Raw genomic sequence first — 121,896 nt, 5'->3', positions numbered from 1 at the left:
TGGCACAGTGCTGCCACATGGGCTTTTACATCACTGCCTCTCTGCTGCCATCAGAGCAGGGAAAAGGATATGTGGCTGAGCCACTACCAGGCAACACCAGTCCCTGTCTGCATTTTCAGACCCCTAAAGTCATTGCAGCCTGGTGTAAATTAAAGCAGACCTCAGGATGAATTGGCCTGCACATAGAAGCAGCAAAATCAAAGGAGTCCTTTTCACGCTCTCTGCCTAACCCCCACACAACTTGTGCTCTGTGCGCTTATCCATACCCCAGAATCTGGTTCAAAATATTTCGCACTTGCAAACAGAATTAGGGTGTAATGAATTCTTTATTTTTTTTAAAAAAAGATACAAAAATAAAACATGAATATGAAGATGATAATATGTACAAAAAAACCAGTGATTACACTGTTACAAAAACCTCTGGTCATCTGCAAATCTTAGCTTGCATTTAGTCAAATAGATTTTAAAATAGTGATTTAACAGAACAGGAAACGAAAGTTATAAAAATAGGTACATCATATAGATACTATAAAAACCTTACACAACATTAAATCTTTCTGATCTTTCAAAAGGAAAAATCAAGGCCTAATTCTTATTTATAAAAAGGCCATTCTACACTGCTCAGGTAGTACAAAGGGGATGTAACATTCATGCCCATTTTAAAGCCCCATCCTTTATATTGCAAAGCAGAGATGTGGCCTTAGTGGAAATGAGGACTGGTCGGACCTGTAGTTCCCACAACAGCTGTAACTCAGTTCCCTTTTGCATAGAGGAGACCCGATTCTGCTCTCTCACACACTGGTATCAATCAGAGTAACTCCACTAAAGTCAGTGGAGTTACGAAGGTGTAAAAGGCACAAGTGAGATCAGAATAAGGACAACAGGACAAAATTCTGCCCTCAAATACTACCCTGTTACCTGGTAGTGCAGAACTGAGCCCACAGTATTTTCTTTTAATGTAGATAGGGCCTGATTGACCTTTGCTTACTCCAGTTTTATGCCGCTGTGATTTAATTAAAATCAATGGTATTGTACGAACATATAACTAGAGTAATATCTTGGTTTATATTTGTTCTGATTTGGATAGAAATATCTGATGCAGAATTTTGATTAAATACACATGTACATCTTTAGGCACAGCAGGTCAGCACATGGACCTAATGCAGGAATACACTTGAATATGTGTGTAACTTTGAGCACGGAAGCACTCCCATTGACTGCAATGGAATTACTCAGACTTAAAGCGGAGCATGTACTTAAGTGTTTTCCTGGAACAGGGACATTGCCACTAAATGAACTACTTAGTCAAACTACTTAGTGGAACAGAACTACTGTACAGGATATTTTAGCTGGTTATTCATGGGGGTCTGTGCCGGAATAGGGCTATATTAAACCTTGTAATATAAGGATGAGGTTCCCCTAAGTATTTTACACTGGAGAAAGTGAAACCAAATACTTCTACTGTTTAAAGATGCATGTTGTCTCTTTACTGAAGAAATGTTGGAAGCAGATGTACCTTACAACTCTGAGCAGCAGAGATTTAGCTGACAAATGCAGCGATGGCTATGATCTGTAGTAGTCCCTCAAGCCCATACGTAAAGAGAAGAATAGCATTAATAATGACATCTGCTTTTAGCACATAAGTCTCCCACACCAGGAAGTAGACAGACAACATTATGCTGCCAACAGTAATCATGAGACTGATCCCTAGTGGAACCTCTTCTTCTGTCAGGTTACCCTTTGTACCTTGAGGAAACAAAAAGGTTACATGAATCTTTGACTGTTTACAGGGACAATGTCTTGGGCCCTAACTCAGGAGAGAAGCCCTGTTCAGTAAGGGCACTTAAACACATGCTTAACTGTAAGTACATGCTTAAGACTCTTTGAAGTCTATAGGACTTAAGTACATGCTTAAAGACAAGCACATGCTTAAGTGCTTTCCTGAATCAAGGCCATTGTCTGTAAGTTTAAGAACAAATCCCAAGACAGATGAGCACAGTCATTTCAACACTGACCAGGATGGTAGTTTGGATAAAATACAATCTACTGGTACTCTAAGACTTGGTCTACACTATAGACTTCTATCAATATAACTACATTGCTGAGGGGTGTGGAAAATCCACGCAGCACATGTGCACAAGCCCTAAGCACAACTCCTACATTATTTTCCCCAGATTAATAGATTTTAAAGTTAGATGTGATCATAACGATCATCTAGTCTGGCTTGTTGCTTGAAAGGCCATCAAATTTCACATAGTTCCTGCACTGAGCCTGACAACTTTGTTGACTAGAGCAGAGGTTCTCAAACTGTGGTCTGCAGCCACGAGCTCCATTCAGGTGGTCTGCAGATAGTTCCCTCTAAGGTGCGTGTTTGGGCGGCCGCACATGAGAGAATGAAGGGCCACCCACTGTGTGGCTCCACTAATTAGGTGCCTGGACCCTGGAGAAGATGCACATATAAGGTGACGTGGAGGCCTTGGGGCGAATAGAGAGTAGGTGGGAGAGGGCAGTGAGGTGAGAAGAGGGGGTGAGGGGAATTTGGGACGTGCAGGGCTGGGGTGGCCAGAGAAAGAGGCAACTTTCCCCAGCTCCAAGGCTGCGGCTGCTGGGGAGCGATGGCCCTCCTTCCCAGCCTCAGCCATGTGGCTACTATGGTGGAGGAGAGACACCCCCTCTTCCCAGCCCCAGCTTGGGGGCTGCCAAGGTGGAGGAGAGAGGGACAGACCCCCCTTTTTCCCAGCCCCAGCTTTGGGGCTGCTGCGGCAGGGGAGAGAGAGCCCATCCATCGCATTAGAAAGGTAAGACTACTGATATTAAAATATGAGTTGTGTGCTTTTATTTGTAGAACAAAAGAAGTTTATTATTAAGTATTTTTTATAGAGAGAGCTTTTATGCAAAGCGCTTTACAATAGTTAGCTAATGGTACAAACAACATTTGGAAAGATCATTAAGTGGTCCGCCAAGACCCTCAGCAATTTTCAAGTGATCTGCGAAAAAAAAAGTTTGAGACACTGGACTAGAGTATATCTTTTATAAAGAGATCCAAATATAATTTTAATATTTCAAGTAACGGAAAATCTACCACATCTCTTGTCATCTGTTCTAATTGTTAAGTGTCTTTGTTAAAATTTTGTACCTTATGTCCAAGCCAGTTTTAGGATCAATAGTTTTGTTATTCATTTTTTTAATTGCCTCAGATTTGGAACTTATTTTTCAATTTATAAAATGTTTTCATCAAACAGGCTCTGAGCACATATGCAGAGAATTTACTTTTAGACACATTTTAACTATAAACTGAAGATAATAGGCTAAATTCATCCCTGATGTAACCTAGCTGAATCCATGGTGTATGCTGGTATAAATGGCTCAAGAACACCTGGCATATAAAAAAAATTAATCCCTACCCCCAACAAACAAACAAAACCCTTCTGACTGACTCAGTAATGCCTATGGTGGGGGTTGGAACCGAGGCTTATATGGCCCATTATGCCACTCTAGCCCATTAACTCAATGCAAAGGGGTCAGAGTCAAGTGAGCATCCCTCCTGCCCCATACCCTGCCCTCCAAGTGTAGTGCTGGAAGAAATGAGGGCTTCAAGAAGGAGGGGTGTGGAACAATTGTGGCAGCTCAGGTTGCTCAAGGAAGTCTTCTGTACTGGATAATCCCTAGGGGCTATTTCCAGCCACTTGACCACTTTTATGCTACTGGAGCAGTGTAAAGGAGTCCTTCAGCAGAATCAGGGCCTCTGTGTTTTGAGCTTTATTCTCTCCCACAACATACATACTTATAAATAGCACAGCAATTCTCCAGTGTTACATTTCCAGCAGTTCTTGTTATCTGTGAATCTGTCCCTTTTTAGTGGTACTTAAAAATTATATTTAACCAATATATAACTACTATCATTTGCCCTTCTGGAAATACAGATCAATCAATCAATTAATGTTTAACAACATACATGTTTAACAGTCTGTAAAATCATTAGTTATGCTGCTAAATCAGCAAGTTTTGACATCCACATTCATAACATGATTAATGTGTAAAGACTATGAGGCAAACATTTCATCTTAAAGTGCACAATGATATTTAAGATCAACATACCCAAGTATAATCGGATTGCTTCTAGAGTGGCCATAATGAACAGCAGTGCAAGATCAAGACCCAAGTAATTATCTGGATAACTGAAAACTTGACCTGTTGAATAACAAAGCATAAACAAACCAAAACCACTAAGTACATCAAGTCATCACAATATAACACGCACACATCTGAGTTTTGTGTTTAGAATATGTATAAAGTAACTTACTTTTATAAATAATCATTAGAAAAGTTGCCAAGAAATAAAAGATGTAATAAAATCCATTTAAATAGAACAGGATCTGTAAGGGAACAGATGACAGCTGACAAATGTTATTAAGGATCTGTAACAGTAATGCAGTCAAGATCTATTTTATAAACTATCAGTCATAGCATATTAACCTCAAAATGTTACTATCTCTTATTTTCCATAGCAATCTATGCATGTACATATTTATATTGGCACTTAAGATACCAAGGTGGTTGATATCTTGGAAATACCTAAAATCAGTCGAGATTCCAAATACTATGAATGTAGGACAATAGCTTTTTGGTTTCTTGTCAGTTTTAATACTTAGTTGTTAACAGGGCCCTCATTAGCATAGTGTCCGAGCACCTCACAATCTTTAGAGTATTATCCTCACAACACCCCGGCGAACCCTATTATTCCTAATTTTACAGCTGAGGAACTGATGCACTAGGCAAATAGTGAGTTGCACAAGGTTGCGCAGGAAGTTTTTGGTAGAGCAGGATCTTGAATCCAGGTCTCTTAAGTCCTTGGCTAGTGCCCTAACTTCTGGATCAGCCTCTCTCACCAATTTTCCAGTTAGATCAATATTACAAGAATGTGTATGTTGGGGAAAGAGTCTCCTAGCCAGCAGCCATTTATTTAATTTGTATTTCCTTGGTAGTCTGTTTCATTTGTTTATTATGCATTGTTTAAAGGGGAGGAAACCACAGGAACCAAATGTGATACACATTTCAAATGCTGACAGCGCCTTCAGTAAAATATAGGAGCCAAAATCATGGAGCTGTACCCATTTCAACCAAGAGAGAATTTGGCATGGATTTCTAGTGGCCATTTCGTTCTGTTCCCCAGGTTTAAGATGATATTAAGTTTACATACGGATTATTTTAGAGTTAGTGCCCACCCAGTTTTGTATGAGAATACCTGCAAGTCATGGGAGTAGTCCGGTTCCCAAGCATGTTAATTTTAATAAGGCAGAACTTGGTTTTCCTGTTTTTCTGGTTGAAGGAAGGTGGAGCAAAAATGCTGGAGAAATTCCAGTAGCAGAAGTCTTTGAAGAATAAGATGTCTGTCTCTTTTCTTAGGAGGTTACCACGGGTGGGGGGGGCGGGGAAGAGGAGGAAGGTAGGGCGGAGCACCAGGAATTAACCAGAGAGGAAAGAGAGACAAAGAGTGTGCTACAATGCTTTTTTGGCGCCCTTTGTCAGCTATGTAACGTCAAGTCTCAGGGGTGTATGCTGCATGGATTTCATGTGGCTCAGTCTACATTTTTTTAGATTGTTAGTACAGACCAACTAGTCACTCCCCCCTTCTCCTTTAATCTCCCTCATACACCTCGAAAGACCATGGATCTATGGTGACTGTTTTTTGTTTCAATTCTCTTTCAATTACTCCTCTAACATCACTGACTTAGGGTATGTCTTCATTCAGGTGAACAGCCACTGGCTTAACCTACCCTGGAAGTGAGCAGCCACATTGCAAAACCATACCTGAGTTACTGGGTCCATGCTGATTCATGTGTTGCTAGGACTTCTAGGGGCATATCTCGGATTCTTTCCCAGTGAACTGTAGGAGAACGTGTCTGTCCTTTTCAACACATGGGGGAGAGGGAATTTTGGGAAAGCATCGGAGGAGTCAGACTATTGGCATTTGACTGGTTTAGCCTGCGCTCTGATTGCAAAGTGGGTGGGTTACCAGTACGAGTGAAAGCAGAACTTGACCATCAACCATTAGCACCAGACCAGCCAGCTAGCCCAGGCTGAAAGCGTAAGTATTTTCATGCAAGAGGGCTTCATATGTGTATGGGTGCTAGGGTAGCAGCAATACCCAAGTAGGAGCCTGGGATAACTCTGCTGTGAAGACATACCTTTAGAAGCTATCACCTACCAACAGTAGCTCAAACGGATGGTGTTGATGGTTGATGCCACACAAAAAAGGATACCAGTGAAAACTATGCTAATATAAACATTGTGCAAACTTATTAGATAGTGATCTTGCAGGTCATCCCCAAGTGCAAGGGATGGGATGTCCAAAAGGATACAACTGATGAAGTTCTTCCTATCATTGGAGGGAAAAATAAGGAATAATTAGGAGAAAATCAGCCTACATTTTTGCTACCAACAATGTTGCAAAATGCACAAATGACTGAAATTTTTCCACCTCAGCTACTTCAGATTTAGAAAATAACTTGTTTTAGGATACATTAACCCTAAAGTCATTCTGTGAAACCTTCATGGAGAGAACCCACCTTCTCTGGTGTGTACATCTCTTTGAAAACTTGAAGCACTATATAGATACTAAATATTATTGTAAAAAGAAAAGGAGTACCCGTGGCACCTTAGAGACTAACAAATTTATTAGAGCATAAGCCCCCAACTAAAACCTCTCCAACACATCATCAAGGATCTACAACCTATCCTGAAGGACGACCCATCACTCTCACAGATCTTGGGAGACAGGCCAGTCCTTGCTTACAGACAGCCCCCCAATCTGAAGCAAATACTCACCAGCAACCACACACCACACAACAAAACCACTAACCCAGGAACCTATCCTTGCAACAAAGCCCGTTGCCAACTCTGTCCACATATCTATTCAGGGGATACCATCATAGGGCCTAATCACATCAGCCACACTATCAGAGGCTCGTTCACCTGCGCATCTACCAATGTGATATATGCCATCATGTGCCAGCAATGCCCCTCTGCCATGTACATTGGCCAAACTGGACAGTCTCTACGTAAAAGAATGAATGGACACAAATCAGACGTCAAGAATTATAACATTCAAAAACCAGTTGGAGAACACTTCAATCTCTCTGGTCACTCGATCACAGACCTAAGAGTGGCTATACTTCAACAAAAAAGCTTCAAAAACAGACTCCAACGAGAGACTGCTGAATTGGAATTAATTTGCAAACTGGATACAATTAACTTAGGCTTGAATAGAGACTGGGAATGGATGAGTCATTACACAAAGTAAAACTATTTCCCCATGGTATTTCTCCCTTCCACCCCCCCCCCCCACTGTTCCTCTGATATTCTTGTTAACTGCTGGAATTAGCCTACCTTGCTTGTCACCATGAAAGGTTTTCCTCCTTTCCCCCCCCCCTGCTGCTGGTGATGGCTTATCTTAAGTGATCACTCTCCTTACAGTGTGTATGATGAACCCATTGTTTCATGTTCTCTGTGTGTGTGTATATAAATCTCTCCTCTGCTTTTTCCACCAAATGCATCCGATGAAGTGAGCTGTAGCTCACGAAAGCTTATGCTCTAATAAATTTGTTAGTCTCTAAGGTGCCACGGGTACTCCTTTTCTTTTTGCGAATACAGACTAACACGGCTGCTACTCTGAAATCTGTAAATATTATTGTGTATCCATACCTTCACAGCACTCATGAATTTTAGCGCTCCATAGATACATACAGAATTGAGAATTTCTTGTATTAGCCCCATTTTTCAGAAGGCAAAACGAAGGCACTTTGTGATTAAGGCACCCATCCTGCAAAGATTTATGCCTCTGCTGCTTAATTTTACACATTGACTTCAATGGGACTACTTACAACATGTAAAGTTAAGCTGAGGTGGAAGTCTTTGCAGGACTCGGGCCTAAGGACTGGGCTACATGCAAATTTTGTATTGATATAACTATGTCAGTTAAGGGTGTGATTTCTTACCAAAATAGTTATACCAGAATAACCTCTAGTGTGGATAGCTTACTCCCCTTCCCAAACAGGAAAAAGGGCTTGTCTACACTTGAAACTTGTTTCATCTTAAGGTAGAGTGTTAATTTAAAGTGCAATAAGTCAATGTGTGGATACCCTTATTCTGGAATAGCGATAGCTCTTATTATGGAATTCCATCTGAAAACAAGCCTAAGATAAAAGGTATGATGCATGGCCAGAAAGGGTTAAGCAGCTTGCAGGATAAATGACCCAGATTCAGCCGTTAGGGACATATTGGTAGATAATGTTTGTGTTTTTGTGTTTACATATATACTCAAAAAGAAAAGGAGTACTTGTGGCACCTTAGAGACTAACAAATTTATTAGAGCATAGCATAGAGCTGTAGCTCACGAAAGCTTATGCTCTAATAAATTTGTTAGTCTCTAAGGTGCCACAAGTACTCCTTTTCTTTTTGCGAATACAGACTAACACGGCTGCTACTCTGAAACCTGTCATTATGCAAGGTACATATATACTGTTAGAGGTTAACAATGTAATCGAGCAGTCCCTGTCTATGCTGTATTCTGTTAATTCTTTAATTCAGATATCAAAAGGAAATATTATTTAAATGAACTGTAAACATAGTGATATCACTGTATTCATCTCTCTTTGAAATGTACAGCAAATCACCTGTGAATGGTGGAAAACAGGCAATTTCTTATGTTAATCCATGTAGCAAATTATCAGTGATGCTTAGGAAATAGGTCTACTTCAAAGTCTCCATGATTACCTATTGTTCACCTAAGGAGCCAAGCAGTCAAAAGAAGGCCTGGTACTATATAAAATGTCTTGGGTCCTGATCCTTTTTATCTCAGATCTGCTTGATGCTTCATGCAGGAAAAACTTAAGTTCTAAGACTGAGATCTCCAGAGTGCCATCTGGATCACCCTGAATATGGACATAGGACTATAGCCTTGGATTAATTCTGAAAAATTACAACTACAAAAGCTCACCATCTCTACTATGAATCTGATCTCAGAACTGTACTCATGTTTGTATGTATATTGATCTTTTAACCAATAGTCTGTCTTTTCTTTTTTAATAAATTTTAGTTTAGTTAATAAGAATTGGATGTAAGCATGTATTTGGGTAAGATCTGAAATATTCATTAACCTGGGAGATAATGTGTCCGATCCTTTGGTATTGGTAGAAATTTTTTATATGATGAATAAACTTTTCAGTAATCCTCATCATATTTGACTTGGGTGTCCGGGTGGAGGCCTAAGGCTGGGTTACTTTAAGGAAACTGTGTTGTTGGCTTCTGAGTAACCAGTAAAGTATTATAGAAGCGGTTTTGTGCTGGCTTCATAAATCTAAGTATTGGAATATTCACTAGCTTTGGGGATTGTTTGCCCCATTTTTTGCAGTTCACCCCAATTGAGTAACCTCAGTGTGGCTCCCCTGGGAATCTGGTCACACATCTGTATAACTGACTCCATGTTACAGGGGTTGTACCACTTCAATTATACTGTGCTAGATAAAGCAGTACAATTTTTGTGTACAGACAAGCCTTTAGGGAATTGCCCAAAGATCACACAGTGAGTCAGTGAAAGAGCTGGGTGTAGAACCCAGAGCCCTGATTCCCAGTTCCCTGCTCTAATCACAAAACCAAATGCCATTGTCATTAGCCCACAAGTAGGCATTAGCCATATTCCTACATTTGTACCAAGGACAAATGATATAATATCTAATAACCCTACTTAGCATCTATAGAATCTCAGGTTTCAGAGTAGCAGCCGTGTTAGTCTGTATTCGCAAAAAGAAAAGGAGTACTTGTGGCACCTTAGAGACTAACAAATTTATTAGAGCATAAGCTTTCTCTAATAAATTTGTTAGTCTCTAAGGTGCCACAAGTACTCCTTTTCTTTTTATAGAATCTCAGTACATTTCACCAACATTAATTGCTTATGCCTTACAACACACACTTGTGAGATAGGTATTGTAATTATATAGTAATTAGTAATCTAGTAACAATATATCCACTCAATTATGAGAGTTGAAATCTAATTTTCAATTATTCTAAATTAGTTTAGACTGCCAAGTGCAAGATCACTTTGCTTTCAATGGCCTAAATAACAATGCTTAAATATGGGCCAACTCTATCTTTGGTGTAACTCCAGTGAAGACAACGGGTTATACCAGGGATGAATCTGTCGCACTAACTTCAGTTTTCAAGAAAGGATACAAACATGGTGCAAATCTCACATTCATATATGGGAGTGGGCTCTTAGGAGCATAGTTATCTACCTGCCATATTGTCCTGAGGGCCTATTTGCACGTACATATGCTTGAGCTGCATGTGTGTCTTAAGGAAACAGTTTTGAAATTTGTGCCTTTAGTGCTGGATCGTGCAGATACTCCATGAGCAGAATCCCACTGACTTTACTGGGAGTTTGATACACTGAACAAATACAGAACCAGGTCCATAAAGTCTGTTCCAAACAAGTGAGTTTTTTAAATGTAGCCCCTGCCAAATTTTCTTAAAGAACACTGTGCGCATGCATATTTGAAGGCAGAATTTGGCCCGTTTTCTATAAATCTGTTTCAGGATTCAGCATTTCTGATGCCAAAAATGTATTATAGATGGTGCAGGTAGCAATTCCTATAACTAGGTTTGCCCAATGCTTTCCATTATAAGATCCTGTTTTCACTTACTTATATCTTTGCCAAACTTAAACCATTCAGGTTGAAATTTTCCATGCCAGGCATCTACCTCAAACTGATTTTTTTTTTGGGGGGGGGGGGGACTTTCAGCTAAAATGGTTCAGCTATTTTGGAGAATGAGAGCATGGAAAAATTCATTTTGCCCGTGTTAATGAACGAGTTGTAAGATTATCATATTTTAAGAAGCTTTTACACCTCCGTGCTTTGGATTGGAACTGGACATTTGACCGGGAGTCACCTGTTGTCTGGAATGTGCCTTTTGTTGTTGCTGTGAAAAACACCCAAGTAGGACCAAGTTATGAGTCACTGAAAAATCTCAGTTCACACATAGTCAGCAGAGACTTCTTAGATGTTGGCTACTAAATTATCCACAGATTTTGTTTGTATTGCACATGCTCCAGGCCCTGGCATCTCTTATGTATGATTGGACTGCACGCACACCATCCCCACAGAATGACTGAGCACACTCTGGGAAACTGTGGCACTACCATAAGAAAAAATAGTATGTGATCACGTAATTAAATACTGTATCATAATGCATATGCACAAGGGAGTTGAATTAAGGTTGCATGACCATCCTTAAATCTGGCATTTCCCAACTTCTGAGTGCTTGACTTTGCGATCTTATTAAAAGAACATTGCTAGGCTTTTTTAATGAAGTATTTATAACAGTGAGAGAATAGCAAGTGTAGCCGGATCTTAGCACACAATGGTAAAAATGCCTGAGCACTGTCTACTAGCAGCTTAGCACTCATCCAGCTACACCGTTGTTATCAGCTGCTAAAATACAGATCCTACTTTGCTAGTATAGAAGTACGCCATGAGAAGAAGAACCAGGAGTCCTGGGTTCTATTTCTAGCTAACTTATCAACTTGTTATGTGACTTTGGACAAGCCACTTACTGTCTCTGGGTCAAATTCTGCTCTCAGTTACATCAGTCTAAATCGAGGGAAACTCTACTTATTTCAGGTTTCAGAGTAGCAGCCGTGTTAGTCTGTATTCGCAAAAAGAAAAGGAGTACTTGTGGCACCTTAGAGACTAACAAATTTATTTGAGCATAAGCTTTCGTGAGCTACAGCTCACTTCATCGGATGCATTTGAGTCCTTCTGGATTTAAACTGATACACAGCAACATCTGGTCCTTTGTACTTGTTTCCACATATGTAAAATGGAGGTAATTTACCTATGTCACAAAGGTATTTAGAGGCTTCATTCATTAGTGTTTGTCAAGTGCTTTGAAATACTCAGCAGGAAGGTGCTAATATAAGTATAAAATATTGTTATTAATAATAAAATGAAGATCGCCCCACTCAGCAAAGGTCAGTTAGGAGGCTGGGTGTTACTGTTTACATTTCTTTTATTCATATTAAATTAAAATAATGAAAAACATAATAATGATTAACTCACTCTAAAAGTAGCCAGGAATGCTGTAATAAGTCAAGGAGAATTTTTCCAGTTACAAAATGTATGGCACGGGACAAAATTTTACTGACCAATAGTTAATAATGCATTCATCCCAGTTACAGCTAGTTCACTGGTGCAGCATTTCTCTCCCTTGCTTTACCTCAATTTATGTTGTAAGAGTATCCCACAAGGAGAACAAATTAAACAGAATATCCATGCTGTGTTATGCATGTTGCCAGAAGAACTCATACAAAGAAAGCATGAGAAGTTAGTCAGGATACGGACAATTCAGTTATGCTTAGTGGGGCAGATTCCTCACTAGCGCAGCAGCTGAGCCTCCCAAGCACATCCCCAGGCTGAATTCAGTGATACCGTTAGTAGAGCCGACTGGGAGTTTTTCAACTAGATTTTTTTACTGGAAAATGCTGATTAGTAAAAATGGAAACTATCTGTGGAAAAATGGTTGGGTTTAATGAATTTCTTGACTCCAAAAAATGTTGAAAAAAATCCAAATTGCCTAAACAAATCATTTTTGAAACAAAAAAAATCCTGTTTTCTGGTTCTAAATGACTTTTTAGTTAGAAAAGCAAAAAAGTAAAAATGGTCAAAATCAAAATGTTTTGATTGACCCAAACTGAAATGGGGGGAGGGGCATAGTTTGGTTCATGACAGTTTTCAAGATGTTGGTCCAATTTGGGATGAGAACATTTTTCAGTGTCTCAAAAAATTTCCTGGTACAAGAAAACTATTTCCTGCCCAGCTGTGGTTGTTAGCAAGAGGCAAGGCCCTCTGTGTGCAAGTGGTGAAGGGATGTAGCTTGCACAGATCTGAACAGGTCAGAGGGGGGAACACCAGGCAGTCCCTACCCTGAGGTGGGAGGCTGCACACAGCTGAAAGGCAGACATTGGAAGCGCTTGTGCCCTCCAGTTGCTCCGCACATGGAGCTCTAGGGAGCAGCATGAGTCGGGGGAGGCAAAGCCAACCTCTCCCGCTTCGCTGAGGATTGGGATGCAGCAGTGCAGAGCATGGAGCTTCTGGCTCCATTCTAGCTGAGTTTAGCAAGTAAAAGTCAGAAGCAGGCAGGCAAGGGACACAACAAAAGTTCCCTTCATCGGATGCATTTGGTGGAAAAAACAGAGGAGAGATTTATATACACACACACAGAGAACATGAAACAATGGGTTTATCATACACACTGTAAGGAGAGTGATCACTTAAGATAAGCCATCACCCACAGCAGGGGGGGGAAAGGAGGAAAACCTTCCATGGTGACAAGCAGGTAGGCTAATTCCAGCAGTTAACAAGAATATCAGAGGAACAGTGGGGGGTGGGGTGGGGGGGAGAAATACCATGGGGAAATAGTTTTACTTTGTGTAATGACTCATCCATTCCCAGTCTCTATTCAAGCCTAAGTTAATTGTATCCAGTTTGCAAATTAATTCCAATTCAGCAGTCTCTCGTTGGAGTCTGTTTTTGAAGCTTTTTTGTTGAAGTATAGCCACTCTTAGGTCTGTGATCGAGTGACCAGAGAGATTGAAGTGTTCTCCAACTGGTTTTTGAACGTTATAATTCTTGACGTCTGATTTGTGTCCATTCATTCTTTTACGTAGAGACTGTCCAGTTTGGCCAATGTACGTGGCAGAGGGGCATTGCTGGCACATGATGGCATATATCACATTGGTAGATGCGCAGATAGACCAGTCCTTGCTTACAATCTGCGCATCTACCAATGTGATATATGCCATCATGTGCCAGCAATGCCCCTCTGCCACGTACATTGGCCAAACTGGACAGTCTCTACGTAAAAGAATGAATGGACACAAATCAGACGTCAAGAATTATAACGTTCAAAAACCAGTTGGAGAACACTTCAATCTCTCTGGTCACTCGATCACAGACCTAAGAGTGGCTATACTTCAACAAAAAAGCTTCAAAAACAGACTCCAACGAGAGACTGCTGAATTGGAATTAATTTGCAAACTGGATACAATTAACTTAGGCTTGAATAGAGACTGGGAATGGATGAGTCATTACACAAAGTAAAACTATTTCCCCATGGTATTTCTCCCCCCCACCCCACCCCCCACTGTTCCTCTGATATTCTTGTTAACTGCTGGAATTAGCCTACCTGCTTGTCACCATGGAAGGTTTTCCTCCTTTCCCCCCCCTGCTGTGGGTGATGGCTTATCTTAAGTGATCACTCTCCTTACAAAAAGAAAAGGAGTACTTGTGGCACCTTAGAGACTAACAAATTTATTAGAGCATAAGCTTTCGTGAGCTACAGCTCACTTCATCGGATGCACTTGGTGGAAAAAACAGAGGAGAGAAAATGCATCCGATGAAGTGAGCTGTAGCTCACGAAAGCTTATGCTCTAATAAATTTGTTAGTCTCTAAGGTGCCACAAGTACTCCTTTTCTTTTTGCGAATACAGACTAACACGGCTGCTACTCTGAAACTCTCCTTACAGTGTGTATGATAAACCTATTGTTTCATGTTCTCTGTGTGTGTATATAAATCTCTCCTCTGTTTTTTCCACCAAATGCATCTGATGAAGTGAGCTGTAGCTCACGAAAGCTTATGCTCTAATAAATTTGTTAGTCTCTAAGGTACCACAAGAACTCCTTTTCTTTTTGCGAATACAGACTAACACGGCTGCTACTCTGAAACTCTCCTTACAGTGTGTATGATAAACCCATTGTTTCATGTTCTCTGTGTGTGTATATAAATCTCTCCTCTGTTTTTTCCACCAAATGCATCTGATGAAGTGAGCTGTAGCTCACGAAAGCTTATGCTCTAATAAATTTGTTAGTCTCTAAGGTGCCACAAGAACTCCTTTTCTTTTTGCGAATACAGACTAACACGGCTGCTACTCTGAAACAAAAGTTCCCTGGCTTGGGGAAGGAAGTCCACATCACTCCAGGTCTCTCCTGGAGAAAGAGGTCCTGGTTTCTCAGGCAGGGGGGAAAGAGATCAGGGCAATATGAAGGAGGGGAACCCCGTACACATGAGCCCCCGCAAGAAAATTCTGATTGTACCCTTGCAGCCATCTGGTGCTTGCTCACAACAGGGGTGCGCACTGGGGACAGGTGAGAATGAACCAGGGGCACCCCGTCTCTCTATCTCTTCCAGACACCAGCTAACCCCTGCCTCTTCCAGATACTCACCACCCACTGTCTGTCCCCTTAGAAACCCTCCACCTCTCTCCATAGCTGGCAAGTTACATGGACCCGTGGTGCCCATGCTCCACCAATATGTAGGAACGTGGGCCCGGCTCCACCAACGTTTGGGCTTACAACGCTTTGGGGGGGGGGGTCCATGCTTCAGGGGCATGTGGGGTCCAGGGTGGGTTAGGGGGTTCGTGGGGGGCCTGGTGCTGACAGCAGTGAGTGACCTGGCCCCAGCCTGCCCCCACTCCACCCCTTCCCCCAAGCCCTACCCCGTCTCTTTCCGGCTTCCCCAAGCGATGGCAGGAGCTGGCGGAGCGGAGCTGGGGCTGGGTTGCTTGCTGCTGCCTTTACCAGGCCCCCCACTAACAGCCCAGGCCGCCCTGGATCCCACGTCCCCGTGAAGTGTGAAGAGCGAGCTGGGCTAAGACGGGGCCAGGCCTCACCCAGGCTGTCCCTCCCAAAAGGGAGGTCGCAGTGCACTGCAGCGCCCCCTCCCGTCCCACCCGCCCAGCCCTCCTTCTGCCCCCCCAGCCCAGCAAGACCCCGGGGCTAACTCCGGACTCGCTTCACTTTCCCTTCGCGTCTGAACGCTCGCCGCGGCAATAACCCCGATCGCCTCCGGGTGCCGCGCGCCGGCGGGAGTTGATTGTGGCGGCGACGTAACCAGGGCCGTGCAGTAACCATGGCAACGCGGCAACAGGGAGACCGGGCCCATCATCCCGGCAGGGGCAACCCCCGCGCCCCCGTCTGGCCCCATCGGCCGCGCAGCTCGCGGTAACGATGGCAACGCGACCGCTCACCTCTCCTAACAGCAGCCATGTCCGCCCCCCCCTCAGTCCTCCAGCATCCCGTCATCCCGCGCGCCGCTCGGGCTTCGGGCGCCTTCGGCCATTGCCGCTTTTTGTCGCGTGCTGTGAGGGCGGAGAGGAGCCCGCCCCTCCCCCTTCAGGCCGCCTCGGAGCCCTTCGGCGCGCTCGGCCGGGTTCGTTCTGCTTCGGGCTGACTCGGGCGCCGGCCGTTCGGGTGAGATCGGAGGGGGCTCGGCTCGGCTCGGCTCCTCGCCGCCATGGGGACGAGCTGGGAGGACTCGGGCGGGCTCGACTCTAATCGGCTCTAGTCCCCGATCGCCTCGGGCAGATTCGGGCCCCTCCCCCCGCCCGGCTGGTCTTGCTGTTCGGGCGACGCTCCGGGGAGGCTGGCGAGGACTCGGAGGGGTTCGGCTCCCCGGATCCGTCCGCATTCGGGGCACGCGGGAGGGGCAGGGGATTCAGTCGAGCTCGGATCCTCGACTAATTCGCCTGGAGCGGCGCTCGGGCGAGCTCGGAGGGGCTCGGGGCCATTCGGTCAGGCTCGGAGCCGACTCGGGACAGTTCGGCTACTGGCTCTCGGCAGCGCTCGGCTATTTTCGGAGGGACTCGGGGAAGCTCGGAGCATTCTGGGGTAGCGCCCCGCCCCGCCCCGCCCGGGGAATCTGAGACTCGGGCTCGTGTGAGATCGGAGAGGGCTCGGGCCGGGCTCGGCTCCTCTCGGCCCCCGGCTACCGCCGCCTCGGGCGGGCTCGGATGGAGGACTCGGACTCGGCAGCGAAGCAGCTGGGCTTGGCCGAGGCGGCGGCGGTAGCTGCGGCGGCGGTGGCCGCAGCAGTGGCCGCGGAAGAATCCGAGCACCAGCGGGCGGAGGCGGCGGGCTTGGAGGCGGAGCCCGAGGAGGAGGCGGCAGCCGCGCAGGTGACGGCGGTGACCGTGATGGCGGCGGATGCCGAACACATCGCGATGGGAGCCGAGTCCCTGCCGAGCGCGGACGATGCCGCCGCCGCCGCCGCCTTCGCAGGTCAGAGCGCGGCGCATGCGCACAGAGCGCCGCGCGGGCCGGGCCGCCCCTTCCAACGGGCGAACAGGCGCGCGGGAAAGTCGGGCCCCGGGGTCCGCGTTGTGCGCGCGGCGAGAGCTCTCAGTGTGAGCCGAGCCGGGGCCCCGGTGGCTTCACCTGCGCGGAGCTACTCGAGGTCGGCAGCCCTGCACCCGCCTCCCCGGCCCAGCTCCCGGCAGGTCACAGCGCCGGGGCCTGGGTTTCTCCGCAGAGAGCGAGCTCGGGGCGAACACGGCTCCGTCCGAGGGAAGGGGCCGCCTCGGTTCAGCTGCGCTGCTGGGTTTGACTTGCTGCTGTCGGCCGCTCTCTCCCGTCCAGTCTGTCCCAGGGTGCGCGTTAGCCGTACCGTCAAGCCCCACCGTGCATCTTGTCAGCGCCGCAAGTCCTGGCCTCGCCGCCCCCAGCGGAGATACACGGTTATCTTGGTTTTACAGCTGGGGAGGCAGAGCGGTGAAGTAACTTATCCCAGGCCACACAGCCAATACCTAGTCAATTCAGAATGAGAAGTAAATGGTGCCTGACTCCCGACCTTTTGCTAAGGCTGCCAATTGTGGTTGGATTTATACTTGGAGGCTTCATCACATGTTCATCACATGACACAGACTCCAGGGTAATCCTGGAAAATCGGCAACCCTACCTTTTAATCACTACTTCAGCCCACACTGCCTGCCTTCACAAAACACTGGGGAGTCCGGTGGCACCTTGAAAACTAACCAATTTATTTGGGCATAAGCTTTTGTGGGTAATAAACCACTTTTTCAGATGCGACAGCAACATACTGCATTCACAAGTATACTATATGCTGTTTCCCCTTTGGGCAAGAGGCTTCTTTCTGCACATCAGATCTTGACTTTGACTTTCTGCTCACCGTGTGTGCAAAGATTTCTCATGGGGAGTTTTGTCTCCCCCGAGATAAATGCAGAATATTGGAGACAAGATCTGTCATGCAGCCAGGAGCAGGGACTTTAGCCCATAATCAAAATTGAATTCTATCAAGCCTAATTGTATTTAATAATTTCAGGGGTTAATATCGATATTTTATTTTTATCTATTCTTCTTTTCATAGTTGTGGGAAATTAAGGGAGGGATCAGACAGTAACTGTTTAATGATAATAGACATTGAGATTCAAAAAGTAAAGCTTTACAACTATTAACACAAAAATTGTGAACATCACATGTCAAACTATACAAAGTAAATATCCTTAAACCGTAATAAATTGTCAAACAGCATATTTCTTATTTTGCCTATTTGTACATTACAATTGTTATGATGATATTTTTATCAGTTTGTGTGTGAAAAGTAAAATCTGTGTTTACCGATAAAAATCTAATACATCCAAGGTTACCCGGAACTAGCTGTCCATCTTGTTGCACGTCTGTCTGGGTGGGTTTTTTTCATGCCTTTCCATTCCCAGAATACAGAAATCCTTTTTTTGTGTGTATGCCATAAAATATGGCAGCAGGATTCAACCTAAGTATTCTGTATGTGCTCTGAACAACTGTTACTTTACAAATTTTGTATGTAGTATAGTTGTAGCAATGTTGGTCCCAGGTTATTAGAGAGACAGGACCTGAAGAAGAGCTCTGTGTGGCTTGAAAGCTTGTCTCTCTCACCAGCAGAAGTTGGTCCAATAAAAGACATTACCTCACCCACCTTGTGTCTCTACTTTACAAGTGTGTCAGACTCAGAGGACTTGAAGGATCTTACTTTGTGAAGCCCCACATATTTGGCATACAACACCCATCTTGGATTCCCTTAGTTACAGGAGGGAACCCTTATGCCTACTCAAAAAGCTGAGTTTTCATAAGGATTTGTATATATCTTGTAATTTATGCATAAACAGAAGTTGATATAAACCATGAGCATCTATTAGCTTATACCAAATTTTCTTTAAAAGCAAATTTTTATAGATAGCAGCAGGAGAGAGACATTCTGGCAAACTTTCCATAACTAAATACACTGTCAAATTTTATGCAAAATATAATTTTAAAAATTGGATACATTCTAGCTGGTGTGCTAGCTGGTTCTGTCATGATATTATTGAAGTGATAACAATTAATATACAGACCAAGGCAGGCAGCAATTCTGAGGTTTTCTCTTCCTTTTATCTTTTTAGGATTGTAAGTCAATCCCCTTTTACAGTTCTCATGCACACTGAAGCAGCTTCATTTTTCCTCCTAGTTAATCACATGCTGTTAAATACTGTCTCAGCCTCAAGAGCGTTCAAATGATAAGCCCAAGCCAGTTTTGACGAAAGATAGCAATAATCAGAATGACATTTCTTTCTAGTATAGATTCTTTGAAAAGATTTCCAGAGGTGACACCAGAAGTGAAGTTGGGAACGTCCTCTGTGGATGATCTTATTCTCAAGGGGGTGGGAGGGAGGACGGACCTGGAAAAAAATTGGAAATAATATAGGAAAAAAAGGAAGACAATTGTATTTTTCCCCCCTTTTAGCTTTAATCAGGTTCTGTGGATACAGCAGTATATTAAGTTCACTTCTGTTTTATGTTGTAGAAGTGACAACAGTAACAGTAGCCAATGTGGGTGCCTCTGCAGACAATGTCTTCACCACATCTGTGGCAAATGCTGCATCTATATCTGGACATGTGCTGGTAAGTTAAGGTTTTTTTTTTAATTTTATTTTTATTCCTTTAGAATGTTGTGGGCCCTATGTTGATGATCTCAGGATATGTAATATCTGAGGATGCGTACAACTCTGATATTCAGTCTGTGTTAAGATCAAAGGAGGACATGCAGGAATTTAGCAACATAACCAGCAATAAAGTTAAGAGTTACACAGTTAGCTCACTCTGAATTTGTCCCCCCATGTAGCACTGGTGACCTGAAGTACGTAGCCTTGGATTCACTGTTCTGAGGCCAGAATTTGGTTGACTTGAAAGCACACACACACATCTAGCTACTCCCATACAGTTTAGAGTTGTAGGGGGTCCAGAGATAAGAATCTGGGTGGCATAAAAATAACCAAGGTTTTAATTATATTAATTAAAACTCTTTTTATTTCTTTTGTAGTCTGGCAGAACAGCCCTTCAAATTGGGGACAGCTTGAATACAGAAAAAGCCACTCTGATAGTGGTTCACACTGATGGCAGCCTTGTAGAAACCACAGGGCTAAAGGGGCCCTCTGCACCTCTCACACCAGGTATAACACAATCCTGCTCTGTTTTCTAAGCGTCACTCAGGCAGGCTAGCCCTATATCTCCTATTCCTATATTTGGAACTAGAAACTGTCATGTGTAATTCTTTGAAACCATGTTATAAGCATTGACTGTCACCTCTTGAAATTCTGTTGGTAGATCCAAGAGCAAAGTACTACTTGGGAGTAGAGGAAGAGTATTTTCTCTCCATTTTTTCTATAAGAAATCTATTTCTTTCACTCATTCCTTGAATTTGCTTTTGCAAGCACGCTCAGGAAAATCTTGCCTTTTTTCTTTATTATTCTCATGTTCACTTGTCTCTGCATTCCACCCAGGAAGTTGAATTTTTCATTGTAACTATTGATATTGGAAAAGGATGGCAACATTGATAAGTTCCGTCTCCTAGTTCTGGACTCATTTATATTTTTTTCAACTTTCCAAATGGTCATGATTCCACAAGACCTTCTGTTGACATTTGAATGTCAAGATAGCACTGTTTCTTTGTTTCTAAAGATTATTTCTTAATTCAGGTGTGTGCACTGGCAGCTGCATTGCAGTCTCCTTTCTGTGCACAAGGTGGTGCAACAGCTCTTTAACATTGAAAGTCACATTTGCTAGAAACAAGATATGGAAAATACCTAATACATCCATCCTCCCATAGCCATTGCAGTTTTAAATGACTCAAATAAGAACAGCCATACTGGATCAGAGCAATGGTCCATCTAGCCCATTATCCTGTCTTCCAACAGTGGCCAATGCCAGGTGTTTCAGAGGAAATGGAACAGAACAGGTAATCATCAAGTGATCCATCCGCTGTTGCCCATTCCCAGCTTCTGGCAAACAGAGGCTAGGGACTCCATCCCTGCCCATCCTGGCTAATAACTGTTGATGGACCTATTCTCCATGAACTTATCTAGTTCTTTTTTGAACCCTGTTAGTGTCTTGGCCTTCACAACGTCCTCTGGCAAGCAGTTCCTCAGGTTGACTGTGTGTTGTATGAAGTAATGGGAGTTTCATCATTTTCCCAGGAGACTATTTCACTGTCCATTTGAACTCACAGTTAAGATACATTTCCTAATGCACACATACAAAATGGGAAATGACTGCCTAGGAAATAGTACTGGTGAAAGGGATCTGGGGGTCACAGTGGATCACAAGCTAAATATGATTCAACAGTGTAATGCTGTTCAAAAACAGAAAAGGTCATTCTAGGATGTATCAGCAGGAGGGTTGTAAGCAAGACACATGAAGAAATTCTTCCACTCTCCTCTGTGCTGATTAGGCTTCAGCTAGAGTAGTGTGTCCAGTTCTGGGCGCCACATTTCGGAAAGGAACAAACTGGAGAAAGTCCAGAGGAGAGCAACAAAATGATTAAAGGTCTAGAAAACATGACCTATGAGGGAAGATTGAAAAAATTGGGTTTGTTTAATCTGGAAAAGAGAAGACCGATGGGGGACATAACAGTTTTCAAACACACAAAAAGTTGTTACAAGGAGGAGGGAGAAAAATTGTTCTCCTTAACCTCTGAAGAAGAAGAAGAACAAGAAGCAATGGGCTTAAATTGCAGCAAGGGAGTTTAAGTTGGACATTAGGAAAAACTTTCTAGCTGTCAGGATACTTAAGCACTGGAACAAATTGCCTAGGGAGGTTGTGGAATCTCCGGCATTGGAGGTTTTTAAGAAAAGATTAGACAAACACCTGCCAGGAATGGTTTAGTTATTTAAGTAGTTCTCTTTTGAGTGCAGGAGACTGGACTAGATAACCTGTTGAGGCTCCTTCTAGTCCTACACTTCTGTGATTCTACAATTTAGTCTCCTTTATTTTCTTTTATACAGTTATACCTAACCAGGGCTCCGAGAAGCACTCTAAACAATCTCATTGGTCTGAAAGATGCTGTTAACGTACTCTAAATTAAATTATATGTCATTTAGTATGTTTCTCTGCTCATTATGGACAGTCAGAGCTGTCTGAGTTAATTGCATTACAGTCTGGATATCACAGATATTAAAAATCCAAAGCCATGTTCGTGGGCATTTAGTATGTTTAGTCTTTCTTTTCTTAACCCAAAGGTTCTCAGTCTCCTCCCACTCCTTTAACACCTGGTCAAGAAAAAAATGGCACAAAGTATAACTGGGATCCATCAGTGTATGACAGCGAACTCCCTGTGCGATGCCGGAATATCAGCGGAATCCTGTATAAAAACAGGCTTGGTTCAGGTAAAAAAGGCCCTTCCTGCCTTCCGCAAGAGAGGGATGGCGACTCATATATCTTTGTTCTGTGCTTGTTTTAATTGGGCTGCTCTTAAAAACCTGTTATGAAGGGAAGGGAGAATTTCCAAGCCAGTCTTCTCCTTTTGGATATTGCTCTCCTTGGGTGCTTTGGCCTCTTGCTACCCCACTCTGTTCCTTTGAAGAGTAGGAAGTCTGACTCCCACCCGGATTCTTTGGTTGTGTCAGAAGCTCTCCTATTCTTTGTTGCGTCTTCTGAATCTTGCCACAATCACAAGCAGCACAGAGGCACTGGAGCTATCTGCCTGCAGATTCAGGCATCCATGGCTGCCCTTTTGTTCACATATGGAAGCTTTTCTTCACAGCCATAAAGACTAGAAACTTAAAAATAAAAGTAAAGGAGAGCACTACTTCTGGAGAAGTTGATGGCATTTGCCTGGGAAAGCTTTGTATGTGCTACAGAGGAGTGCATTTCTCCAGCACAGATCTAGGTGCTAATGAGACTAGGATGTGGAGCAGTCTAAGCCAGGGGTCTCAAACACATGGCCTGTGGGGTTATTTTCTGCTGCCCACCAGCTCCCCACAGCACCCCTGCCCCCCAGCATTTACCTAGAGCGGCTCTGGCCCGGCACGCACGGGGGGCAGGTCAGGCTCCCTGCCCCCGCACCGCTCCGGGAAGTGGGGGGACTGGGGGGAGGTGGGGCACAGGAGTCTGTGTGTTGCCCAGGCTGCGCCTCCAGGTACCTCCCCTGAAGCTCCCATTGGCTGCGGTTCCCTGTTCCTGGCCAATGGGAGCTTCGGGGGAGGTACCTGGAGGAGCAGCCAGGGCACACACAGACCCCTGTGCCCCTGCCTTGCCCGGCTCCCAGTGCACGCCAGGCCAGACCCGCCCCCCCAAACCCCTCTTGCAGCCGAACCCCCTGCCCTGAGGCCCCTGCTGCACCCCACACCCCTCCTGCACCCCGACCCCCTGCCCTGAGCCCCCGATGCACCTCGCACACCTCCTGCACCCCAACTGCCTGCCCTGAGTCCCCTGACGCACTCTGCACCCCTCCTGCACCCCCTGGGGGCAGGGAGGGGGTGGAGTTGGGGTGGGGATTTCAGGGAAGAGGGTGGAGTGGGGGCTGGGCCAGGGAAGCGTAGGGTGGGGGGTTAGTGGTGTGGTCCTTGGGCCAATGTACTAGTTCTCATGTGGCCCTCATAGTCATTTGAGTTAGAGACCCCTGATCTAAGCATATACAAATGAACAGGAGGTGGTAAGCACAGGTTAATACATTGAAGGTCCTAAATGAGTACAATTATTCTAATAGGGTGGGAACTACTAGACTAGCGTGCCAGATATTTGCATGCTATGGATTAACTGCTTCATCACCTGATGGTTTCAGTGCTTACATCTTCAGAAAAGTGAAAAAGTTACTCTTAACCACTAGATGCCTTCTCTTGCCTTGTTTTAGGAGGCCGGGGCCGATGTATTAAGCAAGGGGAGAATTGGTACAGCCCCACTGAGTTTGAAGCCATGGCAGGAAGAGCCAGTAGCAAAGATTGGAAAAGAAGCATCCGCTATGCTGGGAGGCCACTGCAGTGCCTTATTCATGTAAGATCAAGCCTGTGCTTGTCTCTGCTCCAGGGGAAGGGAGGGCAGTGTCTGACTCTCCAACGTCCTGGCCAAATGCTTGTGTTCTGTCAGAGGGATGAGGGGGAGAGAGAGAACACACTGTCCTAGTCACAGGAGTATTAAAGAGAAATCATGTTACAACAGGGCACTTCATTAACAGTGATATGGTTTTGCTGAGAACCAAGGGGTAGAACCCTGGCCAGGTTCCCAAGTTAAGTCAGTCCAAATGTTTGTTAAGCTCAAAAAGGGTTATAGCTTTATTCCAGTTAGAAGCTACCATGGGATAAGTTCCAGCACTGAACTCCATGTGGCAGAAATGGGGAACTGTTAGCCTTAAAGGCTCCCCACCTGCAGTACATCCTTCTAATTCTATAATCGGATCTCTTTTACTATTGTTTGGCTGGGAACAAGTGGTTCCCTTGCTTCTTATTAGGTTACTCCAGATATTTCACATCACATAATGTTAGAAGGGAGGCCCATTCTTTATGGGGCATTACTATTAAACAGACAATTGGGCAGAGATCCTTTATACTGCTCTAAACACATTCACCTGCCCTTTGTCTTTGCTTTTAGAGTTCTTCTTCCCTTGGTATATTCCCCACCATTCCCTTTGTTTCTGAAGAGTTGTCCTTTTTACTGCTATCCAGGGTCTTCAGGGAGTGGACAGATTCTCAGGAGAGGCCTGAATCATTTGCTAGAGTATGTTCATGCTTTGGGTGGTTTGTGACTCTTTTAATGCTGTCCTGGTAACTTCCCAATTTCAGGATGGGATTTTAAATCCTCATGCTGCCTCATGCACTTGTGCTGCCTGCTGTGATGACATGACTTTGGTGAGTTGCAAGTTTACAGCCACTAATTTGAATACTTTCAGTGTTGGCTTTATGGCCTAATGATAATCAGTTAGACTGTCACATGGCCATCAGAGTTTGTCATGAGCAACCTGAGACAAGAAGGGGTTGGGAGTGTCGTGGATGCAGTGTGCTTTGTCCATGACTAGAGTAAGGAAAGGGGTAATGAACTCCCTCTGTTTGATGTTCAGAGCTGCTCCTTAGATAATGATGTAAGATGCCAAGTCTGGGCCCTTTTAGCTGGAGCAGACATTTTGTGTGAGTGAGTAACATAATGGGGGTAAAAAGAAAAGGAGTACTTGTGGCACCTTAGAGACTAACAAATTTATTTGAGCATAAGCTTTCGTGAGCTACAGCTCACTTCATCGGCTACATTTGATGCATTTTCCACCAAATGCATCCGAAGAAGTGAGCTGTAGCTCACGAAAGCTTATGCTCAAATAAATTTGTTAGTCTCTAAGGTGCCACAAGTCCTCCTTTTCTTTTTGCGAATACAGACTAACACAGCTGCTACTCTGAAACCTGTCATAATGGGGGTAGGAAGGTAGAGATTTTGTTGGTTTGGGGATATACTCTTTGCTGAGACTGGTGAGATCTTAGCCTTCAATTTTGACCATCTTTAGTGCTGACCATGGAGTGACACCACCAGCTGTACTGAAAGGGTTGAGATCACTAATGCCTTAAATATTGTGCATCTTAACTGTTCTCTTTGGCCTGGAGAGAAGAAGCAAATATCTCTGCTGTAGTCTTAATTGGCATTTTGACAAAATGCAGCAGCCCGAGAACCCAGTGGTTTGTTCGCTCTGTCTTCCTCAGGAAAAGCTGCTACATATAAAAGGGTATGCTCCCAGCTGTGTCTGAAGAGTTAGAGCAAACATGATCAAGCTGAAAAAGGACAAAAAGTCTTAATAAGAAAGCTCATAATAATTGCTCATTTCTCTTTCTCTCAGAGTGGCCCAGTACGATTGTTTGTCCCTTATAAAAGGCGAAAAAAAGAAAACGAACTGCCTACAACTCCAGTGAAAAAGGATTCTCCCAAAAACATCACCCTGCTTCCTGCTACAGCTGCTACCACTTGTAAGTTCCCTTCTGGAATAGACCTGCTGGTTCTTTATTAGAGGAGCATTGTCATGATAGATAGATAGATAGATCATATTTTGTCTTTTTTGCTTGATTTCCATATTAATTACATCCTAGAGAATCCAAACGGAAAGGCTTTAATAAATGTGATTGTTAGTTTAGCTTTGGTATGTCCTTTTGATTGGACAGTGAAACTAGACGGGTCTGAGTAGTCCGTTTCATTTCTTAGTTCTCATGCATGAGCACAGTGTTGCAATAGTTGAGTTGTAAACTCAGTAGAAAAATGTTCAGCTCTGTTTCTAGGAGAATATTTTTTTAAGAATCGTGAAAACTTTTGTTTGCTAAAACTTGGGTTGTATTTTTTTCTTGCTGCTCGGGAAACCTAGATTTCCATCCCCCTCCTTGTCTTTTGATCCAGTGGGCCATCAAAAGCTTTGGAGCCCTGGCCTTTTTCCGTAGAGGTTTAGAGGTAGATTTTTCCAGAACTAGGTGCCTAACACCTGTTGATTTGACTTTCACTTTCCGAGAGCAGGGAGGTTCTGTACATTCAGTCTCATGCTGTTTCTTGAGACATACTAAAAGAATCTAAGTTGCTGGAATGATCTCTGATCTGGAAGTTTTTAGTGAGAACTGCTGTATGGGCTATCTTAACCTTCAAACAGGTTTCTCAGAATATATTAAGCTTAACTCCTATCTAGATACCATATAATATTTCTGTATTTTGTTTCTCACTGTTTTTGATTACCAAAATACTTGTGTGAAAACAAAGGTTCGCTTTTATAAACAGTCTGCTTCCATTTCCTGATTTCTTCAATGCTGTCATAGTTCAGTGTATGTGACTTTCCAGTCTCTTCCTGGTAGTGAAATCTCAGCATTTGGATTGCAACGTTACCGAATGAATTGGGCAGGACGGGAAATACCTGTATTGCCTGAAAGAAAATTTTTGTTAGCCAAGAAAAATATTTAACTGTCAACAATACTGAGAAAGAAAATGTAGAAAATAGAAGTATATGGCAATTAAGTCAAAGTTTGTTTGAAATGTAAAGCAATTCGATTTTAAGGGAAGAGGTCCAGAATTTGGGTTGACTCGGTCTCTTGCAGAATCCTGCAGACTTCAGTCTCATGATCAAAGCCTTGTGCTCAGGGGGTTCCAAAATTGGTTTTTGTTGATCAGTTTTGTTTTAAAAACACAACTGGACACAGGTTCTCTGGCTCTCTAACATGGTCAAATGAGCTTCTGAATGAAATAAAGATGAACCTATTTGACTGTTGCTAGTAGCAGCCACCATCTTGTAACAGGTCCTTGCAAGAATTAGTATCTGCAGCCATTTCTCAAACTTGGTATTTGTGTTTTTGTGAAAAGATCTATCTGAACATATAATAGGCGCAGGAGTGAGTCCAAGATGGCAGGTGTGATTCTTTTCCTTGGGCTTGATTAGGGGAGTTAAAAAAGATAGGGTTGTTTTAACGTCTTTCTAAATACCCTAGTCCACTGTCTTTGGAATTTTGGTATAGAAGGATTTTGTGGTTTTAGCGTTGCACATTGTTCATTGTCTCAGAGTGGTGTGGGTCACCTTTTAAGAGAAATAAGGTAATATTAGTCCAAATAACCAAACCATAGTGGAAGTATATTGTGGTGACTCTAGTTTCTCAGACCAGTAATAGCTGCTCTCACTAAAGTTTCCATGAATTAGAAATCTGCCTTGTTGGATTTCCTAGCCCTGTTGCTTTATTTTTCGTTGGCTACTGTGTTGTGGCATCACTTGTGTAGTGATTTGAAATGATTGTAATGCAATAGGAATAAAACTGTGCAGGACTGATCTGGGTCCCACGCTTCAGAGACTAAAATGAGCCATAACTCTGGGAAGCTGATGCGTGCACAATGAATTCAGAAGCCAAAATGAGATTTTTGTTTCCATTTACCATTCTGTGCAATGGAGGTGTTATCCAAATATTGATAACACAGGTCAATTACTGATCTGTGAATTCTGTGACTTAGGATGATTCAGAACAGGGAGATCAACAGCTAAACAACCAAGGCTTCAGAGTTGAGCGCTAATTATGAAAGTGCTTCTGCTATTTCCAGTCACCGTGACTCCGTCAGGACAGATCACTACTTCTGGTGCTCTGACCTTCGACCGTGCATCAACCGTGGAGGCCACAGCTATCATCTCAGAAAGTCCATCCCAGGGTGATGTATTCACTGGAGCCACTGGTAAGTCCTCAAAACACACATGCAGTATGCAGTAGTGATGTGTGTGGGGTTCTGAACTCCCATTGCCAAAGGAGGAAGGGCTTTGAAAGCAGCTGTGAGGCTTTTCTTCAAGGGCTTAACCAATTATTATTATTATTCATTCTCTTTTTTCCTCAAAATGACACCATCAGTTTGAAATCTTGTCAATTTCATAAAATGAGTTAAAAATACTTTGTTACTGCACCTGCCACTGCGTCCACCTTGGTAATTTTTGTGTTTTTCTACAAACCCATTTTCCACTTCTGTTTTCCTCTTCCCCTTTTACTCTGAAAAAACAACCCCCCCAAAAGGGAAAACCGTCTGTGCAATGAAACTAATTGGATGAAAAATGCTATCAAATCTCCAAAGTAAACTGAAAAAATAGAAATATTTTTCTTCTACTCTTTCAATAATAATTTTAGTATTACTTGAAGGCCCGCACAGTGGAAGGTAAAACAGTGTAATGAATTAATAGCTCATCTGGCAATTCACATAGTTCTGACAGAAGGAACAAACACCAATGTTAAAAACATACCCAACAATAGCATAGTGTCTCTTGCTTTAGAGTTTGGATTAAATAAAGTCCAAGTTATGTGAATCCTGTAATTTTTTTAAAGTCTTCTTTCTATGTGTTTTTTGTAAAACCTAAGGGGTTTTTCACCTTCTTCTGCAGCATGGGGTATGGGTCACTTGCAGTATTATCTGGGTATATCTCACTTAATCATTTCCCTGCAATTGTATCAATTCCCAAGGCCCCTGCTACTTGGTCCCTCCTATACTCTGCCTGTGTTACATAATAGTCTAATATCCTGTAATAGTTCTAGTCTCATTTCAGTTGTTGGATTTAGTATGCGGGTGCTGCACGGTGTAGGTTGCCAGTGATATACAGGTCAGGCTAGATGATCTGGTGATCCGTTCTGGTTTTACACTCTGTGCCTCTAACCCAGTGGCTCTCAACCTTTCCAAACTACTATACCCATCAGGAGTCTGATTTGTCTTGCATAGCCTCAAGTTTCACCTCACTTTAAAACTTCTTGCTTACAAAATCAGAGAAAAATACAAAAGTGTCAGCACACTATTACTGAAAAACTGCTGACTTTCTCATTTTACCACAGAATTCTAAAATAAATCAATTGAAATATAAATATTTTACTTACATTTCAGTGTATAGCATGTAGAGTCATTGTATGAAATTGTAGTTTGTACTGACTTCGCTAGTGCTTTTTCTGTATCCTGTTGTAAAACTAGGCAGATATCTAGATGAGTTCATGTACCCCCTGGAAGACCTCTTTGTACCCCAAGAGGTACATGTACCCCTGGTTGAGAACCACTTCTCTAATCTATGCACACTATCAGCCTGCAGATTGCATACAAAAGGAATACAGTCTGAAGGCAAGTTCAGTGTAACTAAAGTTTTATTTTTATTAACCTTGCAATGTGTAGAATAGCGGCACTGAAATGTAGTTACCATACTATGGGCAAAACTTCTGAAGGGGCCTCAACCCGCACTCTGAATATCTCCTGAAGTCTTGTGGTCCACTTTTTGTGCAGACAGTTTTGCATGGCCGAGTTTTGGTGGGTGCAAAACTGGTATGGGATGTTTTCTTTAAGATATAGTGTATGGTGAGAGAACATAGTGTGATAATGTTTGACGGGCAGTGTGGTATGGTGGAGAGGGCTTTGGAATGGGACGTACAAGACCTGTGTCTCCCCTGCTGTGTGACCTTGGGCAAGTCATTTCACTGCCCCGTGCCTCAGTTTCCCCATCTGTAAAATGGGGATATTGATACTAACCTCCTTTTGCAGAGTGCTGTGTGGTGTAATGATGACAAAAGTGCTATATGAGAGCCTCTAAGTGTATTATTTAAAGCATATTGGAAATGAAAAGTGTGGTTTCTGTATAAGAGTTATTTATTCATAAGTGATTATTAGCTACTAGACTTGAGTTATGTACAGTGCAGTGTACAACAGTTCTTTTCGTATAACAGCCTTCATATGATGCCTCACCAAATATTTTTTCCAGAGAGAGGTAGGCTAATGAACTGTAATGCAATGCAGTGGCTTTCAGATAGTTGGAGAGGAAATACTGTGCACAGAGGGAGTAGAGCATAAGATAATGCAGTCCACCAGGAGGGATGTGAGTTTTGAGCTAGATTGTGCATTTGGGCTTTATTAACTTTCTCTCCTATAGTTTAGTACAGGCTTTTGCCTTCTATGCAACACTGAAGTGCACAGCATGAAAAGAGAAGGAAACGAGGAGAATAGGGTATTCCGAATCACTTTAGTACAGTGGTTCTCAGCCCACGGGCTGCTGGCGGCCCAGTCAGCACACAGCTGCGGCCCATGTGACATCCTCAGGGCCATATGGATAGTATAGATTTTGTTTGGATGCAGTCCATATATGCAGCTCTCTGTCTTATGCGGCCCACAGTGGTAAATAGGTTGAGAACCACTGCTCTAGTATAATGCAGACCAATTTAAGGTGTGGTGTGAGAGATTTCAGAACATTGCCGTTCAGCTCCATGCTCGCTTACCAGTAGTTATTTATGGCATAGTATCTAGAACACAGAACAGGCAGTCAGCAGACCTGGGTTCTAGTGTCAGCCCTGCCTTAGAATTACTGTGTGATCTTGGGCAAGTCCTGAACATCTGTACTGTGACATCTTTGAGAATCATAAAACCTCTACCAAGCATTTTGGAATCTTTGGATGATCTTGACAATATAGAAGTAAGTTTGGAGGGGAGAGGTGATGGTCTTTGTAGAAACCTTAAAAAGTGAAAGAGGAGACTCATATGGAGTAAGAGTGGATGGACTGTTTGTCTGGTAGCAGTGTCAAATCACCATAGGCAGCAAGTTATATGGGCCCGTGGTGCCCGTGCTCCACCAATATTCAGGAACGGGGGCCTGGCTCCACCAATGTTTGGGTTTAAACTTTCAGAGCCATCCTGTCCATAGGACGGACTGGGGCAACTGCCCTGGGCTCCATGCTTCATGGAGACACGGGGTCCAGGGTGGCCTGGGGGGCTAGCAGGGGGCCTGGCGCTGGCAGCAGCAAGCAACCCAGCCCGCCCTGCTCCGCTCCACCTTGCCTCTTCCCACTCCTGCTCTGCTCTGCCCCGCCCCGTCCCCATTCTACCCCTTCCCCCAAGTCCCCATCCTGCCCCGACTCCACCCCTGCTCCACCCTACCTCTTCCCGCACCTGCCCCCATTCCACCCCTTTCCCCGAGCCCTCACCCAGTCTCTTTCTGGCTTCCGCCCTCTCCCCTAAGCGACACTGTGAACCGGCGGGGCGGGTTGGGGCCGGGTTGCTCGCTGCTGCCAGTGCCAGGCCCCCTTCTAGCCCCCCAGGCTGCCCTGGACGCCGCGTCCCCCCAAAGTGCGGGGCCTCGCAAAGCGCAGGGACCGGGGTGGTTGCCCTGGTCCGTCCTATGGACAGGATGGCTCTGCTTGGACCCGTTCTGGGCACCACCAAAAATTATACAAAATGGGCACCCATGCAAATCACACCACTGTTTCCAGAAGCATTCATAATGCTTATATGACAGGTTTCAGAGTAGCAGCCGTGTTAGTCTGTATTTACAAAAAGAAAAGGAGTACTTGTGGCACCTTAGAGACTAACAAATTTATTAGAGCATAAGCTTTCGTGAGTTACAGCTCACTTCATCGGATGCATTTCAAGTGAGCTGTAGCTCACGAAAGCTTATGCTCTAATAAATTTGTTAGTCTCTAATGTGCCACAAGTACTCCTTTTCATAATGCTTATAGTTACCACAGATGTTGGAAACCCATGTCAATCTGAATACAAAAAACATCAAAGCAATGTATAACAAGTGCTTTATGGGTTCATAATACTGTTCCTTCTTCCAATAGTACAAGATACTACGGTCCAGCAACCTTGCCGTGTCAGTCATCCAGAACCTCACTATCCAAGTTATCAGGACAATTGTCAGATTTCACCTTTTCCAGAAGCTGCACTGCCAACTTCCCATCCCAAAATAGGTAAGTTTTGTCTCTCTAAAATAGTGGTTCCCAAACTAGAGTTTGTGAAATGTTACAGGGGATTCTCGGCTGAAAAAAGTCCCTAATGGCGGACAGAGCTGTCCCTAGGGACCCTGGGCAGCACGGGGCCAGTGGCACGGAGCCACTGGATTTCCAAGAGCTAAGCAGATCAAAGCAAGCATATCTATCACAGTGAGGAGATTTAAACTTCAAGACTCCTTATAAGAAATGGAAAGGGAGGTGGATATTTTTTGCTGTTTTTAAAATTAAATAGGCAACTAGTATTGTTTTTAAAATTATTTTGAAGAACTTGTTGTAATGTGGGTTGTTTGCCTGGACCGCTCAAGACCTGAATGCTTGTCTAGGAGGAACTCTTTGAGTTGGCTTCTTAAATACCTTCATGCTGTTTCACATCTGATACTCCTTGATGAAACATAGGAGCCTTGTCTTATAACAGGCTTATTCAAAGTGACACAAGCTACAAAAGAGAACTTGGAAGAGTGTTGCCGTTTTCATAATGTAATAAAAATACCTTAATTATAAATAATTAATGATAAATAGTGTGTAATAAGCATTTCATAAAAACAAATTTTATATTTCCAAGATCACTGCTTTTATCATTTATACTCAGGTAAAGGAGAAAATCCCTGGAAATATTCATTTTTAGGAGGGGGTTCGTGAGACTTGACACTTTAGTGAAAGGGGTTCATAGGTTGTTAAAGTTTGGGAACTACTGCTCTAAAATAAGCCACAGTTTGCAGCACCTGGGTTTACCCCATAACCTCAACTTCTTCCTTAGCTAATGATTGTACAAAGAAGTAAATTTACTCCTATGTTCTTTAGCTGGACTAAAGTTAAGAATGGGAGCGGGCAGAAATCTGTTCTTTGTAGAGGGTTTTCCAGTTCTGCCTTGAAACCTTAAGAACCTTTTTTTTTTTTTTTTTTTTGACAGGTTTCAGAGTAGCAGCCATGTTAGTCTGTATTCGCAAAAAGAAAAGCAGTACTTGTGGCACCTTAGAGACTAACAAATTTATTAGAGCATAAGCTTTCGTGAGCTACAGCTCACTTCATCGGATGCATCCGATGAAGTGAGCTGTAGCTCACGAAAGCTTATGCTCTAATAAATTTGTTAGTCTCTAAGGTGCCACAAGTACTGCTTTTTTTTTTTTTTTTTTTTGGTTTGTATCACACAGGGTTACATTAAAATCCCACTTCCTAAATCTGATAGAGGTTTCCTTTAGTATCTTTTCACAGAGCTGTGTTTCGATGTTGTCAGCCAGGAGCTTTGGCTGATTTTGACTAATAAAGTCCGGTATTTGAGGTACCCTTTCCCACTCTCCAAATACAAGTTCACATGCAGCTGACTCTAAAATTCCTATTCCTTTCTGTGGATCAGCAGGTTTTCGGTCACCCTCGCCTTTTTTTCCCCAGGTATAATCTTATGATTCCATGTCCCCCAAATCAGTTCTCCATCCCTTGAGACTGTGAGATGTATCATCCCAGAATGATATTTGTGCTTTAGCAAGTTTCACTGCAGATCAGGGATCTGTTCAGATGAGGACAAAGCTGTAGAAGGCAAATCATGTTACGTTGAGAAGATGAGAATAAAGATGCCAGATGAAAATCAGGCATTTAAAGACTTAAAGTTGAGGATAAGGTGGTTTGCTTTTGTGTTGTCTGTTTTGCTCTCTCTATTTTTTTTCTGTAGGATTAATACAGTCATCTCAGAAAGTTTACACATCTCCAGAAATCTTCATGATAACTGCATTAGTCTTGCCAAAGTTGTGTGTACATATTTCCTGGTTTGGAAAGGGATATAGCCTTTGTTGGTATCTTACTGTGTATTGTGGAAGTTTTGGGGAGAACTAGTGGAGTTCTGCAGCAAATGCTACAAAGCTTCTTCCACATGACAACTGCGTTGTGTTAGATTGTCTCTCTGAGCAGAGTTCAAAAATAGTTTTGTAAAAGCTTATTGTGCAGCTCTCTTAAACTATGCTAGTTTCCTTAACTGGTCTTGAAAGTTGTTGTGTGGACAGAATGTTAGAACTAAACTTTAAAAAGAGAGCACAGTAGATTTTCCCTCAAAAAAAGCACACACCTAAACTTGAGTGTTGCAGACATAACAGGTGCATGCCCCTGCTCTGCCTCTTCTGAAAATCTAACCTTTAATGTCAGAGACAGACAACATGGGGGAGGTAATATCTTTTATTGGACCAACTTCTATTGGTGAGAGAGAGAGAAGCTTTCGAGCTTACGTAGATACCTAAAGAAGAGCTCTGTGTAAACTCTAAAGCTTGTACCACACTCACGTTTTCTCTCTAATACCCTGGTACTGACAGGGCTATAACAATATTGCGCACTTTAATGTCCTCTTTGTTGAAAGAGGCACCACAAAAAATGCTACATAACTGATAAATAGGTGTTTTTTAAAGTGATAGACTGGGACACTGCTTTCAATTCCATTGATGTTCACTGGACTGGGATTGCTTTACATTGGGAGAAAGGAAAATAACAGTATTATTGCTTAAGAATAGGCCTTGTCCCTCCTAAATGTAGAATAGTTCATCCTTATTGCTCAGTGAAACTATGGTCTGCCTTATGACTTCTAAGAAGAAAAACACTGGCACAGATCATTCCCTCTGCATTGAATATGACCGCTTTTAGGATCCCCTCCCAGCTCCCTTTAACTGCAGTGGCCACACCGAAAAGTTCATACAGATTTGGGGGTGTATTATTTTCACTTGATTTCTTCAAGTCTGGCCAGTGGACAAAGTGCATCTGCTGTCCCCTCCCATTCCTCAGATCAGCTTGTCGCCATCCCGTTTTCCAGTATCAATCACAGAATGCACAGCGAGGCCTTTGCAGGCTCTGGAGTTGTAGGTGAGGCATATTGGAGACAGTATTGTAGAGGCACATGGAAGGAGAGTGGTGCTTGTATGAAGGATTCCTTTTAAAGGAGTGGGGAATATCTCCTTGTTTGCCTCAAAAGCTGTCTTCTACACCAAAACAGCAGTTGTAAAACAGGGATTTGATTCAGTAAAACTTGACACATAGTCAATCTGTCAAGAAAACCTCAATCTGTCAAAAGCAAACTGGGAGTTACACAGGTTGATAACTGTGATCCACTTAGTGCTTTTAACCAGTCCCTCAGGAATGGCAACTGACAGATTTTGTGATATATCTGAAAACTGGGGAAGGTGTTTACTGGATTTGAAAGGGGAAGAGCTATTTCCAAAACATTGCCACTATGCAGATTGGGAGCAGCATGCGTTTTCTAGGCATAAAGTCTAAATTCTTGGCTGATAACCTTTTATTTTCCCAAAATGTGTATTCTCTAGTGCACTCAGTGCAATATAATGCATAGGTGCTAGGGTCCTTCCATACAGCACTAATGACCTGATGCCAGCGTAGCAATGATTTTTTTTTAGTGGATGTAAGATAAGATCTGAATATGACTTACTTGTGCCCTTTATATATTTGTCTTCTGAAGTCAATGTGATTATAGTATTCTGAACAGAGAAAAGATTTACTTTCTACTAATTAGTTCCAAAAATTAGCACAAATCTTATGAACTGCAATGTTTTGTCTTACCTGTTCCAATAATCAGTACAGAAGAGTTCTGGTAAAGTAGATAACCAAAGTATGGATTCTTATGCTATCTATCAAGAAACATGACCAGTCTTTGTTCAATCAGAATTATACTGTATTAGCAAAATAACTTTCCATCTGTACTGTTTAAAAGTATCAGTCTGAAAGAATGACATATTTTTTTATGTGATCTAAACATATCCCTCCTTCACAATGTTTTTCTCTTGAATTCCTGTTCTTGTTGCTGGGATAGATCTTGGTTTGAAAATAATTGAATATGTAGATCCTGATTGTACTGGCAAGTAAGGTGGCATCTTACAGATGCTGTGTCCTACACAGCAGTGGAAGATTTTCCTAATATATTAATTTTGTGTGGCTTATCATTGATAGTTTTTTTGGAAGAGCTGTGTACATGGTGCGATTTCAAGAAAGAGCTTAGTCACTCTTTCTTGAAATCAACAGTTTGCCACTAACTGTTGGCAAAATGCTTTATGTTCATAGAGCTTGCCCCTATTGAAATTAAGGGGAGATGTGCTGCTGCTGTTTATATGTATTGCAGTAGCACCTAGAGGCCCCAGCTGACACCAGGCTTCAGTGGGAGCGGGAGCAGGCCCATAGGATTCCATAAAGCTATTCTGCATAAGAATTGGTAAGGAGTATATTGATTACTGGAATGCAAATTTCCATTGGCATAAGTGGTTCATATCTTTCACTATTTCAGCCCAAAGGTGAATTTAAATTTATTGTTTAAAAGTCCGACCTATCTCAAACTTCAGCCATTTTTCCTGTAACTGGGAAACCTGTAATAGTGCTTTGCACTTTTCTGTTGTGCCTTTCCTCTGATTATCTTAAAGCATTTTACAAATAAATAACCATTACAATACCTATATGTTCAAAAAGTGTTGTTATTCTATAGATGTGGAAAACAGTGGTTAAGTGACTTGTCCAGTCACATGACAAATTAGTGGCAGAACCCAGAATGCCTGACTCCCACAACTATGCCCGTCATCCTCCTCCTAACTAGTCTATAGCCTATGGTAGGCTTGGGAGGGTGCAATTTAAAACCAAAGTTAATAAACAATTGAAAAATCACATCCAAGCATGCTCAGTGGGGTCTGAATGCTTTATATAATTATTTGGTGCAAACTTAATGTTGTATTAATGTAACTTTTACATTCAGCTATAAAGTGGTCTCTAACACTGATCTCTTCCACATCACTTGTAACAATTACTAGGGAATAGACATTCCAGACAGAAGTGTTGGGTTGTTCTAAGTTCATGGTGTCCCTTTAAAACAGTGGTCCTCAAATTGTGGGATGTGCCCCCCCCAGGGGCATGGAGGAACATTCGGGGGGCACAGCGGGGCCTGGGCCAGCCCCCACGGGGGACAGGGAGGGAGCACCACCAACCCTGGATTAAGTTTAGAAGTGTGTGCAACAAGAGTGATGTCATGGTGGGAGTCTGCTATAGACCACCGGACCAGGGGGATGAGGTGGATGAGGCTTTCTTCCGGCAACTCACGGAAGCTACTAGATCGCATGCCCTGATTCTCATGGGTGACTTTAATTTTCCTGATATCTGCTGGGAGAGCAATACAGCGGTGCATAGACAATCCAGGAAGTTTTTGGAAAGCGTAGGGGACAATTTCCTGGTGCAAGTGCTAGGGGAGCCAACTAGGGGGAGCGCTTTTCTTGACCTGCTGCTCACAAACCGGGTAGAATTAGTGGGGGAAGCAAAAGTGGATGGGAATCTGGGAGGCAGTGACCATGAGTTGGTTGAGTTCAGGATCCTGACGCAGGGAAGAAAGGTAAGCAGCAGGATACGGACCCTGGACTTCAGGAAAGCAGACTTTGACTCCCTCAGGGAACAGATGGCCAGGATCCCCTGGGGGACTAACATGAAAGGGAAGGGAGTCCAGGAGAGCTGGCTGTATTTCAAGGAATCCCTGTTGAGGTTACAGGGACAAACCATCCCGATGAGTCGAAAGAATAGTAAATATGGCAGGCGACCAGCTTGGCTTAATGGTGAAATCCTAGCGGATCTTAAACATAAAAAAGAAGCTTACAAGAAGTGGAAGGTTGGACATATGACCAGGGAAGAGTATAAAAATATTGCTCGGGCATGTAGGAAAGATATCAGGAGGGCCAAATCGCACCTGGAGCTGCAGCTAGCAAGAGATGTCAAGAGTAACAAGAAGGGTTTCTTCAGGTATGTTGGCAACAAGAAGAAAGCCAAGGAAAGTGTGGGCCCCTTACTGAATGAGGGAGGCAAGCTAGTGACAGAGGATGTGGAAAAAGCTAATGTACTCAATGCTTTTTTTGCCTCTGTTTTCACTAACAAGGTCAGCTCCCAGACTGCTGTGCTGGGCAACACAAAACGGGGAAGAGATGGCCAGCCCTCTGTAGAGATAGAGGTGGTTAGGGACTATTTAGAAAAGCTGGACGTGCACAAGTCCATGGGGCCGGACGAATTGCATCCGAGAGTGCTGAAGGAATTGGCGGCTGTGATTGCAGAGCCCTTGGCCATTATCTTTGAAATCTCGTGGCGAACGGGGGAAGTCCCGGATGACTGGAAAAAGGCTAATGTAGTGCCCATCTTTAAAAAAGGGAAGAAGGAGGATCCTGGGAACTACAGGCCGGTCAGCCTCACCTCAGTCCCTGGAAAAATCATGGAGCAGGTCCTCAAAGAATCAATCCTGAAGCACTTAGAGGAGAGGAAAGTGATCAGGAACAGTCAGCATGGATTCACCAAGGGAAGGTCATGCCTGACTAATCTAATCGCCTTTTATGATGAGATTACTGGTTCTGTGGATGAAGGGAAAGCAGTGGATGTATTGTTTCTTGACTTTAGCAAAGCTTTTGACACGGTCTCCCACAGCATTCTTGTCAGCAAGTTAAGGAAGTATGGGCTGGATGAATGCACTATAAGGTGGGTAGAAAGCTGGCTAGATTGTCGGGCTCAACGGGTAGTGATCAATGGCTCCATGTCTAGTTGGCAGCCGGTGTCAAGTGGAGTGCCCCAGGGGTCGGTCCTGGGGCCCGTTTTGTTCAATATCTTCATAAATGATCTGGAGGATGGTGTGGATTGCACTCTCAGCAAATTTGCGGATGATACTAAACTGGGAGGAGTGGTAGATACGCTGGAGGGGAGGGATAGGATACAGAAGGACCTAGACAAATTGGAAGATTGGGCCAAAAGAAATCTAATGAGGTTCAATAAGGATAAATGCAGGGTCCTGCACTTAGGATGGAAGAATCCAATGCACCGCTACAGACTAGGGACCGAATGGCTCGGCAGCAGTTCTGCGGAAAAGGACCTAGGGGTGACAGTGGACGAGAAGCTGGATATGAGTCAGCAGTGTGCCCTTGTTGCCAAGAAGGCCAATGGCATTTTGGGATGTATAAGTAGGGGCATAGCGAGCAGATCGAGGGACGTGATCGTTCCCCTCTATTCGACACTGGTGAGGCCTCATCTGGAGTACTGTGTCCAGTTTTGGGCCCCACACTACAGGAAGGATGTGGATAAATTGGAAAGAGTGCAACGAAGGGCAACGAAAATGATTAGGGGTCTAGAGCACATGACTTATGAGGAGAGGCTGAGGGAGCTGGGATTGTTTAGTCTGCAGAAGAGAAGAATGAGGGGGGATTTGATAGCTGCTTTCAACTACCTGAAAGGGGGTTTCAAAGAGGATGGCTCTAGACTGTTCTCAATGGTAGCAGATGACAGAACGAGGAGTAATGGTCTCAAGTTGCAATGGGGGAGGTTTAGATTGGATATTAGGAAAAACTTTTTCACTAAGAGGGTGGTGAAACACTGGAATGCGTTACCTAGGGAGGTGGTAGAATCTCCTTCCTTAGAGGTTTTTAAGGTCAGGCTTGACAAAGCCCTGGCTGGGATGATTTAACTGGGACTTGGTCCTGCTTTGAGCAGGGGGTTGGACTAGATGACCTTCTGGGGTCCCTTCCAACCCTGATATTCTATGATTCTATGATTCTACTCTGCCCCTGGCCTTGGCTGTGGCTCTGGCCTCCACCACTGCCTGGCCGTGGCTTTGACCCCAGCTTTGGCCCCTGTCCAAATCTCTGTTCCTGGCCCCAGCTCCGGCCCCCTTACCCATGTCAGTGTCCAGTCCTCCCCACCCCCCTGGCTGTCGTGGAGTGCAGACAGGAGTAAGGGGAAGCATTACCCTGAAAAGTTCAGGGGCCACTGCTTTTAAAATGAAGCTGGACAACAAGCGTACAGTAGGCAAATACTCTGCTCTGGCTGGTTGTTGGATTAGATGACCTAATGGGCCTTTTGCTTCTCTAATTTTTGATTCTATGAAGCCATTCAGGATGGAGACAAATGGATGTTTATTCATGTGGCAGCTAATGAAATGATGAGGTTATTGACACTCGGGAGCTGAAGGTGAACAGTTTTTAAGCCCTTTTATTAATTCTCTTATGTTCCAAGAAATGGATATGTAAATACAGAAATGAGCTGGGCAGCTTGTAAACCAGAAGGAAAAATTAATTTCCTCTTCCCTTTTTAACCCTCATCAGGCCTTTCTATTTTTTAGTGTTTTTATCAGATAAGCTGAAGTCCACATTACAAAGCAAAGATTTGATAACATAATTACCAGGCCACTCATATTCTTCAATATTTGCTTTCTGTTTTGACAGAAGTTGGGTTTTGGCACAGTGTGATGGCACAGATATTTCAGGACAGGAAGCACGTCTGCAAAGCCTGTATTCACTTGTTTTGGAGTTGTGGCCTGTAATACAAGATGTTATAATAACAATATTTTTAAAGTGAGGCTAGGCCGCTGCTGATCAGTTTGTAGGCATGAGAATATTTGTTAACTGCAAAATTATTATTATAAATATAAATTATATATATAAATTATTAGTTGGCTAACTTGTGTGCTTTGGGATAACTTTTAAATATATCTTTCCAGACAGATTTTGATTCTCTTTAATCCCAAAGTAGCATATGACATTTACAGCTACACTTTGCACTACCGGGTGGAGCAATGCGATAAATTTCTGCTCTGTCAAAAATAAATTTAAATCTTTTGCTTCTTTTTCAGGGCTTGAGTCTATTGCTTAAATATTGGTCTTTTCACAAAGGAAGTGAATGAAGTTTGTAAACATTGACTGGCATTTACCGAGTCGTATGCTAACACTGAGCACAAATACTTCCTATTAGATAGTGTTATCAAATGTCAAACTGTAGTCCTTATTGTGTAGGAAATCCAACATTGGAAGAAGTTGTTGGCAAACAATCTCTTATGAAAGAGGGTCAGGTCTCCTTTATGTCTCTAAATTCAAGTGGTACTGTGATTTTAGTGTGCAAACATCTGTTTTAATTTAGTGCCTTAATAAGGGTTTTAGGGCAAAATGTCAGTCATCTGTTTCATATTCCTACACTTTCAGTGCTATCTGTCAGTAAAGCTCACCTGTCCAACCTCCTGTATCATACAGTTGGCTACTTCTGGTTTTCAGGAAGTACTAACCTCATCTAAATTCATGACAAGATTTGTCTTTTTTTTTATTGTTGGTATATCAAATTATGACCTGAAAATTGCTAACATGTTGTTGCATTTATTTCAGTCCCTGACTTACTGAATATTCAATATTCAATGCAGTGAAATCACTTTTCTTGACAAGAACTTCACTAAGCTGAGGTTCACTACAATCAAAACTGCATTGCACGCATTGCTGCAGTGTATTGAAGCAATTGAGGACTTTCAGTTTACTTCAGTACAGCCCCAGTTCAGGAAAGCACATAAACCCATCCCTATTCAGGACAGCACTTAAACTTCTGCTTGCTTTGAAGTATGTGCTTAGGGCATAAGCCCATGCGTAAGATGGACAGGAATGCTTTCCTGAATTGGGACCTATAAATGGTGTTTCATTGTATTTGAGTTTCTTTATAGCTAAGTTCACTGTGCTAAGTTCTGTTTCCCCAGTCTGAAGCAAAAGAGGACAAAGACGGTTTTCCTTGGCTTTGCTTTCACCACTGCTGAGGAGATCACAGCCTCTTTTGGGAAATTAGCCTGACAACCTGAAGAGGGCTGTTAGTATCTAATGACAATATCCCTATGATTCCAGATACCTACGCTGAGTCCAGTTCCCATTAAAGTTACAGGGAATTATACATCCAGATAGATCCTTTAGATGCTTTGAAGATTTCAGTCCTGGTGTTTTGCTTTATTTTCAAGAACCTCCCCCGTAGTAAATTTTCCTATAATAACTCTAGAGCCAGTAGCCACCATTTTAGTGAAAACAATATTTTGTACCCTGCAGCAGCAATTACTCTGTCAAACACCCTCTTCAGAGCTGAGCTAACATTCACAGGGCTGCTGCACTAGATGAAGACAGCCTGAAGTTGCTACTGAAAGCACTGTTACATTCAGGTGTATTCATCATGCAGGAGGCAGAGGAGGATCTGCCTATGCCAAATAGAGAGACAAACTTGGTAGGAAGAGAAATTTTAATCTGACCCTTCTCAAAGGCTATTATCAGACAGTGGTGGGAATTGAAAACACCATTATTATATCCTTAACACCATTATTTCCAGCTGTGTTGGACATTGGTCTGCGACCAATGGTATTTATAGATATGTTTCTGTCACTTGTGTATAAATGTGCCATTGTATGTTTTTTTTAACAATGATGGTATTTACTAGGGCTGTCAAGCGATTACAAAAAATAATCGTGACTAATCACACTGTTAAACAATAGAATACCAATTGAAATTTATTAAATATTTGTGGATGTTTTCTACATTTTCAAATATATTGATTTCAATTGACACAGAATACAAAGTGTACAGTGCTCACTTTATATTTATTTTTGATTACAAGTATTTGCACTGTAATAAAATAAAATAAATAGTATTTTTCAGTTAACCTAATACAAGTACTGTAGTGCAATCTCTTTATCATGAAAGTTGAACTTACAAATGTAGAATTATGTACAAAAAAAAGCCATTCAAAAATAAAACAATGTAAAATTTTAGAGCCTGCAGGTCCACTCAGTCCTACTTCAGCCAATCGCTCAGACAAACAAGATTGGTTACAATTTGCAGGAGATAATGCTGCCCGCTTCTTGTTCACAATGTCATCGGACTGTGAGAACAGGTGTTCACACCGCACTGTTGTAGTCAGTGCCACAAGATATTTACGTGCCAGATGCGCTAAAGATTCATATGTCCCTTCATGCTTCAGTCACCATTCCAGAGGACATGCGCCCATTCTGATGACGGGTTCTGCTTGATAACGGTCCAAAGCAGTGTGGACTGACGCATGTTCATTTTCATCATCTGAGTCAGATGCCAAGAGCAGAAGGTTGATTTTCTTTTTTGGTGGTTCAGGTTCTGTAGTTGCCGTATCTGAGTGTTGCTCTTGTAAATCTTCTGAAAGCATGCTCCACACCTCGTCCTTCTCAGATTTTGAAAGGCACTTCAGATTCTCAAACCTTGGATTGAGTGCTGTAGCTATCTTTAGAAATCTCACATTGGTACCTTCTTTGCACTTTATCAAATATGCTGTGAAAGTGTTCTTAAAATGAACGTGTGCTGGGTCATCATCCAAGACTGCTATGACATGAAATATATGGCAGAATGCAGGTAAAATAGAACAGGAGACATACAGTTCTCCCCAAGGAGTTCAGTCACAAATGTAATTAACACTTTTTTTTTTTTTTTTAAATAATGTGTGTCGATGGCAGGAGGGATAGCTCAGTGGTTTGAACATTGGCCTGCTAAACCCAGCGTTGTGAGTTCAATCCCTGAGGGGGCCATTTAGGGATCTGGGGCAAAAATTGGGGATTGGCCCTGCTTTGAGCAGGGGGTTGGACTAGATTGACCTCCTGAGGTCCCTTCCAACCCTGCTATTCTATGATCAGCATGGAAGCATGTCCTCTAGACTGGTGGCCGAAGCATAAAGGGGCATACGAATGTTTAGCATATCTGGCACGTAAATACCTTGCAACGTCAGTTACAAAAGTGCCCTGCAATGCCTAGTCTCTCTTTCAGGTGACACTGTAAACAAGAAGTGGGCAGCATTATCTCCTGCAAATTGTAACAAAACTTGTTTGTCTGAGCAATTGGCGGAAGTAGGATTGAGTGGACTTTGTCTTATTTCTGAATGCAGTTATTTTTTTGTACATAATTCTACATTTGTAAGTTCAACTTTCATGATAGAGATTGTACTACAGTACTTGTATTAGGCTAATTGAAAAATATTATTTCTGTTACTATTGACAAATACTATTTCTTTTGTTTTTTACAGTGCACATATTTGTAATAAAAATAAATATAAAGTGAGCGCTGTACACTTTGTATTCTGTGTTGTAATTGAAATCAATATAATTGAAAATGTAGAAAACATCCACAAATATTTAATAAATTTCAATTGGTATTCTATTGTTTAACAGTATGATTAATCACAATTAATTTTTTTAGTTAATCACGTGAGTTAACTGCAGTTAATTGACAGCTCTAGTATTAACATTTGCTTTTTGTGCCTAGTATACTCGTAGGTGTCCTCTTTGGCAATGGCAGGCTATGCTGGGGATTACTAGCCTGCTAAAGCTGAAGGCTTTGCTTGTTTGTTTGTTCTGTGAATCCTTGCCACCATGGGTTGTTTCATCTTAATAGCCAAACATAATAGCAAGGGACTTTGTGAATATATTGACAGGGAAAAATTCTTGAAATAAAGTACCAGATTGTGTTGCCACACTTTTATAGCTAATAGATCTGATTGAGTAAGGCCATTTTTTGGTGGATTTTTAGATACTCATTCTAAAATGATTACAAGGAGGGTTCCTCAAATTGAGTAAGATTTCACTGGGAGCTGAATGTGTTGAAGAACACAGTTTGTGAAACTGTGCAATATAACAAAGGGGGCACTTAATCGATCCCTTCTAGGCCAGTTAGCGGCTCCAGCAAGGTTCCCCAATGAAGGTAACTTCTCCAGCGCAGTGCATTCAGGGGTATATCCAATTGAAGAGGAAGCCAGAAATCTGTGACAGTGCTGAAAGTTATTGGATCTAAAGAGATGCAAATGAGAGGTTCCTGAGTGCACTCAGCCACAGATGCTATGGATTGCAAGGTATCTTATGTCACTGAATGGTTCATTCCAAGCTAACTTCAGTGAATCAGTGGAATGTTTTTTTTAACGGTTAATGTAAACTTATTTCAGTACTGGATGCCCCCCATCCACAGCCTGGTTAATAGCAGGAGTGGCTCTTTTCCTTGTAAATCTGGGATTAATTCAGTTTTCAATTTATCACTGCAGTTCATTTGGCCATTTTTGACACTCCAAGATACTCCTCCTGTGACTAACATAATAGAAATACATATATGGATAGCCAATGTATTTTGAAAGTTGGTGGGATTTTGTTAAATTCCTTCGTAGGCCTTTTTAGCAATATGGTAAATATGAAAAATTCATGGCAGGGAGTAAAGAGAAGTGATATTTTGTTCTTTCTAATGCACCATTGCTGTAGCACGTGTGTCTGACTTAGCCATAATTAGACTCCCAGAGAGATTTAGAATATAAATTTTGGGACGGTGCAGTTATAGTCTGTTAAATGTTCATCGTTCTGTATTAATCTCATATTTTGCTTAAACATTCCATGCTACAGTGAATGCTAGTGCAGCTGGCCTCCCACATGTTACATGAGTCAGTTTGACATCGTGAACACTTACAAAAACAATGCGTAAGAATTTGTGGTCCCTGCTTCGCTTTGTGTTAGTTCAGATGACAGTGAGTGAAGAAGGAACATGTAGCAGTGGGGAATTGCCTGACTACCTGAACTTAGTTTCCAGATGTTCTTACATTTAGGGACATTTAGGGATATTTTTAAAAGGTATAGAAGGTGTGTGTGTGTAAATGTTTTTAATGGGAGAAGGGATTGGCTGCACTCCTCTGCAACACAGTCAGCCTTAACTCTCTCCTAACTAATTGCTTCATGTGAGAATATGGCAAATAAAGATAGTCCTGGCTGTTGCATTTGCTCCTGCTTATTCATGGCTCTGTGACCTATGATTATACTTCTCAGGTCACAGCCCCATCTGCTTATAACAAATAAAGCTATTACCTACAATTCGGGCCTGCTCGTCTTTCCAGTTATCCAATGCTGATGAGAATATGAGGATAATAATTTATCTGTGTTCTCCTGAGCTAGAAGGGCTCTTGTTGTGGTCCTGTTCCTGCTATGCTGGCTCACCTGGCTGACTCCACCTGTGAATCTAAGAACAAGAGTGTATTCAATGTGAACAGATACACCCTATCCTATGTGACCCTGCTCAACTCGTTTTATGAAGGGCATAGTTACAGACTAGCATTCTCAAGTATAGATCTCTGAAATTCATCACCTACTTCTATTTTAGGCAATTAAAGAAGAGGCCTGATTTTCAGAGGAGCTGAATACTCCCTCCTATTGACATTAACTGAGCATCTCTGAAAATCAGACCTTGCTTAGGTACTTAAATATGAATATAGATTAACTTTTAGCATGCTCCAATTTCGAACATTTTGGCTACAGTACAAGCCTGCCCATCTCATTGCACCTTTTCCTCCTCCATAAGGTTTCTAGAAGAATTGCAACACTTTCCAAGAATGGGAATTTCATCCCTCAAAGAGCTTTTCAATATATACAGGGTCTTGTGGATTTTGTGGCCTGGGATTTTTCTCAGAATTATGCTGCAGAGTTATATTCTGGAATTTAAGCTATCATTTAAAACAACAACAAAAACAAAAATGTATCTAGCCCTCATGGTTGTGAAGCAATCCTCTTAAATGTGAATCAGATGTAAATGAATGCAGTTTGTTGTCTTGAGATTTGCAGACAGCCTGAAACAATAGCTCTGAGCGTGAACTGCCTCCACCACACGCATTCATCTTAATATGTAGCTAGCTGTGAAACTCAAAGTTGACAATTGTCAACCTTAACTATTTTGTTGGTGATCATTGTAGCAGAAACAGCCAATTACTGTGCTGCTCCTAGGGCCCCAATCTGTTTTCCATCCCTACCTAGGTTCCAGAAAGCTCAGCTGTCAAGTTGACTGCGTTAGGCTTCGCTAGAGTTGCATTGTAGCTAATTCCTCCCCCTAATAAGTCATAGGTTTTACAGACCCCTCTGTCACCCTGAGTTAAGTTTTTCAAGGGCATATGTTCCTCAGCCCTCAAGTTTGAAAGCTCCACAAGGGATCACTTCACACACCTCTGTCACTGCTCTGTTGGGTGGCTTGATTATATTTGTTTAACTGGGTCTTGGTTAGATTGAACTTCTAAATGAGATGTGAAAAGAAGCATCTTGTGGAGTTGAAACCCTTCAATCCTGTGTGCTTTGTTTTGTTTTCTTAATATTCAGTGTTGACGTCTCTTCCTGCCCTGGCTGTGCCACCCACTACCCCCACCAAAGCCATATCCCCCTCAGTGGTGAATGGACTAGAGATGACAGAGCAACGGAGCTGGCTGTACTTGGAGGAGATGGTCAACTCCTTACTGAACACAGCCCAGCAACTGAAGACCCTGATTGAACAGGCTAAACAGGCCAGCTCCTCCTTCCGGGAGGCTGCTGTTACTCAAGCGAAAATCCAAGCCGATGTGGAGAGGAAAGAGGTAACAATGCTGGAGGAGATGACATTGCTCGAATCTGTATTATCTTTGTTTCCGACTACTAAGTGAGCAAAGTGCTACCTTACTTGGCTTCCCCTGTGGTTGGAATAAAAGACTGACTAATGAGGATAGTCTCAGAAACCTCGAGTCCTATTCATCACCCCTACAGGATCCTCATAACTTCTGTTGAATTCACTCAGTTACTCATGTCTTGTGTTGGGGGAAGAGGGCACTCTGGGATTCTAAGAAGCTGAGGGTGCTACGGAAATAGTTTAAATTCTTGCTTCAGTGATCACAGATTCTGAGCCCTGGCATCGAGGATCAATTGGTGTCTGGGAAGGGGATGCTGATTTCACGCAAGACCTATACATAACACAACTAAGAAATAGCAAAAGCTCCAACTGCTTAACTAGACAGTTACTCTGCTTTCTTTATGGCAAACTAGCAAACATTTAAAAGATGCTACTCAAGCTGCTGACTTCCTGCTAGAGGAGCAAGGAATGGGGCAGTGGCATGTTACTGAGTGAAGTGTTTTGGGGGGGAGGTTACATTAGGCAAAATGTTTATTCAGCAAATCGTTGTCTTATTTACTGCTGAATAACGAAGTGTAGCTAGCATCTATTGCCATGGATATGAACTTCTGATACTGTCAGAGCCATTGCTGACTCCAGCCCTATGGGTCTCCTAGATAAGGGTATAGAGAGAATCCGTGAAAGACCGTTTCTGGCAGGACTTCAATGCTAGAGCTGAGAGCTAGCAGGACAGTCTGAGCAGGATTTTAGTTACTTTAACAAAACTGACTTTTGTTTGTACTGAGAAACAGATTCTTTCTTAATTAACACATGCACCGGGGGGAGGGGGTTAAGTCTCCACTGCATTCCATCTGGTGTAGTCTTTTACACCTGTTCACAGTGGGTGCAAATGCTATTTTCTGATTTAGCACCCAAGTTATGTAGGTGTAAGGACTATACAGGATATGAGGCATTGGAGAATCTGACCCACAGATCTTTGAGGAGATGTTGTTTGCAGGCACAGATGTTTTTATTGTTTTATAATTTGTTGTCTGTTTGTTTTCCCCCTCTCCAGTTTATGCCCTGTCTTCCCTCAGGGCTCCCAGATGAAGAAGGCTGGTTGGGGCTCTCATTAGAAGGCCATTGATGCTACGCACACTTTATATAAAGGCATCTCTGATGGCAATACAGACTGCTATTCTCCCACCAGGGCTGCGTTTACTCACTTCCCTATGCTACTCCTATTCTCTGCTGGCACAGGAAGTGAGGGATCAAATCCAGCTGTTGCACAGCAATTCAGAGCGCCAATTTACAAGGGCAACTGCTGTGAGCCTGTGAGAGAGAGTGACTTTTTGTCAGTAACATACACCCCCAGCTGTGCCATCTCTGCCTCTTACATTCTTATTTTGTAATATGTTGTTGATACTCGTGCTGCTGAGTGGCACTGTATTCTTTTGAGAAATTGTGTAGATGATGTGGTCGTTTGTAATGACCCTTAATAAGAATTGTAACACTCTTACTTTTGTGGCTGCACAGATCCCTTTACCCAACCAGAAAAAATACTAATTTACTTTTGGGTCTGCAAAACTCATCCAGCCAATAATAATTGGAATCAGTGCTTCCAGGTTTGTCTAAATTAACTTTTTCAGCAAATGCCTTCTGGAAAAAATCAGAGGCAAGCTGGGGGAAGTAGTATCTTTTACTGGACCAACTTCTGTTAGTGAAATAGACAAGCTTTTGAGCTTACACAGAGCTCTTCTTCAGGTCTGTGGAAGGCACTCAGAGTGTCGTGGCTAAGCACAATTTGGAACGAATTGTTAAGTGTAAGGAGTTAATGCATGTTGCAAGAAATCATTCAAGGTGAAGTGTGCGGTTAACACCTCTGCAGTCATAGGAGAAAGGAGGGTTCTGGATTGTTGTAATGAACCATAAATCCAGTATCTTTATTGAGTCCATGATTTTTAGTGTCTAATGGAACCAACTGCAATAACAGTTCATCTGGAAAAAATGAAAACCCTGCTAAAAAGTATAATAAAAGTATGTGGCATAATTGGTAGATATATTTAAGCAAAACAAATCTGGATTATTTTTCATGTAGCTATTGATTTATATTTACTCTAGGGAATTTCACTATGGGGAAGAGCTCAGGGTGCATGGGCAGGGATCATAATGTTGGCATTTATTTTAATTACTCTCAAACAGTTGGGCTTTCCACTTTTAATTGTGTTGGTCAAACACTGTCTGTATCTGACAATGTTGAAAGCCAGTTGCCCTAATCTGTAACACAAGAACTTTTTGTAGCTGAAGTAAACTTTCTGATACTTAAGATGAGCATGAGGTGGGGATCTTGCTGAGACTGCTCCATCACAAGTAACTGCTACTCTAATTGAGTTTTCAGATCTCCACAGTTCAGTGTTGGACAGGAACCTTGTTTTGTAAAGATCTACTTTACTTTTTGCATGAACCAGCTAAATGTAAAGAGAATCCATTCTGTAACAGTATCTGGAATGGACAGAGCAAATGTGCATTTGCTGTGTTCAGAGAATCCCCACGGGTTAATGTAGAGTTGTAGACAAATCAGGAGGGCCTTTCATCAGTTTTCATTAACAGAAATGCTGAATGTAGTAGCTATGTTACGTCCATTCAGGATCACCACCAGTTTTGTGCTATCGCTTTGCAGTGCTATGTTTTAAGTATTTTGAAATGAAAGATCTTTTCATTAGAAATGCAGAGCAAGCCCAAATAAGGGATTAAACCAGAACAGAGCTATGGAGTCAGATCTTCCTGGAATGTGAATTTAGCACATATGAAGATTAAAGAAAAAATCTGTTAGATTGGAAATCAGCCTGCTTCCACTAATAGGTTGTTCAGTAACAAGCTTTGTTGCTACAGCTGTTAATACAAGCTTCTTTGCACATCTGCAGAACTGTTGCTCAGTTCAAAGACATGACTCTTATATTGGCATTTGACACCTTATATGTAATGCTTAGCTTTAGTTGAAGTGTACATTCACTGGCAGGAGAAGAAAGCAAACTGGAAAGCTTGCCCATGTATTACCTTTGATTTAGTCTTTTTGGATAGTAAGAAATAAGGAAGCAGTGTTGATTTCACTATTAAAGACTGGCTACTCCTTAAATATTGCAAATGAACCATGCAGTTTCCAAATGACAGCAATTTAATTGGTGTTGCTGAAGTGAATCAAGCTGTGCCATGTACAGTAAAGTAGTATTTGCTTTTCTTGTGTTGAGATCTGTAGAATTCATAACCATGTGAGAGACACACTTCCACTTCCAGTCATCGTGGACTGAAAGAGAGATTTGTGCTGGGGCTAGGTCTTCATTTGTTACTTGACCATTGATTGAAAAAACTTGTGCAGTCAAATTACTGAGATAGACCTTCCTTCTGATATTCTGTACTAATGTTATTGTCTGATGATGGTTCATTTGAGTCACTGGAACACTTTTTTTAAAATCTTTTTTTAAGGGGTGGAGCTTGCAGAGAGAATTTTTGGGAAAGGGGACTTGCTAAATATAGCAAATAAAATATATTCAGCGTTGTCATATAAATTGATGAAAGCCAGCAAAACAGGCTTTAGGCTGCAGTTCGTTCCTTAAATTCGTCTGTTGTGTCTTAAGTTGGGCAGGAGTGTTAGATCACTGGGTATATTTAGGAACCTGTGACAATCGCTAGACACTAGATAGTTCAAGTGAGTGTGTGGGTTTAAGGCTGGACTGTAGAGCTTTTAGAAAGAAAATTCATCCAGATACGGTAACGGAATATATATGTAAACAACACATGTTCACATTTTTAAAAGGAATATTCGAAAATCCATTCCTCTATCACGTATCTCCCAAATCCTGTGTTCAGATGTTTATTTGCCTCTGACCAATGATAGCATCACAAATCTCATGCTCATAGCAGGAAAATGCTCCAGTTTAGATATTTGTGAAGCCCTCAGCTGTTACAATGGAAATGTATCCGAGTAGCAGCTGTGTTGGTCTATATTCGCAAAAAGAAAAGGAGTACTTGTGGCACCTTAGAGACTAACAAATTCATTAGTCTCTAAGGTGCCACAAGTACTCCTTTTCTTAATGGAAATGTAGGATCACAAACTCCAAACTTGTAAGCTGAACATCTCAAATATTTTCTTTCAAGATATAATTGTAATTTTTAAGTCTACATATATATTCAGGGACTAATTTTGACTGTCCTTTTTTTTTAGTTGATAGAAATTGGCTTAAGGAGCATGGTTTGGTGGGTAAAGTACAGGACTGGGAGTCTATTCCAGGTTCTATTTCCAGCTCTGCCACAAATTTCTTATGTGACCTTGGGTAAGTCACTTAACGGCTCTATGCCTCAGTTTCCTCATCAATAAAATAACAATAGTATTTACCTCACAGAGGTTTGGTGAAGTCTTAACAAGTGTTTTGAAAAGTTTTGAGAGAGCCCTGGATGGAAGGCACCGTAGAAGTACAAAATATTAATCCAGGCCATCACACCCCACCTTAGCACTTTTTTTTTTTTAACTTGAAGCATCCACCCTTTACGATAGCAAGAAGGATACTGCCACCTACTGTTGCTAATGTGTTTGTTCTGGGAATACTGGTCAGATTACTGCTTCATCAAAATGCATGTCAAATGGTACTATAAAAACACCCCTTACCTTTTAAAATGGAGTGACGCTGCAACCCCGTACACCAGATCATAACTCCACTCACTCAGATTTGGCTCAGCCATTTCTCCGTCATGCCAGCAAGGAAAGGTCTCTGCCATCCCATGCCTCCCAGCTCTGGGCGGGGTGTCCTGGACTCCTCCTTGTTGCATCCCCACTGAGTTCAGGTTCTCAAAAGTGGGGGGGGGAATAGCTGTTTAGCCCCCTTATCTCTGGCACCCATGGCTGTGCCCCCTAGAAAGCCTGACCCCTCCCTCCCCCGGTTGAGAACCTATGTATTAATCAGACATGTTTTTTAAATTATCCTCATAGCAGTTTTTTAAAGCTGAAAAATAAGATTCCACTATTTACTGTAGCAACCCCCTTGGTGCAGTTACTGTTGCAGTAGAACTGCCTCAGTTTGCACACGGGAGTGTCTCATGCAGGTAGTACTGCCTCAGTGCTACAAATGGTTAGGATATGTTGTCAGTCCATTAGAACCATTACAAATTCGCTGTAATGTGGTGTTACTGGTCCAGAGCATTAATATACATATGCAGTGTTGATCATGTCTGAGTTTCAAAGTTTAAATAACTCCAGCATTTTAAAACGATAATGAAATCAGTGTTAAAAGCTACTTTTTATTATGCATTACCCCAAAGGTTTTCTGAACTGTGACCACTTCTACTATCTCTCTGCAATCAGAGACTTCCTAGAACTAGTCCCAGATGTGAGACTGACATCTATTGAAGTACTTTGGACCTCAGTGCCCATAAGACACACCCACTATATGTGAACATTTGGTGTGCATGCAGCTGATACTTTAGTTCTGTGTATGGCTATATGTTTTCACATGGAAACGCCAGACATCATTTACATACGGTCAGCTTATTGTGAATGACAGACAGATCTGTGTTTTGGCTAAAAGTGATCTCTCACGTTAAAGAAAATCCTTTTTATCAACTATTGGTATTTCATGTGTTTGTATAAAAATGAAGGTATCTCAGTATTTGTGTTTTAAACAATAAAATATTTATTGGTGTCCAGGAAGTATGATTTGATATTTCATATTTTGATATTCCTGTTTTCTAATCAAGTAAAATTTTCAGCCACCCTTATTGAAAGACCCTTAAAAGACTACATTTGATTGGTCACTGATTCTGGTTTCACCGTGTCTTTTTGTTTAAAAAGAGTGGGGTGATGGTGGGGGATACTCTGCATTTAAAGGTTGAGGACGCTCAGCATTTCACAGGAGGTGCTTAGTATGTTTCAGGATAAGCCCAAAAGGAATGGATGAAAGGCACAACCTTACACAAAGCCCGAAATGCCTGCAAAATCTAACATTTTTAGTGTTTGTTAAGCTGCCATTTAGTTCGAGCAGGTTTTAGAAAACATGTAAACCCCCCAAAAATCCTTTCCCATATTCTGTGCAAAATGAATACTGTTTAAGCCTTAAAAAAGCCCAAGACCTTAAGCCAAAGATATGAATATAAAATATCATTCATCTATGAATTAATGTAGAAAAACAATAGAAAAAGTCCCATCCCTTCAATGTAACACTGCTAGAGGGGATGCTACTTTTAATGACCAGGCTGAAGATTAGATCATTTAACAGCTGGATTGTCTGAATTCTTTTCCCAGAAAGATTGAAACAGATAAGGGCAGGAGGGCATGAAATTAAATGAAAAAGGGTCAGGCATTTAAGGAGTCTAGCTGTACACAGAAAGTAGTTGGTACATGGATTATGCTACATAGGACAGCAATAGGCACAGTTCAGATCAGTGGTTCTCCAAATTTTTTTGGAGACCATATTGTAAGAGAGAAATTCTTTCTCTTGATTCAGTTCCACACCCAATTTCCCTCTGCTTGGGTCTCAAGTGGCTCAGTTTCTGCAGACTGCTGATGATCTTTGGCCCGTAATTGGAGGACTCCTGGTTCAAATAAATTAAATGGAGGTGAAAATATCTTCATTTGTGTATTCCAGGAAAGAGTGGGGCCTGGAGTGGGTACCTGATAGCTGTGCTTCCTGGTGGCTATCCTATATCTCTTCACGGAAAATTAGGCAGGGAAAAAATCCTCAGCTATGGAGCTCACAGCCTGTGGCAGCCCCCTAGAGCTAGAATTCATTGGCTATCAGCATGGTGCATCTGTTTGTGTGACTGTGTAGACCACTGCTGAGGGGTTTGTTGTGGCTGGTTTGGACTGTGCTTGTGTGTGCATGTATTGGAGGGGAATATTTAACATGCTGAACTTAATCTCAAAAAAAATATGCTGGAATTGGAAAGGGTTCAGAAAAGGGAAACAAAAATGATTAGGGTTATGGAGGATGCCTTATGAAGAGAGATGAATAAGACTGGGACTTTTCAGCTTGGAAAAGAGATGACTGAAGGGGAATATGCTAGAGGTCTATAAAATCATGACTGGTGTGGAGAAAGTAAATAAGGAGGTGTTATTTATTCTTTCTCATAACACAAGAACAAGGGGTCACCAAATGAAATTAATAGGCAGCAGGTTCAGAACAAAAGGAAGTATTTCTTCACACAACACACAGTCAACCTGTGGAACTCCTTGCCAGAGGATGTTGTGAAGGCCAAGGCTATAACAAGGTTCAAAAAGGAACTTGATACGTTCATGGAGGATAGTCCATCAATGGCTATTGGCCAGGTTGGGCAGGGACGGTGTCCCTAGCCTCTGTTTGCCAGAAGCTGGGAATGAGCGATGGGATGGATCACTTGATGATTACCTACTCTGTTCATTCCCTCTGAAAACACTGGCCACTGTTGGAAGACAGGATACTGGGTTAGATGGACCTTTGATCTGACCCAGTATGGCCACTCTTATGTTCTTAATTGCTGTCATACAGACCAGAGCATTGAGTGCAAAAAAAAAAAAATATATAGAAGCAGTGTGGCATTTTCCCACATTTCACGTTAGCTAATTGGTATTATCATAGGTAGTTTGCCTTCCACTTGATACTAGAAGGCCTGTTTTCACCTTCCTGGAAGTACACGCATTTTCTTTCCAGCATGACTCTTTGCCTCTCTTGCGCAAATAAGTATCTGGTAAGGTGGCAAAAGAACAAACACTAGCTAGAATGTGGAGGTCAGACCCAGATTCTCAGCTGGTGTAAATTGTCAGTTCCAGTCTGTCTCAAGACTTGGTCACCCTTTCCCCAGGAAAAGTCATTCTGATTAAAACTGACTCCAAAGTAGAAACAAAATCTCTAAGTAGTGATTATTGTTGCTGTTCCACTGAGGTTGTCTTTAGCTTGGACAGAATTTTGGCATCAAATTCTAGGCAGGAAATTGTACTTATTAAATTCTGCTGCAAGTATGACTGTTCACTTGTTTCTAAGCAAGACTAGAAGTATTAAAGATTCTGTGCATGGTACTTTGCATGCTACATAGACAGATTGAGTCTCTTCATTTAATAAAGCCAGAGCTAAACCAAGCATCTTGTTACAAGGGGTGAGATATTTCCATCTATTATTCTCCAACTCCCAAGAGTTTCTTAATTTGATTCCATGTCATGGTAACTTAAGGATTTCTAAGGCTGTGGTTTCACAGGAACATAAATACCTTGATGCCAGGTCATAAAGATGATCTGAAATTAAGCCCTTAATCTGTTTCAGTGTTGGGGACCTACTCTCAGATAAACCTACTTTTCTTTACGGTGGTATATCAGGGTTTTTTTTTTTAAACTTCCCCTGAGGTTTAACTCTGGGTCAGTACTGAATCTAATCTGGTTTCACTCCTTCCTTATGTGGGCCCACGGGAAGATGGGGGGTGAGGGGAGAAGAGAACATCTGTTGTACTCAGAAACTGACTGGAGGGAAAAAACTGAAAGTCCTCTGAGACACACCCAATGCGAACTGCTTTGGGACAGGTTACTTATGCCAGCAAATACGAGACAGCAGGGCAGATGGCTGTACCACCGCATCTCAGAGAAACCAAGTTACAGACCTGGTCTAATATTTAAAAAAAAAATCCAGCTTTGCCAGTCTGTCCTTGCCAAATGTGTCTATTCGGTTAGTGTGAAGATTATAATAAATCCATAGGGTTTTGCATGCATGTTCTTTGACTTGACTAGATTGGCATTTAGTTCTACTAGGGTAGCTGGACTGCAGTGGAGCCTTTACCCCCATTTTTGTTTTTGTATTTTGGGGGACAGAATTGCACAGCCCAGTGTCGTTTCTAAAAGGTTTGAGACATTTATTTTGTCTGTTTTTTTTCCCCCCTGTTCTCGTTTATGGGCTATTCCGTTCCTCCAGAGTCCATCTGGTCTCCCTGGGTACGTCTACACTCCGCTAAAAAGCCTGTGACACAGCCTCGGCTGGCCCGGGTCGGTTGACTCAGGTTTGTGGGACTCAGCTGTGGAGCTAAAAATTGTAGCATGTACATTCAGGCTCAGGCTGGAGCCCAGCCTCTGAGACTCTCCCCCTGCATGGGGTCGGAGCCCAGGCTCCCGCACATGGCCAAATGTCTACACTGCAGCCCCGGCTCTGAGACTCAGTGCTGCAGTTTTTTATTGTAGTGTAGATGTGGATTTTTAGTGGTCTGAGAGAAATTTGACTCAAGCTAGTGATCATGAAATGCCTTTAGCCATATACCATTGTTACCTGCACTGATGCTTCTGGTAAGTGTCATCTCATGCAAGACTCATCTCTGGTCTACACTTACAATTTAGATTGATCTACCTACATGTGTATAGGAGTGTTCACACCCCTGAGTGCTGTAGTTAAGCCAACCTAACGTTCAGTGTAGACATGGCTAGGTTGACGGAAGAAATCTTTCATCAACCTAGCTATCGCCACTCGGGGAGGTCAAGTTTCAGAGTGGTAGCCGTGTTAGTCTGTATCAGCAAAAAGAATGAGGAGTACTTGTGGCACCTTAGTTAGTCTCTAAGGTGCCACAAGTACTACTTGTTTTTTTTTTTCAGGGAGTCAGTTATCTAAACCAATGGAAAAACCCCTTCCATCAGTGTGGGAAGCATCTACACGATGTTATGCACCCCTAGTGTAGACATGTCCTCAGACACCCAGTTTAAAGGATGAGCTCCTGTTTGGGTGGAGTGGAGAAGTGGGATTGCTTTAACATTGCGGTTACTTGACAGTTACATGAGCAATTAACCGGGATGTCTGATCAAAGCAAAACGTCTTCATGCAGGCTCTTTTGTTTGAGTGGACCCCACAATGTCACCTTCTTTTAAGGAATGGTAATGGCTCATTCAGCTGCCACCAATCCAGTAGTGCAAAAGAATGAGCTCTAGTAATGGTATCTTTATTATTTATATTACCAACGCGCAGAAGTACACTAATCATTTGATATAAACAGCTCCCTGTGCTGCCACACCTTACAACCATGATACATTTACCAAGTAATGGTTCCAATGTTTCTTTCATTGCAGCAATATCAAAACCAGTTATTTCAACAAACGGAAGATGTCGATGGTAAAACAGAAATCATCATCAAGGTAAGAACAAGGCTGCTATTGCAGCCTTTAAATCCCAGCTGTAAATGTCACATGCTTTAAGAGTGTTCTTTAGCAAAGACTGACTTTGCTGTGGATAAGTAGGGATGAGTTCACATGAGGTGTGGGAGCTTTAACTCTCTCCCTGGTTTTTATGCATTTATGTCTGAATGTTAGCACTATCTGAATATAATTTTATTGCACTGGCTTTATTTCTAGGTATGCAGATAAGATGCAAACAGACAGTGTGAATGAGCTGAGTGTTAATAGGGGTCTGGATGTTAAATCAGTTTTGCCTGAAAGAGAGAAGAAGCAGCTAAACTAAATATGGCTTGTGTTAATGTTGCCGCCGTGTGACAATATATTCACAGCCAAGAACTATTTCCTGTGATGGCATTACACCACTGCTCCGACTTGCTAATGACATGTCAGTAATTTGATGAGTTGGAAACTGAATGAGCTGTAAAAAAATGAACCCTGACTGCACAGGGTTAAGTGATCCTCCCACTTAAATATACAACTCTTTTCATTTTTAACTGGAGTTTTATTGTGATAGGGATAAAGCAATGGACATCAAAATATTTATGAAGCTAAGTGTTGCAGTTACAGAATCCATTCATCCTTTCTGTATGAAGAGAGATGATGTAGTTACCCCCAAGTTCTGGGTCTGTGCTTCTGAAATAGACTTTTTTCCCTCTGTCTCTCTTTCCTGTTAGGAAATTGCTGTTTCAATCATATTAGCAATCATGTTCTTTTCAATCAGTAAAGCCAGGAAGGCAGAAATTCAGTCCTCATTTTGTCTTCATGTGCCTAGATGTTGCTTCACATAATGTTCCATGTATGTAGGACCCCCCCCTTGTGAAAATCAGAGAAAATTAAATGTGGCGTGTGAGACAGCTATTTGAACTTCCACGCACACCTTTCTATCACAGTCATAGCCAGTAATAAACTGGTGTAAAGGAGTTAAGCACACTGATAAAATAAAAGTTTTTGTTATGTATCTGAAATGAAAATTGGGGAGCCCAGCTGGGGGTTAGAGTATATCTGTCTGTGACGGTTCCACTAGAGCGATGCATACTTAAAACTTACCTGCAGCTAATTTAGATGAAGTTCCCTTTTCCAAGCCCGTTTGAGTACCTGGTCCATTCTTGTTAAACCCTGAGTTTATCTGAAGGAGGCTGAAGGGTTAAACATCTGCCTAGAGAGACATGTAAAGAGCTTGGTGGTGGATTCTGAGAGGAATCCACTGTAACAAAGAGTTGTATATACCTCCATTGGCTGACTGCGTGTTCAGATACATCAGGTCAGCTTAAGTAAAACACGGTGGGGGGAGCCTCTGTGTGATATATTGCAAGGTTTCCCCAGTGTCTGATTCATAGCTTTGGATTGCTGTTTGCTCTTCAGAGAGGCAGACGGATGGAGTACTGGGAAATCGCTATGGTGGTTCAAAATTGTTTTGCTTTCTGAAGGGACTTAAACTAAGATGGAAGGGAGAGTGGATTTCCAAAACTGTTCCCTGAGCCATTATGCTGCTTTTTCCTTTGCACTGCTATGAGCTTCAGCCTGTATAACCAGACTACTGTTTGAGTTGAAAGCATCTAGCTTTTTGTCATCCCTGACCTGGCCACTTTGTCCTTTTTTTTGCAGCAGTCCTGTGTAAACTGTGGTCGGGAGGCAATGAATGAGTGCACTGGATGCCATAAAGTCAATTACTGCTCAACTTTCTGCCAGCGGAAGGTAATGGATTCTTTATAAGTCATAGATACCATTGTCTAAAGGCAATCAGCATAGCTGGCGAAACAGGTTCAAGCATGTACTGAATACCCCCAAATAAGCAGGGTAAAGAGGACTGGCCAGCATATTAGTACATGTGAGCTTATCTTCTAATGCGAGTCTACAGGTTGCAGACCTGACAGATCACTGGCACACTGTAACCTCAGCAGGCACTCAGCATTACACCCATGACTGAGAACATACAGGCTGCCTGTAAGAGCATGGTCATTCTTGTTCTTGGGGAGTTTTTCCCGCATTTTTTATGTTGTTCGTGTTTTTTCTGTTTACCATCCCCAGGGTCTGTCGCGTCTTGTAAGTTTGTCAATCATATTTTTTTAAAAGGCAAATTTACAACTGGGACGTATGTGACCCTATAGCCAGCCTGCCTGCATGTTCCAGTGCTGAGCTGTGGTGGTTGTGACGTCACCAGCAGAGACCAAACAGACCCTGCCAATCAAAGAGAAGCCACAGTAGAGGTGAGGAAAATGAGACCATTTTCAGTGAAGTTCTTCTGTTTATGTGCATCATTTATCTGTATCGCAGAAACTAAAACTTCCTTTAAAAAGAGATTAAGGATAGTTAAGTATGACATCCCTCATCATGCAATCCCTAAAAAACAGGGAAATAAGTTAACTGTCCCCTAATGCGCACATGACACATTTCCACTGACTGTGACAGACTCCGCATTGTCATTAGGAATCTCCTTCAAGTGCCAACTGATAAAGGAAACACACCCACACAACATGTTAATCTCCCTCATGGTGTAACACAACCTTCATTGCAACCTCATGCATGCCCCATGTGCACACTTAACCTTTGCCTGTGAGTCAATGACATATTCATTGATGTTGCTACCACCCCTCTGTTTGTAATATTTGGAGAGGGTTTTCTAAAATTGGCAACTCACCTGTTCAAGGTGAACTCCTAAGGTAAAATGAAAATCCAGGTCAGGCCTGAAACAGGTCCTGACCCCCTCATCACGTGAATTGTCAGGCACGTGAGGCTGTGACGGCTTGCATTTTTCTATTAAATAAACCTTTTGTTTATTTTTACCCCAAACAGGTCTCTGTTGTGCAAACTGTGGGGAGTGTGTCCCACAATGACCTGCTAAAGGGGGCAGGTTTCACTCCGTCAGGGGTGATGAACCGAAGGGGAGAAGTCTGAGTGTCTGGGAGTTAACAACATAGGGTAGATGGATTTGGGGAGATTCTGGATCAGAAGGGCTGCAAGGCATAGCTACGCTGGGGGGAAGCCAGGATCAGGCCTGTATGCTTGTAGGCTGGCTGCTGGTGTCAGGGCTCTGACTCATAACAGCATCACACTGAGGCACTCAAGGAGACAGGGCAGGTGGTGATAGAACTCCTCACTGGTCTGAGTGATCCCCAAAATGTCACAGAGGCACAGAAATAAAATTTAATATATACCCTGCCCTGGCTCTTCCTGCTTTAACAACTTGCCAGAATACATTGGTCTGTGATATTACTGATAGCATAGGTAGCATGAGATCTCTGCCATTGGTGATCATACAAATTCATGGATTGTGGCATGGTTTAAGCAAACCAAGAAGTAACTCAGGGTTTCCCAGGAGGGAAAAACAAATATGAGAAGGTGGGGTGGTATTGTATGACTTTTAAACAAACCTGGGATAATTTAAGCACTATACCCAGGTGTACAGACACTCTTTTCTTAACCTGTGTATTATACAATTTTAACATTAGCTTTAATAACATTTTTAAATCTCCTGTGCTGTGTGTTCCTCACATCCTGTTTACTGGCACATTCTGTACCTATTTCTTGCCAGAACTTAAAGGTGAACCAAAAATTTAGTTTAGCCAGTTATGTTCTTGGAGCATGTCCTAATTCAGTCCGGTTGGTTGAAGCCAAATGCAGTGAGAATAAACAATCAATTTTTTTAATATTAAACAAATTAATGTTCTTCTTGTATCCTGTTTGCCTGGTTTTGACTTGAATAGTAATTACTGCTGCATTTCCCACTTAGAATGCAATTGTCAAAATAGTCAAAAAATGAATGAATGTTTGCTGCAATATCCTGCTAAAATCTACATGTCATTCTCCTGAGAGTCTCAAGGCAGCAGTCCCACCAGATTACCTCAACGTAACACACACAACATAACGCAAGCTGTTCACTGTAAAATACTGAACAGTCACAATTTCACTTCCTTACTAGACAAGGCAGATGCCTACTCCAAATGAACAAAACACCTCGCCCGCTGCTGATGCTGAAAAAATAATACAGTACAGTAGTTTAATCCAGCTATTTGTAGTTGCAGCCCCAAACTCTGTCTTCTCTTGCTGGTATATATTAGACAAGTTCATTTATGATCTGCCTCCTTCCCTTCCTGGTCTGTGATCCCATCACATCTCATGAGCTAAGCAGGGTTGGATTTGATTAATATTTGAATAGGAAACCAGTAGGTAAGAGAGAATATTACCAGAGAGGGGTATTGGTCAAGGCCAACTTTCCCCTGTTCGTAGTGAAACAGTGTTCCAGCACAATGTTAGAAGTGTGCTGTGTTGTTTTTCAGATGAGGGTTACAACCAAGGTCCTCATCATTTTGTGATAATTAAAACTCCTGCTGTGTTTTTCACAATGGTGGGGTAGCTGACTTGTGTCCTGACTAAATTCCAGTTGGGAGAATTGACCTTCTGCCTATTTAAATTCCCTTTGTGATTTCAGTCAGATACTTTATTCCTTATGTCCTCTCCTAAATTGGTATTGTTTTCTGTGCACTGTTAAGCAGCAGCTGAATTTCACCCCAGTGTCAGGGGAAGCGGTTCCTTAATACGGTTTATAAAGCCTGATAAATATTTAGAGATTCTTTGAGAAACGGACATTCTATAAAAATAAGTTATCTCAAGTCCATATCTGCTGCCACTGCTGTTCGCTTTCATGAGATCATACAGGGTACATCTACATAGCAGAAAAGACCCGCAGTGGCGAATCTCTGAGCCCACGTCAGCTGACTTACGCTTGCGTAGCAGGGCTAAACAGAGCAGCGTAGAGGCTCTGGCTGGAGCCCAGGCTCTGAAGCCCAAGTTAGTTGATCTGGGCTCTGAGAGTAACTGCCACAGGTTTGATTTTTTTATTTTATTTATTTATTTATTTTTGCTCTTTAGATATACCTACAGTCTCCCGACGCTGTCTCTTTTCACATTCTCTCTGCGTGCTCCTTTGCAGGATTGGAAGGATCACCAGCACATGTGCGGTCAGTCAGCCACAGTCACAGTGCAAGCAGATGAGGTGCACGTCACAGACAGTGTCATGGAGAAAGTCTCTGTCTGAAAAATCTACTTCTCTGAGGTCCCAGAAAAGAACAAGGGAAGGTGCTTGGCTGGATCAGCAAGCTGGATGGGAGCTCATATTGCTGGGTGTCTGGAAACTGAACTCTTCTCTTCGGGGAGCTCGTCTTATGAAGATGCTTGAGCACTGTAACATCATTTGCATTTTGGAGGCCTACACAGAATCTTAGCAAAGGAGACACTAAAGATATGTGATCTGGGAAAAATAACTAGACTTGCTGATCAGGAGGCCACCCTCCGTTGAAGGAATTTTGGACTGTAAAGCTAAGCTTGCAAGACTTTGAAACCCCTCCATTGCAGATTACAATGTTAGAGCCATCTCTCCTGACGGCCATCTACAGTGGTTGGAGCGAAAGTTAAGATGTGCCAGTGTTCCATTCTAGCCCATGCTACCCTACCTCTCATTTGAAAAAACAAATCTTCCTTCATTTGTTTAATTTAATTGTCTTTAAAAACATACATCATAAACTATATTCTGTCATTAAAGTCCTTTTTCTGATTCATTTTTTCCTCCAGGGCAAAGTTTTACATATTGGAAATTCTGCATGTGTATATAAACAGAAGATGTCATGTTGTTAAACAAAATACAGTAAAATCATGAAAGCACATATCTGTAACATTCCTTTTACACCAAGTGTGTTTGCCAGAGCACCGTTAAACAGACAGCGTGGACATATTTTGCTAAGCACAATAAGGTGAAGTTTCATGACACTGGTGTTTCTCAGCTGCCTTTTTGTGGCAACCGTCTTGCCAAAATTGGATCTACCTGAGCCAAAGTAAGAGTATAAAATGGTTTCTTTCCTGGCATTAGTGTACTGACATCGGGACTTCATTGCAACGATTAAAACAAAATGCTGAACAGTTAAGTAAGTCTCTACAAAAATGGCTAATTCAATTAAATCTAGTGACTTAGATTAGCCAGGCTCAGTGTCCCAGACTCCTGTTTAAGAGTACAGTAACTCCTCACTTAACGTTGTCCCGGTTAACGTTGTTTTGTTATGTTGCTGATCAATTAGGGAACATGCTCTTTTAAAGTTGTGCAATGCTCCTTTATAATGTTGTTTGGCAGCTGCCTGCTTTGTCCACTGCTTGCAGGAAGAGCAACCCATTGCAGCTAGTGGTGGGGGCTTGGAACCAGGGTGGGCTGGCAGCCCCCCGGTCAGCTCTCCTAAGTTCCCTTTGCAGCAGCCACCCAGCAGGCCATCAATTGCTGGCAGTTCAGCTGTCCCTTCCCCCCACTGCCATGTGCTGCTCCTGCCCTCTGCCTTGGAGCTGCTCCTGGGAGCCTGCCTGTTGTGTGGGGGGGAGAAGAGGGGAGCTAATGTCAGGGTGTCCCCATCCCCCCTGCTCCTGCCCACTGCTTACCCCATCACCATAGAGCAGGGGGGACATGACAGGGCTCAGGACGGAGGGAGCTTGCTGGCAGCAGCTGCTGTCTCAACTTGCTGATCTACTTAAAAAGGCAATGTACTTAGAGTGGGGCAGCGTACTTAAAGGGGCAATGCGCATCTCTCTCTCTCTCCCTACCTCCCACACACACAGGGTGTACGTCTCTGTCTCTGTCAGCCATGCTGTCTCCCCTCCCTCCATGTGGGCTGCCTTGTAGAGTGTGAGGCTACATTAACAACAATGTATTAATCCTTGAGGTCTCAGGGGAGTGCTAGTTCATCATTTAGCAGTAAGGCATTCCCTGGGAAATATTCAACCCTCTTCCACCCTCTGACTCCACCACCTCCACCAAGCTTCACAATCATCATTGCCGTGTACAGTTTTAAATTGTTTGTTTAAAACTTATACGCTCTGTGTGTGTGTGTGTGTGTGTGTGTGTGTGTGTGTGTGTGTGTGTATATATATATGTGTGTGTGTGTATATATACATGTCTTTTGTCTGGTGAAAAAAATTTCCCTGGAACCTAGCCACTTCTATTTACATTAATTCTTATGGGGAAATTGGATTCGCTTAATATTGTTTCGCGTAAATTTGCATTTTTCAGGAGCATAACGACAATGTTAAGCGAGAAGTTACTGTAATACACTGACCTGAGGCTTGCCACCAACCCGTGAAAAATTCTTCCGTGGTGCTTTTTTTTGATCCAGGCCTGGAACCTTCTACTGATGTGCCTTAGCCATTGTTTCTGTTCATTGAACATGAACTATTGTCACTCATCATAGAGCTGATGTCCTGGCTTAAAATTTAAGCACGGTCCCAGTCAGTAGACTGACACATGGGCAGAAGTGAGGGGACTGATGCAAGAACTGTTTGGTGAAACTCCATGACCTGTTATGCAGGAGGTCAGACTAGATGATCATAATGATCCCTTCTAGCCTTAGAATCTACGAACCCTAAAGTTATTGTAATAGTAAATCAGTATTTATTTTAACAAGGTGGAAACTGGTTTGTAATATCTCATGTTGGGCTCCTGTATTGCTGGTATCACATATGGTCTCTCTTGAGTAAGATTGCTTCTGCCAATAACAGTCTCTTGTCTGGAGCTCCAGCTGCTACCAAGAAGAACTGGATGGTTTGGAAGATAGTTGTGATGGAACATGAAGCCCTTTCCCATAGGAGGATGATTGAAATCCAACACAGGTTAGTGGTAATGATTATCAGTCGCTATCTGATGGCTGTCTGGCAGTCTGTGTGAAGAGAGTCATTGATCTCAATCCAGAACATACTGGGGAAAAGGAAATGTTCTGTGACTTCTCATAGGTAATTGGAGCATATTCAGGGTGACTTGGCTTGTTCCTTTTCATGACCTAAACTATGCTTGGTTCCCATTCTTGGGTTGGTCCCCCATCTGCTTAATAAATGCTAGAAAGCAAAACTTTCTTGAGATACTTCTGAGTTCATCAGAAGCAAAGTTGTGGCTTCAAGTTAGTGTAAAGCTCTTGACGAAGACATTGTTTATTTTGCCAAAATAAGAAAAAGTGCAACTGTGCCTTGCCAAAGCATCTCACACCAGAATACAGAAGAGAGGCCTTAGGTAATAGGAAGATTAGTTTGAAAATAGTACCTTTTGAGTGTTAATATTGCAGACTTTACATGCTCTTCACTTTTAGACTTGAAATAACTATTTTCATGGCTTTTTTATTTCTTCCCCCTGGCCAACCTCTCTTTCCCCCCCCCCCCATTTTTACCCCTGTCAGGTTCATTATATTGGTAGGGACTTTATGCGCCACCAGAGAGAGAGAAAAATAGTTTCATACTGCTACTGTTGGAGGAATTAGACCCATCTGTTGTGATTTACAGAGGAATATAAAAATTGTGGAATTGTGTAAAAAACTGCAAAATAGCCTTTCAACAGGGCATACCAAGTCACAATTGTGCCGTCAGTTTATAAGAATGTAGGATTTGCCATATTAGAATAGCCCAACAAGTCCCATTCTTATCAATGGCCAATATCTGATTCATCAGAGGAAGACAAAATACCATCATGTATCTGCTCGAATATGTATGTTTCTGCCAAGATGTAAACTGAAGGTACTGATAATTTGGAAGTAAAGATCCGGTGGCACTGCCTTGTAAGAGTCCTGCTGTTCCCCAGACATTCCACCCAGAAAATTACTAGCTGGTTTGGTGTATTGGTTTGTTGGTTTTTGGCAGGAATTAAAACTTAGCTGCAAATGTCTGATCAAAACATTTTGATCTGTTCTAAATATAATCAAAATACCCAACAACTTTCAACACAAGATTTTTTTTGTCAATTTCTTCCCCCAAACCTCAAATTTTCTACAAAAATATTTGTCAAAAACTGACCATCTGGATCAGCTGTAATAATTTATATTCTTTCCCTAATTTCCTTCTGCAGCTTAATTTGGAAATAGTGTTTTTCTGCACTCCCTATCCTAAGCTATTGCTACAAGAAGTTAAACAAAAGGGAGGCTGCAGGTTTTCAGCAGGGGCAGAAATGATGTCTGGTTTATACAGTCTAGTCCTCTAAAGTACTTTGGCATCCTTTACTACTTTGTGTGTGTCTGTATAAGAGCTGTTATTGGGGCATATGTTCAGTTCCAACTCAATTCGTAGCCTAATAGGAGTGTTTTATGAGACTCTGGCCTTTATCAGATGGGGACTAAAATTCCAGCTTATTCATGTGAGGTATAAGACTGTCTGTTCTGTTGTAATATGATGGAGGATAAATGCAGCATGTCGATGTAGAGCAACTGGAGAAGTGGGCAGAGCATGATGATTTTGTACGTATGCAATAGCTATATTAAGGGTTATAGCTTGAGCCGAGCTGAAGTCCAGAGCATCTGTTTGTGAGAGCCCACAAAATGATTTCCAGGCATAAATCTGAGTAGTTGGCACTTCTAGGCTATCTGATTTGTCCCTGCAGTTGAAATGCAGGCACAAATGGTACCCACGGATGAGTCTCGGCGAGGCCCCCCCTTTTGAAAATCCATTTCTAACCATGATGAGTTCTTTCCAAGGTGGTGAAATAAGTGCTTCATAGAGCGTGAGAGGTTTTTTGGCTCTTGCGGCCTTACGAACATATTACACAAATGTTTTGAGTTGGACTCTCTCATTTTAAAATGCCCAATGCAGTGCTAGAGTATGTTGTACTTTATATATCAGGGTTTTTGAAAGTAACTAGATATTTGGAGTGACTCAGTTTTTGGGTCTCCAACTTTAGACACATTAAAGGACCCTGATTTTTCAGCCAATGTGTTGTGTCCACTATCTGAGGGTCAGACTCCTTTAAGGCATCTGAAATTGGGCACCCAAAACCACAAATCACTTTTGAAAGTTTTAGCCATAAAATACAGGAAATGTCCTACACCTGGTCCAAGTTGGATAGTTTAAAAATAGCTTTCTCCACGTTAGCTTAGCTATTGTATTGTCTAATTTTTGAGATCTTTAAAAGAGTGAGTTTCTGAAAATTCCTCTCTTCTAGTTTTCTTAAAGTTAGATCTGTAGGAGTACAGAGCTCACTCCCTGACAGTGATCAGTTTTTCTTTAAAATGGTTTCTTCTTACACTCCTCATGTCAAATGAAAACCTTTATAATCTAAGCATAACAAATGTGCAACAAGGCAAAAATAAAAAAGTTCTACTGTTTTGCCCAAACACAGAATATCAGTAAAATCTAATTCTGGTTTGTTACCCTGGTGTAAATCTGGAGTAACTCCATTGATTTCCATGAAGATTATACTCTTGATATATAGTGGTATAACTGAGCAGACTTTGGTCCCTATTCATAGTTGCGTTATTTTAACTCCATGTCTGATTTATAGCTCTTCATTGCTTGGTTGCTTATCTATTGAGTATTGCAGTATATTTCAAATGATTTAATAATATCTTGCATTTGTCAAGCCTTCCCTGCAAGAATTTGTAAGCCCTCTGCAAATGTGAATTCAAGTTAACTGACCCAGGTGGTATCCCTATTTCAGTGGATCTCAAACTTTTATACTGGTGAACCATTTCCCACAGCAAGCCTCTGAGTGCAACCCCCCCCCCCAATAAATTAAAAACACTTTAATCTATTTAACACTATTATAAATGCTGGAGGCAAGCAGGGGTTGGGGTATAGGCTGACAGCTCGCGACCCCCCAATGTAATAACCTTACGACCCCCTGAGGGGTCCTGACCCCCAGTTTGAGAATCCCTGACCTATTTCATAGATGGGGAAACTGAGGCACAGAATGAGAGACTTGCCCAAGCTAACATTGTGTATTAGTGGTGAAGCCATAAATAGAATCCAGTGGTGAAATGGAGGCCCTGTTGCAGTCAATGGGGCCAGGATTTCACCCTTGCTGTTTTCACTCACCTGCATTCCCCTGCTCTAACTACTTGACCCCGCTGTCTCTTCTCTCTATCTCCTGATTCCAGCCCCAGTTTCCTGTTTTCCCCTGCCAGGTTTCCCACAGCCCCGAGTTTCTTATTTGCAAAATCATTTGGATCAAAAGGCTGGAAACCCCAGTCAAATATCTCCACTAAACTCAGCGGGAAATAATGCATGGGAGATGCTAAGTATTTTCTGGAACACTTGTGTCACAGCATGAAATCCCTCCTGCTGGGATGTTGTGGGGCTGCACACTCGGATTATGTCAACTGTTGGAATTAGCTGCATATAAAGGTACCTGCCATGTTGGGGGAAGCTGACAGGGCCACAATTGTATCACTCAAATTGCAGAAGGAAAATCTTACTGCCACCCCCGGCCTGCTGCTAATGACTGCAGCGCCTCTGCCCGGCTTCAGGCGGTGAGGGAATTAATGCTGAGGCCGGTATCGGTGTGCCAGTGCACGGCAAAGTGGGCCCAACTCACCCCTTGGAGACGTTAATAGAATCTTAGAATAGCAGGGTTGGAAGGGACCTCAGGAGTCATGTAGTCCAACCCCCTGCTCAAAGCAGGACCAATCCCCAATTTTTGCCCCAGATCCATAAATGGCCTCCTCAAGGATTAAATTCACGACCCTGGGTTTAGCAGGCCAATGCTCAAACCACTGAGCTATCCCTCCTGCCCTAGGGATGGATTTGGCCCACTGTGGCTCAGGAAGCAAGTGTTCTTGTGGTCCAGTGAAAGCCTGCAGCCAAAGAGCCGACAGGGCCCTTGAGGCCACAGTCAAAGGACTTTGGGGCCCTGCCTGGGGAGCCCTGTGTTAGGAATGTGGATCCATCTTCCTGTTCCCAGCACGAGGGCTAAGACGTGGAGCAGAGGGGAAGAATGTCCTGGGATTCTGTCAGCAGTGAGGGGCTTGGGGACAAGGGAGGGAGTCCAGATGGACTCTGGGGGACAGTGGGGGAGGTAGCAGAAAAACATGTCACAGCCCACTAAGAATGCTAGAGCTGGCTCTGCTCAGTGAAGCATTCAGCTCTCCCAGAGCAAATGCAATAGCTGCTACAAAGACCTCCACCATGCTCTCCCCCTCTGGCCCCCAGTGGCCATGCTGGCTGCTTCAGCTGTGTGAAAGGAGAAGGAGAACTGAGGCCAACCTGGTAGAGGGCCTGGAGCTCTCTCCCCACTCTCAGTGGCCAAAGGAGAGCTGCTTCCTTCTCCCAAGAGCTAGGTGAGAGCATCTCCATTCCTTGTTCACTTTCCAGACCTGCCCCACTCACAGGACAACCACCTGCCAGTGCTATGGTGAGGAAGAGGAGCTGTCTCAGTGAGGTACAGGGACAGGGGAAGCATGGTGGTCAAGGGATGGGATGTAAGAGTTGCTGGGTACGGGGTGGAGGAAGGATTTGATGGATAGGGATGGATTTTTGAGGTGGAAAGGATCTTACCCAGGGAAGATCATGTGTATCCCTGGCTGAGGGGGCAAATTGTTAGTGTCTCACCGTAACCTCAATACGAAAGGTGATGGCGGTAGTATCTTCAAACCCAGCAAAGACAAAGTCCATATTCCCAGAGCTATTTTTCCATTAGTACCAGCCAGGGAAGCACAGGCCATGGGAGGGACGGGAAGGAGCTGATTTCCCGCTACCTCTTTACATTGCAAATTTGATGTTTTTCAGCCTGCCTCTCTGTATTGTTCACAGCTTACGTCATTTTAAGCACTATGCTGCTCACTTTTAAAAGTGAGTTGCAAAAATAAGTAAACGGACTTTTGCCCTTTTTTGTGTGCTGCTTTAGGAGGGATAAGCAAGCCTGAAAGGGTTTAATGAAGAAAAAGAAAAGTGCTTGCTTTGCACAGTAGAAAACGATCCCCTATGACATAGGGGACTTCTCCAACTTTCCCGCTAGTGGGAATTTCATGCTGCCGCTGTGTCAACTGAACCAGTGCTAGCATTGGTGAAAGTGCAAGACTAGACAAGGCTTTCTGCCTAGTGAATTACACTCGGGGGAGCTCATGAATTCATGGCAGCTTGATGGAGTAGCCTTGGAGAGGGGCTGCTGCTTTTAGTGAGACTTAAAACTTTAATGTCCATTTAACTCCAATGCCTCATTAACACTAGTCTGCATTAAGTGTTCAGTGCTCCTAGCCCCTTCCATTAGGGTTTGAATGTGCCCAAAGACACTCCAGCAAAGGCAGAGAGGATCAGATGTGCAGATATCAGGATCAGTCCTGATATGTATATGGCATAAAAACAAACTTTCCAGGGACCGATCATGTTGGGAGTAAGCCTAGGGTAATCTGTTATAAAAATGAGAGCATTGGTTTATTGCTGAGCCTGGCTCTCTTTGCAAAGATGCCAGCTAATTAGACAGGAGCTTCAGATATCCTGCAAATTGGCTTTCTTCCACTACTTACCACCCCTGTGTTTGTCAGGAAGCAGCAGGGTCCCTCTCATCAGAGTTTGCTTAGTATTTCAGGAGCTCATTAGAAAGAATGGAACAGTTGAAACTCCAGCTGTGTGAGTTCAGGGGGAAATGAACATCTGGATTCTAATGAAACTCAAAGCATTTAACAGCTTCATATGCAAGTCTGATGGCTGCGGTACTGTCAGAATGAAATCCTCTCGCTGTAGCAGGGCAATTTCCCTGTCTCACAGAAGCAGAGCACTTGTATTTTGTTTGTTTGCCCTTTTATGTCATTTTCAGTGCCCAGATCCTAACACTCAGCATTTATAATCTTCACACACACACACACACTCTCTCCACTCCCCCCACCTCCAGTGAGGTAACCAGGATTCTCCCCCTTTCACAACTAGGGAAGTCCAGGATATAGAGAGGTAAGTGTGGTCCAATTTTCAGTGGTGTTGAACACCTGAAGCTCCCATTGAGTTCAAAGGAGAACTTGGGCTGCTCAACACCTCTGACAAATCAGGCCACCATGAGGGGTGCATCAGTGTAAATCAGCTGGGATTAGAATTGACCTGTTCCTGGCTCCTAACCTTGGGCTCTGTTCGCTAGGTCACAGCTCCCTGACACTGCACTAAGGGGGGTGTGGTGAATCTGACATTGCTCTTTTTCATGTTTTAAATAATCCTTATCTCCTGTCAGAAATCTTGAGTGATACTGGAAGACCAGGTGCCAGCTCTTGCCAAGGCTTTAAGCCTCAGCTGAGCATTGACCAATGCATTACTGGAAATTTGTCTGTTTCACCTCTGTGTTGTATGGTTAAGATGGGGATTGGATTTGTGACAGTGTGTTTAGACTTTGATATTCTTGTAAATTGCTGGATACATTAATCTCACTCTTTATCACATGCTATAATGTAATATTTAAGTTTTTGCTTTGTAACTGAACCCAGTCAGGCGCAATCATCTCCTGCCCATCAAAACTAAATGGGCCATTTTGGGACATCACACTCATGAAGAGCGAGATGCAAAGGGCTCATCCCATCAGCTTGAATTCTGGAAGAAGGCAATACAAATAACTGGCCAGAAAAATTTTCTTATCTCTTTTTGCTGTTTGGACCCTCAGAGAGCTGGAGCTACAAAAGAGAAGCAGAGAGCCCCACAGTTAACCTGGGATAGCCCTAAAAGACATGCAAGGCTGACAGATTACTACAACTCTGTCACCTTTTGGAACCACAGACTAACTCATTTGTGTATATATTAGGGTTGTCGATTAATCGCAGTTTTAAGCAATAGAATACCAATTGAAATTAAATATTTTTGGATTTCTACATTTTCAAATATATTGATTTCAATTACAACACAATACAAAGTGTACAGTGCTCACTTAATATAATTTTTATTACAAATATTTGAACTCTAAAAACAAAAGAAATAGTATTTTTCAATTCACCTCATACAAGTACAGTAGTGAAATCTCTTTATCATGAAAGTGCAACTTACAAATGTAGATTTTTTGTTGTTACATAACTGCATTCAAAAAATAAAATAAACTTTAGAGCCTGCAAATCCACTCAGTCCTACTTCTTGTTCAGACAATCGATACGAGAAACAATTTTGTTTACATTTACAGGAGATAATGCTGCCCGCATCTTAGTCAACTGAAAGTGAGAACAGGCATTTGCATGGCACTTTTATAGCCGGCTTTACAAGGAAGGTATTTACGTGCCAGATATGCTAAACATTCATATGTCCCTTCATGCTTCAGCCACCATTGCAGAGGACGTGTCCATGCTGATGATGCTTGTTTAAAAAAAAAATAATTAATTTTGTAACTGAACTCCTTGGAAGAGAATTGTACGTCTCTTGCTCCATGGTTTTACCTGCTTTGTACCATATATTTTGTGTTATGGAAGTTTCAGATGATGACCCAGTATATGTTGTTTAAAAACACTGCCATACAGATCTGACAAAACACAAAGATGGTTCCAATAGCAGAGCTCTAAAAAGAGCTACAGCACTCAATCCAAGGTTTAAAAATCTGAAGGGGACAAGGTGTGGAGCATGCTTTCAAAGAGCAACATTCCGATGCAGAAATTACAGAACCTGAACCACCAAAAATAAAAAAACAGCAACGTTCTGTTGGTGGCATCTGACTCAAATAATGAAAATGAACATACGTCGGTCTGCACTGCTTTGGATCGTTATGGAGCAGAATCCGTCATCAGCAGAGACGCATGTCCGCTACACTGGTGGTTGAAGCGACATATGAATCTTTAAAAAAAGGAGTACTTGTGGCACCTTAGACTAACAAATTTATTTGAGCATAAGCTTTCGTGAGCTACAGCTCACTTCATTGGATGCGAGCTGTAGCTCACGAAAGCTTATGCTCTAATAAATGTGTTAGTCTCTAAGGTGCCACAAGTACTCCTTTTCTTTTTGCGAATACAGACTAACACGGCTGCTACTCTGAAACCTATGGATCTTTAGCGTATCTGGCACATAAATAGCTTGGCGATGCCAGCTACAACAGTGCCATGCAAACGCTTGTTCTCACTTTCAGGTGATGTAAACAAGAAGCAGGCAGTATTAGCTCCTGCAAATGTAAAAATAACTTGTTTGGGCAATTGGCTGAATAAGAGGTAGGACTGAGTGGACTTGCATTCAAAAATAAAACTGTAAAACTTTACTGCCTACAGTTATTTTTTGTACATAATTCTATATTTCTAAGTTCAACTTTCATGATAAAGAGAATGCACTACAGTATTTGTATGAGGTGAATTGAAAAATACTATTGCTTTCATTTTTTTACAGTGCAAATATTTGTAATCAAAAATAAATGTGAGCACTGTACACTTGTATGTGTTGTAATTGAAATAAAAATATTTGAAAATGTATAAAACATCCAAAAATAGTTAAATAAATGGTATTGCTTGACAACCCTAGCATATATATTTGCCTGCTTTAATAACTCTCATTTATTTTGTTAGTTTATTTACAGGGCTGGCTACAGGCATTGTCTTTGGTTGGAGTACAATTGAGCCCGGGTTAAGTGATTTGGGACTGGGAGTAACCTGACTATCTATTACTAAGGCCAGCTTGCCTGGGTAGCAAAATAGACTGGAAAGCGCAAGGGGACTGTCTGTGATGCCATAGAAGGACTGTTAAAGTGCTTTAGGAGTTCACACTTGTATCGGGGTTGGTGAAATGTAATTCTAGAACATACAACTAGTTTGGGGTCTTTGCCCTGCTTCTTGGCAGTCTGCACTGAAATAGGCATGAGAGTCTGTGATTGGATGGATAGATGCTGGCTGCAACAAAGCAGATAGTGGGGCTAAGAATCTGCCTTAGAGGCCTGTCACAGTGGGGCTGGAGGGCCCCAATGTAGCAGCGAGTCAGAGGGGGCCAGGATTTCTCCAGGGAGGGAGGGTAGCGTGTGCCCTCCTCTGCACTTGGCCATCTTCATGCCTGGCACAGCAGGGGCACTAACTACACTCCCCAGGGAGAGCCTTGACTAGCCCAGGCCAGGGGAGCAGGGACTGCTCAGCCAGAATGGGTCAATCATCAGGGTTTAAAATATTTTCTCCTGTGCTCTTCACTTAACACATGAACCTGCGCTTTCAAATATTCTCCACTATTTCCCTAATCAGTACATATTAATCCCCACTGAGTCACACTGCAGCATTGCCAATAGGGGGCACCCATCTGTTAGTAGTTAAACTCACACCTCCTTCCCTGTACAGTAGGTCACCTGGTCAGCTTACAATGAGTGCCACGGGGCCAGTGCCCTTTAACATCTACCAACAGGATGCTGGGGTAGCCCTCAAAGTAAAGGGGAAGTAGGACTATATTAGACTCCTCTCAATTGTCTTTCTACAAGGGTATGGAGAGGCACCATGTGACAGTCTCACATCTTCCTCTGAAGTATCAGGCATTGGCTAGAGGAAGAACCAGAACAACAGACCACAGGTCACTTTGGCTGTTACAGTGTCTCTCTCTTTTGGCACCTTCCAGATCTTTACACTGCAAACTAATCAGAGGTCCAATTTTTATTCCTGCATATTAAGAAGTGCATCAGGCCGTGGGTACTACACTCCATGGACAATTCCTCCCAGGATTGGGGCAGGCTGTTGTACTTTCAACATGAGAACTTGTCCCCTATGCATGGAAAAAGTGTAAAACACAGGAATGTAGCAAGAAATCAAACTTTAATGAGCTATACCAAAAAAACCCAAAAAACCTAACACAGTATCATCTTTACTCTTTGCTGTGCCTTGTGCTTTAGTTCCTCCCTGACTCCAGCAGGCACCAACCTTAGCAGAAGATGTGCAAAGCTTTGTGGAAGAATTTCCTGAACTCTGTGTTGAAGATGGTGTAGATGATGGGGTTAAGAGCACTGTTGATGTAGCCCAGCCATGTGACAACGCTAATGACCTGACTGGGGATCGCGCAGGATTTGCACAGGGCTCTTGTTATGTGTACTACAAAGAAGGGTGTCCAGCAGAAGAGGAAAGCGCCTGTGAAAGAGAACAGACAGCAAAGTCAAACCCTGCACACAAGTACCATTGGGGGGCAGGGAGGGGAGAATGCTACAGGTAGATTGTGGGTTGACAGATGAGGCTATGTAACCCAGTGGGGCAAGTCACTTCCTTTCTCTGTGAAATTCCCTCCTGCTATTTGTGTCTTGAGAGGAACTGTCTCTTACAACATGTCTGTACAACGTGGTCTAGGCATTACTGTGCAATACATATTACAGACTGTATCCTCTAGTCTAGGTATAGTATCAATACAGACAACAGAGCAGGTGAGCCAACAACCAAAGAGCCTGAAATTGTATTGTGATATTAGAGAATTACCATGCAACTGTCTGGCTTAGTGGGCTAAAGAAGGGGTTACAGCAATGGACAGAGATATATACACAGAGACACAAATGGAGGAAGTAGGAACCAGGACAAGCATTAAGCAACCTCTCTAGCCGTCTCTTCCTGCATCATTACAGACACAGATCAAGTGTGGTGCCAGCATCAAACTGCACATCAAAAGGAGGGGATACCAATCAATCACCTAGAACAGGGGTTCTCAATCTTTTCCATTGCAGGATGGTCAAGACCCACTGACCTTTTCATGACCCCAAGTTGAGAACCCATAGCCTAGAGAAAAATAAGTATCAGGGTATTAGGTTAAACCTTGTTGATACAGGGTGGGTATAACTGTTGCCTTTCATTCAGGATGTATGTGACTGAAATACTCTCCAACGCCAAACCACAGGCAGATGCACCAGAGCAGAAGCCCCTTCTCCAGACACACACACACACACCCTGCTTGTCCCGTCTGTTGTCAGTCACTCTAGGCTCTCTGTGCTACCATCTATTGGAGGTAGGGTAGTTTAAATTCATAACTGTGTGGCAGATGCTCAGATCCTACAGAGGCCACAGAAGCACTTAGGTCGGTTTCCCCTAGCAAAGGTCATGTGATGTGCCAGCTTCCAAGTTTCCTACACTAAAAATCCTCATCTGACCTGCTGACCCACTGGCTTGATTTGGATTGCAGCCATCCGTGCTCTACCCTTTCATCAAATTGTAGATTAAGACCCATTAGCCCATCCAGCTGGCCTTCCTTCAGCTCAGGTTTTGCATAGTTGAGAAACAAAAAACTATCCTGAGTCATGCTTTGCTAATCAAAGAGCCTGTAATGTCAGGCTCATTACAGTTAACTGGAGTCTTAAGATGGTTTCCTTATTGCTGTAAAACATTTCAGGATCTGAGACATGCAATCTGGTAGTTGGAAGAGCATAAACGTTGCAATAGGCTGAAGCGTGGCTTGGCTCGGCTCTGGCAGTTCTCAGGGACCTGGCTTTGTTCCCTAGCTTTGCTGCTTGGAAGGCCTAAAAAGTCAACATTCTCTCCTAGTGCTCTTGAACCAGTGAGAGATTAACAACAGTGATTTCTTGAGCATGCAGGACAGAAGGGGGAGTGGGGGCAACCCCACGGTCTTTGCAGCCCTTTGACACTCCCATAATGAGGGTCTCAGTGCTGTTGTACATGGATCAATTATAAGAACAGCTGGCCTTCCTGGAAAACTACTTCAAGGACAAACTGACCCCCCACCCTCTAGACCAGGGGTGGGCAAACTGTGGACCACATCCGGCCCATCAGCCCATTTAATCTGGCCCTCAGGTCCAGCCGGAGACCGGGGTCGGAGGCTTGTCCCAGGAAGCAGCCAGCATGACCCCCATAGTATGTGGAGGTGTGGCCAGGTGGTTCTGTGCGCTGTCCTGTCTGCAGGCACCGCACCCGCAGCTCCCATTGGCCATGGTTCTCGGCCAATGGCAGCTGCAGGAGTGGAACCTGCAGACGGGGCAGTGTGCAGAGCCGCCTGGCCTTGCCTTGGAGCTGGATGGGGGACATGCTTCCAGGAGCTGCTTGCGGTAAGCGCCGCCCAAAGCCTGCACCCTAAGCCCCACCCCTCGCACCCCAATCTCCTGCCACAGCCCTGATCCTCCCTCCTGCCCTCCAAACTCCTTGATCCCAGCCAGAGTCCCCTCTTGTACCCCAAGCCCCTCATCCCCAGCCCCCCCACAAAGCCCACACCCCCAGCCAGAGCCCTGACCCCTCAGTGTCCCAGCAACCTGCCCCATCCCTAATCTCCCTCCCACCCTCTGAACCCATTGGTCCCAGCCTGGAGCCCTCTCCTGCACCCCAAACCCCTCATCCCCAGCCCCACCCCACATTCCTGCAGCCGATTTCACAACTATGGAGGTCAATCAGAGTGCAGTAATGGATGGACTGAACAGAGACACAGGTTTATGGCTTATTACAACAATCTGTAACCCACTAACCCCCTCTTTTTGTCCTCTGACTGCAAAGGTGTTAATGGGCCACTCTACCCTGAATGGTCCCTTACAAAATGTGCCAACTACTTACGCTAAACAATTTGTCCCACCTTGTGTTTTGCTGTGATGCTGGGAGTTCCCCTTTCTCAGGCCTGAAGAAAAGCTCTGGGTGAGCTCAAAAACTTGTCTCTCTCACCAACAGAAGCTGGTCCAATAAAATATAGTGTTTCTCTATGCCTTCAGCTATCAGATTAAAGAGCTGTAAAGGTTTTAGGATAAGCATCATTATTAGCCATAACAAGAGAGGCAGCATGGATTGCCATATGGGAGGATGAGTATTTTCAGACAGGGGAGATGAGATGGATTACCCCGGTCAGAGCAGCTTTGCTTCCCTCACTTAGTGCATTGCAGATCACAGCAGATGAGCCAGGATGGCTAGAAGAAAAGGAGTACTTGTGGCACCTTAGAGACTAACAAATTTATTAGAGCATAAGCTTTCGTGAGCTACAGCTCACTTCATCGGATGCATTCGATGAATTGAGCTGTAGCTCACGAAAGCTTATGCTCTAATAAATTTGTTAGTCTCTAAGGTGCCACAAGTACTCCTTTTCTTTTTGTGAATACAGACTAACACGGCTGCTACTCTGAAACCTGTCATTAAGGATGGCTAGAGAATCATTTCTAGTTCCAGGTGCTCAATTAGTCATGATGATCCATCAAACCTGCGAAACTGCTGGGCTAAATCATAGCTCTTCACTGCATCCCACACAGGGGGCAGCACAAGAAGCTGACTTTGCCTCTTTCACCCTCACTTTGGAGGGGGTGGGGGGAGGAGGAGTGCCCTGCACCTGGCAAAGCACACCTTCCCCTGGCATGTGCATGGGGGTTGGGGTGGGTGGTAATGGAGCCCTTGGCTCCACCTATTCCTCACCCAGCCCTGCCCACTCCCTCCACCCCCAGCTGCACAGGAGAGGATGTAACAGCTCCATAGAGACTACCTCTGTCCTGCAGTGCAGGTAGCTGCGGTGGGAAAGCAAGGGGTCATCTTACACCCCTGGACCATCTGCTCATGCCACACTAGGACCTGGCTCTCAGTTGCACTTCAAAGTACAGATACTTAGCAAAACTAATTATCCAAACCTCTAGGCCTTTTCCTGAGGCTTTCAATACTGCTCACTTCCAGACTGGCTAGAAATATCTCACAGACAGTCCATCCTACCAAGGCCAACGAGTCATCATGCATTAGAGACTAAACCTCACTAGTTGCTTCTGCCCATTGAAGCCTGCGTGTTTGTTTAAATGTAAGCTCACTTTCTGGAGCACAGTGCTGCAGCCAGGCTTGGGAATCGCAGAGACCCTGTCCTATCCATAGCCAGCTGCCATGCCTACCATGTGCTGATGATCAAGGGATCCTTGCATTAAAAAGATTCAAATACTCCCATCTTTGCTGCTTAGGGAAGCATTTCTGTCCATCACCCATGAGCAAACAGATCTCAGCCTAGCCCTTTGGGCATGAGATCAGAGAACTGGTGACATGTTTCTTCCTCCCAGTAGAGCATCCAGTATTCTCCCCATGCTGCATTAAGGGTATATGGGGACCATGTCTTCCTTGCCAGTCTTGCACCCAAGGAGAACACTGCAGAGCTGGAAGGGAAGAGTCTGGAGATATCCCCATTGGTATGAATCACGCTGAAGTATTAAGCATGAAGGCAAGACTGAAACACCAAGTGAGATCTTAGTCCAGGGGTTTCTGAGGCAGTCAAATGCTAATCCTGGCTAGGGGGTGGGTGGGAAGAAGGCTAGCGGTGCCCTGTTACAATACAAGAGCCCACCTGGGGCGAGATTTTCAACTGCACTCAAGACCAGATTTACAGGTGCTTAAAAAAAGCCCACAATTGGCAGATTTTCAAGACAGCACCTGAACTAGAGGCCAATTTTTAAACACAGACAGTTCCCAATATACCAAGCCTTTCTGAAAATCCCAGCCCCAGTGCAACCCCACCCCCACTCCACTGCTCTAGCATCCACGTAATGAGGACCATCCACTCACCGACCACAACCGGCAGCACCTTCATAGCCTTCCTCTCACGGCCATTGATCTTGGCCTGTTTCTGTCCCGAGTGGGAGTACTTGAGGTGAGGGTAGGAGACAGTCTGGATGCCACTGTTCATCATGTACCTCCTGGGGAAAGAACACTCCGAGCGGCCATACAGACTGCGCTCCTGCAGCTTGATCTCAGCCTGCTTCCTCTCCATGACGGGAGGTGGGCAGCACAGCTTCCTGCCACCCACATACACGCTGCTCTTCAGCTTGGCCTTCCTGGCCTCCTCCCAGCGCTTGAGTCCCTGGAACATGGCACAGTAGAGGACCAGCATGACCGGACAGGGGATGAAGAAGGAGCAGATGGAGGAGTAGACAATGTAGTTGTTGTCCTCCAGCTGACACAAAGTGGGGTCCCTGTCTGGGACGTTGTTGATGCCGAAGATGACCGGGGATGCCACGGCGAAAGCAAAGATCCAAGTGGTGGAGATGAGGATCAGCTGCCGCAGGTCGATCTGCTGCCGGTTGTAGTTCAGCGGGATGGAAACGGCGATGAACCTGTGACAAAGAAAACAGGGTCAAGGCTGGTAGCATGGAGCTGCCCTGATCTGGGAGAGTGGTGCCAGGAGAGTGTGTCCTCTTCTCTCACCGATCACTGAGTGAGTTACCTGGGCAATGACTCTGACAGTAAATGGAGCAGTCAATGCTCTCTCACTCCTAACCCTGGATCAGGCTGAGATCCTGCTGCTGGCTGGGACCCTTTCTTCCCCTGCAGGATTAGGAGAGCGCCATCGGACCATTAGGCCACATCTACCATGAGGCCATTCCCAGCAGTATCGCTACATTGATGTACCCAAATCCTTACCACCCACACAGCACCGGCACAAAGTGGAACAGCAGCTCAGAGCCAGCTGCACCAGCGTTAGCCCCCCATGGCACCTGTGTTGTGTGGCACAATAGGGGTTTGTGCCGCTGTCTCTACATCCATGGTATTACACTGGTGTGAATTTCCTTAACATAAGCAGAACTTTAGCTTCTCTGCAAGACAGGACAAATCTCATCTCATCCCTGGGTGAGATTCTATGACTTGTGCCATGCAGGAGCTCAGGCTGGTTGGTCATCCAATGGTCCCTTCTGGCCTTAACATCTATTACTTTGGCCATGTTTGGTGGCCAAAGGATGGGAGGGAAGGCGAAATCCAGCCATTTGTTTGGGTGACATTCACTGCTTTGTTCTAGGGTAGCTGCTCCCTTGGTTCTTCTCTGACCCCGCTTCGACACCCGTATCCTTCACAACCCCCATTCTCCATAAAGGGATGCTCAGTTCCTTACCAGGCTGTCACTCCCTCTAGCAGACTGGCTGCTGAAGCCATATGTAGTGGCACTGCCTCTCCCCTCATCATTCCCAAGAATATGGTGCATCATACCCACAAGTGCCACTCAGCGCATGAGCTCCTGATCTCACCGCCACCTCCCACCCCCCGCATGGTATTTATTTCCCACCCGGCATGGCAGAAGGAAGAGAACAGCACGGTTCCCTGACAACAGGAAAGAGGCACTTTCTCAGCTGCCTTCCCCTCACCCTAATCATTACTAACAGTTCCCACACATTGCCGCTTACTCCCTTAGAGAGAGGGTGGCCATATCATTCCCAGGTTCGGTTTCCCATATAGCAGTGTAATACACGCCTACCCACACGATCGGCTTATACAGAACGCCTTGCCTGTGTGCCCCACCACCACTTGGGATTTTGGCATTCACCTCACCAAGACTCACCTCCCTCAATATAAAGCCTCTGCAGCATGGAGGGGATAGTGCATTTTACTGTAGGTCACCGAGCATGTGCCAGATGGCGGCGGCTGGGTTATTAATGTGGATCAGTCAGTTCTGAGCCAGCAAAGCTTCTCCTTTCCTCACCTCGGGTTCCAGACAGCTGCTGTCACTTGATTTCAGGAGGCAGATGATGGATGTGCAATAACCCATGGTGTTTAAGACACTGACCACGGACTAATAGCCACAGCTTGCAATGGTGATGTAGCGAATGTACCTTCTGACCAAGTTATTAATCCTGCGTAAATAAGTTCTCAACTCTTATTTTGCTGGCATGCCATAGCCGGCCTATTGAAATGTAAATGAAATGAGCGCCTGGGGCTGTAATTAAATCTTTTAGGGAGCTATTCTTGTTAAAGGCGTGCTCCGAGGAGGAGGTCAGGATGGTGTTTGGCGCACTGGGACCACAGAGAAAAGAGGGAGCTGAGCTCTGCAAAGGGTGCCTTATGACCAAGTGATCACTTCCCAGCTGTTTCTTACTCATCCCTTCACTGGCCCAGCTAACATATTTCTGTTCAGGAATCCACCGCCACCTCCAAATCCCCGGGAAGAACAACCTTCCTGAACAACAAACAGCCTTTTGTGATGCAGCAATATCCTGTTGCTGCCACCCAAATCATCCCGACCTGCTATGCTGGGTTCTGCTCTGCTTATTTCAAGGTGATAGGCAGAACAACACCACGGAACCTTGTCACCAAGGAACAGGTGACCTCTGCACGTGGTGTGGGGCATAGCAGCTCTCCCAACCTCAAAAACAAAGAAGGGATTCAACAGCTGTGTGAAGTGTGTTTGGTCTGAATCCAGCTTCTAATGGACTGGTGTCTACAGCACACCCACTGGCCATCCAAGCAGAGAGGCCAGGACTGAATGGGCCCTGAGACTTAACGCTCTGCTTGCCCCAGCTTGGTCCTCTGAGCTGGGAATTAGGGCAGAACTCTGGAATTCAAGGGGCCGAAGGCTTATTCTATACATAATTCACTCTCTCAAGTCAAACCCAACAAGGGACAGCTCTCAGCAGCTCGGTTTCTGCCTTTGGCATCACTATTAACTGCTCCCAGGCTGCTTGGAAAGATGAGTGAGCAAATCTCCACCAAAACTGGGGCTGGAGATGGAGGAAATCGATTCAGTCCAAGAGGGATTTCCCTAGGGGGAACAGGGCTAGCGATTCCCTGTATGGGAATGAGGAAAGCCTCAGCCCATCTGACCTCAGCACCGCTTCAATGCAGAAGGCAGTTGGGAAAACATTTCCTCCTCCTCCCCCCCCCCCCGCTGGTAATAGCTCATCTCAAGTGATCACTCTCCTTAGTGTATATGATAAAACCCATTGTTTCATGTTCTCTGTGTGTGTATATAAATCTCCCCACTGTATTTTCCACCGAATGCATCCGATGAAGTGAGCTGTAGCTCACAAAAGCTTATGTTCAAATAAATTTGTTAGTCTCTAAGGTGCCACAAGTACTCCTTTTCTTTTTGCGAATACAGACCAACACGGAGGCTACTCTGATCCCTTCAATGATTTCCCAGGGAAAGGGCTGTAAAGCCCAGACAACAGACAAGCTCAGATGGGCTAAGTAGCTGGGGGGGGGGGGTGTGCTTACCGATCCACGCTGATAGCACAGAGGTTGAAGATAGAGGCCGTGCACAGCATCACATCCATGGTCATCAGTGCATCACACAGACCTGTGCTCAAGGCCCACACTCCTCCCTGGAACTGAAGGCAAAGAGAGAGGGGCAGTCAGTGCATGTCAGACCCTGACGCTGCACAGGGCTTTGCAGGTCATTACGGGTAGACAGATTCACACTCCTCACTAAAAACAGCTGTGCAGATATTGCAACTAGGGCAGCAGCTTGAGCTAGCCACCCCAGCTTAGATTCAGGGGGCCGGATTGGCTCAGGCTTGTGTGATTAGTAGGGATATGTGCATCCTGGAACTGTAAGTATAACTTCAACATGTTTTAATAGGGGATCCTAGACACATTCACAAGGTCTGGTATTGTCCTAAGGGGAAAGAAAAAAAAAAAAAAGGCTTAAAATCAGGTAATCCCTGCTCCGGCCTAGCTATAATCCCCCACAGATGAGGTCCATGCAGGTGTTTTATTCACACGTTGTAGATCACAGCTTTGTTATCCCTTAATTTTTAGCCTGGCTGGAGGTTCAGACTAGGGTAAGGTTAATGTTTCCACCCAAAGCACCACCCAGCAGAAGAAGAACTGTGATACAATAGAATCTCTGCTGACTGAAGTGGGGGAAAACCCACGCGAAAGTAATTTTTCATCAACGTCTATAACCACCACCCCTTAACCCTTAGAACGAACAGGTAACTGATTCATCTGAGATGGGTTCCCTAGTTAATTCACAGATCCTGAACCCCCAAAACCGATTTCTCTTTCACTCGGTCTAAGTATGAATGCCCCATTTGCAAATAACTATGCAGATAATTTACTGCTCGTTACTACACAGTTATTTTACCCTGCCACATTAGATAACAAGCAAACCCTCTGGGAGTATGCTAAAGCGGTTCCAGTTTGCCAGCAGCAATTTTCGTTCCAGAACTTCACCACATTTGTTTAGCACAGATTGGCTGAAGTATAAACTTTGCAGACTATATATTCCACAATGGACCTTCCCCAGTAGTTGAATTGATCAGGTTGTGGAAAGCATTTATGGAAAATGAGTCCAGTCTGAACCCTGCAGAAAGGGAAAAAAACATTTTGAATGTCTTTATGAAATAATTTTCCTGGTTTTCAACCAGCTTTAAGGAGCCAGCTGACAATCACCTACATAGATGGGTGGGCTTGATGGAAAGGTGACATTCAAGGAACTTCGGCCCAGCCTTGAGCTGATAAAGATGCTTGCATGGACATGAGCAGTGCTGAAGGGACTTGGTTCTGTAATGGGCTGATGAAGGTAGAGTTTCAGGGTTACAATGGATAAGACATTACTAGCAATAATACCCTTCCTTTGCAATGCAAATTCTCTAGTCTCAGAGTTGGTCTACGCTAGCAACTTACAAGGGTATAAATATGTCATATCCATAACTATGTTATACCGACCTAACTCACCACGTAGACAGTGCTATGGCAATGGGAGGCTTCTCCCATAACATAGCTACCGCCTCTCGGGGAGGTAGAGTACCTGCACGGATGGGAGAATCCCTCCCATCAGTGTAGGCAGCATCTTCGCTGAAGTGCTGTGCAGCTGTTTAAGTGTAGACAAGCCCTCAGCTTTTGGTAAAGTTAACAGTCAGTTAACAGAAGCAATGTTCCATCACATACAAAACACTAAGAAGGTTAGCAAACAACATTTGTGATGTCAAATAGTATGGATCATAATATGGTTTTAAATTGAGAGGTTCTGTTATTTACAAGGCTCTTTTGACCTTTCTGCAATAAAAGTATTGAGTGAGTTCTCTTTCTGTTTAAACAATAGCTTTAAATCTAATCTCAGCATCAAGGTCACTTGGCAATTCAGTCTTGTATTTCTTATCTTATCACAGGCTGTATGTTTTGGGGTGGGGAGTGGTTAAATCTTCTGAAGCCATATAAAACAGATGGCATTTTGGATGGATTTGGAAACCTCCCCACAAAGGTGACATGGCATACTAGCACTGCGCCCTAGAATAAACTAGATGTTTGAGGCACACACACACACACCTTCACATTGCCGCTGCTCCTCTCTCTCAGGAGGCCAGGTTATTTTGACCAGTGATCCCTCACTTAGTTTTGCCTGGAGATATGGGGCCTGTATCTGATCTCACTGACCAGTATAAGGGTCTGATCCAATGCCACTGAAATATATCAAAAAGACTCCCATTGTTTTCATGGTGTTTTGGATGAAGCCCTAAATCAGGAACAACTCCACTAAGATTGATGGAATTACACCCGTCTGAGACCAGAATCAGGACTGCAATCTCCAGAAGTTCCCTGCTCTCCATGATTGTTATTTGCTTCCAGTAGTGCACACGTGTGCTAGGTGCTGTACAAACCTAAAGCAAAGCGCAATCCTTGCCCAATTTTCATCCTCACCTGGGGACATTTATGCTTTCAGATGCAGTCAAAATCTGCAAGCTAATCCCCACAGGCACTGAGCCTGAGTGCCGACTGAAGTCTGGAAGTCCATATTGACTGCATGGCTAACATCAGTACAGAGGCTGAATATTTGGTCCCCAATTATCTCCCCATATGACAACTACTTACCCACTCAGTAACATTTGAGTGTCCTAGTTGTACTTCCCATTGCAGGTGAGCCAACAGCATTTTGAGACCCGAGTGCAGCTGAAGAAGTGGATGATGTGAGCTGAAAACAGCACAGCTACACAGATCTCACAGAGCGCTGTTAATTATGACATTTGCTAGGACACTGCTGCTTGTCTGCTTATTATACTGCGGAAACATCCCATCGCCGAGCTGAAGAGTCATAGTCACTCTCTTATACAGCCCTGGCGCAATGGCTGCCCGAATATCTCATTCAATTACTGCATTAGCAGGAGGACATTGATGGAACTAGAGGGAGTTGAGAAAATAGCAACAAAAATGATTGTGGGCGCTGAAAAAAATAGAGATAGTGATAGTGTCTTGGGGAAGATAAAGAGAGCTAAATATTTTTAAGGAAAGAGTTAAACATTTAAAGTCTGGCTAAGAGGCAACACCATTGAGACATGCTAAGAATCAGTATGTGCCTGGGAGATGAAAAGGAGTTATTTAGCAGGATACACAAGAGTAGAACTAGGAGCAATGGAATGATGCTCAAAGGAAATAATTTAGACAGAATATCAGGAGCAGCTTCCTGGCACTGAGCTATTTTAGCCTGTGGAACGGTTTCCCAAGGCAAGTGGCAGAGACTCCATTGCTTGGGATAGGTGAACAAAATATGCAGCATCGGGAACTACAGCATAGCACTATCTTGGGGACAGTGCAGGTATCTCAAGGGAGGGAGATTAGAGAGTGACTTGGATCAGGTTAGGCCAGGGGTGGGCAAAATATGGCCTGTGGACCGGATCTGGCCAATCAGGGTTTTGGATCTGGCCTGCGGGATTGCCACCCCCGCACTGCCCTGGGCCCTGCGCCACTCCCAGAAGCGGCTGGCACCCCGTCCCTGTGGCCCCTGGGGGAAGGGGAGCTGAGGGCCCCGCGCGCTGCCCTTGCCCGCGGGCACGGCCCTCCGCAGCTCCCATTGGCTCAGAACAGCAAACTGCGGCCAATGGGAGCTTCGGGGGAGGTATCCACAGGCCGCAGGGATGTGGTGCTGGCCGCTTCCGGGAGCGGCGCGGCGCAGGGCCAGGGCAGGCAGGGAGCCTGCCTGAGGTCCACTGCACGCTGCTGCCACCCTGGAGCCGCTCCAGATAAGTGGCGCCAGGCCGGAGCCCGCACCCTGAACCCCTCCTACATCCCAACCCCCTGCCCTGAGCCCCCTGCTGCACCCCTCCTACACTTCAACCCCCTGCCACACCCCACACCCCTCCTACACCCCAGCCCCCTGCCCTGAGCCTGCTCCTGCACTCTGCACCCCCTCCTGTACCCCAACCCCCTTCCCTGAGCCCCTCGTACACCCTGCACCGCTCCTCTGCCCCAAGCCCTTGCTCTGAGCCCCTTCCTGCACACCGTACCCCCTCCCATGCCCCAGCCCTATATTCATGGCCCTGCATGCAATTTCTCCACCCAGATGTGGCCCTCAGGCCAAAAAGTTTGCCCATCCCTGCATTAGATGCTCTCTCAGTAAGACCAGGCCTCATCCCTTATGTCGTTGGCGGGGTTGTTAAAGAAAACCATTTCACTGAAACCTGAGGCTCCCAGGCTCCTCGGGAATATCACAGGAACAATCTGGCAGAGAGACAGATTGGGTGAGCCAATAGGCCTCTTTCAGCTCTGGCTTCAATTATTGTGACTGAGCCCTGCACGGCCGTGCAAGGAAGCATAAGGTTCCTCCTGCTGTGTGATTGCGCAGGGCTTCCCCAGATCAGAGGCTCTGGGGCAGGCAGGCAGAGCAGCTGCTTCATGTCTGACACACCTTTCAGGTGAGGATGTGGGGAGCGCTGGATGCAAAGTGGCAAGCAGGCTGCGGCTGGGTTGGGCCAATGTACAAGCTGGAAGGTCTAAGGGAACTGAGCCTTGGAATCGCTTTGGCTTTCTGAGGTGACTTCCCTTGCTCAGGGCTGAAAGTACACTCCGAGGGTATGTCTACACAAGCCGCCGGATCAATGGCCAGCGAATGATCCAGCAGGGATCGATTTATCGCATTTAGTCTAGACACGATAAATCGACCCCCAAGCGCTCTCCTGTCAACTCCTGTACTCCACTGGGGTGAGAGGCGCAGGCGGAGTCGATGGGGGAGCGGCAGCAGTCGACTCACCACAGCGAAGACACCACGGTAAGTCAATCTAAGTACGTCGACTTCAGCTATGTTATTCACATAGCTGAAGTCGCGTAACTTAGATCAATACACCCCCCACCCTCCCCGTGTAGACCAGGGCTCAGTCTTGCCCGTTGTTTGCTATAGAGGGGGACTTTTGCTCCAGGGAATCCTTCCAAGCACAGTAATAGGGGGCTGTCTTGGAGCCAGACTGGCACATATGCCAATTGCTGTACATACTCTGTATATCTGCACAAGACACTGCTCCCTCCCAAACCCTCTTCCCCTCTCTGTGTCCATCCTTCAGTGAAATCTCAAGGTTGATTCTGCAACATTGCAGGTCATTTACAAGATGTTTGTCCCAGACCATGGACAGGGGCTAGAAGGAGATATTTTTGGAAAGCACAAACATCTTCAGTCATGGAGGGGGCAGGCAAAGGGCCATCCAAGTAAATACTTTTTGTAAAATATATGAGAGAGAGAGAGAGAATACATACACTAGTCTCTAATGGACCAATGCACATTGCACACCGGCCTCCACTGCACACGACAGAAGCTTGAGGTGAATTACAATTATATAATGAAAATCCTGCTCCAGAGTGAGCATCTCCCCCCTCCTCCCGCGAGTCAGATTTTGCCACTTTTACTGATGCTTAGACATCCGTGTCTCTGGGCTCAAAGTGTGGTTTAACCACAAGCCCTTTATAACTGGCAGCACAACCAGGAGCAAACCAGAAACCAAATTATGATTTGAGACAGTAATGCTCTGGTTACCCCATTCTCCAGACAGATGCCCCTGATCTTGGTGAAGGCTTCAGTGCCATTATAAATAGAAACAACAATGGGAACTAAACTTTGAATTCCTTCATCTCTGTGTGAGTAGAACTTTGATGTGTGAAAGTCTAAACCCGATGCTCATGCACCATCCTTTTCAACAGAAGCAACGACATTAATACCATGTCCCTTTGAGTCCCCAGAATAGGAAGGGACAAAGTTTAAAAGAGAGGCAGGGAAATCCCCAGTTGGAAGCTGCTCGCTGTCTCATTCAGGCAACCCAGTAAGCCTCAGACCAATTAAATACGATATTGTCATTTCTCAGGTCTTCCTGCAAAGTTAAAGAGATGCTGATGCCCCATGGAAACCATCAACAAACACCTGCTGTAGAATTTCTATTTTATTAACTCAGTTTAAGGAATTGGTTAATCCAAAATGCCTCCATCCCAAGTTCTGACATCTTTCTTTCCCTTGCTCCAGTTAGAAGGATGGTCTATGAAGTTAGATCTAAGATTTTGCACACGTAAGAACTCTGCTCTCTTTAGAAGTGATAGGTTTCAAAGTCTAATTCCCATCAGAGCTTTGATTTTATTAACATTGTAGGTGTCCACTGAGTTCTTTGTGAACTCAAGGTTCTACTGTATTCAGAATCCTTCCCAAACACATACTTTACAAGGGAAGGGAGCTACATGAGGATTAATAGCACCCAGTTGTGATATCAGAGCAAGGTTGTGATTTCTCCTGAGGAGTAGGACCAGATGGACTCCAGGGTAATGGTTATTTTTGGGCAAACGCCCTGACCAGAACCTTGGAGCCAGATCAAGGTTCAGATCAGATTTAACGTTTTGAACCTCTCTCTAGAATTGACCAAATACAAACACCTTGAGCGTTGGGAAGTCGTTTTGATTCAGTTCTCAACATCAAACCCTCAAGTCTTGCCACATTCAGATCCTGGGGGGTGGGTCCGACTATTAGAAAGATAGTAAGTTTGGATCTGAGGGCCAAAATTTTCAAAAGTCCCTGTGAGTTTAGGGCACCTCATTTTTGGGATGCCCAACTTTAAAGGGACCTGATTCTCAAAGGGCAGGTGCTCAGCACTTTCTGAAAATCAGGCTCCTTTAAAGGTGCCTCAAGTTGGGGACCCAAAATCGATAGTAACTTCTGAAAGGTCTCAGCCTGGGGTTTTAGTTCCTCTTTAGTCTCCAACAGAGAAGGAGAGAAAAAATATAAAGGAGAATCACTTCTAAATAGAAAAAGTCCGTTTTCCATGTGGTATTAGCAGCATTTATTGATGACTCGTTGCCATGCAGCATGACCCTCCGGCTGCATTAGCTAAGGCACCTAACTCTCTCTTTGATACTTGACTGACTTGGAATTAATAGAGACAGAACTGGCTTCACTAGGTCATGTGATGAATTGCTACCTAATTACAGTAGGTTGCAGAAGATTAGTTTGTCAAGGTACACAGTGTAAAGCTTTAAAGATTTTATATGGCTTCGGCTTCCTTAAATAGTGCTCAAAGGCAACTTAGTTTCCACCCACTTTTCTGCTTTTTAACAGGGAAAAGTGCTCTGTTTTTTCCATGGGAAAGAAACATTGGCAGCATTTCTGCCAAAACTGGGTATCTGTCTAGTGAACACTCTCTTCACACAGAGCAGATAATGGAACTCAATGTAGAAGTGGGTTCCCCCAGCCGCCACCCCCAAAAAAATCCCATATCCTAGGTCTTATAAAATTCTCTAGGTGTGGTTTGCACAGCTCTTGCAAGAGTTGCATCAATAACCAGCCTGCTGAAGGCTCATGCCAGGCCAAGCTAATTAACTAGTCTATTAAACTAGTCCCTATTCAAAGAGCTTTAGTTGTCTTCACATCACTTCTTAGAAGATGGACAGCCATAGGTCTGTGTTTGGCAGAGGTGATACACACTGCCTTTAGGGGAACTTGTGGCACCTTAGAGACTAACAAATTTATTAGAGCATAAGCTTTCGTGAGCCAAATGCATCCGATGAAGTGAGCTGTAGCTCACGAAAGCTTATGCTCTAATAAATTTGTTAGTCTCTAAGGTGCCACAAGTACTCCTTTTCTTTTTGCGAATACAGACTAACACGGCTGCTACTCTGAAACCTGCCTTTAGGGGGATTCACTTTGACAGACAGTGTGGTGTATTGGAAGGCACATAAAGCTAGATGCTTCAGAGACATAAGTCATATTGCTTCAGTGCATAAGTCAATCTCTAGTTGACTTGGGTTAGGAAGAAGCTGTCTTTATGGGCAGAGTCTTCCATAATTATCCAGTATGGGGTTTCTTGCCCCTTTTTTCAGAGTGGTTTTGAGGCCTGTGCTATAAAGGAGATCAGACTAGATGATCACAGTGGTCCCTTCTGGCCTTAGCTCATGGGGAGGGTTCATGGCTGTGAATCCGACGTGGAGGGATATGATCCCCTTCAGCTTGGACTTAGGCACCTAACTCCCTTGGCGAGGAGGGGCATAGGCCACATGCCTCTCCATGGCATTTCCTCCTAGCTAGCTTAGGTGGCTCCTCACTCAGCATGTGAGTTTTTGAGACTCCCATTCTTAGGCGTGTAACACGTAGGCAGCCTGGGTGCTTAGTTCAGGGCTATGGATTTGCCACGTGGCAGGGCACCGAAATGTCAGGCATAGCAATGCTGAGTCTAAGTCCCCTTCGTGGAGCTAACCCAAGATGTCCTGCACCACATAAGAGTGGCCCCTCTGGAGGAATAAGGAGCAGCACTGATGGATTCTGAAAGGAGCTGCCTCTAGTCCTCTTTGACTAGCACTATGGGGACTTCAGGAAGTGGCGCTGAGAGAGAGAGAGAGAGAGAGAGAGAGAGAGAGAGAGACTGACATTCTCACAGCCTAGAGGACCATTGCTAAAGTTACACCAGTAAAATGATTTTTACACGATCCTTGTGAAGGTGTAATTTACCGGATCTGAGATTCTAAGAATTTCCGGTTTATATGCCAGATGCACTGGGAGCAGCCACTGCTGGAGCTCTCTGGTTGACTAAACCAAACAAACTGTTCACTCTAGAAGATAGATATTTTGCACTGCACATCAGAAAACATCCTCTTTCCTCAGGAAAGTGTCAACCAGAACCAGCCTCTTACAGGACTGAAGGAAGACTGAAGGACTGAAGACTGAAGGACTGCTTTTTTTGCCTCTGTTTTCACTAACAAGGTCAGCTCCCAGACTGCTGTGCTGGGCATCACAAAATGGGGAAGAGATGGCCAGCCCTCTGTAGAGATAGAGGTGGTTAGGGACTATTTAGAAAAGCTGGACGTGCACAAGTCCATGGGGCCGGACGAATTGCATCCAAGAGTGCTGAGGGAATTGGCGGCTGTGATTGCAGAGCCCTTGGCCATTATCTTTGAAAACTCGTGGCGAACGGGGGAAGTCCCGGATGACTGGAAAAAGGCTAATGTAGTGCCCATCTTTAAAAAAGGGAAGAAGGAGGATCCTGGGAACTACAGGCCGGTCAGCCTCACCTCAGTCCCTGGAAAAATCATGGAGCAGGTCCTCAAAGAATCAATCCTGAAGCACTTAGAGGAGAGGAAAGTGATCAGGAACAGTCAGCATGGATTCACCAAGGGAAGGTCATGCCTGACTAATCTAATCGCCTTTTATGATGAGATTACTGGTTCTGTGGATGAAGGGAAAGCAGTGGATGTATTGTTTCTTGACTTTAGCAAAGCTTTTGACACGGTCTCCCACAGCATTCTTGTCAGCAAGTTAAGGAAGTATGGGCTGGATGAATGCACTATAAGGTGGGTAGAAAGCTGGCTAGATTGTCGGGCTCAACGGGTAGTGATCAATGGCTCCATGTCTAGTTGGCAGCCGGTGTCAAGTGGAGTGCCCCAGGGGTCGGTCCTGGGGCCCGTTTTGTTCAATATCTTCATAAATGATCTGGAGGATGGTGTGGATTGCACTCTCAGCAAATTTGCGGATGATACTAAACTGGGAGGAGTGGTAGATACGCTGGAGGGGAGGGATAGGATACAGAAGGACCTAGACAAATTGGAAGATTGGGCCAAAAGAAATCTAATGAGGTTCAATAAGGATAAGTGCAGGGTCCTGCACTTAGGATGGAAGAATCCAATGCACCGCTACAGACTAGGGACCGAATGGCTCGGCAGCAGTTCTGCGGAAAAGGACCTAGGGGTGACAGTGGACGAGAAGCTGGATATGAGTCAGCAGTGTGCCCTTGTTGCCAAGAAGGCCAATGGCATTTTGGGATGTATAAGTAGGGGCATAGCGAGCAGATCGAGGGACGTGATCGTTCCCCTCTATTCGACACTGGTGAGGCCTCATCTGGAGTACTGTGTCCAGTTTTGGGCCCCACACTACAAGAAGGATGTGGATAAATTGGAAAGAGTACAGCGAAGGGCAACAAAAATGATTAGGGGTCTAGAGCACATGACTTATGAGGAGAGGCTGAGGGAGCTGGGATTGTTTAGTCTGCAGAAGAGAAGAATGAGGGGGGATTTGATAGCTGCTTTCAACTACCTGAAAGGGGGTTTCAAAGAGGATGGCTCTAGACTGTTCTCAATGGTAGCAGATGACAGAACGAGGAGTAATGGTCTCAAGTTGCAATGGGGGAGGTTTAGATTGGATATTAGGAAAAACTTTTTCACTAAGAGGGTGGTGAAACACTGGAATGCGTTACCTAGGGAGGTGGTAGAATCTCCTTCCTTAGAGCTTTTTAAGGTCAGGCTTGACAAAGCCCTGGCTAGGATGATTTAACTGGGACTTGGTCCTGCTTTGAGCAGGGGGTTGGACTAGATGACCTTCTGGGGTCCCTTCCAACCCTGATATTCTATGATTCTATGATTCTAAGAGCAAGTTGGCTGGAAGAAACAAGGACCACCAGCAATTTGCCCAAGGTCCTTTCTTGCATCTAATCTTTGCAGGCAAGGTTTTTTTTGTGTTTTTTTTTTTTTTTTTTTTTTTTAAGTGACTAGTAATTTTTGGCTGTCCAGCTTGAGACACCTTGAAGGGGTTTGACTTTCAGAAGGTGAGTGCTCAGCACTTTCTGAATAATCAGGCCCTTTTAAGTTGTCTCAGGATAGGGACTCAAACTGAGGCACCCATATATAGTTACTTTTCAAAATCTAGGCTTTGGACTGTAATTACTAGTCTTCACCACCACCTCAAAACCATTCTGGCACCGGATTATAAATATTCTTATAATTCTAGGGATGCATGAATTTGTGTGCCCCATTAAGACTGCATTATTCCAATAGAATCTTTAAGTGTTATCAGTGAAAGAATACAGGTCTCCAAAAAGCCATGGGAAATACTGGAGGGAAGTGTTCTCATTCTTCATCTAGGACTTCAGGAGAAAAGTTCTCTAAATAGGTGAACAAACGCACATAACGCATACATACCAAGCAAGATGATCTTTTATACTATACAGAAACCCAGAGTATCTAACCCCAGTCTAAAGGAATAGGTCATAAATGGTTGAGAAGTACTTTGTCCCAAGTATCTGTTTGGGGCAAATAACCACACCAGAGACCCAGAAATGCCTTGGCTGCAACACTGATGACCTGTAATCGGAGCATGTTAAGTTTAGCAGATGCACTGAAAATCTTCTCCTTTCCTCCTTAATCAATTATAAAGAGCTAAGAGACAAAGTAGTTTATGTAACCAAGCCACACAAATCTGCTTGCCGGTAGAACTTCCTGGTTCAGTTCTGTCTCAAAGCACGGTCGCTCAGTGTGGATTAAGAAAAACGCTCACAGGGTGCGTGATACATTACACTGGTACAGCAGGCATCCAGTCCTGCTCCTGCCCTAGGTGATGGGTAAAACTCCCATTCATTTCAGCTGAAGCATGGGCAGACCCGAGATGTCACATCCCCCTTTCCCTCAGAGGAAATGCAGAAGCCCCTCCACTTGCACTTTGGGAAGTCAGGATTTTAAGAGATCAAAGCTGGGCAGGGTGCAGTTGGAGCAGGAGTACAAGAGATTCTTTGCGGCCTCAACCAGACTTTATTGGTAAGGCACTCTGAGCTTATCAGTATTATGGGGAGCCCTTCATCCTTCCCCCAAAGCTTTGCAGGTCTGGGCTCTTAACTGCTACTCTGCCTCCAGAGGGACAGTGTCCCACACTGACTGTGCCACCAGCCCTCCAGAGGTGCACTGACACCTACGCCTTGCCCCCACCACCATCACCACCACCAATGGGCAGCGTGGCTCCATCTGAAGCATCTTTGGGATTCCTGGGGACACTCCACACTCTCCCCATGGCCTTCCTTCCAGTCAGCTGCTTGGGGGTTGTCACACCAGCAAGACAAGGACACTGTGGTTCTTTCCCCAGGATCTCACCTCCAGCCTTTACTGAGGTGCAGCTCCTGGTGAAGCCACGGGAAATGGATCTGGGTGAGGACGGCAGGTTTTGGGCCCTAGGCACACTTGCAAGGAAAGTCATTTGAAAGGCAAAGCAACCCCTTCCATGTATAAAATGGTCCCTCATAAGTTGACCACTGGCTAACTTGCTTTTAAACATCTCTTCCTTTGCCTACACCAGGAGCTAAATGGAGTTTAAAAATGTGTTCACTGAAGCGTGTTTGTGACCACATTTTGCCACAAAACCCCCAGAGCAGACAAGTCCCGGGTGTGTGTACACGTGTGCAAGATGTATGCATGTACAGTACACATGTGCAACATACAGTTTCCACGTATTAGATAGTGATATACATATGATCAACTACATTTGTCCTGCACACCTCTGACAGTTCTGCAGCACTCTGCCCGCTAATCCACCTCTGCTTGACAGAATTAACCTGACATAGAAATGAGTCCCTTCCACCCCTAAGTTTACTGGTCTGAGGTGTCAGACGGACAGGCAATAATCTAAGATCTGCTATCTCATGAGCCACTATGGTGTGAAATGGATGCTTTGTCCCACTGGGGAGCTGGCATTTCCTGCTCCTGTCCATCAGGATAAGGCTTCTAGCCCTGGTCAGCTGCAAGACATCAAACCTTATGTCACAACATTAGGATTCATAGAAAACTTACTCTAGAAGCATCTCCACTCAGTTAGTTACAGAGTATTGTTCTCTCTTGCAAAGCTCTCAAGAGTTGACTCATACTGCTAAGGCAGGTAAATCAGACAGGAAAAGTAGAGTATGTGGGGTGGGGATTGAAACAGCTTAAAAACAACCCCCCTCTCCCCCCCTCCAATGTTTAAACTAATTCTTTTCAGAAACAACGTGAGACAGATACAAGTGGTGGAATGAAGGTTTTATTGGCAGAGCTTTACAACAACCTGTAGAACTCTTACAAGGAGAAGGACGGTTGTACGGTTAAGGGACTGGACTGAGCCTATAGGATCTGGGTCCAATTGGCCCCTCTGCCAATGGGAGCTGCGGGGGCTAGTGCCTGCAGGTGAAGGCAGTGCGCGGAGACCTTCCCCTCCCAGGAGCCACTGCTGGACATGCCAGCCACTTCCGGGAGCGGCGCAGGGCCAGGGCCTGCCTTAGTCCTGCTGCGTCACCAGACTATTAGTGGCCGATCTCCTGGTTTGGCTGCAGGAGGGTTGGCAACCCTATGATAGACTGGTCGACGGTGGAGCCTCTGACAGTGGATATTAGTCTTAGTGATCTACCGGTTGGTGACCACTGCCTTACATGCTATGCTACTGTGGCTCACAGTCCTGACACCAACAGCCAGCTTTACAAGCATGCACGTCACACCCTAGCTTCCACTGTCCAGGTACTTTTTACAGGGTGACCCAAATACCCTCCCAGTTCTGAGCCTCCCTCAAACCATCTGCCCTCTAGTGTGCAACCCTCTCCTGGAACACTCACAGAAAACCTTCTTCATTGCTCCTTTAAAGAGACAATCCGCTGCTGCTCATTACTTTAACTGGAGTTGGACCAAACACAACACTGTATTGTTTTATAATAGAATGAAAATAAGTTTATTAAACAAAAAGTCATAGGCTTAAGTGATACCAAGTATAAGACAGAACTGCTCAAGACAGTTAAGTTCAAAGCATACTGCAAAGAGCTACAAAAGGGATCTCACAAAACTGGCTGACTGGGCAACAAAATGGCAGATGAAATTCAATGTTGATAAATGCAAAGTAATGCACATTGGAAAACATAATCCCAACTACACACACAAAATGATGGGGTCTAAATTATCTGTCATCGATCAAAAAAGATCTTGGAGTCATTGTGGATAGTTCTCTGAAAACATCCCTTCAATGTGCAACGGCAGTCAAAAAAGCTAACAGAATGTTGGGAACCATTAAGAAAGGGATAGATAATAAGACAGAAAAAATCATATTGTCTCTATATAAATCCATGGTACGCCTGCATCTTGAATACTGCGGATGTGGTAGCCCCATCTCAAAAAAGATATATTGGAAAAGATTCAGAAAAGGACAACAAAAATGATTAGGGGTATGGAACAGCTTCCGTGGTAAGGAGAGATTAATAAGAATGGGACTTTTCAGCTTGGAAAAGAGATGACTAAAGGGGGGGGAATAGGACAGCAGTCTATAAAGTCATGACTGGTATGGAGAAAGTAAATAAGGAAGTGTTATTTACTCCTTCCCATAACACAAGAACTAGGGGTCACACCAAATGAATTTAATAGGCAGAACGTTTAAAAACAAACAAAAGGAAGTATTTCTTCACACAACACACTGTCAACCTGTGGAACTCCTTGCCAGAAGATGTTGTGAAGGCCAAGCCTATAATAGGGTTTAAAAAAGAACTAGATAAATTTGTGGAGGATAGGTCCATCAATGGCTATTACCCAGGATGGGCAGGGATGGTGTCCCTAGCCTCTCTGCCAGAAGCTGGGAATGGGCTACAGAGAATGGATCACTTGATGATTACCTGTTCTGTTCATTCCCTCTGGGGCACCTGGCATTGGCCACCGTTGGAAGACAGGATACTGGGCTAGATGGAGCTTTGGTCTGACCCAGTATGGCTGTTCTTATGTTCTTAAGGAATAAAGATAGAAAGGGTTACAAGAAAAAAGTAAAAATATACTTCTAAGACTAAAACTTAATTTCAGCAAGTTAAAATCTTTGCCAAGCTGGTTTCTCACCTAAACTCAGATCTTAGAGACGTCAACCCCCTTGGTTGAAGGACACAACATTCTGTGATTTCAAGAGCTCTGGCCACTTGAGTCCCCCAAGCGATTGACAGCTATGGAGTTCTCATCCCTACCCCTTTTTTTTAATAGTTCAGTAAATCTTTGAAATCATGCATCTTTTGTCTGGAGAAGCCTATTTATCAGCTCCCCCTAATGTGCATGGTTTTAAAGTCATGTATTTCCAGCATATATCTATAAAGTCCTTTATGGGTTTACCAACATACATCATGCAAGAATATTAATAATCAGTGAGTTTGTAGTTTTCCAACGATATAATACATGCCACTTTTTGGGTAAGTATCATGACAACAGTATGTTAGGTATAGTGAGTAAGTCAGGCCTCACAAGAGTTACTGACACAGAATAGTGAACCACCAATGGGCCTCTGTGTCACATGGCCTCTCCACATTACTCAAAAAACACCACATTTCACCAACCATGAATAATGCAGTTATCCCAAACTCCTGGCCATAAAACCTTTACAGCTCACCACTGTTATATCAATCTTTTCTTTTCTCAGTTATTATAAACAGCACAGGTAGGAAAGGCACAGGTAGGCACCCTTAACATTATAAGACCCCATTTTTCAGTGTTTCTCTCTCTGCTAGACAAACTATTTGAGCTGATTTTATATATATATATATAATAGTTTGTGTTAAAATGGTTAAGCTATTTCTCAGAACAAGGTTATTTTCCCTAAACTTGTTCTGAGAAACAGCTTAACTGTAACTGTAGACCTAGGTATTGTTAATTTTTTTAAAAAATTCAGCCTAAGGCAGAGGGCTGCACACTTCATTGCTTCTGTAGGCTGAGCTCTGTGGGTTAGCCAACTTTAAGTGCAAATGGCTTTTCAGGTTTTCTGAAAAACAAAAACAGTCTATGCATAGAATCTATGTATAACCTCTAGCAATTTTAAAGAATGCTCAACTAAACCTCAATTTGATTGTGAAGCTGTCTAAGATAATCCTTTATTTTATTTTATTTTATTTTAGCATGATGCTTTTGGTCACCTCGCAGACTCCGAGTTCCAATATTGTGTAGTTTCCATAGCATGGGCAATTGCATGGCACTCATTGGTAGCTCACTTTCACATCAATGGCATTTGGATTGTCACTTAGTCTTAAAAGAGATCAGTTTTGTTTGTGGTACGATATAGATAGCAAAGTGTAAAATTCAAGTAATGATGTAATACACCTATGTAGGGACTTACTTTAAACTCACCATTTAAAAGTAGTATTTTCCTTTTTTTTTTTCACCCCCTCCCCCGGGGTCATGGATCAGCATTCCCATCAGTACTCCTCCTGGGCCAAGGAAGCTAATGATCCAACCAGCAGATCAAACAGAGTGATGAATCCTGGTCACATGCCACCGGAGGCACGTTGCGCATACGCTAAGTAGTACACGCACCCTGCCTTATGTCAGGGGCGCCATGTGTCATCCCCCCCATTTTCTGCTCCCCCATACTAGGGTTCCTCATTCAACACCTACCCCATGTCAGATATGTCTCTCTCCCCCTTCCAAAGTACCTTTCTACCCACCCCCAGATTAAAAGGGAAGGATGGACAGCTGGTGCCCTCTCTCTTCCTGGGTTCGCTCAGTCACATAGCTGCAACTGGCCCAGCCACTCCCACAATCCCCTGGACAGGCTCTTACCCATGGAATGATCTCCCCAAGCTGCACACACTGACACTGCTCCCTCTGGAGCAGCTGGGTCTCAACAAATCCAAAAGCCAGCTGCATCCTCCACCTCACCAAGCCAACAGACTAAGACTTGGGATGCCCTGCCTTGTTTCTCCTGGGGCTCTGCCCAAGGCCACACCCACGTGACCTCATCCCTGTGATTTCAACTAGAAATGCTTCATGATGTGGTTCCCATGGCAATGGCCGGTGGGGTCTGTGACGCAGTATGGAGAGGGGTGGATTGACCAGGGAATGTCGTCTAGTTTTACTGGGACTGTCTGTATTGGGGATGGGATAGCAGGGGATGAGCCTGTAACCTGAGCCAGGAAGGGGGTGGGGCCAGGTGATACCTTTGCCCGGGGAAACGGGACAAAGGCTGGAGGAGAGAGCCTGTTGGACAGGCTTTTGGTATCAGTTTTGTGCTGGGTGGTGGAACGTAGGGAACCCCAAGGCTGGGGTCTAAGATCCCTGCCCCCCAGAAAGACTTGACTGAGGGGTCCTGGTTGTACCTACAAGTTCTGTTTTAGACTGTGTTCCTATTGTCCAATAAACCTTCCATTTTACTGGCTGGCTGAGAGTCGCGGTGAATCCCAGGAAGAAGGGTGCAGGGCACTGACTCCCCTACACTCCGTGACAGGGTCATCAAAGCAACTGGTGCAATTATGCTGCCAAGCCTGGCCACACCCCAGTGCTGTCCTGCTAAAAAATAAGTGAAAATGGCTTTTCCAGTTCTCACCAAAATCAACAGATTCTGCGCAGGAATGTCTAGAGCATTCCCTGAAATTTTGGAATTCATAGATTCATAGATACTAAGGTCAGAAGGGACCATTCTGATCATCTAGTCCGACCTCCTGCACAGCGCAGGCCACAGAACGTCACCCACCCACTCCTATGAAAAACCTCACCCATGTCTGAGCTATTGAAGTCCTTAAATCATGGTTCAAAACTTCAAGGAGCAGAGAAGCCTCCCTCCCGTCAACCATGCCCCATGCTACAGAGGAAGGCGAAAAACCTCCAGGGACTCTCCAATCTGCCCTGGAGGAAAATTCCTTCCCGACCCCAAATATGGCAATCAGCTAAACCCTGAGCATATGTGGTTTTCAAAAGTTATTGTGTTAAAGACAAACAGAGATAGGCCATCATATTGAGTATAGGGCCTAACTTTGCTCAGTGCAACACCCTTAATCCTCTCTTGAGGACGAGAGTTTTAGCTGTAATAAAGAAAGTTGTGTTTGAGATATAGAAACACAGCCCATGTCAACCTCAACTAGCTCTTTTGATTTATTATTATTATTGTTATTGTTGTTGTAACAACCAGACGCCTCAGCTGAGTTCAGGGCTTCATTGTGCTAGGCACTAAACAGGCACATCGCATGACAACTCCTGCTTTGAATATATCACTGACAAAAAGGTGGGAGAAAGCAAGCATTACAGGAGTCACTGGTGAAACCCACTGAAGACAATGGCAAAATTCCCATTGACTTAATGGAACCATGATTTCACCCACAATTGTGTCTAAATCTTTTAATCAGCTCTGTAAACCTCAATCACATTATCCATAGAACCACTAATGCCTCTAAAAACCTGAAGTAAGAGATTCCTGCATTTCAACAAGAAACCGCAAGCTGCTCAGGCCTGTCCTGTTGAGGGGGGAATCCGCACTCATCTCTCTGACCTGCAGCACCGTCTGCTCACCTTTCCTTCCCTAAGTGACATGCGAGACAAAGGAAGACCATGAGGGTATTAGTTTCTACGGCAAGTGATGTATCTGACCTGAAAGATTCAGATCCAATTTTTCTCCACTCCAAAGTTTGGGATTCTTAGATTCGATGTTCTCCTCACTACACAAAACCTACTCAGCCAAAACTTGAACTGTTGCACTGGTGTAAATCCAGGAGTAACACCACTGATTTCAATGGGTTATTGCCATGATTTACTCCAGCATATAACTAAGCATAACTTGGCCCACTTTGGTGGGGCAGTTTGAATTGACCTGGACTGAAAGAGAAAGAAAAAAAAAAAAAAAAATCAAGTACTGAAAATCAAGCACCCCATATTCATTCTCACACCCTCCCACATGTAAACTGTATCCCAGCAAGATATCATCAGAAACAAAACTGATGTCTGGCTGTGATAATATAATATAGACTAGCCCTATTAAATTGACCCAGTTTAATTAAAGTTGTCTTTTTAAACTGGTATTTGGCTGCACCCAGGTTGTCCCAGTGTCCAGCACTTATGGGATTTTGAAGTGCATCCAACCCAAAGAAATTCCCCAGGTACTCAGGACTGAATGGAAATGCCTTCTAGATTCACAGACGTATGTAAACTAGCACATTGTACATGCTAATGAGACCTAGATCTACAGTGTAAGAGCCAAGCTATTTTCAGACAATATTGGTGGGGGCTCAGTGCACAGCATTTGGAGCTGGCACAGGTGATGGGGAAGATGGCAGAGAGGACGAGAGAACAAGAGAAATCCTAGCTTCAGAAATTGAGACCATAATTACAGAAGTGACACACATACCCCTGAGAATGAGCTGGTAGGTGCTCACAGACCCTCTTCACCAACATGAAGCTCGTGGTTCAGGCTGTAAATCGAGAGAACAAAGGAGGCGGCAATGGCAGAGCATACAAGTAAAGGCATGATCCTGGGTATCCAACCATCCAAGCTGTCAACACCTGGTTGGCATCACATACAGCCATGCTATTCAAGGAATAGGTGTATTTCCCAAAGGCTGCATTGTGTCAGTCGTCCTTCTGCACCTACCCTCCCACCCCAAACACGCACATTGCACTTCATTGTGCCATCTACAATGCCCAGTACAGAGGGGAAGCTCTCTATGGCATACAATTCTTGCTGTATTTTGTGCTGGGCACTGCCAGTCCACAGAGATTTCAGAGTAGCAGCCGTGTTTTCCACTGAATGCATCCGAAGAAGTGAACTGTAGCTCACGAAAGCTTATGCTCAAATAAATTTGTTAGTCTCTAAGGTGCCACAAGTACTCCTTTTCTTTTTGCGAATACAGACTAACACGGCTGCTACCCTGAGAAAGTGCTCAGCGGTCCATGGACACTGCAAAGAAGGTAAGGGCACCCCAAACCTCACCCTCCCTGGCCTGCTGTCTCCTTTCCCTGATTTTCCTCGTGATATACAACAGATCCAACATGGTCAGGTGCTGGATGGCAGTGTCTCCTCAGAGCTGACCTTCTTGCCTGCAACCTCCAAGTTTCCCTGACACCCTCAATGTCTGCCCCAACCCTGTTCAGCTCTCCTAACCCGCACTTTAACCCTTCTCCTCCAGCCCCATGCTAATCCTATAATCCCTCAGTAAAGCCTCTGCATCTCTCACTCACGTCTGTGTGCGCACGCGTGAGCACAAAAGTGTTCTCACTCCATGTGCTGTGTCCTCAGGGATTTCAGACAATCAGGGGGAGGACACTGCTGCTTGATCACTTTAACCTGGGCTTCCTGGCTCTACTGATGTCTCCAAGCCCTGCTGGGCCTTCCAGGAATTCTCTCTGGTCTGCCCTCCCCCACAACATGCACCTTTGGAGCAAAAAACTGCTGCCTCTCAAACGATTTGGGCACATCCAAACACTAGCTTGAGTGTCCGAGCATAGTCTTTTATGGGCCGTGGGAGTCTTTCCATTGACTTTGATGAGCTTCACTGCAGGATAACTATTTCTATTCACACCTGCAAGGCAAAAGCATCATAGATTCATAGATACCAAGGTCAGAAGGGACCATTCTGATCATCTAGTCTGACCTCCTGCACAGCGCAGGCCACAGAATCTCACCCACCCACTCCTATGAAAAACCTCACCCATGTCTGAGCTATTGAAGTCCTTAAATCATGGTTTAAAGACTTCAAGGAGCAGAGAAGCCTCCCTCAAGTCAACCATGCCCCATGCTACAGAGGAAGGCAAAAAACCTCCAGGGCCTCTCCAATCTGCCCTGGAGGAAAATTCCTTCCCGACCCCAAATATGGCAATCAGCTAAACCCTGAGCATATCGGCAAGATTCACCAGCCACATACTACAGAAAATTCTTTCCTGGGTAACTCAGATCCCATCCATCTAATATCCCATCTCAGGGGATTTGGCCTATTTACCCTGAATATTTAAAGATCAATTACGTACCAAAATCCCATTATCCCATCATACCATCTCCTCCATAAACTTATCGAGTAGAATCTTAAAACCAGATAGATCTTTTGCCCCCACTGCTTCCCTTGGAAGGCTATTCCAAAACTTCACTCCTCTGATGGTTAGAAACCTTCGTCTGATTTCAAGCATCCCAGCTCTAAAGCTTATCCCTCTTGCATACACTACAACTAAGCTTAGGAAAATAAGTGCTCTTTTTAATCATAACAGTTCTGCTGAGATAATGTATTAGGATCAGGCATGTGCTGTATCAGAGTTTCTAATTAACACAGGCCTGACATTCAGTCTGTTCCACATTTGCTACCTCTCACTCTCCAGCCACACGCAGAGCAGAAAAGTTACTCTCACAAAGTATTTTTGGCTGGGCTACCACTAGGAGATTTCTGCTACAGACCTGGATGGCAGACTTCCGCAAAACCGGCCACCACTCATGCAACCAACATAATAACCGTCCATCCAAGTATCTACAGCCAGATCCTCGCTCCAATTGCCGAGATGTTTCACATCCACGCGTTTCAGCTGGGCAGAGTGGACACATCTCGAAAGAAGCTTAGGAAACTGCTTTTTGCTTTCGATTGGGAACCCGTTTGACAGGCCCCTAAAGAAACAAAACACAACCCTAGGGGTAAAACCATCCCTCGCCCCCGCCTGGCGGAGCTAGCCCCGGAGGCTACGTCTACACTGCCCGCCAGGCCTGGCTTCGGACTCAGGTTTGAGACCAACCCCCACAAATCAATCCGACTGGGGGCAGCAAGCACTCAAGCCCCAGCTTCTGGGGGGCTCAGAGCCGCATTCCCACCGTGACTGGGGTCCAAGCCCTGCCCCTTTGCCGTGTGGCTGCGGCTCAAGCCGCCGAGCTGAGTCAGAAGAGCGGCGAGGCGCCGCCTGGCCGCACTAGCCGGGCTGGGAGAGGGGGACGCAGCAGTTCCCACCCCAGGCAGCCGGCGGCTGGGAAGCACCCGGGGGCCCCCGCCGGGCCGCCTGCTGGAGGGGGCGGGCTCTGACTCACCTCGGAGTAGACGTAGAGGGGCAGGACGAGCAGGGCCAGCAGCAGGTCGGCCGCGGCCAGGCTGACGATGAAGTAGTTGGTGGCGGTCTGGAGGGCGCGCTCGGAGCAGACGCTCAGGCAGACCAGCAGGTTCCCGCCCACGACGCAGAGGATGAGCGAGACGCCGAAGACCAAGGCGGCGAAGTTGTAGCCGGGCGCCGCTGCCCGGCCCGCGGTGGCGTTGCCCAGCTCCCCGCTGCCGCTGCCCGGCATGACGGCCCGCCCGTCCCGGGGCACCCCGCCGGGGCCCAGGCGCAGCTGCGGCCGGGGGCGGCTCATGGGCTTCCCCGGGCCCCGCGGTGCTGCGTGCGGGGCTCCGCGCCGGGGCCGCCCATGCCGCTGGCGGTGGGAGCGAGCCGGCAAGTCAGCCCGGCTCCTTCCGCCGCCCCCCGGGCTAAGGAGGCGGCGGCGGCCCGGAGAAGTCCCGGCCCCGCAGACGCAACTTTTCCCGGCCGCACGCGAGTGAGCCGCGAAGGCGGGTCCCGTCCCGGGGGTGGGGCGCGGCCGCCGGCTCCCAGCCGGGCAGGGCGGGGCCCGCTCCTGGCGCCCGTCCTCGCTTGGGCGCGGCACCCGCCCCAGGAGCCGCTGAGCGCGGCGGGCTTATGCAAAGGGCTGGGGCGGCAGCTCCGGCGGGAGCAGCGGGGGGTGGCCCCCAGCCACGTGGGCGGACAGGGGGCAAACCACAGTAAATCGCGCTTCTCCTGCAGCCAACTCGCGGCGACCCCCCCCCTTTCCTGGGCCACGACCCGGACTCGTCCCTTTCCCCGCGGCGGGAGCCAGAGGTGCCTCGGGGGGCAGCAGCTCCGCGGCGAGAGCGTCTCCTCCCCCCCCCCCGGACAAGTGTCCCCAACGGGACACACGCGGCGCCTGGAACAAAGCTGCGGCGAAACCCTCCAGCTCTGTCCGAGATCACAAGCCCTGCTCTACGGCAGCCTACCCCGACAGCTCCTTAGGCAGTAACGGGGTTAGCGCAAGGAGACTTGGGGCCGGCTTTACCCGCCACATTCACACACACGTAACGAAACACTGATCACTCCTTCGATTTGGAGAAAATCCATTTCTGTTGTCTCGATCCTACTCCGGGGCAACACTCCTCCTGCAGCCAAAGGGAGCCGTATGTAGAAAAGTGGCCTGAGAATTAACCTACTGCTAATTTCTACCTAAATTACCTTTTTTCCTAGCCTTCCATCTGTCCTAAACAAACAACAAGGAGTCTGGTGGCACCTTAAAGACTAACATTTATTTGGGCATAAGCTTTCGTGGGTAAAAAACGCCTTGTTGTTTTTGTGGATACAGACTAACGTGGCTACCCCCTGATGCTTGACATCTATCCTAAGGTATTTATATAGCTCCAGTTCCCATAAAATCAGGACTCATTACACTTTTTAACCACGCAGACAAAATATCATGCCAGCGTTTTACTTCCACACTGCTGTTATTTTTTATTGTTATTATGTTGTTACTTGGATTAGCTGTACTTTTCTGTGTATAGCTGGGGACTTGGGGTTTAGTGCCATTGAAATGAACGGAGCTGAACCTATTTACAGCAGCTGAGGATCAGGCCCTTTAGAATCAGGGAATTCTCTACACTGTGGCGTGTGAACTCTACAGGTTCTCTTGGCAGGAGTCTGAAAGAAGTGCATTATGCAGGAGTGGCTAAACCTCAAGAGAAGCCACCCTGAACAACCTCGGCCTCCCACTGTGCCATCATGCATTTTGCATATTCAGGGCCACCTTAAGGCAATCTGTGGCCCTAGACGCTCCATGACATGAGGAACCCACTGGCTCCATTCCTGTGTGCGCCCCGACCCTTTGCAGTGGTGGCAGGGGGCCCTCCCCTCCCAGAGAGGCAGGGGCAATGGAATGGGGCCTGGTTTCCCCTCAGCAGCAGTAGGGATCTCCTTTCTCTTAGAGTGGCACTGATGGTCACAGAGGCTCTCCAGTACTCTCCCCACCAGTTCTGCTTTAGTGAGTGGCCTAGGCCTGCTGCTCTCTCCTCCAGCATCCTTCTCTGTGAGAGTGGTGTTTGCCAGGGCTCCAGAGTCTTCAATTTAATGCCCCACTGAGATGCATGGGACAGTTTGCGCTTTTCAGAGCTATTGGTTTGGGCTGTCAGCAGACTCAGGCATATGTCACTGCACCAGTTACACCTGAGTCACTTTTCAAGCTTTTCTTCACGGTCATTGTCATAAATATAAAGGGAAGGGTAACCACCTTTCTGTATAAAGTGCTATAAAATCCCTCCTGGCCAGAGGCAAAACCCTTTCACCTGTAAAGGGTTAAGAAGCTAAGGTAACCTCACTGGTACCTGACCCAAAATGACCAATGAGGGGACAAGATACTTTCAAATCCGGAGGGGAGGGGGGACAAAGGGTTGTCTGTCTGTCTGTGTGATGCTTTTGCTGGGAACAGATCAGAAATGCAAGCCTTCCAACTCCCGTTAAGTTAGTAAGTAATCTAGCTAGAAAATGCATTAGATTTTCTTTTGTTTAATGGCTGGTAAAATAAGCTGTGCTGGAGGGAATGTATATTCCTGTTTTTGTATTTTTGTAACTTAAGGTTTTGCCTAGAGGGATTCTCTATGTTTTGAATCTGATTACCCTGTAAGGTATTGACCATCCTGCTTTTACAGAGGTGATTCTTTTACCTTTTCTTTAAAATTCTTCTTTTAAGAACCTGATTGATTTTTCATTGTTCTTAAGATCCAAGGCTTTGGGTCTGTGTTCACCTGTACCAATTGGTGAGGATTATTATCAAGCCTTCCGCAGGAAAGGGGGTGTAGGGCTTGGGGGGAATATTTTGGGGGAAGACATCTCCAAGTGGTCTCTTTCCCTATTCTTTGTTTAAAACGCTTGGTGGTGGCAGCATACTGTTCAAGGACAAGGCAAAGTTTGTGCCTTGGGGAAGTTTTTAATCTAAGCTGGTAAGAATAAGCTTAGGGGGTCTTTCATGCAGGTCCCCACATCTGTACCCTAGAGTTCAGAGCGGGGAAGGAACCTTGACAGTCATGTTTTAAAAAAAAAAAAAGCAAACTGAGATTCTGACATAATCCCATGACTCTGGGAGCCTAGAGGGCCATAGTGTCTCTGGCTGGCTGTATATCCCTCAGATTTTACCAAAAGAAATCTGACACCTCCTGTGGAATGCAGCATTTTCAATTGGTATAAGTTTTTCATATTTTTCTGCAGCCAGGCAACATAGGACCATGAGGCCAACTAGGCAGGCGTTGGAGGGAGAGAGCAATGATCACCAAAAATATGGTTCGAGCTTGATAGAGATTCTCTGTAAATCCGGATTTTAAAGCCTGGTATCTCACAGCTCCTATTTCTAGCCATGATGGTTCAGGAGATATTGGACTTGAAGGGCTCAATCCACAGTCCTTTGAAATCAGTGGGAGCCTTTTCCATTCACTTCCATGGACCTTGGCTCAGAACCTGAATCTGTCACTGGTCCAGGTCTGAATGATGGCCATCCCACAGTTCAGACTAGTGACATATAGGGGAATGATGGCATGTGAGAATTCTACATGAGAGGGAAAAGAAAAACACATTAGTGGCAGTCTTTTGAGGCGGCGGCGGGATGTGTGTGTGTGTTAAATAATGACTGCTCAATGCTGCTCACAGATTCTATATTAAATATTTATGTTGCTGGATGTGAGACTGGTGAAACAGAAATTCTTGTTAAAAGAAACACTGCAAAGTGCGTAGCATGAAAAAGTGAAATTATGCAGTTATCCTCCACATTAAATCCGTCAACAGTCAGTGTTTTAAGGTGAGATATTCTGAAATTTTCTTTCATCAAGTTGTCCAGGCCTTGACACTTTCTGAACAAGAGGGGTTTCAAAGATGGGGTTATTTCTGTTGAATGCTGGGCTACTGGCTGCTCAGATGTTCCAGTAATGAAACTTGACTTGTTTCGTAACCTTTCTGGCCAGAAGGGACTTTCTGACCTCTGGTCTGCCGTAATCTATTACTGTACCTTTAACCCAGCTTCCCCTATTGTGAGCCCAATGTCTTTAGTTAGATTAAAGCATTTCAATCCTGAGGAGACTAACTGTATCATTTTTAAATCTTGTCTGAAGGTTTCTTTGATGATGATGATGATTGTTACTGTGTATTTAGGAGCTGCTGAATGAAAATCCACACCAAAGTTCTGTCATAATCTTGGTTGGTATTTTACTCTTTTGAGTATAGGATGGATGGGGAAGCTATGTGAGTGTTCTTCATCCACCCATCCATCTTATTCTTTACCTACCCTTAGAAAGTGCTTCAATCTCTGTCGATGAGAGACACTGTGTAAATGCAAAGTAATTACCCTATTGCACTGGGTACGCACTTCTTCCATCAGCTGACTTTGAATAAGAACAGTCCTGTCTTCCCTAACATTTGAGCTGCACATGGCTAATGTAAGCCTTAAAATTTACCTCTTTTGTGATGTCTACAAAGCCATTTACAATGAATAGGTAGCTGATGTGCTCTGACCAGTTTATTACATCGATCAGTCAACACATGGTTAATGTGTCCTCCCCCTTCCCTCCTGTCTGTTTGCTTTATGCACCTGTTGTCTCTTGACAAACACTTAGGGCTCGCTTGTGCTTTCCATTGGCCAGCCGTTACATAAGTAGTTTCATTGACTTTAATGGGACTGTTGTGTGAGTGACGGCACACCAAGATGACTAATGGGTTCATAAGCTGGCCCTTCAATTGTAGGTACTGTGGGGCAGGAACCAGCTGTTCATTCTGTGTGCATACAGCACCTAATCCCATGGGACCTCTAGGCACTTCCACAATACAAGGACATAATAGCAACAACAGTGAAATGCATAACCTTGTCATTCTTCTGTGAGTTATATATAAAAAGATGACAATCATCTGACCCTCTTCAATATCTGGTGCTCAGCATGCTTTAAGAGGCTCTCCGGAGGAAGAAGCATTTGTCTTCTTGTCTTAAAATATGAAAGAACTTTCTTCTGCTCAGTAACAGGCTGAATTCCTTTGACATTTAGAGTGGCTGCCCTAAAATAATGACAAGCTATTAGTATTCCAATGTCCAAACTACTAGATGCTGACCTTTGTCCTAAGGACTGTCCCCCACAGGGACTCATGAATGATGGAATCTGGGGCCCTGTCATCTGTTGTGTTTTTTTTCTCAAGGAAGCCAAGGAATGTTCTGTATTGGGACAGTTTGAGGGGATCAGGAAGTTTAAGTGATGATAGTGCATGTTTACAAGCTCACAGGGGAAGTGTCCTGAAGCGGGCAGAGCTTTTGAACACACCTTTCTGCTTTGATACACCTCTTGCAAAAGGATTTAAGTTTCCATTAGGCTGTGACCTGGCAGGATGGCTCAGGGCAAAGATGCTGGTGAGGGCACATATCGCTGCTTCTCTTAACAGGAGAAATGTTTACACCTGATCTGCTACTGTTGATGGCGACATGTACTGTACAGCAGACTCTCCCCAAGCCTGGAATCAGACCCTACCTCTACCTCAGTTTCCCCATTCTTGTGTAAGGCAGCAGGCCAACTCCTCAGACAGCTGCATCAATGAAGCTTCCACCAGTAACGGTATTTCCTCCCCATTTACCAGGGATATGTGTGTGGTTCAAAAAACAGACACATCATTATCAGCCAAAACAGGGAAACCAGGCCTGGTCCCTCCTAAGGTCTCTGGCGCTCCCTACACAGCAGATATCCTGAGCCAGGCCTTTCCTTTAGCACACGTGGCAAGGCCCTTTCCCCGATCCAGGGTCTCCTGCAGGCTATTCCCTGCAACTCTCCTTTCAAATGCTGCTTGGCCATTTTTCTCACCCACAGGAGGCTGGCTAGTCAAGGCCATGCACTACTATCTTAAAAGGATTACCCCAGCCTATGATAGGCTGGTTCGGGGCCTATCTATACTCCCTTTTCTCCATATCACATTTCAGTAGATCACAGTGTGTCCTAGGGACACAGAGGCCAGGATGTCTGTGTGTGCCAGGGCAGGATGCCAGCCCCCCTCCCCTAGTTGAAACCATCCATTTTTCTTCCTTGTTCACGTGGCTGAGGTCAGAACTTCAAGCCAGTGGAAATCAGCACAGTTCTACTGAAGGCAATAGAACTTTATTGAGTTCCACCAGGTGAGGATTTGACCCCAAGCCCATACAGACAGAGGCAAACCCACCCAGAAAATCAATTTACCATGTAATGAAACCCTGAAGGCCCAAAAGACACAGGCATCTTCCTGATCAAGGAGAAAACTAGTTTAGGTTCAAGTGGGGAAGGAGACTAAAGACCCACAATGTATATGATTGTGATTAGTGTGATGTGGATGTCTGTCCACAAGAGCAGGATTGAAATTATCACAATTCATTCCCCTTAGGCCACCAAACAGCCAACAGATAACTTTCAGTCTCTTCCCACCTGTGCTCAATTCGAATCAGTAACCTCATTGTGAGAAGGCTCTATACGCCCATCAATATCGCGTCCTATCTTTGACATCATTAATGATTAGAGCAGGAGCACAGAGACTTTACCTGGTAGATTCATCATTACAGACTCCTAAGGGCTAGGGTAGTCAATAGGCAAACTGTGGGCCAAATCCAGACTAATAGACACTTTTGAACAGCCCTTGAAATCTTTTTATTGAATTATTATTATTGTTATTTTATTTTTATTATTTTCTCTGGAGTCTGAATCTTGACTATATCTTGACCAAGAAATTTGGACCTTGACAAAAAGCAATTGACTACCCCTGCCTAAGGGAAACAGCTGGGAGTGCAAAAAGTGTAACAGACTCTTAAAAGTCAACATTGTCAAATAGGATGAAATTTACTTCTGTGCACTAGGCCAGCACAAGACCTGTGCCTTCAACATAAATCTTAAGAAGGGCATAAGTGGGGCATATGTCTTCTGCTAGCCCTCTGCACAGGGATGAATTTCATCCAAGGCACTAGGGGACAAAAAATAAAGGGGGGTGGGTTCCAGGATGGATACATTTAAATCAAAGTGATTTAAATCACTGATTTTAATCAGCTTCAGTGTAGATACTACCTGCACCAATGAGAGAGGTTCTCTTGAGCTGTCAGTGCTGGGCGGGGGGCAGGGCAGACTGTGAGCCCAATGTGGGGCTGAGGCTTCAGCTGTCAGTGCTCCAAAATGCCCTGCTTTAGTCGGCGGAAGCGCTCCTGGTGAGGACGTGCACCGCTGACAGAAGGAGCAAGTGTGGACATGAACCACCACTTTCATTACTGCTGTGGCTATACGTTGACTTAAATCGACAATCTTTTAGTGTAGACAATCCCTCAGGTGCAAACCCTCACTTGGGGTTAGGGACCTACATTGTTTTAGCAGGAAACTCAGGGTGGGGAAACCTCCGTCATAATGCCCAGTGGTTAGGGTACTCATCTGGGATGTGGGAGACTGCTGGTTCAAGTCCCCCCTCCAGCTGAGGGGGAGGGAGGATTTGAACAGGGAATCTGTCCCAGCTCTCAGGTAAGTGCTTTAACCACTGGGCTCTTTGGGATATTCTGACATGGAGCGCCCTCAGTCTCTCCTGTTGAAGTTGTTTCATTGTGAATAAATAATGAAAGAATCGTTGGGGGAGAGAGAGAGAGAGAAAGAGAGCAACGCATGTATGAGAACAACTTTGTAGCCAGGTAGGTAGAGCACTTTGGAGGTGGATGGAACCAGGATCCAGTCCCCCTGCTCCAATTACTTTTTAAAATTATTTGTCCACAAAAGTGGCAGTTAGGCCCCTAAATCCCTTTGTGACTCTATCCCGTATGCTAGTTTTTAATCATAGACTGGAAGAGGAAAACAAGTTTTTCTACTTTTTCAACTCCCAATTGAGTTCTTAACTTTGAATGAATAAGTCATTGTACTGAACTGTCAAATAAACTGAAATGAAGAAAATATTCTCTCTGTACCTGCAGAAGGGGTTCCTGCTGTCAAAAGCTGGTTTAGCACTTCAACAATCACTGGCTTCAGGTGCTTAGCCAGTGACTTCCACCAGTTCAGTGGGGTAACTCTCTTTAAAACTTGGCAGCAAATATGTACTGCTTAATATTATTTTTTCTTTAAATGATTTTAATAGATTGTAATCAATGTAGGTCTTAATGTAGGTTGTCAATTTCAAATTTAATTTTAACTAGGGGTTTCTAAAAAATCAACCTGTATATAATTGAAATAAAAAATCAGCTTTTTTAAAAAAAATACACCAACTTTTATCCCTCCCAATGGGTCCAGATTCTCTAATTTCAGATTCTCTAAATTAGACAATGTGGAAGTAGAGTATGTTGAGAGAGTATAGATATATAGAGGTCTAGCCTGCTACGTTTAACAAGCAATGCAGGGTTCCATGATGATGTGGCATGATTAGTAATTATTATTATTATTAAATATTTGTATTGGATGAATGGATTCTCCCGTTGCTTCGACAGATGAATGTTCAACTAGTATTGGCTTGAGTTCTGGGTTTATTTGTTTTTATGGCTTCGCACATGAGATATGAATCCAATCCTTGATTTGCAAGTGCTGCTGCATGTCTTGTAAGAGTAGCCGCTGTTGGCAGGAGGATTTGAAGTATTGACCTTATGATGTGCTCTTTTCTCTTGCTGAGACCTCACATGCCACTCCTCGAAAGTGGACATGGCCTCGTGGCACCGACGTCTCCATCTGAGTCTATGCAATGCAACAAATTCCCAGGTTTTAATACCTATCTTGCATGCCTTCAAGGTGTCTTTATATCTGAGGAAGGGGTTGACCCTTAGAGTGGGTTCCCATGCTCAGCTGGCTGCAGCGCAGTGCTTTCAGTATGCGGGACACCTCCATGTGGACCACATGTCTCCCAGTGAAGTTGAGCCTGATGAGCATGCTCTCTATGCTAGGGATTTGGCACCTCTCCAGGTCTTCAGTGTTGGGGATCCTGTCCTGCCACTTGATGTCGCAGATGGACCTCAGGCAGAGAAGGTGGAAGCTCTCCAGTTGTTTGATGTGGCATCGGTAGAGCGTCCATGTTTCGCAGCTGTAGAGGAGTGAGGTGAGCACAACAGGTAGATTTGTATCTTGGTTCTGAGGCAGACTCCGTGCTCCCTCCAGAGTTGCTGTGGGTGAGGCTGGCCTTTGCCAGGCACTGAATGATCTCATCCTCCAACATGACGGCACTGGAAAGTAGGCTACGCAGGTAGCAGAATTTCCTGTTGGTGTTGAGGGGTGTGTTGCCAGCTGTGATGATGGGATCACGGTGCTCATGATGCTGGTGGCCTGGTGTTGGCTGGTACACGACCTCTGTCTTTTTCAGGCTGATTGTGAAACCAAAGCATTTTGATCTCATAGGCAAAGCGGTCCAGGATAAGCCAAACTGTATGACAGTAACACATAAAGACCTCAAGCCAGGATTGGGGCCCCCATTATGCTAGACACTGTATAAACACAGAAGAGAAGACAAGTCTTGCTCCAAAGAGTTTACAAGACAGACAAATAACTATATACAATGAGCTATTGCTTTACTAGGCACATTCCATCATAAGGGGAGGACAGAGCTAACCCGCACTGCATTAGCACCTCCCATCAGTGGATCTCAAAGCCAGTCAGTTACCAGTGTCTGTTCCATTAAGCTTCACAACACTCCTGTGAAGGATAAATTATTTCCTCTATTTTACAGATGGACACACTGAGGCACAATACAGTTAACATGGATTGCTCAACCTCACACAGCAAGTCAGGACTGGATCCCACATCTCCTTACAGTAAGCATTGTGCTGTGACCACCATCTGATGCTTCCTCTCATGGACCCATGCACTGGAGATTATGCAAGCCCCTTCTCTCCCAGGGGGAGCATATGCTTGGATGGATATGGCACTGCTCCCATTAGGGGCTCTCTCCATTTCTATGATGAAGATAAATAGGAAAGAATTAGGGCTAAAGATTCACAAACCCACATGGGAGCACTGAACTGGGAAGGAGCATTGGCTAAATCAAGTCAGTGGAGGAGCCGGGACTCAGAGGCCCATCCCAAATGCATGGAGAAGCCATTGATAATGTGCTCTCCACTCCCCACTACAGAGAAGCATTATGCAGGTGGTCTGGGGTGGAGAAGGGGGCTGGTGCTTGCAGGGTGTGAATTCCCTGCACGGCCCTCTGCTATCAGCATTGCAAATAGATCTGGTCCAATTTTTTCCCCCATTGAAATTTTCAATGAAAAAAAAATTTTCATCAACATTCTCCCTGGGAAAATTTGAGTTTTCAGCAAAAACTCGAAACTAAAAGATTTTGGCCAAAAACAAAGTTTTCCATTGGAAATGGGAGTTATAGTTTGCTCCTTATGTCCCCATTCTCCTCTATGGGCTAGGGCTCCCAGCTAGACTATATCTCATATAATGCACCCCTTTCGGTGAGGGAAGCTGCAAGTCATGGAATCCCTGGGCATGGCTCATAGCAGGAGACATAGCCCAGCTGTGGATCCCACCTATAGAAGAGAATGGGTACATGAGGCACAAACTATAACTCCAATGAGGCACTACAACTACCATTTTTGGCCAAAATGTTTCAGATTTTGGCCAAAAACTTTCAGGTTTTGGCAGAAATATTTTTATGAGAAAAACAAAGTTTTTCATGGAAAGAGATACTTTATGAACAATTTCAGTTTATCATAAACCAAATATTTCCTTGATAAAGTTTTGATGGAAAATTTTCAACCAGCCGCAGTTGCATGGTTGCTTCTTCTGCCCTGGCAAGTCTAGGCGGAACAACTGTTTTGTGATTGGGCAGGGCAACTTCAGCAGCAGAAGAACCAGCTGATTCTTCTTCACCCACTAGGCTTCTGCTGGGTCCTAATGACAACAGGGCTTGGTAGTTCTCAACTGGTGGTGTGACATTGGTGGAGAAATGGTGCTGACATTTAACTTGACCATTGAAACAGATAGTCCTTTTCCAATGTGGGTGGGTTGTTTTTTTAGCACCATTATGTCTTTGCATGGCTGAATGGTTTTCCTAACTAAAGGTTCAATCGTGCTCATCAATACCATTCCCAGGCAAAACTCCAGGTTGCCTCGAGTACTCTAGGAAAGGGGAAAGCCTAGGTTCTAGGAGAGATAGAAAGCAGAATCCTTACAATTAGCAATATGGGCATAAAACTCTTATGTGAGACCAAGGGAGGTGTCAAGAACAGCAGGGCCAGTCAGCATACATCCATCGCAAGCAGACAGCATCCCAGGGATGGGGATCACAACGGAGATTGATGGCCACGTGCTAGCACAATAGCGTGGGGAAGCTGCTGGAGAACAGGCAGCATGGAGAAGATGCTCATAAATCATGGGCACCTGGAGGAGTACGTTTGACTGGTTGACTCTGCCCCAACAAAGCCACGGGTGATATACTTTCTGACAGAAGCAGCTAAGGATCAAAGCATGGGGTTGGAAAGGGAGGGATGGTCTCAGGAACACAGCTTCTGCTGGCACCAAAGCTTTTTGAAGACAATGATGCCAACAGAGCAGCAGTGGCAGCCAGCATATTGAAAAGCAGGCTCCCTGGGGCAGGAATGAAGGAGGAGGAAGTTAAACAGGGCTGTTGCCAGCCAAATCCCCTCCGAATGGAAGAGTTCTCCTCGGAAAAGCTGCATTTTAAATGAACTCCCCATCTGCGGTGTGTTTTTAAATAGAACACGGCTGGGGGCCTCAGAGGCAGTCATGGAGTGTGAAGCCAACGATGCCGAGGGACGGGAGATGACTGATTGTGGGTTGAAAAATGAGCAGTGTGCATGGTTGTAATTTTCAGTAAATTGCAGGAATCAGACACCCGCCCAGGTTCTTTAACAAAGGGGGCTTGTATTACTCTTTCCACATTCAGGCTGGCGTCCTGGAAAAACTCCATTCACTTTCTTCCATTTCTGTGTGTGTCCAAATTCTTTATTTTTTAAAATGGCTGGTGAAGGATGCCAGGCTATTTGACCTCAGCTGAAGATGTCAAGGCACTTGTCAGAAATCCTCTCCCTCTATCCTCCCCCAAAAAGACACCAATTCCCTATTCATCAGTCAGCTTGGAGGAGCCAAAAAAAGAAACCAAGGTTAACTGAGAGAGCACGCCCAGAGAAAATAGAATGGACAATGCAGGGTGTGAAGGAAACTGGCTTGACAGGCCCGAAGACTGAAGTCTTCTACCATAACTCACTCTAAGTGTGTCCTGAGAACACAGATGTATATACAGCTCTGCAGCTCCAACACACCCTGAGAGACCTCTCCTGTCCTGCCTGAGAAATCAGATCTGCTGTTGGCTGCTCAGAGGAAATCTGATGTCATGACACCAGAATGGCCAAGTCGCTGCCAAGAAGTTGGCATCTGACAACATGCCAAAGTGCTGAAAGAAGGCTTGTGCAGGGTAGTTGTAGCTCTGTCGTTCCCAGACCTGAAGAAGAGCTCTGTTTAAGCCTGACAGCTTGTCTCTCTCACCAAAAGAAGTTGGTCCAATAAAAGAAAGTAGGCCTGGCAGGGTCACTTAAGACAAGTAATGGAGGATTTGATCATGACCCAGTTTGAAGGAGCAGCAAGAATGCAAAGAGAGAGGTCTGTCAGGGTTTACAGGAAAACAGAGAACTCCTTATTTATCTCATTATTTATTCATTGCATTAAAGGTATTGAATGTTGGGAGACAGAGAGAGGAAAGAAAAAAAGGGAGACCCTCCTTCCCTCTCCCAATTTTCAATAAAACCGTGCAAATGCCTTAAGTGGGATGGTGAATGGTATTCTTACATCTGGGCAAAAGGATTGTGCTAGCTTAATCATATAGAACAATGAAAAGAGGATAGAGCGCTCTTAAGGTCAAGCCTATGTCTTTTATCTGATACATTTAGCTAGAGAAATCCAACATCATCTCTTTGGGAAAATATCATCTGTAAAATTGCTCCTCTTTTGCAATCTGCCTACAGTTCCTTTCTATGCAAATCTACAATAAGCAGGACAGTGCATTTCAGGCTGGTCTTTGTTAGGGTTGCAGCTCCTTGCTACCTCTTTGAAAATAAAATGCATGGACTCTTTGCTGTTTCCAAAACATCTGACTAATCCCGCAATGGAACTGCAGGGTTTTCAATGTATTCTGAACAGGTCTTTCAACTTTTACAACCCTGCTAAATCATGACAAATTTAAATTAGACATAAGGCACAAAATTAACAGTGAGAGTGATTCACCACTGGAACAAACTACCCAAAGAAGTGGTGCATTCTCCATCTCTTGATTCCTTCAAACAAAGACCAGATGCCTTTCTGCAACATCTGCCTTAGTCAAACACAAGTAACTTGGCTCTGTACAGAAGTAACTGCATGACATTCTATGGCATGTGCAATAGAGGAAGTCAGACTAGATCTACTGGTTCCATCTGGCATTAAATCTTCAAAAGCTATGACTGTATTGGGTTCACCCACTTACAAAATCTCCTGTGGCGAGAAGGAGCCAATCAAAATTTGTCAAATTTCAGGGAACATTTTTCAACTTAGATTAAAAATAATGGGGAATGACTGCTGATGAAATGTTCATAATTCCCCCCCCCTTGTTTTGTTGACATTTGTTGAGCTTGTCAAAATTTTCTGACTTCTGAAATTTAGGCAAAACTTTGAATTTGAACATAAAAATGGGACAACATTTTTGAAAAAAAATGTTGATGTTTCATTCCTTGTTTTTTGACCAGCCTTATGCACCAGAGATCCTAATGTTTTACCAACAGTCTTCAATCCAGTATGCGGGACCCACTAATTATATGCAATACACTGGCTTAGCAAGTGAGACTCTCTCTCTCTAGAGGCTGGTGTCAGTCACTACACAGTCTACACTATTATCTCATAGCCTGAGGAGCTCTCCTTTAGCTGTCTTTTTTTAATGCCAAGCACTTGCCCTCTGAAAATCAAGCCCCTTTATGGTGTCACAAGTTAGGAAGCCAAAATCACTAGTCACTTAGGTAAATCCTGGCTATCAGGGTTTGCATATTGATTATTGGAACAGTTGCTTAGACTTTAAGGCCTTTGGGGCAGGGACTGTCTTTTTGTCTTGTGTTGATACAGTGCCTAGAACAATGGGGTCCTGGTCAACGACTGGGTCTGGAGGCACTGCCACAATACAAATAAACAACAACAATTAGGTGTGGTCACTAAGGTGACTTTAAACTGAAAATTGCAAGCTTACCTATAGAGCCACTGGCAGACCTCAGCAACAATACAGACCTGTACCCAGTAAGCACATAAAGGGAAGCAGCTGGAGACTGGAAATGCAGCTGAATTTAAGGGGCTGCAGACTTTGCAAACACACAGATTGAGCATCTAACTATGCCTCTTTCTGCACAAAGCAATCATTTTTGCAAAGCCAATCTCTTCACTGCCAGATATTTCTCTCTCTTGAGGTCATGAACGCACTTTAGACAGGGATGCAGTCATAATAAACCAATAGCAGTTAGCAGCTATTTGTAGCCATTTTGGTTTTTGCTGGCCTGGCACACCTGAAACAGCTGGGGCAGGATTTCCCATCAGCCAGAAAGCAGAGCATATCCTGTTTATAATGAGAATTAAGTCTCCAAAGTGATTTCTCCTCTTCACCATGCAGCAAACAGCTGGAGGATGATATTACAGATACTTACACCCTCTGCAGGGCTAAACCAGTGGGAAGCATTAATGCATAGCTCTGCCATGCAGAAACCAGAAGAGACATTACATATATGAGCTCCTATGTTATTTGTATCAGAGGGGTAGCCGTGTTAATCTGTAGCCACAAAAACAACGAGAAGTCCGGTGGCACCTTAAAAACTAACAGATTTATTCGGGCATTAGCTTTCGTGAGTAAAAAACCCACTTCTACAGATGCATGGAGACCTCATTGCTCATGCCATGCAGAAGAAGTGGGTTTTTCACCCACGAAGGCTTATGCCCAAATAAATGTTAGTCTTTAAGGTGCCACCAGAGTCCTCATTGTATTTATGTTATTTGTATTGCACCAGCAAGGTACAAGGCACTGTAGAGATGTGTAAAGAGAGACAGTCCCTGCTGTCAAGTTCTTACAGCCTAGGAGAACATCCAAATGCAAGGACAGGAGGCAGCAAATAGGACCAACGGTGACATATGCATAGATTCTGGTTAGTGCTAAGATTTGTCCCCATGGGAGTGGAAGATGTTACCCACGGATTATGGAGAAGCACACATCAGTATGATCTCACAGCCTTGGCAAAGGGTTTGAGGAAAAGGCCCAAGGGGATGTGAGTAGGGTGACCAGACAGCACGTGTGAAAAATCGGGATGCGGGTAATAGGTGCCTATATAAGACAAAGCCCCAAATATCCCCTCCTTCCCAGGCTCCTTATTCCAACCTCCACAGACTCTGCCCCAGGGTCTGACTATTGCCCCTCTGCATTTGAGTCAGGCAGCTCCCTGCTCCACACTGCCTGGGTGTCAGCAAGAGGAGCACTTAGAGCACAGATTAGATAGTCTCCCTCTCTCAATACCTGTGCCCCTGGTGGACAGGAAAAGCCATTTCAGGGAAAGTCTTGCTCAGCCCTGGCAGCCCCAGGCTAGAACATCCTCAGTGCAGACAGAATCTTCTGCACATTTAGCAGCCAAACTCTAACAAGTAGCTACTGAGCATGTGCAAACTGAAATTTTTATAGCTTGGCCATATTTGGGTAAATTTTCATGGAAACAGCAAAGGGCCTGACAGCAGGACGACCCCATTACCAAATTTCAAAGCATGGAGATGCTAGAGCTTCTTAGCAAAACAGCTGTATGAATTTTTTTGAACATGGGCAACACATATTTTTCCCTAGCCCCATTTTTAAAAAAAATGTCTGGACCATTTTTGCTGAAACTTTCTCAAAATATTCAGCTTGAGGCAAACACCAGCATGGAAAACTTCAGCCTGAACAGTTAATGTTTGGGAAAGTTATGAGCAACTGTTAGTTGACATCTTAGTCAATGACCAGTTAGTTTGACATCTGTAGTATGCAAGGTCCTGGAAAAAATTTTGAAGGAGAAATTAGTTAAGGACATTGAAGTCAATGGTAAATGGGACAAAATACAACATGGTTTTACAAAAGGTAGATCGTGCCAAACCAACCTAATCTCCTTTTTTGAAAAAGTAACAGATTTTTTAGATAAAGGAAATGCAGTGGATCTAATTTACCTAGATTTCAGTAAGGCGTTTGATACCGTGCCACATGGGGAATTATTAGTTAAATTGGAGAAGATGGGGATCAATATGAACATCAAAAGGTGGATAAGGAATGGTTGAAGGGGAGACTGCAACGGGTCCTACTGAAAGGCGAACTGTCAGGTTGGAGGGAGGTTACCAGTGGAGTTCCTCAGGGATCGGTTTTGGGACCAATCTTATTTAATCTTTTTATTACTGACCTTGGCACAAGAAGTGGGAGTGTGCTAATAAAGTTTGCAGATGATACAATTACAATACAATACAATACAATGGAGGTATTGCCAATTCGGAGAAGGATCGGGATATTATACGGGAGGATCTGGATGACCTTGTAAACTGGAGTAATAGTAATAAGATGAAATTTAATAGTGAGAAGTGTAAGGTTATGCATTTAGGGATTAATAACAAGAATTTTAGTTACAAATTGGGGACGCATCAATTAGAAGTAACGGAAGAGGAGAAGGACCTTGGAGTATTGGTTGATCATAGGACGACTATGAGCTGCCAATGTGATATGGCTGTGAAAAAAGCTAATGCGGTTTTGGGATGCATCAGGAGAGGCATTTCCAGTAGGGATAAGGAGGTTTTAGTACCGTTATACAAGGCACTGGTGAGACCTCACCTAGAATACTGTGTGCAGTTCTGGTCTCCCATGTTTAAAAAGGATGAATTCAAACTGGAGCAGGTACAGAGAAGGGCTACTAGGATGATCCGAGGAATGGAAAACTTGTCTTATGAAAGGAGACTTAAGGAGCTTGCCTTGTTTAGCCTAACTAAAAGAAGGTTGAGGGGAGATATGATTGCTCTCTATAAATATATCAGAGGGATAAATATAGGAGAGGGAGAGGAATTATTTAAGCTCAGCACCAATGTGGACACAAGAACAAATGGGTATAAACTGGCCACCAGGAAGTTTAGACTTGAAATCAGACGAAGGTTTTTAACCATCAGAGGAGTGAAGTTTTGGAATAACCTT

The 121,896-nt window shown here is 44.3% G+C and overlaps 3 protein-coding genes across 3 annotated transcripts; 1 reads left to right on the top strand and 2 right to left on the bottom strand.

The window, feature by feature from the left end:
* Positions 1-307: 307 nt before the first annotated feature.
* On the bottom strand, positions 308-16,282 carry TMEM80 (transmembrane protein 80). Its single transcript, XM_038405087.2, has 5 exons — positions 16,082-16,282; positions 6,363-6,379; positions 4,304-4,397; positions 4,099-4,191; positions 308-1,746 (listed from the first exon to the last, which is right to left on the bottom strand). Exons 1-5 carry the CDS (start codon positions 16,134-16,136, stop codon positions 1,541-1,543), a joined length of 465 nt encoding a protein of 154 aa, XP_038261015.1. The 5' UTR covers positions 16,137-16,282; the 3' UTR covers positions 308-1,540.
* A 419-nt stretch (positions 16,283-16,701) lies between these two features.
* Positions 16,702-63,345, top strand: DEAF1 (DEAF1 transcription factor). The gene is given in 15 exon segments (XM_043515932.1): positions 16,702-17,111; positions 19,669-19,766; positions 20,185-20,314; positions 22,379-22,525; positions 23,992-24,131; positions 24,917-24,982; positions 25,951-26,077; positions 28,167-28,295; positions 32,186-32,314; positions 47,265-47,515; positions 51,746-51,854; positions 57,581-57,603; positions 57,605-57,646; positions 59,291-59,380; positions 62,616-63,345. Coding segments are annotated over 15 exon segments (1,854 nt in total). The 5' UTR covers positions 16,702-16,843; the 3' UTR covers positions 62,721-63,345.
* An 11,762-nt stretch (positions 63,346-75,107) lies between these two features.
* Positions 75,108-105,233, bottom strand: DRD4 (dopamine receptor D4). The gene is made up of 4 exons (XM_038407916.2): positions 104,732-105,233; positions 83,218-83,330; positions 79,801-80,348; positions 75,108-75,435 (listed from the first exon to the last, which is right to left on the bottom strand). Exons 1-4 carry the CDS (start codon positions 105,047-105,049, stop codon positions 75,233-75,235), a joined length of 1,182 nt encoding a protein of 393 aa, XP_038263844.1. The 5' UTR covers positions 105,050-105,233; the 3' UTR covers positions 75,108-75,232.
* Between the last annotated feature and the right edge of the window lie 16,663 nt (positions 105,234-121,896).

Source organism: Dermochelys coriacea, chromosome 6 (genome assembly GCF_009764565.3).
Source record: "Dermochelys coriacea isolate rDerCor1 chromosome 6, rDerCor1.pri.v4, whole genome shotgun sequence".
NCBI classification, from domain to species: Eukaryota; Metazoa; Chordata; order Testudines; family Dermochelyidae; genus Dermochelys; species Dermochelys coriacea.
This window is presented reverse-complemented; position numbering and strand designations above follow the sequence as displayed.

Excerpts from the sequence above, each read along its gene's own strand:
- TMEM80 (XM_038405087.2), bottom strand. The coding sequence starts at position 16,136 with ATGACGGGATGCTGGAGGACTGAGGGGGGGGCGGACATGGCTGCTGTT. Across the intron at positions 4,192-4,303 it reads TCTAATGATTATTTATAAAA|GTCAAGTTTTCAGTTATCCA; the intron begins GTAAGTTACTTT and ends GTTATTCAACAG. Across the intron at positions 1,747-4,098 it reads AGCAATCCGATTATACTTGG|GTACAAAGGGTAACCTGACA; the intron begins GTATGTTGATCT and ends TGTTTCCTCAAG.
- DRD4 (XM_038407916.2), bottom strand. The coding sequence starts at position 105,049 with ATGAGCCGCCCCCGGCCGCAGCTGCGCCTGGGCCCCGGCGGGGTGCCC. Across the intron at positions 83,331-104,731 it reads CCCTCTACGTCTACTCCGAG|TTCCAGGGAGGAGTGTGGGC; the intron begins GTGAGTCAGAGC and ends CTTTGCCTTCAG. Across the intron at positions 80,349-83,217 it reads TGTGCTATCAGCGTGGATCG|GTTCATCGCCGTTTCCATCC; the intron begins GTAAGCACACCC and ends TCTTTGTCACAG.